Below are 144179 nucleotides of genomic sequence, written 5' to 3' on the forward strand. Positions count from 1 at the left end.
TGACCCTCAACTGGCACAGGGCAAGTTTTCAACATGTTTGTTTCGCTCCCTTTGCTCCCTTAACCTCTGACAGCCATCATGCCTGCCTAAGGCCAAAGACCAAGCTGATCTACATGTTCACGTTAAAGGCCTTTCTCTTGCCAATCACTCTATGCACTGTTAGGGATACAGAGGTGAGTGAAGCAAGCAGTACAGGACGCCTACTCAGGAGTTTCCCTGTAGCTGGGGACGCAGCTGCACTGCAGGTTTGTGAGGAGTGCCGAATGGTGACACTGGTGGAAGGTGGAGGGGTGACTCAGCTGCAGGGAGACTGGGGGTGGGGGGCGGGTCCATGGAGAGAGCGCGTTTTGAGCCAGGGAGGGGTGCGAGAAAGGGCAAACTAGACAGCTGTTCAGTCACTCAGTCATGTCCAAATCTATGTGACCCAAGGACTTAGCCTGCCAGGCTCCTCTGTCCATGGGATTCTCCAGGTCAGAATACTGGAGTGGGAATTGTCATTCCCTTCTCCAGGGGATCTTCCTGACCCATGGATCGAACCTGGGTCTTCTGCATTGGCAGGTAGATTCCTTGCCACTGAGCCATAGGGAAGCCCAAAATAAAGACCACCACACATACTAGGGCCAGAGTCACAAAAGACCCAGAGCTTCCAGGATATGGTGAGAGTCTGGGGTACACATGGCACAGGGGGCCTGGGGAGGAGGTGGGGCTGTGGGCAAGGACTGAGCAGGGCTCTGGGGCCTGGACAGTCCCCAGGGCCAGAGCCCGGGCAACTAAGGAGAGTAGAGGGTGGAGTGGTTTGGAAGAGGTTCCCTCAGGCAGTCAGTTCAGATGCTGCAGTGTAGGGATAGACGTTTGCAGGGGAACTCTGGTCTGCAGGGCTGGATGCACAGGGCATTCTGTGAGCCAGTGGAACAAGACGAACCACAAAGGAAGAGTTAGACCTCATCACCTAGATTCCGTCTCATTCCCACCACAACCGTTCCACCCCTAGAGGCTTTGCCTGGTGATTCTGGACGATTTCAGGACAAGAGGTTGAGAATGTTCCATGATAGTAATAGTGGCCCCGTATCAGGTATTAGCCACCCCACCCCAACTCTGAAGGGCACTGGCGGGACTTCAGAGGATGCTCAAGTTGAACCTGCTGGTGACAGACGTGGATTCCCTGGCTGAGACCTAGCCAAGCTGAGGCATCTTCCATGCTTGGCCGATTCCTCTCTTGTGAGGAGGCAGGGACATGAGCCTCCTGAGCCTTCTCCTGAGTGTTTGTAGTTTGTTCACTATGGGCTTCAGCCAGATGACGCGTAGTCAGGAACATGCTTGGGTCATGGTGCGACTATGCTCAGGCTGACTTAGAGACCCACGGAGGTGGTGCGCCCAGGTGTGTGTTACTGTTACCTGTGGACAGGTGGGGCTTTCCAGACCACGGCAGGTGATGTGGACTGTGGTCCAACCAGTGGGATTCCGGTCCCCCCCACCCCCAGCCATTTCCCCTGGACAAGTTACAACCGTGCGAATGAGTCAAAGCATCTGCTTTTCTCTCCTGAACAGATGCTATCCTGGTTTGTCCTTTCCCTGGACTGGAGTCAGGACACCTGGGTCTCATCTGTGTTCTGTGGTGAATTCACCCAATGAGTATGCGCCAGGCATTTAACTCTGTAAGTGTACATAAAATAGTGTAAATGAAGTAAAATAGTAAAATTGTGTAGCTGCTATGGAAAACAGCTCGATAGTTCCTCTGAAAGTTAGACATAGAATGACCATATGACCCGGCAATTCTATTCCTAGGTAGATGCCCCAAGTAATTGAAAACAAGGACCTAGACAGGTATATACTGGAGAAGGAAATGGCAACCCACTCCAGTATTCTTGCCTAAGAATCCTGTGGACAGCGGAGCCTGGTGGGCTGTTGTCCATAGGGTCGCATAGAGAGTCCGACATGACTGAAGCGACTTAGCATGCATGCATGCATTGGAGAAGGAAATGGCAACCCACTCCAGTGTTCTTGCCTGGAGAAGCTCAGGGACAGAGGAGCCTGGTGGGCTGCCGTCTATGGGGTCGCACAGAGTCGGACATGACTGAAGCGACTTAGCAGCAGCAGCAGCAGACAGGTACATATACACACAGATTTGTAGCAGCACTATTTACAGTAGCTAAATGGCGGAAGGTAGCCACATGTCCATCCGTGGATAAACAAATCATTGTATACACATACAAGAGTATATCATAAAAGAGAATATCATCCCGCCATAAAAAGGAATGAAGTACTGATGCGTGCCACAATGTGGATGAACTTCCAAGGCATGATGCTAAATGTGTGTGACTTCATTTATATGAAACCTCCAAGTTTATTTACTCTTATTATTTATAAGTAAATAATAATATTTATTTATTACTTGTAAATAAATAGAGACAGAACAGAGATTGGTGGTTGCCAAGGGCTGGGGAAGGGGGGGCAGGGGAGACATTGCTTAATAGGTATAGGGTTTTACTCTGGAACGATGGAAATGTTTTGGAACTAGAAAGAGGTGGTGTTGCACAACACTGTGGAGGTTCTAACTACCTCTGCATTGCTCCCTTTAAAACAGTTAATTTTCTGTTACGTGAATTTCACCTGAACAAATTATTAAAAAAAAAAAAAAAACAACCAGGCAACAAGGTGCATATGGCCCATGGACAATAATATGCCAATTCCTGTTACAAGAGAGAGAAGAGGATGGTTCAATGAGAGAGTTTTTATTGTCAAGCATGTTTGTTGTTATAATTATTTATCCTATCAAGGAACAGAAATAAAGCCATTTTCCAGGTGTACTATTTTCAGGGCTAAGAATATTGAATGCAAAGAGGTCTCCAGGTGGGTTTTGGACAAGTTTCAGACAAGTTAAATCCAGTGACTCTTTGGGTAAAGACCACATTCATGTGGAAGGGCTTTTACTATTTTTAGAACCTATTGGCCATCTCCCTTCCCATTCTGGAGAACTAAAATAAATGTTTGGGGCTTTTTGTCAACTTCCTGTTTCTAAGGAAGAAGAACCTAGAAAAGTCTCATGTAAAATATGCCAGATGCTTTTGGAACTTCAAAGAATTCCCAAGAAACAAGGGAGTTTGTTCATTGTAAAAGAATCTGAAAGAAGACACTAGATAATTTTATTTAATAAATACACAAGATGACCCTTTCTCAAAGATAATTTAAGGGACTTAATCCATTTGGGGTTCAGTGACCCCTAAGCCATGTCTAATTCAAGCACAAAAACAAGCTGAGAAGTCCATGGAAAGATGAGAAATTCTCACGTGAAACTGGACAGCTTGGCCTGATAGGGCTCCCTCCTGTTTGAATTCACTTGAACAGCTAGGAAACATACAAAGAAGCCTTTTTTTCCAAAAGAGAAGAAGGTGGAAAAGAAATGATGTCTGTGATTTGACTTGTGAGTGCCAGGCCAGCTTTCCCACGTGATGGAGGTAGCAGAGGGCCAATTCACAGAGCACAAGCCCCTTAGGTGGCTGGTCACAGAACAGCCACGCTTCAGGTTACAACAGGATCTAGGCAGGCTTTTAAAGTCACCAACAAGCAGGGCTGTCTGATATTGGAATGGCTTGTTCCTGAATGAGGACCGTCTTTCATGGCATCCTGCTTCCTAACTCAGATGCCTAGAGTTATGGGCTTTCCCCCACTTTCCCCTTGCAGAAACATCAAACAGACCTCATTTACTTTTTAGTGTGAATGAATTTAAGGCAATGGGCATTTGTCCTTAACCAAATTTCACTGTGAAACGACAAGTGCTATTTCCTGAGTTTTGGTTGTAGGGAGTGGATTGAAATAGGTATGTCTGGACACAAGCTTCCTTGGGGACCCTGGACATTCACTGTATAGGGGCTCCCAGCTCTGCCCAAGACTAAGGCTGACACAGGAAGGATCAACAAGGGCTCTGGGACTGTGGATGAGGAATCCTTGAAGTGAAGGGCAGACACCAGAACACTTACGGACATTTCTTGATCCTAGAAGATTCATTTGGCTCCAGATTTATTTAACTTTACGTGGAAAAGCTGTTCACAGCCAGCTAGGAGGAGGTTATTTGTGATTCTTTTCTTTTTCCTTTGTGCTTTGCTGGGTTTTCTGCAATGAGCAGTATAACTTTGTTTGTATGTATGTGTTAGTTGCTCAGTTGTGTCTAACTCTTTGTGACCCCATGGACTGTAGCCTGCCAGGCTCTTCTGTCCATGGGATTCTCCAGGCAAGAATACTAGAGTGAGTTGCCCTTTCCTTCTCCAGGGGAGCTTCCGGACCCAGGGATTGAACCTGGGTCTCCTGTGTTGCAGGCAGAGTCTTTACCATCTGAGCCACCAGGGAAGCCTATCCAAGCTATCAGGAAAGCAAACTTTAGCAATCAAAAAAAAAACAAAAAACAAAAAACTAAAAAATGTAAAATTAAAAACCATTTTCTTCCTATAAATTATTTTCATTGGTCTGCAGACTTTCATTCAGTTTGTCATTGCCATCCTTCTGAAACTACTTCTTAAAATAATTGCAATAGGGACATCCCACGAATTGTTCTGGCTGTAGCTTTTGCTCAGATTGATCGATGTTTTCTGTCTACACGGCCATGGAGATTTGGAAGGATTAGATGTTCCGATCACACTGGGGCGCGGACAGATCACCACGCTTGGCTTGATTGAAAGAGACAGTTGGAATGGTTGTTGGAAGGATTCTGCCCCTGTGTGTGCAGGCACAGTCTTACAAATAGATGGCCTTTTGTACACCTCCCCACATCCTTAAGCTGAAAACCCACAAACACCAGGCTCATTGTTTACAATCTTATCTGATTGAGGATAAAGGAGAGGGTTGAGTGAATGAGGACACCAGGATACTGTATCATCATGAATTTCAAGAAGATATGGATTAGAAGGGAAAAGAGCCTTTAGGAAATATATATGTTAAATATGTATAAATGAACTATAATAAATATAGATACATTTAACAGTTTAAAAATACATCCATGTCGATGCAATGGGGTCTCCATTAATCCATGCCTAAGAATATATTTGGAGATGGTTGCATTGTCCTTCAAATCATTAGTATGTACTGTTGATGAGTTTTATCTTCAGTCTCCATATGTTATGCTTTCATTGCTATAAGCATAGACCTCTTAGACCAGTATCGATGTCTGGTAGAAAGAAGGAATACTTTAATGTCAAAGAAAGTTGTTGGGCCTCACTTTACTGTTGAGAGCTACAATAAAGTGTCTAATTACCAAGCCAGACTCACTTCACCAGCCACTTTCATCTTAGTGCAGTAACAGCACACCAGCCCCTCCTGTGCCTGCTGGTTTAGATTATGTGAGGGCAGCGGACGGGTGAGCCACATGCCACAGGCCATCAGCTCAGGACTCATCAGCTCAGTCTGCAATGAGGCTGAAAGCTGTATCATGTCAGAATGACTGTAATTCTCTTTTGGAGATTTACATTTTGTAGTAGGAGTATAGTATGGGGGGTGGGGTGGGGAATGGGGGTTTCTCTTCTTTCCTGGGAAGTTAGGATCCTTGCCAATGCATTCCCCACCCCACGTTTGAGACCTGTCGACTGTATCTAGTGGAAGGCATCTTTGTTTCTATTTATGAAAGGCAAGCTTGAAAGTAAAACTTTTGATTGAAACAGTTTGAGTTTCTGCAGGGCCTGGCCCTTTGAACTCCACCTATCACTTCTCTCCTGCAGTTTGGGTTTTGTGTATTTGGAGCCTCGCATCTTGCAAGGAAAGCACGACTTTGATTAGTTCCCTGGGTCAACCAAGGGCTGGAACAGATGATCTCTTTGGTAATCAAGAAATTTTAGAGAGAGTCCAGCCATCTGTTTCAGCCTGGCACCCTCAGGGTGACTGTATGTTGGCAGAGTCACCACGTTTCCCACTCTTAGCTTTGCAAGTTCAGTTGCTCAGCATCATCAGATCCCTAAGGGCAAATCAGGCTTTGGGAGACCGATCCCACTAATCAAACTCACAGAAGGTTGATGGATAAACCTACCTCATCATGTGCTTGTGAGGATTAAATGAGAATGTGGGTATAAAACTCACTTATCTCTGACCTGACACATACAGTAAGTGAAAGAAAGTGTTAGTTGCTCAGGTGTGTTCGACTCTTTGCGACTCCATGGCCTGTATTCTGCCAGGTTCCTCTGTCTATGGGATTTCCCAGGCAAAAATCTGTAGTGGGTTGCCATTCCCTCTCCAGGGGGTCTTCCTGACCCAGGGATCGAACATGGGTCTCTCGCATAACAGGTGGATTCTTTACTGTCTGAGCCACCAGGGAAGCCCAGCACATATGGTAAGTGTCCTATAAACATTGACTTTCCTTTTATCCTGTGATCTGTCAAATAGTATCTACAGCACAGGATAGACACTGATGGGCCAGTGGTTACCTTTGGCTTGCTTTCCCAGTTCTAGAATTCATACATAGCCCCATCCTTCAAATGAGCAGTCAGTCATGATGTGATAAAATAGGTCATTTTAAAAAAGTTCCAGGGAATTCCCTGGTGGTCTAGTGGCTAAGACTGAGTTCTGAATCCAGATGGCCCAAGTTTGATCTTTTGATCTCTGGTCAGGATACTAGATCCCACATGCCCCAACAAAGATCAAAGTTCCCTGTGCCACAGCTAAGACCAGGTACGTAAATAAATGCATCAATACAAAAAAGAAAAAGAAAAAAGTTACAGTCCTCAGGAGGCATGGGCATCCAACCTCTAGAGACACTTCAGTCCACCAGCAGTCATGGAGAGTGGTTCTGGGGGAGGCTCTCTGCGGGTGCTGTGGTTAAAAGATAAAATACCTCTTGTCTTTAAGGAAATTAGCATTGAATAAGGGTAACATTGGTCTGTATAGAGCTCTAGTTTTGACAAGCAACAACAACCACACAAAACTAAGGATTAGAATCAACACATCATCTAAAGAAAAATAGGATCTAATTGAAAAACTGGGCCAAGGGTATAAACCAGTAATTCACAGAATAATAAAAATGATCAAGATTTATATACACTGGTGCTCAGCCTCACTTTAACGGAGGAAATTCAAATTCATTGAGTATACTCATGCTCAGCTGGAGGGAATGTGGGTGTGAGTACAGCCACTTAAGAAGTCACTCTGAAATTGAACAGCAATAAATGATATTTAGTCTTTAAAAAAGAGATCACTTTGTATAACCCACTACCCTGAAGTTCTACTATTAATCGCTACCCCAGGGAGAAACTTTAACCATGTGCTGAAGGAAGCAAGTACAAGTACTTTCTTCACTGCAGTGTTATTTATAACAGTAGAAAAATTCAAAACAACAAGAAATAGTCATAAAAACACACCGCTTTTATAGAAGACCGTGCTGCTACATTCTAAAATGAGGTACACCTAATTGTACTGACATAGAAAGTCATCTAAGCTACATTGTTCAATGAAACAATGGATGGGTCACTTCTGTTAACACACACACACACACACACACACACACACAGAGATATCTTTCCTAGGGGCGACTCCTTAAAAAGAAGCCTGGAGGCGTATACATTATATTGGTAACAGTGACTGTACGTAGAGAGGGGACTAGAATAGGAGGCACTGGAAAGGGGAAACAATAAAAAAGAAAAAACCCAAACAAAACCCATTGATTTGCAAATCACTCTTGTTACTGTCACTTACTCCTTTGTTGTTGTTTAGTCACTAAATCCTGTCCCACTCTTTGTGACGATCCCGTGGACAGTGGCCCTCCAGGCTCCTCTGTCCTTAGGATTCTCCAGGCAAGAGTACTGGAGTGGGTTACTATTTCCTTCTCCAGGGGATCTTCCCAACCCAGGGAAGGAATACGAGTCTCCTGTTTTGGCCGGTGGATTCTTTACCACCACTGTTGAAGCCCCACTTACTCCTTATGTTGACCTCATAGTGTAAGCGTCATTTCCACTTACCTATGGGGGAACCACAGCTAAGAAAGGCCAAGCAAACTTTTGAGAAGTCACACACCTAGTAGACAGAGACGCCCCTGGGCTTGCTCCCATGCTTTCCCCAGGTTCCAGAAGGAATTGGCAGTTAGGCTAATTGGAACCTGATGTCTTTGTCACTTCTCGCTTTTAATTATTTCTCACTGTTTAAAGTCAAAGGCACTTCGAGGTACCCCAGACAGCCCTCTGTGTGTCAGAGTGAGAGGGGCAGGAAAGAAGACAGTTTGCAAGTGATCAGAAGATAGTCCTGATATTTAAGATTCTCTTACTTTTCATTTTCCAGGTGGGGTTTTAGATTCTCATACTTTTCATTCTCCAGATGGGGTCTTAGACATCTCAGGGCCAGGTGTCAAAGGACCAGAGTATCCACAGCCCGACTCTCTCACCGCTGGTGTCTCCTACCAGGCTGGAAGCTGGAGGTGGGGTATGGAACTTGACCCTCCAGTCTCAAGAGGAACAGGAAAGAGGGAAGGCACTGGGAACAAAAACTGAGCTTTGACTTGATGGCGGCAGCTCAGCTCCCGTTCCTGCAGTGGCCATGGGCCCTGGGGGTGGGGGGAGGTTAGGGAGGGCCCCTCGGTGACCTGCGCCTCGCCTTCTTCATGAACTCCAGTCTAGTCTTATGACAGCTGCAAATCAGGTTAGGCATACAGTTGTACCTAGCAAGTGCCTGTGCTGAAACCATTAATTTGTTAAATGTGAACAAAATATATCACATTTTTGGTAACTCTTAGCACATAGCAATTTTCTTCTTTCCCTCTACTTCCCCTCCCTTCTTCTGTATCCATTCTCTCTCTTTTCTCCCTCACCCTCTCCCTCCATCTTTCCCTCCTTCATTCATGGAGGATTCCTAGTACCTGGCCTCTCCTTTAATTTCATCCCAAGTTTGCTAGAGATTTGTTAGTGTGGCCTCTATTGGCAGTGTAGTTGCTATTTTAAATCCTAAAAAAAAGTTGTAAGTGGATAATGTTTTGAGATAGTAATTTGGTTTTTTTAGTATTTATTTATTTATTTGGCTGCACCAGATCTTAGCTGTGGCATGCAAACCCTTAGTTGCAGCACGTGGGATCTTGTTCCCTGACCAGGGATGGAACCCAGGCTGGATAAAGGATGAACCCTCTTCATTGGGAGTGCAGAGTCTTAGCCATAGGACCATCAGGGAAGTCCCAAGGTCTGTTTTTCTCCTTGTTTTCTTGTACCCACTGACCTTCTCTTACCACTGGGGACATGGAGTAGGAGTTTAAATGTAGTATCAGGAGAGAGCTGACAGACAAAGTCTTAGCTCTGAATTCTAAAATAGATGCACTGCAAGGACAGAAGTCTTGAAAGCAAAGGCTTCTGTTGTCAAGAGCTGGATTTTTAAGACAGAGAAGGATTTTAAATTCTGGAAGTTCGGCTTTGACCATCAATAACCAGTGGCCTCAACATTCAGGGGTGTGCCTGCACCTGTTCCTGAGAGCTGACTGTACACCTCTCTTCTCAACTTCATGTCCAGGAGCTTGAAATCAGCTGTGGCAGAAGTGTCTTTAGCACAGAAGTTGGCAAATACCACAAACCTGCACATTTTTTTTTTTTTTTCCCCTGGAGGGTCTATCGTCGAGGTTTTTGAAGGAGGGGAAGTAGGAAAAGAAAGCGTGGATGAACTTCTGGGTAGACTTTTCCTGGGCTGAATCCAGGGGAGGGGGTGGGCTGCAGAAAAATGTTCAGACAGGCCTGGAGCTAGGAAGCCGAGGTATTGCATCTCTCTTTCCATCTGCAACTCTGCGAGAAGGTGGCAGCTATGCAGAGTGCTTGTGTGAAAAGTGACAGCAGGGCAGGTCCGACAGCAGTGGGAGAGCTGGGTGAGCTGGTCTCCCTGCGCCTCATCCCCCAAGCTTCACTCGAGTCCGCTGTGGCCGAGCAGTTCACAGAGACTTCTGTTTGGATGCCAGGATGGGGCGAGATCAGCTCAGAGACGTGGAGGGCATGGCCAGTGGGGTCAAGGACCTTCCCTCAGGCTCACTAACTTTTTCCTCTGGTTCTTTCTGTGCTATCTTCTCACAATAATGAAACCTCATTTAAAGGGCAGCCGTCCCTGGGATCCTCCTGGAGGAAGGCATGGCAACCCTCTCCAGTGTTCTTGCCTGGAGAATCCCATGGACAGAGGAGCCTGGCAGGCTACCGCCTATGGGGTTAAAAAGAGTTGGACACAACTTAAGCAACTTAGCATGCACGCACACGCACAACTCAATACATTATATTTAAAACACATAATACTAAAAACTCATCATGTTCTAATAATTTTAGCATATTTACTGTCTATACATCTATCACTGTATGTCTATTGTGTGAACATTCTATGCAGTGGTTGTCACTGCATGAAAGTGAAGTGAAAGTGTTAGTCACTCAGTCATGTTGGACTCTGTGACCCCTCCGTGACTCTGCCTTCAAGTGACTTCACATTGGTAGATTGAAATCTGCCACAGTGGAAGTATTCACACTATGCCAATCAGCAAAGGCTATACATTGAGGCTTAAAAATACTGTTTTATTGATTGCCTAGATGCAGTAGTATGGTGGAGACAATAATAATATAGATTCAGCTTAAAAACATGTTGTGCGTGTGGCCGTTACATTCTGAATAACACAAAAAAATTGAGGAAATATTTTTCCAGTACTCAAAAACCTTCATCTGATTCATCCAAAAAATTGCTTACATCATGACATCATTTCACTTGTGTCTTATTAAAATACATGAAATATCAGTCAACATTTTCGACAGAACTGTACTTGTTTATCGATTGTCACCATTGTTGGCTGCAGACCCAGGAGTTCTGCAAGTCAGTGAAATTCCATGAAAATCAATTGCTACGTGGAACTTAGAATGTTGTATGTTTTATTGTTAGTAGCAGTAATAAATTGGTTGACTCCTTATCCTTTACATCAGTAAAATTTATACTAAACTTGTGTACCAATATTTGCACGCGAGTATTTTTTGTTCGTGTTGGAGAGCCCATTGTTAAACATTTACCAGCGCGTCACTGGGTAATTAAGTCACTAGTCATTGCTTCACTTAGCAACCATGACACCCAGAAGCCTTCCTTTAGAAAAGGACCTGGAGGCAGTGAAAAGCTTAAATATATTTAACGTCCTTTTTAAAAAATCATGGCCAAAGATACATAACATAAAATTTAACATTTTAACCATGTTTTTCTTTTTCTTTTAAATGAAGAAAGTCTATTTTCTTTCTTAAAAAATATCTGTTTATTTATTTGGCTAGTTGCAGCATGTGGAGATCTTTACTTGTGGCATGAAAACTCTTGGTCGTGGCATGTAGGATCTAGTTCCCTGACCAGGGATCAGACCCTGTCCCCTGCATTGGGAGCACGGAGTCTTAGCCAGTGGACCATCAGAGAAATCCCCATTTTTTTCTTTTTCTCTGATATATTTATCTTATGGGAATTGGTATGTGTAGGTATCTATAATGAGGAATACTATTATTTCTTATTTTCATTTTTTAAGTTAAATAACAAAGTTTCTAAAGTTGGATTTTTCTTTTTAATTGAAGTATAATTGACATACAATGATATGTTAGTTTCAGGTGTACAACAATTCAACATTTGTATACATTGCAGAATGTTCACAGTAAGTCCAATTACCATCTGTCATCAGACAAAGTTATAATTTTTTTTTTCTTGTGGTGAGAAAAATTACAAGAAAAAAAGACTTTCTTTAAGATTTACTTTCTTAGCAACTTTCAGATTTGCACAACAATATTATTGACAGTGATTCCCATGCTATGCATTACATCCCTTTGACTTATTTATTATATAATGGAAGTCTGTATCTCTTGACCCCCTTGATCCGTTTTGCCTGACCCCAACCCGCTTTTCCCTCTGACAACCACCAGTCTGTTCTCTGTATCTATGATTTTGTTTTGCTTTTTCATTTGTTTTGTTTATTAGATTCCACATGTAAGTGAAATCACATGGTATTTGTTTTTGACATTTCACTTAGCATATCCCTATTAAGGTCCACCATTCTGACTGTTTTAAGTGTGTAGTTCAGTGGCATTAAGTACATTCACATTATTATTGCGCAACCATCACTATCATCTTCAGACCATTTCATCATGCCAAAATGAAACTCTCTACTCATTAAACAACTGCATATTCTCCACTTTCCCAGCTCCTGATAATGCCTAGTCTACTTTTTGTTTCTGCAAATTTAATTACTCTCAGTACCTTACATAAGTGGAATCATACAATATTTGTTCTTTTTGTATCTGGCTTATTTCATTTAGCATGATGTCTTCAAGATTCACCCACGTTATAACATATACCAGAATTCCTTTCTTTTATATGATTGAATAATATTCTATGGTATGTATGCACTGCATTCTAAAAATTGAAGTACAGTTGATTTATAGATCCCTAGGTTGGGAAGATCCACTGGAGGAGGGCATGGCAACCCACTCCAGTATTCTTGCTTGGAGAATCCCAAGGACAGAGGACCCTGGTGGGATGCAGTCTATAGGGTTGCAAAGGGCCAGACATGACTGAAGCAACTTAGCATAGCTGATTTACAATATTGTGTTCAGGTGTACAGCAAGGTGATTCAGTTATATATTTACATTTTTCAGATTATTTTCCATTATAGATTTTTAAAAGATATTGAATATAATTACCCATGCTATACAGTAAATCCTTATTGCTTATATATTTTATGTATGGTAGTTGTCCTTTGCCTTTAGCTAAAGGCAAAGGAGAAAAGGAAAGATATCCCATTTGAATGCAGAGTTCCAAAGAATAGCAAAGAGAGATAATAAAAAAGCCTTCCTCAGTGATCAGCACAAATAGAGGAAAACAATAGAATGGGAAAGACTAGATATCTCTTCAGGAAAATTAGAGATAACAAGGGAACATTTCATGCAAAGATGGGCTTGATAAAGGACAGAAATGGTATGGACCCAACAGAAGCAGAGATATTAAGAAAAGGTGGCAAGAATACATAGAAGAACTGTACAAAAAAGATCTTCAGGACCCAGATAACCACGATGGTGTAATCAGTGGACTAGAGCCAGACATCCTGGAATGTGAAGTCAAGTGGGTCTTAGGAAGCATCACTATGAGCAAAGCTAGTGGAGGTGATGGAATTCCAGTTGAGTTATTTCAAATCCTGAAAGATGACGCTGTGAAAGTGCTGCACTCAATATGTCAGCAAATTTGAAAAACTCAGCAGTGGCCACAGGACTGGAAAAGGTCAGTTTTCATTCCAATCCCAAAGAAAGGCAATGCCAAAAATGCTCAAACTATTGCACAACTGCACTCATCTCACATGCTAGCAAAGTAATGCTCAAAATTCTCCAAGCCAGGCTTCAACAGTACGTGAACCATGAACTTCCAGATGGATTTAAAAAAGGCAGAGGAACTAGAGATCAAATTGCCAATATCCATTGGATCATCAAAAAAGCAAGAGAGTTTCAGAAAAACATCTATTTCTGCTTTATTGACTAAGCCAAAGCCTTTGACTATGTAGATCATAGCAAACTGTGGAAAATTCTTCTAGAGATGGGAATACCAGACCATGTGCCTCCTGAGAAATCTGTATGCAGGTTAAGAGGCAACAGTTAGAACTGGACATGGAACAACAGACTGGTTCCAAATAGGGAAAGGAGTATGTCAAGGCTATATATTGTCACCTTGGTTATCTAACTTCTATGCAGAGTACATCATGGGAAATGCTGGACTGGAAGAAGCACAAGCTGGAATTAAGATTGCTGGGAGAAATATCAATAATCTCAGATACTCAGATGACACCACACTTATGGCAGAAAGTGAAGAACTAAAGAACCTCTTGATGAAAGTGAAAGAGGAGAGTGAAAAAGTTGGCGTAAAACTCAACATTCAGAAAACTAAGATCATGGCATCTGGTCCCATCACTTCATGGCAAATAGATGGGGAAATAATGGAAACAGTGAGAGACTTTATTTTCTTAGGCTCCCAAATCACTGCAGATGGTGACTACAGCCATGAAATTAAAAGATGCTTGCTCCTTAGAAGAAGAGCTATGACCAACCTAGACAGCATATTAAAAAGCAGAGACATTACTTTGCTAACAAAGGTCCATCTAGTCAAAGCTATGGTTTTTCCAGTAGTCATGTATGGATGTGAGAGTTGGACTATAAAGAAAGCTGAGCACCAAAGAATTGATGCTTTTGAACTGTGGTGTTGGAGAAGACTCTTAAGAGTCCCTTGGACTGCAAGGAGATCCAACCAGTCCATCCTAAAGGAAATCAATCCTGAATATTCATTGGAAGGATTGATGCTGAAGCTGAAACTCCAATGCTTTGTCCACCTGATGCAAAGAACTGACTCATTGGAAAAGACCCTGATGCTGGGAAAGATTGAAGGCGGGAGGAGAAGGGGATGACAGAGGATGAGATGGTTGGATGGTGTCACTGACTCAATGGACATGAGTTTGAGCAAGCTCCAGGAGTTGGTGATGGACAGGAAAGCCTGGTGTGCTGCAGTCCATAGAGTCGCAAAGAGTTGGACACTACTGAGTAACTGAACTGAACTGAACTGATAGTAGTTGTATGTTAATTCCACACTCCCTATTTCACCTGCCCACCCCACTTTCCACTTTCCTTTCTTTTTTCCCCTTGGTTGTGCCGTGTGGCATGCAGGATCTTAGTCCTTTGATCAGGGATTGAACCTGTGACCCCTTCAGTAGAAGCACAGAGTCTTAACTACTGGACCACCGGGAAAGTCCCAAAGTTATTATTTTTATCAATCAAACCTGGAGGTGCTGGCAGTTGAACCCAGGCCCTCTGGGTGCTAACCATGCTCTCTACCACTGAGTTACACCCTCTCCCTCCTCCACATTCCCCTTTGGTAACCATAAATTTGTGACTATTTCTGTTTTGAATATAGATTCATTTGTATTATTTTTAAATTCCACAGGTAAGTGATGTCATATAATATTTGTCTTTCTCTAACTTACTTCACTTAAGTATAATATTCTCTAGGTCCTTCCATGTTGCTGCAAATGATAATAGTTCATTCTTTTCATGGCTGAGTAATATTCCATTTTCTATCTATACCACATCTTCAGTCTTCTGTTGAAGGGCACTGTTTGCATGTCTTGGCTATTATAAATAGTGCTGCTATGAACACTGGGGTGTATGTATCTTTTCAAATTAGAGTTTCATCTTTTCTGGATATATACCCAGGAAAAGGATTGCTGGATCTTGATTTTTAAGGGAATTCCACACTATTCTCTGGGCTTCCCAGGTGGCGATAGTGGTAATGAACCCACTTGCCAATGCAGGAGACATAAGAGATGCAGGTTCGATCCCTGTGTTGCAAAGATCTCCTGGAGGAGGGCACGGCAACCCATTCCAGTATTCTTGCTTGGCGAATCTCATGGACAGAGGAGCTTGGTGAGGTACAGTAGGGTTGCATGGATTCGGACACAGCTGAAGTGACTTAGCATGCATGCACGCACACATACTGTTCTGCATGGTGGCTGCACCAATTCACATTCCCACTGACAGTTATACCACAGATTTTGTTTATCCATTCATTCATTTAGGGACAGTTGGGTTGTTTCCACCTTTTGGCTGCTGTGAATATGCTGCTATAAACGTGAGTGTACAAGTGACTGCTCTTCCCTTCCTTTTTATGAATGCCTTTAATTCTGGAGGCCCTGGAGGGCAGAGGAGAGCTGGATGGGTCAGAATGAGGCCCCAGGACCCATTTTATCTCTGTTCTCCCTATATTCTTGCTGGCTGTTTCTGCTCCCCCTTCTCCAATGAGAGGCTGTGTGCTTTGGGAACAGCACCCAGAGAGGCCAAAAGCCTGGCCACTGGTGTGTGACACCACCTCATGCCTTTGCTGATGGCTGGGTTAAGTTCACTAGCCCCACAGTGTGAATCACCATGGCCCCCACCACAGCCACCCTGAAACTGCTGGCAGAAACCACGGAAGAGTGGAGGGGTGGTGAACAAAGTGTCTTTGTTATTATGATAGGCAAATGGCCTCAAGGGTTGAGGGTTAAAAGTCACTCAGTCATGTCTGACTCTGCAACCCCATGGACTATATACTTCATGGAATTCTCTAGGCCAGAATACTGGAGTGAGTAGCCTATCCCTTCTCCAAGGGCTCTTCCTGACCTAGGAATCAAACCGGGGTCTCCTGCATTGCAGGCAGATTCTTTATCAACTGAGCCACCAGGGAAGCCCCAAGGGATGAGAAGAGCAGCCAAGGGCTTGGCCCCTCTTTAGGGTCAGGAAATGCCAGTGACACTGAACGACCAGTGCAATGTGGATCTAAATAAACTTTTTTTTTTTTTTAATGCTGGAAATGACCCATCCTGATTCATGCTTGGTTGTTGAACGTGCCATCAGCCTTTTCCCAGATGGAACAAATTATTTGCTATTAGAAATTCTTTTAAAAATAGCACAACCAATCAGGGTGTTTCCCTGTCCGCATATCTCCTAAGAGGAACTGAAAAGAGAGTGCAAATGGGAAAAGTTTTGTCCTCTTTTTTTCTGAAGGAGAAAGCAGACATCTTCAGTTCCTCTGAGCAAGTGGTAGAATCGTGTTCAGCAGGACAAGGTCAGCGTGACGAATCTTTTTATGTGACATCAAAGGATGGACGGACAGTGGAATCAAAGCTTGCAATGAAGGGCACTTCCAGATACATTTTTAAGGTCTTTTGTCAGGCTTAGAAAAGCTTTCTATGTTGTGGAGTGCTGGCTGGTGCTGATATGTTAAGAGCCTTGATAAGGTAGGTAGTGGCAGAGAACTGAAGGATTGGGATTGCTGACTAAGGTCGGATAATACACACCAGTCACCTTCCTCCTCGCCGACTGCTCTCCAATTCCTAGCCTCCAAACCCTGAGTTTACAGGCATCTGCCGTCCATTCCTTAACTCTTGTCCACACCCCCTGGCCATGTGACTCTGGAAACTGAGTCTGTTCTGGGCCCAGTTTCTACAGAGTGAGCTAGTGATCACCCAGGAGGAACCTGCTCAGCTGTGTCCAGGTGATCCTCAAGCCCACTGCTGTGGAACAGACTGGGCAGGTGCTCTGGGTGGAAACAAGCCACTTCAGTCTCTGTCTTCACCTGGGCTTGGCACCCTTTTGCTCAGAGAAATGGGTATAAATCAGCAGAGTCGTGGGAAGGGTGTGTGTGTATGTGTGAATCTCTATCTCTAGAAGGTGGGAAAACCTAAGCATCTAAGGCGTCGACATGCTTTATTGTTTTCTGATCCTGTCTTACAAACTGGTACTAGGACTTTGCGGATGGTCCAGTGGTAAAGAATCTGCCTGCCACTACAGGGGACACGGGTCCAATCCCTGTTCTGGGAAGACCCCACATGCCACAGAGCAACTAAGCCCCTGCGCCGCAGCCATGGAGCCCAAGTCCTGGACCCCGGGGATGCAACTGCTGAGCCCGTGAACCTAGAGCTCACGCTCTACAGCAAGAGAAGCCACTGCGAGGGGAAGCCCGGGGACCACAACCAGAGAAAGCCCTTGTGCGGCTATACAGCACAGCCGAAAACGAAAGATTAAAAAAAAACCCTAGTACTTACCAAGCGGGCATAAACAACCCTCAGCACCACCTCTGAAACTGCTCTAGGGTAAAGCTAACTTCCAGTTAAATGAATTTTACAAGATGGACTTCCTGTTGAGAAAAGTAAGCAAATTTCCACTTCAATAAAAATCATTTTCAACAGTTAAAAAAAAAAAGTCCAATCGGAAAATGGGCAAAAGCTGTTCTGAATACAGATGATATACAGATGGCAAATAAGCACATGAAAAGATGTTCAGCATCATTAGCCTTCAAGGAAATGCAAATTAAAACCACAATGAGCTATCACTATATATCCGCTGGAGTGCCTGAAATAGTGACAACAATTTGGTGTTTGGTGTTGTTGACAAGGATGAAGAGAAGTTGATCACTCATACATTGCTGATGAGAATGTAAAAGCTACAACCATTCTGGAAAACAGCTTGGCAGTTTCTTACAAAACAAATCATGCTATTATCATACGATCCAGTAATGACACTCTTGGGCATTTTCCCAGAGAAATGAAAGTTTGTGTTCACACAAAAATCAGTGCGTGAATGTTCATGGCAGATTTATTTGTAATAGCCCCTAAGTGGAAACAGCCCAGATGTCCTTCAACAGGATAAACAAACTGCGGTACATCCACACTGGGGAACAGCAGTCAGCAATAAGAAGGAATGAAGTACTGATGCGTGCAACAATTTAGATGAATTATGCTGAGTGAAAAAAGCCAATCCCAAAGTGTCAAATGCTATATATTCCACTTTACGTAACATCTTTGAAATGAGAGAAGCTTAGAAATGGAAAACAGTTGTCAGATGACTGTGGTGGATACCTGAACACATGATAAAACTGTAGAACTAAATACACACACACACACACGTACACACACACAGGTGTACAGATGAAACTGGGGAGATCTGACTAAGATGGGAGACTAGTATTGAAGGCAGTATCCTGGCTGTGATACTGGGCTATAGTTTTGCAAGATGGTAGCATCATGGGATCCTGAGTTAAGTGTTCATGAGATCTCTGTGTATTCTTTCTCACAACTGCCTGTGAAGCCACACTTACATCATTACAATTTTCACTAAAAGAGCATAAATCTTAAGTGTGACAGTTGGGCTTGCAATTAAGTTGTACAAGTGCTTTACGTCAGGACAACCATCCCTATACAGAATATTACAAAGATGATAAAATTTAATACAATTAATATAGATATTTTACTGCTTCAGTAAGGACTCTTTAAAAAATTAATTTGTTGTTTGTTTATTGCTGGCTGTGCTGGGTCTAGCTGCGTGCAGTCTGTCTGTAGCTGTGACAAGCAGGGCCTGCTCTCTCGCGGTGGTGTGAGGGCTTCTCACTTCAGTGGCTTCTCTTGGTGTGGAGCATGCGCTCTAGGAATGCGGGCTCAAGAGTTGCCGCTCTCGGGCCGGATTCCACTCCACTGCATTTTCTGGGTAACTCCCTGATCTCACTGCTCCACAGAGTACACCGGACCTCGATTTCTTCTCTTCAGCTGTCACTGTCCAGAAAACCCTGCCCCAAGACACTTTTCTCCTTTTTCAATGTGGCAGCTAGTTACCTGAGAAATGAATTGATGTCCAGGTGAGAATGACCAGTAGAGTGTTCAGTGTGGGAGGCAGGCATGCTCACATCTGAACAGGAGCCTCTTGGAGTTCTGTAGGAAATCAACCAAAAAGAAATAATTCTGTGACGAGGAGCAGTTTACTAGGATCACAGGCATATGGGGGTGATTCTGGAGCCCTGAAGTGACATCAAGGGTCTGACAGCTGAGAGCAAGTCAGAGGAATTGACTGATTAAATGATTGGAGGAGGAAGAAAAAAATCCACGTAGCAGTGGGTTATCTCCTTGTGACGAAAGGCCATAGGTTTTTATTTCAGCCGCTAATGAATGAAAAACATGCAGTATTTACATGGTCAAAGGACGCATGGATCCACGATGTGCGTCTTCACTTACAGTGCTGATTTCCCAGGTGATCGTATTTCTAACATTTCCACACTGTTTTCCCTTGAAGGTGTTTCTTTTTTTTGCTAGTTGCTCACTTGTGTTCAACTCTTTGCAACTCCGTGGGTTGTAGCCCACCGAGGCACCTCTGTCCATGGGATTCTGCAGGCAAGAATACTGGTGTGGGTGGCCATTCCCTTCTCCAGAGGATCTTCCCAACCTGGGGATCAAACCCACGTCTCCTGCATTGCAGGTGGATTCTTTACCATCTGAGCCACCAGGGAAGCCCTTGGAGGTGTTTGGACGTTACTTACGTAGGTCATGTTTTAGTATTTGGGGGGGAAGTCTCCTTGACATGCCTCCCACTATAGTTTTCCTGATAAAAAGGTTTTTGCCTGTTTTCTATGTTGAAAGAGGGGGCAAGGGTTGTGCCAGGGAGCATCTGGATAATTCAGCAGCTGTGTCAGGTTAACCTGGCTACCCGTGTCCCCCACCTTACTTTCCTGGGCACCCCAGCAGACACTTTGTACCTGAAATGCACACCCATGAGCTGAGTTATCAGCCTCCTGAGTGCTGCTTCTGCAGATAGGCCACCTGGCTTCTCTTTCAAGCCCTGAATTATAAAACAAGGTTGTACATGTTTTGGAAAATCCCTTTGTGTATTTCTTCTAAAAGTGCTACTTTGGTCTTTTTCATCTGGGCCTGGGAAGACATTTCCACTTTTGCCTTTGGTCTCTGCTGACTTTAATATGAGCTAATGAGTAATGGTCAATTCATATCTGTGGAATAAGGTTTATAGAACGAAATTAATTTTTCAAAAATGTCAGCATTTGAAATGACTCTATGGCTTAGAAGTGACATGTGCTCTGTATCCATCCTCCAGAGTTTGAGCATTTAGGAAGTGGGGAGGGCCCAGTGGCTTAGAGAGTACTGGGGTCACAGAGTCTCCTTTGTGCAATTTTCCTTAGAGATTGCAGCGTAAGCACCCATATGTGGCCTATGGGCTGCGACTTCCTTGGTCTCTCCTACCTGGTAATTCTCTTTTCCTTGGAGCCCCCACCACTGCCTGAAATACCCCTCCTGTTCTCCTGCCTCCATGAACCTTCCCCTGCATGACCCCTCTCTCCCACCTTGCTCCCCTGGTTCTCTGTAAATCCTGTGTGTGTGTGTGTGTGTGTGCATGCGTGTGTGTGTGTGTGTGTGCGCACACATGCTCACTCGCTGAGTTGTGTCCACTCTTTGTGACCCCATGAACTATAGCCGGCCAGGCTCCTCTGTTCATGGGATTTTTCCAGGCAGGAACACTGGAGTGGGTTGCCATGCCTTTCTCTAGGGAATCTTCCCAACCCAGGGATTGAACCCTCGTCGCCTGCATCTCTCGCCTTGGTAGGCAGGTTTTTTACCACTAGCGCCACCTGGGAAGCCCCCTCTAAATTCTACCTAGTTGTTAAGGCTCAGCTCAAATTCTGACTTCTCCAAGAGGCCTTCTGATTCATCACCACCACCTGTGCAATACTGACAAGAATGATAACAGCTCTCAGTATTTAAAGAGTTACTAATGTACCAGGCCCTGTAGTAAGTTCCAGTAGCATCTTATTCAATTCCTGCAATAACCTTGTACCTTGAAGGTGCAGAAAACTTGGAGAATTTGCATGCACTGGTTATGTCATACTCTAAGTGACAGAGCTGTTAACTCCTGCCCTGGTTTGTCTGGCTCTGAAGGCCATTCTTTTAACGCCTCTTCAGTCTGCCCTCCTGAAAAGTGTCAATCGTTTTACTGTGAGAAGCTGATGAAGCTAGGTGGGACTGCCAAGGTCATATTGTCCACTCTTCTCATTTTACAGTTTTTCTGGTTCTCAGTCTTGCTCATCATTTATTCATTCAACAAACATATTGAATCCTCCCACATTTAAGGCACTGTGTTGAACCCTGAGTGTCTTTCCTGCTGCACACTCTCTGGGGGCTCCTTTTGTAAGCTTAATGAAGCCACACCCAAAGCTACCTTAGAACGGGGATTGAGTGAAGCCCCCGCCTCCTCTGAGTGTGGCTCTGTGCAGAAGTGTCATGCACCACTGATGCCCCAATGTGGAACCCTGGTCATCAGCCTGTCTCACACTCAGCAGCTACATTGGAGCCAAAAACTCTGGAGTGACCCCTAACTCCAGATAAGGGAGCCTGGCGTGTGGCAGTCTTTGGGACTGCATAGAGTTGGACATGGCTTAGCGACTAAACAACAACTAACTCTTCATTTACCTTCAGTTCAGTTCAGTCGCTCAGTCGTGTCTGACTCTTTGCAACCCCATGAACCGCAGCTCGCCACCTTTTGAAATCATTCAGGGCTTCCCTGGTAGCTTAGTTGGTAAAGAATCCACCTGCAATACAGGAGATCTGGGTTTTTTCCCTGGGTCAGGAAGACCCCTGGAGAAGGAGATTGGAACCCACTCCAGTACCCTTGCCTGGGATATCCCATGGACTTAGGAGCCTGGCGGGCTACAGTCCATGGGGTCTCTAAGAGCCAGATGTGATTTAGTGACTAAACCACCAGTAAATCCTACTGATGCTCAGCCTTCAAATAACCAACTCTTAAACCACCATCTTGTTCAGGATAGCTGCAGTAATCTGTGACTCTCTGCTCCCACTGTTCCCCACTGCCCCGTTATCTCAGCCCTTTCTCATATCAGCTTGAATAATCCTTTAAAATAGGCCAGGTCAAATGACATCCTCTTTCCTTATGATTCCATTTATCACTTAGACTAAAACCAAGCCCTTTCTGGGCACAAGGCACCACATCATCTTGTCCTTGCCTTTCTTTCTGACCACATCTCCCCCCAGATTCCCTGGTTTGCTCTGCTCCAGGTAAGAGCTGAACACGCCAACAACATGCCCCTACCGCCTGGGCTTCGTGTCGCTATTCTGTTTGAGATCTTCTCCCGGAGATTCCCGCGTTCACCTCTCTTCTTTCTGATCTTCTCAGCAAGGCCTTCCCTCGCAGCCCCTGTTCCTATGTCATAGCCCACCAGGCTTTCCAACTAAGAGTATGGTAATTAGTTAATCTGGTAAGTTAGATAATGTTTCAACTAAGAGCCATGGGAAGTCTTGAACTTTGTTGTTCTCTTTAGCATCTTGTGGCTCAGTGGTCAAGAAGCCGCCTGCCTGTGGAGGAGCCACAGGTTTGATCCCTGGATCAGGAAGATCCCTCAGAGAAGGAAATGGTGACTTGCTCCAGTATTCTTGCTTGGGAAGTCCCATGGACAGAAGAGCCTGGTGGGCTATAGTCCATGGGGTCACAAAGAGCTGGATACGACTTTGCAATTAAAACAACCATAACCACAAATTAGCATCAAAGATAGTCTGTTGAAAACTTAAAAAAATTTTTTTTCTTATTGTGATACATAAAAGCTACCATTTTAGCCATTATCTTAAGATTTTTAGCGCAGCTTTTAGCCTCCTTCTAGTGTAACTTCAACATGTGACTGACACCTTGAGGGGAAAGCTGAAGGAGGCTCCTCGGTCTCCAGTTCTGTCACTGCAGCCTTGGGAGACCCCCGGTGGTCCTGTTGGGCTCTCCCCTCTTCATGGAAGAGACCCTCTGGTCGGCGAGGTCTGGAGGCCTCAGCCTCCTCCCCAGGGAAACACAGATAGCAGAATGCAGCTCCCCTGTTGGCATCTCATCTCTCTAAAACCTTAGTATCTTCAGCCATTGTCTCTTCAGCTGCTCTAGGGCACTTAGAGATGGTATTTTTTTCCAATCTGTCCCACTTGGAAACCTGAATTCCCTTCTCTCATTTAAATGTAGAGGATTTCCCTAGCTTGTCTTTGTCTCTTTTTCCAAGATTTATTGACTGAGGTTTGTTAAACCATTGCCTGGATTACTGGAAACCCCTTTCACCCTTGAGTCCACTTTTTTCCTTTCAGCTATCTTACTGAAGTAGATCGTATTGTCTGTATGGTCAGGCCACTCAAGATGGCTGTTGTCTTGTTCTTTGTATGGACTAGCATCCTGCTCACATGAATGGGATTGCCCTCTGCCCAGGCTAGTGATCATTCTGGTCTTTAGGCCAGAACAACTCCACCTGCTAGTTTTTGAAAGGGAAATATCTACCCTTGTGATGGTAGTTAACCTGAGGGGCTGGGAGAGACCTGCCCTGGTAGTTTGCCCTGGTAACTGACGAGCCAATCTGAGGTCAATTCCCCCTATAAATAAATGGTAGCCTCCTCCCCCAGGTGGCAAAGGTTGCTACCATGGCCCGCCTGCCCAGAGAGGGTGGAGAGTCACTCCAGGACCCTTTGTTTTGGACGTGTAAGATCCCCCTGTCTGATAAGTCATTGTCTCTGGGCTTTTTCTCTAGCTTCAAGTCTGGGCAACCATAAGGCTTTCAGACCTTTGGGGTGCAGCCCAACAATTGGTGAGCAAATGGGATGCTGAGGAAACTTGTGTAAGCCCTGAGATGGTGGGAAATAAGGATGGGGAATGGAACATTGCTGGGAAATCCTGAGGTGGCTGTCTACTAGCATGTGGGGCCCTGTGGCAGCTGACCACCATGGGAGATGATGGAAAAGAAAGCTCTTCCATTATACTGATGATATCCTGTTAACCTCAGAGTCTCTTTGAAGTTTAAAAGTAGCAGCTCCATGGCTTGTGGCTCATCTGACTGCAGGGGGATGGCTGGCGAATACAGACCAAATGCAAGGATCTGGACTGTCTATCAAATAATTGGGTGTTCCTTGGTCAGGTGAGACAAGCATACTCTGTCAGACCCACCAGTCCTAAACAATTAGACACTGGCTTTAGGGATATTAACCCAGGGCCAGGCTTGTGGGTGTGGCCAGAAGGGTCTGGTGGGGGCCTGAGGCAATGGCAAAACAATGAATGCGCACTCTCGGGCTTCTGGTCCCACCTGTGAAATGGGGCAGAGCAGCAAGAGTGCGATGGGACAATGGCCATGTGTTGCCTACAGTGTGTCACAACAGGTGAAAGATGTTACAAAAGGCCTGCTTGAGCTGTTGAGCAACACAAAAACCCACCATGTGGGGTCTAGAACAGCTGTGCACGACATATGGGACCCCCCTCCACCCACCACCACCACTACGGACATAGACAGGGACCAAGGAGCCCACTTTACCGACCATGAAGTTCAGGAATAGGCTGATATTATCCCCCTGCTTCTAGGCAGTGGATGGGCTGCTTACTGAGTACTTACTGATGAGACAGAAGCCCGGCTCTCAACATGAGACGTGTCCCAGCAGCAAGAGTCCAGGAGCAACAGCCTCCACTGCGTTAACCCAGAAGCAACCTGTCAACACAAGCCGAGATCACCCGTTGACTGCTGAAGGACTGTTGCCAGCTGTTGGTCAGGACCAATATCTTACCCTTGTCCTCGCCGTAGGCCTACCCGCCAGGGGAACATGTTATAAAGTGGCCTTGGGATTGGCAGGTAAGTCCCAGTGCTTTGTGTTTGTTGCCCCATAGGAAGAGGATTAGAAAGGGACTTACAGGTTTCACCTGTCTTCTCCTCGGCCCCACGTAAGACTGCTAAAATAACCTAGGTCCACTTTGGGAGAAAGGCGCCACTGTACAATATTAACCTGTGGCTGGTTGTTATACCACCTCTCTAGCCTTCGGACTAAGGGTGGATGAACTGTGAGGACTAAGGGCAGCGATCAATGCAAAGAAATAGAGGAAAACAATAGAATGGGAAAGACTAGAGAGCTCTTCAAGAAAATTAGAGATACCAAGGGAACACTTCATGCAAAGGTGGGCTCAATAAAGGACAGAAATGGTAGGGACCTAACAGAAGCAGAAGATATTAAGAAGAGGTGGCAAGAATACACAGAAGAACTCTACAAAAAGATCTTCATGACCCAGATAATCACGATGGTGTGATCACTCACTTAGAGCCAGACATCCTGGTATGTGAAGTCAAGTGGGCCTTAGAAAGCATCACTACGAACAAAGCTAGTGGAGGTGATGGAATTCCAGTTGAGCTATTTCAAATCCTGAAAGATGATGCTGTGAAAGTGCTGCACTCAATATGCCAGCAAATTTGGAAAACTCAGCCATGGCCATAGGACAGGAAAAGATCAGTTTTCATTCCAATCCCAAAGAAAGGCAATGCCAAAGAATGCTCAAACTACCTCATGATTGCACTCATCTCACACGCTAGTAAAGTAATGCTCAAAATTCTCCAAGCCAGGCTTCAGCAATATGTGAACCATGAACTTCCAGATGTTCAAGCTGATTTTAGAAAAGGCAGAGGAACCAGAGATCAAATTGCCAACATCTGCTGGATCATGGAAAAAGCATGAGAGTTCCAGAAAAACATCTATTTCTGCTTTATTGACTATGCCAAAGCCTTTGACTGTGTGGATCACAATAAACTGTGGAAAATTCTGAAAGAGATGGGAATACCAGACCACCTCACCTGCATCTTAAGAAACCTGTATGCAGTTCAGGAAGCAACAGTTAGAACTGGACATGGAACAACAGACTGGTTCCAAATAGGAAAATGAGTATGTCAAGGCTGTATATTGTCACCCTGCTTATTTAACTTATATGCAGAGTACATCATGAGAAACACTGGGCTGGAGGAAGCACAAGCTGGAATCAAGATTGCCGGGAGAAATATCAATAACATCAGATATGCAGATGACACCACCCTTATGGCAGAAAGTGAAGAAGAACTAAAGAGGCTCTTGATGAAAGTGAAGGAGGAGAGTGAAAAAGTTGGCTTAAAGCTCAACATTCAGAAAACAAAGATCATCGCATCTGGTCCCATCACTTCATGGCAAATAGATGGGAAAACAGTGAAAACAGTAGCTGACTTCATTTTTTTGGGCTCCAAAATCACTGCAGACGGTGATTGCAGCCATGAAATTAAAAGACGCTTACTCCTTAGAAGGAAAGTTATGACCAACCTAGACAGCATATTAAAAAGCAGAGACATTACTTTGTCCACAAAAGTCTGTTTAGTCAAGGCTATGTCTGACTTTTTGTGACCCCGTGGACTGCAGCACGCCAGTCTTCCCTGTCCTTCACCATCTCCTGGAGCTTGCGCAAACTCATGTCCATCGAGTTGGTGATGCCATCCACCCATCTCATCCTCTGTCGTCCCCTTCTCCTGCCTTCAATCTTTCCCAGCATCAGGGTCTTTTCTAGAGTCAGTTCTGTGCATCAGGTGGCCAAAGTATTAGAGCTTGTTTCAGTCCTTCCACCCGGACCCCAAACAGTAGCAGTAATGCGCGTGATCACTCCTTGTCCCTCACCAAACTCAGCTCATGTATACGGCTGCCCGATGACTGTATCTAAATGAACACATTACTACCCAACTCAATCTTTTTGTCAAAGAATGCTTGAAAGCTCAGCATGTTGCTATTTAGTTTTTGCTGTTGTCTTAAGCAGTATTTCTTAGATTTGACTCATAATAATCTGAGAATTTAAAAAAATGCTCAAGCTACACCTGAATCAAAATTCTCACAAGACGAGCCCAAGAATCTCTATTAAGTATCTGGGTGACTTTCATAATTAGGTACCTGTGGTTATTATACTAGCAGCATTAGTATCATCCAGGAACAGTATGAAAATGTAAATTTGGGGCACCTTCTCACTTTGGGGTTGAGAAATCTGATTTAATAAGTCTTCCATATGATTCTGATGTACACTAAAGTTCAAATACAGTGTAACTAGGCTGCAACAGTGACTTAGGGTAGTGGTTCTCAGATGTGGCTGCACACTAGAATCACCTAAGAAGGTTTAAAAAAAAACCCAGAAAACTCATGCCTAGACCATACCCCAGATACTCTGATTTAATTGAATTGGGGCACAAGGAGCATTTGACTAGGATATCATGGATGCTGAGGCTGATGTAACCAGCCGTCCATAATTCATCTCAGAATTTTGTGTTTATCTAACCTCAGGGATTGGGGCTTTCCAGATGGCTCAGTGGTAAGGAATCTGCCTGTCAATGCAAGGAGATGCAAGAGACGCAGGTTCGATCCCGGGGTTGGGAAGATTCCCTGGAGTAGGAAGTGGCAACCACTCTAGTATTCTTGCCTGGAGAATCCCATGGACAGAAGAGCCTGGCGGGCTACAGTCCATCGGGTTGTAAACAGTCAGACATGACGGAGTGTGCGCATGCGTGCGCACACAAACACTGATTGGATTTATAAGAGGACAGATTTGAATGCTTAACATAAATATGTGCATTTAAAATACTGATTACTGATATTCTATGTAAACTGATTTAATTTGAATAATGGGATCTGCTATTAACAGTTTGAAAACCACAGGACTATGGACTCAAGTCCAAACTCTATATATAAGACTTGCCTTTAAAACATGTTTATTGCCTGTCTCATGAATAATGCCACATGGCCCTCATCTCAAGCTCTAATTTATCTGTGGGCAGTATGCTTCAAGGTGAAAGAGCACCAGACCGAGGCCCCAGACTAGTCTTGTTCCAGGCTGTTAGGACCTTGCAAGTCCCTCTTTGGGCTTTTCTTTCCTCATTACAAAGTGAGGGGCCAGAACCAAATTATGTCCAGAGCTCCTTAGTATTTTAGCATTTCCACATTTGGGTTCATTTCCCAACTTAGATTGTGTTGTCTCTTCTTCTCGAGGTTAACTCATCCGAAGGCATGGTTCAAGTTCTAATTATCCTTAATATTTCTTTGGCACTCAGTCCAAGCTTCTTTGACCTCTTGGGCATCTTTGTATGTTGATGTTTGGTCTTCTACAGGATAATAAATGAGGTCACGTATCTCTTGTATATAAATGCGCAGTGTGTAAGTTCAGTTCAGTTCAGTCGCGTCCGACTCTTTGTGACCCCATGGACTGCAGCACGCTAGGCCTCCCTGTCCATCACCAACTCCCAGAGTTTACTCAAACTCATGTTCCTTGAGTTGGTGATACCATCCAACCATCTCATCCTCTGACGTCCCTTTCTCCTGCCTTCAATCTTTCCAAGCATCAGGGTCTTTTCCAGTGTCAGTTCTTCGCATCAGGTGGCCAAAGTATTGGAGTTTCAGCTTCAGCATCAGTCCTTCCAATGAATATTCAGGACTGATTTCCTTTAGGATGGACTGGTTGGATCTTCTGGCAATCCAAGTGACTCTCAAGAGTCTTTTCCAACACCATAGTTCAAAAGCATCAATTCTCCAGAGCTCAGCTTGCTTTATAGTCCAACTCTCACATCCATACATGACTACTGGCAAAAACAAAGCTTTGACTAAATGGACCTTTGTTGGTAAAGTAACGTCTCTGCTTTTTAATACATTGTCTAGGTTGGTTATAGCTTTTCTTCCAAGGAGCAAGCATCTTTTAATTTCATGGCTGCAGTCACCATCTGCAGTGATTTTGGAGCCCCCCAAAATAAAGTCTTTCACTGTTTCCACTATTTTCCCATCTATTTGCCATGAAGTGAGGGGACCAGATGCCATGATCTTAGTAAGTACATGTTTGTTATTTTTTTGTCAGGACCATGAATTATTTGCCTGTCATTGGTTTAATCAACAGCAACTATGCTGAAAGCTTTTTGCTAAGTGAGCTCGCATTACTGTACCAAAGGTTTCTAATTTATATATCCTATTTAGCCTATAAATTTTCTTCTATGAGCGTTCAGCCCGTAGGTCCCATTATTTTCCAAAAATAGCTCTCTTGTGGCCTCTGCTGGTTTGACAGCAGACAAGTTCTTCACTAATTCCGTAAGTGCACAGTAAAGAATCCAAGTGCAAGGACACTTCAGTTTTCTAAGGAACCATTCTAACAACATCAACTCAGCAGAGAAAGATTTTGAGATGTTTTAAACTGCTAGGGTTGCTGAGAATACACACCTGAATGGTAAAACTTGAGTTAAATGCCTATTCTGAAGTGGCATTTTTCAGAATTAAACTCATGCTTGTTAGGGTGTCAGGAGTAACTGATTCTCAGGTGTGTTCTTTAAAACTTGCTCCATTGGAAAAAAAAATTGTCAAGATTTGCCTGATTCTAATACTTGTATGTCGGAGAAGGCGATGGCACCCCACTCCAGTACTCTTGCCTGGAAAATCCCGTGGACGGAGGAGCCCAGTAGGCTGCAGTCCATGGGGTCGCTCAGAGTCGGACAGGACTGAGCTACTTCACTTTCACTTTTCACCTTCATGCACTGGAAAAGGAAATGGCAACCCACTCCAGTATTCTTGCCTGGAGAATCCCAGGGACAGGGGAGCCTGGTGGGCTGCCGCCTATGGGGTCGCACAGAGTGACACGACTGAAGCGACTTAGCAGCAGTAGCAGTAGCAATACTTGTATGTATTATACCTGGTAAAGATAAAAGTGCTTTGATGAATGCTTAAGAAACGTGTTGTTCAGTCATTAAACTGTGTCTCTTTGCAAACCCATGAACTGCCAGGCTCCTCTGTCCTCCACCATCTCCCAGAGTTTGCTCAAATTCATGTCCACTGAGTCGGTGATGCTATATAAACCTACCAGTGTTATATAATAGCTTTTTGCAACACTATTTCTTTTTGGCAATTACATTATGAATTAAAGATGACCTAGGGGAAAATCTTTGCAGTCCTTCAGAGTTGTTTTAGAGGGCCTAAGAATGTTCTCCGATTTTTTAAATACATAAGCTAGATGCAATTTAAATTGAGTTACGAATATGTTAAGCCTAATAGCTGCCTTTCCAGTTGGATTTGGGGAAATTTTTCAGTACATGAAAGGTGTTAGGAATATTCTTCTGCTTCACTTGTTCTTTTCTCTAGGTAGCATGTTATTATCTTCTGTATGTATCTGGGTACCATGATTAACTCATTTAGACTGCTACCTCTGACAACCTTAGGTTTCAGATGGTTTAATCAGAATGCCTGTCAAAGGCAGGAAAGGTGTTAATCTAATTTTAAGTGCCAACGGAGGTTTTGCATGTTTTCAAAGGTTTAAATCACAGGTCTTCAACTTTGAAAAGCTCACTGGGCAACTTGAAACTATGTAACTACATACAGTGATTGATACATGTCTGTACGAAAATACTGTTTAACATCTATGATGCTTTACAAATGAAGACAGTCTTTTCATACATATTAAATACCAAACTGCACTTCTCCATTTAAATGTATGTGACAAGTGTTTTTAAAAAGTGTCTGTTACTTCATTTAAAGGTAGAGCTGATCAACAGTGGAAAGAGACCTCAGCTTTCCCAATCTCACAGGGTAACTGAGGAGAAACGAAAATTGCTGCTTAAGGGGTTGGAATGCTATCAAGCCACTATCAGGCAGACAATCTCCTATTGTCTCTGCTTATGTTACCTTTTAAAAAACCAAATCACTAGACGCATACAGCTGTAACTGCTCATCCTGTGGTGCCCTGTTCCCACTCGGGTGTTTCTGACTCCCGCCTGTCAGAAGCGCTAAACAAGCTGATTCTTCCATCAGGCAACCCTGAGCTTGAATTTCACCTGTTATTAGAGGTAGCCGAGTTACTGGAAAGGGCCTTCTGGAAAACTTTTTAAAGAGGGACAAAAACAAATGATGTGTGCTTTTTTTCTTTTCTCTTGTACCTGCCTAGAACATGGACATGATGCTAGAGGTGGCATAACTAATAAAAGGATGAAGGCCACATATAAAGTATGAAAGAGCAGAAAGCCAGAAGAAACCTGGGTCCACCACGAGGGCACAGACCAGCTTTGGACCACTGATCTCCACACTTTTCAACATGAGAAAAAAAAAAACTAGTCATTTGTTATTTAATCTGATTTGGGGGTTGATTTTTTTTTTTTACAGCTTAGTATTGATTCATAAATTCACAAGATTATTTGAAGATTAAAAGAAAAAAACTATGTGAAGAGTACAGCACCGTTCCTGGCATATAGTAGGTGACCAGTGAGTGGCTATTATTGGGAGAGATTAGTTCACTGCCAGCAGAGAACAAAAATCAAACACAGGATAAACAATCTGGGAAGGGAAGGGAAGAGAAGTGCTGAATAGAAGCTATGATAGAGCTGTTTATAAAAAGAACTAAGATCACATTCAGAGCCAAACAATGTACAAAGAGGGTCTAGCATATAAGTAGATACTATATATCAGTGATTTCTAACCCTGTGAAAACATAAAACTGATGTCATTTAATTTACATGAAAACCCTGATCAATGAGGAAGATGAGGCTGGAGTATTATGATCAGAGGATGTTAATCTATAATACATGGCAAAGGAAAGAAAGTTACCTGTGGTCACTCTGAAAGGACTTCACTACAGAACAGTGTGTGCATGCATGCTAAATGTCTTTAGTTGTGTCTGACTCTTTGCAACCCTATAGACTGCAGCCCACCAGGCTCTTCTGTCCATGGGGTTCTCCAGGCAAGAGTACTGGAGTGAGTTGCCATTTCCTTCTCCAACAGAACAGTACTTCAAGTTGAAAAGTTAAAGGAATATTAAAATTTAGCATTTTAAAAAAGACTTGAAAGTTGGGGATTAAAATGATCTACATAGGAGAATAAAAATCTGTAATGTTAACATGAAGTCACTGCTGAATGTGAACAGCAAGGGAAGATGGAGTAAAAAGAAGAGAGGAAACAAATCAGACTACAACAAATGTATTTTCAAAATTGTAATTACATATTACCAAATAAAGTAATGAACAACTCTTAATTTAGAGTGCAAAATAAAAGCCCCTTGTTATTTTCAAGGTGCAAAAGCAAGAAAATACAACATAAACTTATCCACATTTTTAAATAGTTGTCTGTGTGATGAGTAAATGCCATTTAAAAACACTTTCAATAGAAAAATGATTTATAAACCAGTTTACAGGAGATCAAAAAAAAAATCAATGTTTAACACCAACTTTAACTATAAATAACTAAAAAGAAAATTGTCCTCTCTTCTGTTTTTGCTTCAACATTTATGTCTTCTGCTCTTTGCCTTTTGGAGAAAACATTGCATTGTAAGGCTGCCGTCTTTTTGGACGAGGACAAGGATCAAGGTCTTCTTTAATGTAACCTTAAAAATAAATCACAAATTTAGACTATATTTGCAACATACATATTTTAGCATATATCCAGTCAACATCTGTCTCATGTCATGCCTTTTAAGTTCACATGATTTTTCTATTAGCCGCTTGTGATGATGAATGACTTAGCATCAGCTTTCTCATTTGTACTAAAAATAACAGCAGACATTTATCAAGTGTGCTGTATACAACATTGTCTGGGATAACTCATAGTCCTCTGCAGTAGCTTCCACTACGCGTATTTCACAGCTGAGCTTATGGAGACCCAGGGAAGTCCGATAACTCGCTCAAGTTCCTAGAGCTGGGAAGCAAGTGAGTGGGGACTCTGCCAACATCTGACTCCAGAACTGGGGCTGTTTGGCACTTTCCTATTCTACCTCCCATTGGGTGCAAATGGGGACAAGTGTTAAATATTAGGATAAATTTAGGTGCTTTTCAAGAAGACTTTTTTCCAGTAGCTATTAGATGCGATGACATGGTCCCTATACTCTTCAGACTATTTGATTCTCCTAAGGGTGTCTCCTCCATGATGTAGTTTTCAGGGAGGACTGTGTCTGCCATACCCTGATAGGTTCTCAAACACAGGCTCTATCCAGACTAATTCTATCTGATGAGCAAGCAGAGACATCACGTCGAAGAGGACCTGCTAAAAGGGAAAGTGCAAGTATGGTAACAGCTGTAATAGACTTTGCATCTTTTGGAAAAGCTTCTTACGGCTAAGAAACCTGGAGCTTTAAAGCTGCATATGTTCTTCGATTCTATTAAATGTAAGTGCTGTATTTGAAGGAGTGAGTTGCATGTTAACAGTTTCCCAAACAAAAGTCTTTTTTACTCAAATATGGCTTATAAATAACTAGCATTCTTGATAAGTGAAGTTTTAACATCCAAATTCACAGCAGCCTCTTAAAAAAAAAAAGATGCTTTTCAACAATGTAACTTTGGCAACTTTTGTAAAGTTACTTTATTAAAAGTCATTTCGATGACTAGACAGAAGAGAAATTACTTTCTTAAATTTGAATGATTAAAAAAAGCAGGGTAACACATACACAGTTCATTAACATGCTTGTAAACAATGATTCCAATGAAGTTATTTGAAGAGTTAAACGTAAGCCTTTTATCTTTAGGAAACTGTATTTGTGCCACAAAACTGGCTCTCAACTTATAGCAGAAGGTAGAGAACCATGAAGAAAAAGTTTAATGTTTAGACTTGGGTATATATATTATACACAGTATTTTTTTTTAAAGTTCCAAAATGTCATAAGCTATACTCTCACCTCTTTCCATACAAGTCTGAGTAGAAGGAAAACCAACTTCCCAGAAATTCTCTGGTGTGTTGGGTGGAATGTAGCGAAATCGGTGTCTTGAGCAGGAAGCCAACTTCTTTTCTCTTTCTTCTGCTGGAAAATCTGCATAATACTGGTAATAAAACTGGTTAGGTTTTCCACTGAGGAATAATAAATGGAGTGTTATGCTTACTGATTAAAAACCAGAAGCTAAAAAAACTACTAAAGTATTCAGCATGCTAAGGAAAATGAATTCCTATGGATAATATTAGTAAGTTATACCACTTACCAGTAAATTACTACCTATAAATTACTGATAATAATTAGTGGTCTGTGAAATGTTTGCTCCACAAAGAAGAGGGCTTGTATCACAGTGTAAGGCAACATACTGTATCCTTCATCAATAGTATTATAACTAAAAAAAAAAAGCCAGCTGAACTTTACAGTCAGTGTGCTCAGTGGTATAGCTACATACAAACTATTACATACATACAAACTATTAATTTTTCTCAGACCAGTAACAAAAAAGCCAAGGCCTGTGCTCTGAACAGCACATTTCTCAACTGTTATTTGGATATAGCGTATGTTTTGAAGTGATTTTCCTTTCACTATTTTTTAAAATAAAAGTTAAGCTTTGAAGGTTGTAGGCTTCATGACTTTGCTCTTTTAAACTACATCTATCAATTAGGATCAAAGGCATATTATTTTTTGCAACTGTGACCAAAAAGAACCTAAACTTCGTGCAAAGAAAGATAAAACTTCTATGTGAAAACTATACAGGTCTTCAAGCTCTAGATCCAAAGAACACAAAGCAGTGGTGTAAAGTTTGATAAAACACAGATGACTGGATCACACAATCCAGCTAATTCTGTTTTACACTTGAGGAACTGAAAATCCAAGTGATATTTTATCAAAGATATCACCTATTGCAAGTGGCAGACTAGGATCAGAATTTTTTTTTAAGTGAGGGTTTTTAACATATTTCTCTTTCACACAGACAAAACAACAGTAGGCGAGGGTGGCTGTAACACAGCGAGCAGGTGGGAGAGCGCCAGAAGATGAAGTCAGAGAGGACATGGGGTGTGAGCTTGTTGTCCTTGATAAGGGCTTTGATTTCATTTCTTAGAGGAGACGACATTTAAGGATTCTGGGCAGAAGACTGACATGATTTAACTTTTATTCTAAGAAGATCATTTGGAAGAAGAGACCATTTATTGCTGTGTTGAACAGACAATCAATAGGATTTGCTGATAGATCCATTACTGAGATATGACAGATGAAAGAAGATACCTAAAAGATCTCTGGTTTAAACAACTAGGAGAATGGACATATAGAAGGCTCAGAGGTAAGGTCTGAGAACTGGAGGTAGAAAGTGTATGCTCGCTTTACGATGTGAAATTTGAGGTGACTATTACACAGCCACATGTGTATTGCATGTTCACTGAATATTTCACATGGAATATGAAATAGGAAATATTTCAGAACTGTAAGCAGACAGACAGTATTTAGATACATGTGGCTGGCACTTTGACTCCTGGTCATGAAGGAATAACAGGGAACAGATTTACCCTCTATATTAAAAAACTAAAAAAAAAAAGAATAAAACACATGAAACAATGTTTTCAGACACTGGATAACAGCACACAAAAAAAATGATTTCTGAGAAGGAAAGTAAGAGTTTCCAGTGAAAGAATCTTTTCTAATTGGTAATTTTAGTTCTAGTTATAAAAACTGGAGGTTCAGTTAGTATAGATCACATTCCTTAGTAAGAAATCATGATATATTCAATTTGTATTATGAAAACTCATGATACGATACATTTGTTTGTTATCTCTAAACTGCTTTCCAAATTAGTGATCTCAATTTACACTCTCACTTGAGTTTATGAGAGCATTTGCCTCACCAAATGCTTACCTGCACTGTAACCTATTCACACATAACTTTAATGTGCTTGTGTGTATGTGTGTGTGTGTGTGTGCACGCAGACAAAGTCACTTCAGTCACGTGCGACTCTGTGTGACCCTACGGACTGCAGCCCACCAGGCTCCTCTGTGCATGAGATTTTCTAGCTATAGTTTTTAAAAATAAAATTTAAGGGGGAAATAAATACTTTGCTGGAAACAAGTATCCAACAGCTAAAGGACAGCAAGGGAAGAAACAAAAAGAAGAAACAAAAACTGCAAGTTTCAGAAAAACACAGAACCTGCCTAGGACTCTTCAGTAACAGGACAATTAGTACAATCTACTTCAAGATACACATCTAGTCCAAGACACCCAAAGTAAACAAGGGAAATGCAGGTGGGTTCTAAGGATGGAGTGGAATCTGTTCATTGTATTTTTAGAAAGGAAAATGTTTAGGGAAGAAAAAAAAGAGCTTATGGTTGTACTGGTTATTTAGAAAAACAATTATGAGTATACCTCATTTCCTGAGAGTGCTGGTGTTTAAGTAAAAAATATTACAGCAAAGTTTCTGACTAAAATATCGAAAATTTCCCCAATAGTATATGTATTAAAGTCTCCACTATAATATAACATGAGGGGAAAAAATTAAAAGAAATACAAATAAGTAGAGAAAAAACAAACAGCGTAAATGTCTTAAGCTGGAAGTAAGAAGGCCCCTCATTCGCTTACAGAGACTCTAAGAGAAATGGAGGCTTTTCTCTCCATTTCTCTCAGGTCCCAGCCAGTCTGTATACTCTATGTACTTACTCCGTTATTCTTGGCTCAAGCTTGTTTCTAGATACAAATATGGTTTATATCTATGATTTTAAAATCATGCACATGAAGTCATAACTTCAAAGAAACCCCATATGACAGAGTTTACATTTGTACTTACAATTTCACACTCCTTACATGTGTGTCCAAGCAATTTTCTTCTCTCTTCTTTTTTCCGAACCACCTCAATATGAGGAAAATTTTGTAATTCAGTCTCTCTGGGGAAAAAATAAATTTATCTGTTACTATAGAGACCTTTGGCTTACATTTTAAATTAGCAAACGTGAGCATCCAAAGGAAAAATAATCCCCATTCATTCATTTTATTTGAAATGCTTCCTCAGTATGTGAGAGACAAAAGCATTTCTTCATTCTCTCTTCACTAAAATATTAAGTGCCTACTACATATCAGGTATTTTTACAGATACTTTTTTCTAACTGAAAAAGATAACTATTACTTCCTATTTTTGCCTCTGGCTGGCTGAAATTAGTTATTAGGTTGTGTGGTAAAATATAAAACAACCTAATTAAAAAGGAATGCTGTATTATTAAACTCGGTAACTGGTATTCAGTAACATAACTGAGAGAGACCACTGCCTCTGGTAACTCAGTTTCTAGTACTATGAAACCAGGTATCAGGGCTAACCTGCTTCTCCCCAAAGAACAGATTCATTTGTCTGCATGTAATTTGCTATTTTCTCTAACACTTTCTTTTGTTGCTTCTGTCCACCTTAAATTCTTCAAAACGTTAGGCACAACTATCATTTGTGCTTGGGTGGCTCAGATGGTAAAATCTGCCTGCAGTGCAGGGGACCTGGGTTTGATCCCTGGGTCTGAAAGATGCCCCAGAGAAGGGAATGGCTACCCACTCCAGTATTATTGCCATGGAAAATTCCATGGACAGAGGAGCCTGGTGGGCTACAGTCCATGGAGTTGCAAAGAGTTGGACTGAGTGACTAACACTTTCACTTTAAATGGATCAGATCCTACCGTGAACCACTGGAAACCTAGGAAGGGTCAAAGCTACTGAGGTATTATGGATTAATGGGTATGTGGTACTTTGGTCAGAAAAAGCAATCAGGAATCTTTATTAATATACTTGTATCCTGCTTTAAGAAGCCCAATATAGAAAACTCCAAACTTATAAGTAAGCGAAGACTTATGTAACATCATAATTTGTTTATAATAGAAATAACCCCAGTGAATTTAATCAGTCTGAGTCAAAAAAACAGATATTTTAAAATGACTTGTGGGTATCACATCTACTCTTTTAAGGTATTTTGATAGTTGGCAGTGCTGTTCTTCAAAGGAAAGCTTTAAGTGCTCTATTTCAAAACGTGTAAGATTCTAGGTCCTTACTGTGCTTAAATCCAACAACTCTCAATTATGGATCAACAGTGAACTTAAAAAGGAAGACTGAGAAAGAAGTGATAAAACAATATTGCTACAACTATATTTTCTTTCAAAAAGTTTATGGACTCTTAAGTTTATACAGAATTTAGTCATGTCCTTTGCTCAGAATCTCATCTGTTTCTGTTTAAATTTTTTTTAAGATTTAAAAATTCTCCTAAAATAACTCTGAAGCACAAACCTAAGGTCTGCCACCCAGTTAGTGAGTGAAAGTCACTTAGTCGTGTCCGACTCTTTGCGACCCCATGGACTATACAGTCCATGGAATTCTCCAGGCCAGAATTCTGGAGTGGGTAGACATTCCCTTCTCCAGGGGATCTTCCCAACCAGGAATCGAACCCAGGAATCGTTTCCCACATTGCAGGAGGATTCTTTACTAGCTGAGTCACCACCAGGGAAGCCCAAGTTACAGTATTCAACAAATTCCTGAAGTTCAAATAAAGTTCACAATAAAACAGGGTAAGAATAAAGTATGTTATAATAGAGCAGAAAAAATAACTGTCACCACCATTCAAAAAAGAATATGATGGTAAAAAAAGACTTCCTTATTTTAAAAATTTGTCATTTTTTATACCCGAGTTCCATTTTTGTTATGGTCGGAAGGTAAATAATATGCATTCTATTTTAACCAAAGTAGCAATTTTCACAGTTCAGAGATGTTCTGACAAAGATAGTTCTGTTGTACTTCCAATCATATTGCTGGTATTAACCAAGGCCAACATACCTTTCATCACCTTTAAAATATGGCTCCACAAATGCTTTCTGTTTGACTTTATCTTGTTTATCACCAGGAGCTGTAAACAAAACAAGCATACCACAAACTTAATGTAGAACTTACTGAAAAGTAATTTGGTTTTTTTGGGGGGGGTGGGAAGACATATGCCAAAACATCTGTTTTTATTGGATTTCAGACTCTAGGCCCTAGGCAATTAGTTTAAATTCTCTGTAATGAATTCTTTCCTTTCTTTTTCATCTGCCTAATAAGGAGAGTGCTGATTATCTCACCTCAGAATTACTGAAGGGATGAAAATCATAACCATAAAAGTATTTTAGACTTTAAAAGAATTACTCAGATGCCTATTATCATTTGGCTCCAAATGACAATAACAAGATAGGTTTTAATCTGTACACTTATTAGTACTGTTGATTTTTATAATGTGACTTTAAGGTAGTTGATAAATAGGAAATAAAATGATTTTAAAATTTTATTAGAAAACTGGTGACAGAATAAGAATGAAAGCCCAGGGACCTGAATTTCAAGTTGTCTAGACTCAAATAGCTAATTGCTATCATCTGTTTAAATTATGAAAATTTACTGAGCATTGTGCCAATGTAGAACAGGGAGGCCAGGTCTGCCGTCCTCATGGAATTTACACTGCATGAGGGAAACAGGTGGCAGGAATACACAGAAGAACTGCACAGAAAAGATCTTCACGACCAAGATAATCACGACGGTGTGATCACTCACCTAGAGCCAGACATCCTGGAATGTGAAGTCAAGTGGGCCTTAGAAAGCATCACTACGAACAAAGCTAGTGGAGGTGATGGAATTCCAGGTGAGCTATTTCAAATCCTGAAAGATGATGCTGTGAAAGTGCTGCACTCAATATGCCAGCAAATTTGGAAAACTCAGCAGTGGCCACAGGACTGGAAAAGGTCAGTTTTCATTCCAATCCCAAAGAAAGGCAATGCCAAAGAATGCTTAAACTACCACACAATTGCACTCATCTCACACACTAGCAAAGTAATGCTCAAAATTCTCCAAGCCAGGCTTCAGCAATACGTGAACCGTGAACTTCCAGATGTTCAAGCTGGTTTTAGAAAAGGCAGAGGAACCAGAGATCAAATTGCCAACATCCGCTGGATCATGGAAAAAGCATGAGAGTTCCAGAAAAACATCTATTTCTGCTTTATTGACTATGCCAAAGCCTTGGACTGTGTGGATCACAATAAACTGTGGAAAATTCTGAAAGAGATGGGAATCCCAGACCACCTGATCTGCCTCTTGAGAAATTTGTATGCAGGTCAGGAAGCAACAGTTAGAACTGGACAGGGAACAACAGACTGGTTCCAAATAGGAAAAGGAGTACGTCAAGGCTGTATATTGTCACCCTCCTTATTTAACTTATATGCAGAGTACATCATGAGAAACACTGGGCTGGAAGAAGCACAAGCTGGAATCAAGATTGCCAGGAGAAATATCAATAACCTCAGATATGGAGGTGACACCACCCTTATGGCAGAAAGTGAAGAGAAACTAAAAAAAAGCCTCTTGATGAAAGTGAAAGTGGAGAGTGAAAAAGTTGGCCTAAAGCTCAACATTCAGAAAACGAAGATCATGGCATCTGGTCCCATCACTTCATGGGAAATAGATGGGGAAACAGTGGAAACAGTGTCAAACTTTCTTTTTTTGGACTCCAAAATCACTGCAGATGGTGACTGCAGCCATGAAATTAAAAGACGCTTACTCCTTAGAAGAAAAGTTATGACCAACCTAGATAGCATATTGAAAAGCAGAGACATTACTTTGCCAACAAAGGTTCGTCTAGTCAAGGCTATGGTTTTTCCTGTGGTCATGTATGGATGTGAGAGTTGGACTGTGAAGAAAGCTGAGCGCTGAAGAATTGATGCTTTTGAACTGTGGTGTTGGAGAAGACTCTTGAGAGTCCCTTGGACTGCAAGGAGATCCAACCAGGCCATTTTGAAGGAGATCAGCCCTGGGATTTCTTTGGAAGGAATGATGCTAAAGCTGAAACTCCAGTACTTTGGCCACCTCACGCAAAGAGTTGACTCATTGGAAAAGACTCTGATGCTGGGAGGGATTGGGGGCAGGAGGAGAAGGGGACAACAGAGGATGAGATGGCTGGATGGCATCACTGACTCGATGGACTGAGTCTGAGTGAACTCCAGGAGTTGGTGATGGACAGGGAGGCCTGGCATGCTGCGATTCATGGGGTCGCAAAGAGTCAGATACGACTGAGCGACTGAACTGAACTGAGGGAAACAAACATTAAGCAAGCAGACAGCTAAGCCTACCTGAATATCTCAGGTAATAACTGATGATTAAAGAGAAGTCAGTCATGACAAGAATACGAATGGTGAATGTTCTACGTAAAGGTCCTCAATGGCAAAAAGTTTGGTATATTATATGATGTAAAAGGAGGACAGTGTGATTAATCTGCCAAAAAAGGGAACTGTTGGGAAAGACGGGGGCAGGGTTAGATGTTGGGTGGGCAGGTACCAGACTATGATGGGCCTTGGGAGCCAAAAGAAGGAGTTTGAATTTTAAGTGCACTGGGAAACCACTGAAGACTTTAAAACCATCTACTTTACTGAGGCATAATTTACATATACTTATTTTAAGTGCACTGAGATGAATTTTGACTAGTGTATATTCCAGTGTAACTGCTACCCAAATCAAGATAGTGAACATGTCCACGCAAGTTTCCTATTCTGTTGTCTCTCATGCACAAGAACATTCTCTTCTGTCTCTTCCCTCCCCTACAGTCACTCATTTAATTTCTATCACTGTAGCTTAGTTATGTCTGTTTTAGAACTTCATATCAACGAGATGATATACCATATATTCTTCTCCATCTTTTGCATTTGTCTAGCCCAACAAATTTTGGAGACTAATCCACATTGCTGAGTCTAGTAGTTTTTGTTGTGAAGTAGTATGAACATGTTTTCATTTTTTGTGGGTATATACTGAGCAGTGGAATTGCTAGGTCACAACACAGGTATATGCTTAACTTCACAAAAAACTGACTGACCTCAATAAAGCTGTTTAAAAAGCCCCCTGCTGAACTGGTTTCCAAAGTATAACCAATTTTCTACTCCATCAGCAATGCGAGAGTTCCAGCTGCTCTTCACCCTTGCTAGAGACACATGTTATCCAACCACTTCTGTGGATGTGAAGTATTGTCACCATCCCTGATGTTCAAGAGTGTTCACCAGCTTTTCATGTGCTTACTGGCCATTCAAGTATCTTCTTTTCATTGAAGCATAACCCTCTGAACTATTTTTGGTAACTCTTCTATTAATCTGAAATTATCTTTAAAAAAAACTGAAAAAAGATTTATTCAATAAACATTGTTTTAATTGTTAAGATACCTCATTAGGCCTCTGTTAATAAGATTGACAACTTACTTTACTAAATTCAGTGTAATGGGAAAAAAACACAATTTGAAAGAAAACTGCCTTACTGTTTGGTTTTTTTGTAGTAGTTGTCAATTCCTTCTCTTCATCTGCTACCTGGGGGAAGCTCTCCGCCAAACAGGACTCATATTCTTCATGTGTCGTCCGATCAAACATATCTTCCAAGCTATCATTCATCTTTCTTTCTCCATCTGTGCAAAAGAGCATTGGCTTAGGCCACAAGTAAGCGTTTTGCTTTCTAGGTAGACTAATACACAGAAACTTGTAAGAACTGCCGCAAAATAATTTAGATGTGTATTAGGCAAGAATAAACCCCAAGTCTGGGTAATTACTGTACATTTCCAAAGGTTTTTAATGTTATGCCTTCAACTGTCCTTTATTTATGTGACGAGAATGCTGGTTTTTTTGTTACTGTCATTATAAATGTTAAAACATATTTTTCTATCAGCTCATGTATAATTCATAGTAAACCAAAAGGAACTACCAAAGGAATTGTGAGGAAGAGAAAATACAGCATAATAAACGGTGATAAATATGAAGTTTAAATAAACTGTGTATAAATAACTGACATAAAAACCTCTATAAAGTTTTGTTTAGTTCTTTATTTTTCTAATGTATCAGAAAAGTATCTTCTTGCATTATTATGAACACTTGGTAGTTCAGTGTTATAGAAATAATGAATTCAATTCCATATTTGATATGCAAATGCTAATTTCATCTTCAGAGTACTAACTGTTAGGTGGGCCAAAAAATTTGTTTGGGTTTTTCTGTAAGATGGTATGGAAAAACCCGAATGAACTTTTGGGCCAACCTAATACATTTCCACTGTATAATCACATTTTTTAAAACACCAGTTTACCAAAAATAGAGAAATTCAGTTGGCTAACAAATGTGACAAAACTGGAACCTGCCAAGATCACTCTATATAATCACTACCAGCCACCTCCCCCAGTGCAGACGCTCTAGCACCTCACCCTGTTTTATCTTTCTCCAGCACGTACCATCATCTAGCACACAATACTTGTTTCTCCCCTATTACAATGTAAATTCCATAAGAGGCAGGTACTTCTGTTTACTATTTGCTCCAGTTCCTGATATAGAATTGTGTCTCCATAATTACTGAATGATGAAACATTTGTTCATTTTTCATTCTGAGGATCAAATTTAGTAAAAATAATTCCTGTGCACTAGGCATTCCCAAAGCATTCTGTATATGCTGTCAATAAATCATAGTACGTTAATGATTTATTGATTTCTTTTTGTTGCTGACTTCTGACTGTAAAATGCTTGAGGACGGACTACATTCTTTTTTGATATATAAGGATATATATCTATCATAGTATCTAATAAGTTGAACACAGATATAAAAATTTTTTTTTGAATTGAATATTAGCAGTATCATTTAATGGTATGTTTCATCTTTAAGTTTATATTTCATCAATTCTAAGTATGAAAAAAATCTACCTTATGGGTAAAATGTGCAGACTGTTTTTTCCTAAGTACAGGCTCAACAATATCTCCTATCCCACCTTGCTGTTCTTATAAATGTGACAGTGGCACTCCTACTGAGCAACTACTGAGTCCAGATCATCAAAATGCTGTGCACTTCTACACTGCTCTTTGGGGATGCTTACTCTGGGAACCTAGTCTCTGTGCGGTAAGGAAGCTCAAACTAGCCCACATGTAAAGACTATATGGCGAAACCCTGAGACTGAATGCTGAGAGAGCAGCCAAGAGTCTCCCATCTGTCTAGTTCTCTGCTGTTCCAGCTCCAGCCACCATCTGTATGAGACCCTGAGATAGAACCACCCAGCCCAGCCCTTCCTGAATTCCTCAGGCACAGAAACTATGAAAGATAAAAAAAAAATTGTTATTGTTCTAATCCTCTGATTTACTGGAGTGACCTACTGTGCAGCAACAGTATTCATTATGCCTTATTTAGCCAAAATTATCTCCATTCATTAGTTTAAGTTCTAATTTCACCTTCATAAGTTACTTGTTTCAAATATATTTGGGAAGCTATCATCTTCTTAGATTAGCTAGATAAATTAGAAGCCAAAGCTGCCATACTTTAGTTTTGCCCTTTTCTACAAAATAGGAAAACATCAGGAACTGGTACCAGGAACAAAATAATCTTAAAAGCAAAGTCATCTTCTTAAGAAAAAAGTTATGTGTCATTCACTATAAAAGGACTAAATCACTGTTAAGGTTCTCCTTTTAATAACTATTGTCCTTTTCACTGTAGGCAGCCAGCTATTTGATTGTATAGATAATTATTCGTTACTAAAGAACAAAGAATTAAGGAAAAGGCTGTTAAAATTTTCTCTCGTTTACTGCATTTACTGCAGTGAGAAATAAGGCATTTTATAAGAAGCAAGAACAAGACCTGGGACCCCGAGCAGGCAGACTGGAGAATTCGCAGCAGAATACAGGAAATGCACACACAGTCTGAGTGTCCTCAGTTTCTAACAGAGGACCATTGGGAAATGCCTCTGCTTTTAGCCTCGCATCCCGATGTGGCAGGTCCTAACTGTTCATCACGTGAGGGCGATGAGTGACAACTATTCAGTCTAGTTGTCTCGTGTCACATGCCTCTGTAGTCAGAAACATTGCTAAGGTGGTGCCAACCCAATCCTTCCACGCTCCCACCGCTTTCAGAAAATCAAGGCTTTACATAAAGAATTATCAGTTTCTTACTACAAAGGGCTGTAGACCCCTAGTTTAGCCAAATCTTTTCTACAGAAAAAGAAAATGGCAGAATCACTCATCATATACACTATTAGTCTGAGTTTACTGCTTATTTGCAAATCTGTACTAATACTTTTCAAAAGAGTTGGACAAAACTTAGCAACTGAACAACTAATACTTCTCAGCAGAATCCCCCCTTTTTCTCCTTATCAAATTGCTTTGGAAAATAATATTTCTAAAACAGGACTCTCAAGATTCCCTTTACAACTTTTATGAAAAAATTATCTTAACGAGGGATCAGGAAACTTTTTCTTAAAGGGTCAGACAGTAAATATTTTAGGCCTGTGGGGCCATAAGGTCTCTGCAGAAACTACTCAATTCTGCTGCCTTGTCACACAAGCAGCCGTAGGCAATAAATTAAACAAGTGAGTGAGGCTGGGTTCCAGCAAAAGTTTACTGACAAAACTGGCAGCTGGTTGAAGTTTGCTGACCCCTGGACACAACTTGAATTCTTTTGAAAATAAAAATTATTTTTACTAAAGTTTTTTTTTTTGCTGAAATATGGAAACTAAGCTTTACTAAAGAGAAGTCTACTATTAGTAGAACAGGGGAAAAACTGGTTTATGGTGAAAAGGTCATTTTGCATGGTATGACTATAAACTTCCTTCCACTTTGTATTAAAATTAAAAAACAAAAACAAAAACAAACACAAATCTTACTTGGACTCTCTTCTCCCTTCTGCTCTTGCTTCTTCAGTTTTAAGAGCATGGTTTCACTAACCAACGTACAGTCCATGTCCACTGTCTCTCCTGCTAATCTTGACTGACTGCCATCCTGAATAAATGTTTAAAAATTCAAAATTTTTATGACCTTATAGTTATTTTGGGGGGGGGATGGTAAAAATATACGTAACATAAATGTTACCATTTTAACCATTTTTTAAGTGTCACACTTACACTTTAGTAGCATTAAGTAATATTTACTTTTACTCAAAGGAATATAGATATATTACATTTTACAGGCATTTAAACCTAATGTATTATCTTTGATATACAAGCATCATCTCTCAAGTCCAGGAAAAGGACTGCTGCCAAGGAAGAGAGAACTGTATATTACCAAAATCCCTGAAGCTTCCTTTCTTCCCTAATCTGCTTCCCAGAAATGAACGTCAATGTTCACTGAAAAGTTCGTAAGTCAAATTTGACTTCTTGATGGCTATGGATTAGTCTCAGTTCAGTTCAGTCGCTCAGTCGTGTCCAACTCTTTGCGACCCCATGAATCGCAGCACACCAGGCCTCCCTGTCCATCACCAAGTCCCGGAGTTCACTCAGACTCACGTCCATCGAGTCAGTGATGCCATCCAGCCATCTCATCCTCTGTTGTCCCCTTCTCCTCTTGCCCTCAATCCCTCCCAGCATCAGAGTCTTTTCCAATGAGTCAACTCTTCGCATGAGGTGGCCAAAGTACTGGAGTTTCAGCTTTAGCATCATTACTTCCAAAGAAATCCCAGGGCTAATCTCCTTCAGAATGGACTAGTTGGATCTCCTTGCAGTCCAAGGGACTCTCAAGAGTCTTCTCCAACACCACAGTTCAAAAGCATCAATTCTTCAGCACTCAGCTTTCTTCACAGTCCAACTCTCACATCCATACATGACCACAGAAAAAACCATAGCCTTGACTAGACGGACCTTTGTTGGCAAAGTAATTCTGCTTTTCAATATGCTATCTAGGTTGGTCATAACTTTCCTTCCAAGGAGTAAGCGTCTTTTAATTTCATGGCTACAGTCACCATCTGCAGTGATTTTGGAGCCACAAAAAATAAAGTCTGACACTGTTTCCACAAGAGGCAGATCAGGTGGTCTGGTATTCCCATCTCTTTCAGAATTTTCCAGTTTATTGTGATCCACACAGTCAAAGGCTTTGGCATAGTCAATAAAGCAGAAATAGATGTTTTTCTAGAACTCTCTTGCTTTTTCCAGGATCCAGCGGACGTTGGCAATTTGATCTCTGGTTCCTCTGCCTTTTCCAGTTTCCCCATCTATTTCCCATGAAGTGATGGGACCGGATGCCATGATCTTCGTTTTCTGAATGTTGAGCTTTAAGCCAACTTTTTCACTCTCCACTTTCACTTTCATCAAGAGGCTTTTGAGTTCCTCTTCACTTTCTGCCATAAGGGTGGTATCATCTGCATATCTGAGGTTATTGATATTTCTCTCGGCAATCTTGATTCCAGCTTGTGCTTCTTCCAGCCCAGTGTTTCTCATGATGTACTCTGCATATAAGTTAAATAAGGAGGGTGACAATATACAGCCTTGACACACTCATTTTCCTATTTGGAACCAGTCTGTTGTTCCCTGTCCAGTTCTAACTGTTGCTTCTTGACCTGGATACAGATTTCTCAAGAGGAAGATCAGGTGGTCTGGTATTCCCATCTCTTTCAGAATTTTCCAGTTTATTGTGATCCACACAGTCAAAGGCTTTGGCATAGTCAATAAACCAGAAATAGATGTTTTTCTGGAACTCTCTTGCTTTTTCCAGGATCCAGCGGATGTTGGCAATTTGATCTCTGGTTCCTCTGCCTTTTCTAAAACCAGCTTGAACATCAGGAAGTTCACGGTTCACATATTGCTGAAGCCTGGCTTGGAGAATTTTGAGCATTACTTTACTAGCGTGTGAGATGAGTGCAATTGTGCTATAGTTTGAGCATTCTTTGGCATTGCCTTTCTTTGGGATTGGAATGAACACTGACCTTTTCCAGTCCTGTGGCCACTGCTGAGTTTTCCAAATTTGCTGGCATATTGAGTGCAGCACTTTCACAGCATCATCTTTCAGGATTTGGAATAGCTCACCTGCAATTCCATCACCTCCACTAGCTTTGTTCATAGTGATGCTTTCTAAGGCCCACTTGACTTCACATTCCAGGATGTCTGGCTCTAGGTCAGTGATCACACCATCGTGATTATCTGGGTCGTAAAGATCTTTTTTGTACAGTTCTTCTGTATATTCTTGCCATCTCTTCTTAATATCTTCTGCTTCTGTTAGGTCCCTACCATTTCTGTCCTTTATCGAGCCCATCTTTGCATGAAATGTTCCCTTGGTATCTCTAATTTTCTTGAAGAGATCTCTAGTCTTTCCCATTCTGTTGTTTTCCTCTATTTCTTTGCATTGATCACTGAAGAAGGCTTTCTTATCTCTTCTTGCTACTCTTTGGAACTCTGCATTCAGATGCTTATATCTTTCCTTTTCTCTTACTCTAGCAACTGTTAAATATTTTATTAATATGCTACCATGTGCAAGAGAACTTCTCAAACTATGTAGAACCTAAATACAAGCCAAAAAATAATTTCTGCTATGAATTTTAACTCAAAAGAAAATACACAGCATTTAAAGAAACAGCCAACTAGGAAAAATGAAATTTACTTCTTGAAGGTATGTTAAGTTAATCAATGCATACAATAGATTACTTTGATAAAAAATAAAGTTATTTAATATGTAATTAGCATTTGACATTATTTTAAAACTATATTTTTCAGCAAACGTCTCTAAAAAGTCAGAAAGTATTATTACCCATTCAAAAATACCATAAAATTGGAAAATAAATGTTATTATTTTGTACGTTTCTGAATAAATATATGAAGGTTATAGGAGGTGTGTGACTGTCTCAAGGTCACAGAATGAATCGGGGGGCAGGGTGACTAACAACACACGGGAATAACCACACGGGCTCTGGTTCTACTTTCTAACTCACCTTTGTATCATCTACAGTGACATCCATTTTATACTGAGAAAGGTCTGCTCCTGGATCTATACTCCACTGGATATTTTCAAAGGATACATCTTAGATAAGGAGAAAAAAACACACAATTAAAAACAGATTTTTAAAATTCCCATCACTTTAAAACATTATAGGACTCACAGAATGAGAAAAATATTTCCAAATCATGTGTCTAATAAAGGACTTGCACTGAGGATACATAAAGAACTCTCACAACTCAATAATAAGACAATTACTCTGACTGAGAATAAGCAAAGGATCTGAATAGACAATCCTTTAAAGAAAATGAAAATGGCCAGTAAGCACATGAAAAGAAGCTCAACATCGTTAGCCATCAAAGAAAAGGCAAACCAAAAGCACAGTTGAGACATATTAATAACTTCACACCCATAGGATGGCAAGAATCAAAAAGACGGACAATGAAAACAAGTGTTGGTGAGAGTATGGAGAAACGGGAACTCTCACATGCTGCTGGTAGGAATACAAACTGATGTAGCTCCTTTGGAAAAAGAAATTAGCATGCATGTGCTGTGCTTAGTCGCTCAGTCCTGTCTGACTCTTTGCAACCCCGTGAACTGTAGTCCACCAGGCTCCTCTGTCCATGGGGATTCTCCAGGCAAAAATACTGGAGTGGGTTGCCATGCCCTCCTCCAGGGGATCTTCCTAACTCAGGTCTCCCGCATTGTAGGCAGATTCTTTACCGTCTAAGCCACCAGGGAAGCCCCAGAGTTAGCATGTGGCCCACCAATTCTACTTCTGGCTATAACTCAAGAAAAATGAAACTTGCATCCACACAAAATTATATATCAATGTTCAAACCAGCATTACTTGTAACAGTGAAAAAACTGAAATAGTGAAAGAAGTCATGAAATATCATATATTGTACAATTCCATTTATATGAATACTTCAGAATATGCAAATCTATAGTGACAGAAAGTAGATTAAGTGGCTGCTTAGGACTGAGGAAGACAAGAGAGAAATGGAGGGTGACTGCTAGCAAGCAGGTACTGTTCTTTGTATGGTGATGAAAATGTTCTAAACCTAAGAGTACAGTGATGGTGACACAATTGTGACTACATAAAACCACCGAATTGTACACTTTAATGACTGATTTTTATTTCAATAAAAAAAAATTTAAGTTAAAACTAACACTGGAGGAGGTTTCAATGTACATTAATATACATGACAACTACATAAGGTACAGTTATAGAGCATAAAGTGGTACAGTATAAACTCAAAAGTAGATTGTGAAAGGTTAAGTAAGTATACCATAATCCCTAGAGCAATCACGGAAAAAATAAAAATAAAAACAAAAAGATTAAAAAAAATTCAGGGATAAATGTTTCATATAGAGACTGAAACCCTCACTGTAAGAATTACTAAAGAATGAACTTCAGGACAAAAGGAAAATAAACACAGATGAAGGAATGTTTCCAATATGGAATAAATACTGCATATGAAGTACAGAAATATTTGGGAGCTAAAAAAACCAAAAAGACTTCAAAACACAGCAAAATTATGAAAGGGCAAACAATGTTTTCAAACAACAAGTTTAAAAACCCGTATAAATTTGTATATACAACTAGTTAAGAGATATATATATGTAAATACAAAAAAAGGACTGGCTATCTATACGGTGAGGAACAAGGTTTGGATGATAAATTTCTACTTTTTATATTTTAAAAATCTGTATAGTTTAAATTTTTAAAGCTTTCTTTTTGTAAAGAAAACAAGAAACAACTACATAAAAGAATTAAATCTATAAAATCACCTATAAAAGTAGGTTATTAAAGATTTAATCAATTTATTTAATCAATTTATTAAAATCAATTTATTTTTTCAAAAAGTAGAAGAACAGGAAAATTTTAAGGTGAAACCAGTAAGAACTGTGCTATAAACACAGAAACACACAGAGATAAACTATTTTTTCCAGAAACAATGAAATCTATCCAAAGAATGTAAATAATAAATTACAATACTCAATATAAATTCATTAAAAAGAGAGTAGAAATGCTATTTATAGTTTACATACCTTGGTTGTTTTGTAGAGATTTTGTTTTAGCAATTCTACATGGATTTAACTGAAGAACTGATGCAACTTCACATGCTCCACGGACTGATCTGGTTTTTATCTTTATAGGCTCATGAGAACCAGCACCCTAAAACAGAAAAAATTATTAGCATCTAGGAAAAATCACAAACTACCATTTTAATCAAAATCTTTGAATATTGAACACATACCTTTGTGTCATCAAAAAGATTCTCTGTCTCCAAACTTTCACGTGGACGAAGAGGGATTTTAAATACTGGATTTTCTTCCTTTATTTGTAACAGTGTTTTATTATCTGGAGATTTACTCAAGGACTGGAAAAGGGACTCCTGTAAACAGGGCTCTTCTGGGGAGTCTTTGGTTAGCCCACAGCTCCCGCTCAAGGCCTTGCGGCTTGAGGAAGGGTCCCTTGGAATGGGCTTCAGAGCCTCATAGAGAGTCACTTGCCTAAACCTGATTTTAGAGTTCTCACTTCCTTGGCTTTTCTCTTGACGTTGGATAGCTGAAAAGCGATCAGACAGATCCAGAGGTTTATCCATCACATAGTCTCCATTCATGGAAGAATGACTATCCAGTGGAAAAGGAAAAGCATTTTCTTTATCAAAGGAGGCTTGGGGACAGATTACTTCATCTTCACTTTCTTCCTCAATTTTCTTCCTTTTGGTTCTGCCTCCCAATGACTTCAGGGGTACCACATGTTTATCTCTATCAGTATCTTTACTGTGACCAATATTACCCTGCTCACTTATGGGTTCACTTGTATTTTTATTTATAAGCATCTGCTTATTAGAAGATGACTGACTAGGGATCTTGTTCACTTCAGTCCCAAGATGATGATGTGTGATGAGGGTTCCATCTTCAGATTTTGATCTAGGTTTCTCTGGTCCAGGAGCAGAAGTATTGCTGAGGGGCACTGTTTTCAGATGGGTTTTTTTCCCAGTCTCTAAAAGAGAAGGGGACAAACTTGTATTCAAACCTAAACTACTTTTCACGTTAGAGGGAGCTCCAAATACAGGAGATGATACCCGAGTAGTCAATTCTTCTTGAAAAGGAGTCTTTGAATCTGAAAACCTAAAAAAATAAAGAGTGGTAAAACTTTTTTCCTATTAAAGAAACAGGGTAAAAATTAAAAGATAAGCATAATGAGAAAACTTTTGCTAATACAGAATTATTAACAGTAAGGTTTTATCCACATATTAGAAGCAGATCATTGACCAAAATTTAAGATACAATACAGTTGCTGGCTTCTCTTTATTTGGCTGACAGAAAGCAGAGGGAAATGATACAGCAAACCTATCTCAGTAACCATGATATTCCTATCCATAAATATTTTTCCTAAGTAACTTAAATAAAGTCACTATATAAGAAAATATTTGAATAAATCTCAAATTCTTTTGTTGTTATGAAATCTTATCAAGAGTTAACTCCAAGAAACAAAATTCTTATACTACAGAACATAACTCATGACCCAGCCTGCCTGTAGCAGAGGAGACATCTGGGGTAGTAGAAAGATCATTAGGGTTAAGTCTGAAGAAGTGGAATGGCTAAGAGCCCCAACTTTCTTACTTAATAGTTGTGCGTGCAGGCTAAGTCGCTTCAGTCATGTTTGGCTCTTTGTGACCCTACGGACTGTAGCCCACCAGGTTCCTCTGTCCATGGGATTCGCCAGACAAGAATACTGAATACTGGAGTGGGTTGCCATGCCCTTCTCCAGGGAAAATCTTCCCAACCTAGGGATTGAACCCGCATCTCTTACATCTCCTGCAATAGCAGGCAGGTTCTTTACCACTAGCACCACCTGGGAAGCCCACTTAATAGTTGTGTGGCCTTAAAGACATTTAACTTCTGTGCGGCTGCATTTATGTTGACTGTAAAATATGGGGGTAATAAAACCTACTTTAATGACTTAGTATAATGACAATTAAATGTGATGTATGTATTTAAAAAAGAAGCAAAATGCTACATAAATATAGTATTGTTAGTTAATGGATGTTCTAAAATCAGTAAAAGCAACAGCGTATCCCAATCTTGAATGCTCATCAGAGCTAATGATGGATTTCATACAACATTCAGTTTTAGAAAATACAAATCCAGGAGGGATGACTGGATCCTCAAAAGAGATGAGGCTGGGACCTCTGAAGCACTGCTTGACAGAAGTACAGAAAGAACCTAATAGTAACATCCCGATCTCTATAGTAACGCAAAAAGCCCTCAACAGGTCATAAACTGGAGGAAATATTTTTTTTAAATAAAAATACAACCAGAATAACAAGCTGAGGGAGAGAAATAGTTTAAATCTGTGGAACTCGCTGCAATGGAATTTCATTAACAGTTTATAAGTTTTTACCAAAGTGCCCCAAATTACCTTAAATTATCTTCACTATTTCTTCTACATTCCTCAAAAGCTTGTTTTTTGTGATCTCCTTCCAGACAATGGTAGAGCTCATCACCAAGAGGGCTCTGAGGGCCTCGAGATTCCTTCAGTAATAAAATATAAAGTACATAAATACAATGGACGATTATTCTTAAAAAGGAATGAAATACTGATACATATTGTGATGCAGATGAACTGGAAAATTGGCTAAGTGAAAGACGCCAGACCCAAAAGACACATATAATTCCGTTTAAGTAAGTTATCCAGAATATGTAAATTCTTAAGGACAGAAAGCAGACTGATAATTGCTAATTCTAAAAAACCAGATTAGTTAGATGAAAGGAAGGGAACAGAGATGATTATTTATACTTATAGGAGACAAATTTAAAAGGATATTTAAAGAGCAGTGCTTCCCAAACTTTTGCATACACACAGATCAACTGAGGGTCCTATGAAAACATAAGTTCTCTTTCAGTAGGTCTGTGCTGGGTTTAAGATTTTCTCTCTCTCACAAATTTCCAGGGATGAAGATGCTGTTGGCCTGTGGATCACACTGAGCAGCAAATCTTTAGAGATCAGTTCCCTCAATAGATTTGGTATCTAAACTACTGACATGCCAAGTTTACTGGTAGGAGGGGATTTTAAAAAGTTAAAACATGTTTAGAGTTCAAAAGGTAAAAACTAACCACCATCACTTGAAGTCAATTTTAAAACTAGAAAGAACCCCATCCCACCCCGCCCCCACAAAAAAAAATTCAAATGTAGTCAAAAGTCAATTCAATTTTGGAAATTCAACAGCAAGAAAACTTTATTAAGAGCCTATATACATTTACTGACTAAAGCAAAGGGATAGGTTTCAAAGCTGTATCAAAATGAAGCTTCCTTAAGATTGATGAATTCAAGGCTTCCATTTTTTAGAGATTGGTTAAGAAAAATAGTGAATGTATCTGATATAAGGAAGCACTAAATAATGAAAAGAAAATCATGGGGTTAATTTCTGACTCAATCCCTAAGGATGTGGTCTAACTGGACTGGCATTTGTAAGGACAAAGATGAATTAAAACATTTGTAGTAGACCTAAGAATTTAGTCTGTTTTCCAAATCAAAGCCCAGTTTAAAGGATGTCAAAAAGACCCAATAAATTCTGAACTCAATCTAAAGGTTTAAATCTTCTCTTTAAGTTGGAACAGGGTAGGGAGGACAGAGGACAGGGAAGAGGTTTAGCTAAATCCTCTAAGCTAAGTTTTTTTTCATTATTTAACTTTTTATTGGAGTATAGACAATTAACAATGTTATGATAGTTTCAGGTGGACAGCAAAGGGACTTAGCCATATATATACACATGTATCCATTCTCCCCCAAACTCCCCTCCCATCCAGGTTGCCATATAACACTGAGCAGAGTTCCCTATAAATTCTGACTCAACCCATAACCTATATCCCAAGAATTCTAAAGACTTGTAGAGTTTTCTGCAACTGCCTGGATTGAATAATATAAATGGGCCTTTTCTAGTGACATCAATTTTGTTCTATTTATCTAATAATCTTTGGATAAAAAATTTTTTCTCTTGCTTAATTCTCTAAAAACTGACTTCAAAGGACATTAATTCATATGTATTACCAAACTAAACAATTACTTACAGATTCTTCTTGAACACAAAGTCCAAGTGTTTCAGCAACTACTGTAGCTAAATTATCAGGGGTATAACTGCTTTTTCCATGTGGTTCTAAGTTTAAGGAAAAAAACACAATTATACAATTGTAGAAACTAGCCATATGAAAACGTACAAAAAAGCAAATAAAAAGCTCAAAGGACCACTTTACAAAATGGCATTGAACAATTTTAAAAATTTTGTTTTATAAAGCCAGAAATACTATAAATTGCAGTATGTTGCAGGCTTATTGCCACTGAAAAAATTATCATTAAAAATATATAATTAAATGGATTTCTTGTGCTATATTAAAATTCCATGGAGGAAGTAATTGGAGGGGGAAAAAAAGTCTAAAACAGCTTTTAGACTGGGAGTGACAATACAATACAGTTGAGAACCACTCCTTTCCATGATGGAGAGCCTTGTGTCTAAGTATTGGAACTACTTCTCCCATCATCATTCACTTGCTTGGCAATCTCACCCAGTCTCATGGCTTCAGATCTCCCCTACATGCTAACAACCTCTATCCTAGACTCATCTATATTCACATTCACCTACCCATCAAAATATTTACCTGAATGTCTACTCAGTATCTGAAACAATATATTTTCAAAAACAAACTCCTGATTTCTAACCAACCCTCAGCTCCATCCTGCAACCCTCAGCTCCATCCTGCAAACCTCCAGCTACCAGTCTCTTTCCTCTTGAGTTGCCCAAAACAATCTCCCGTTCACTCACTCTGCTCTGCCCACAAAGAGCTCCTTAATGTTCTTCAAACAAACCAAAGAGCACCCTCACATCAAGGCCTCTGTGCTCACTGATGTCTCTACCTGGGATGCCCTTGGCCCTGAAATCCACATGACTCACCTTCTTCCCTCAGTCTCTGCTCAAATGTTACTTTTTTTAAGGTGAAACTTTCTAAAATCTCTTCTTACCCTGATTTATTTTTCTTTAGAGTCCTGTTTCCTCTAACATATATTTACTTTCATTCTCCCCCAATGAGATTGTAAGCTCTATGAGGTTAAACATTTTGTTTAGTGCCCGGTATACAGGAGGCACTCAAATACTTGTTGAATGAATGAGTAAACCATAGTAAAGCCTTATTTACTTAAAATTACTAACAATTTGTATTAAAATGGATAAGGCTTCTCAGTCCATCGAATTTTCCAGGCAAGAATACTGGAGTGGGTAGCCATTCCCTTCTCCAGGAGATCTTCCTGACCCAGGGATCGAATCTGGGTCTCCTGCACTGCCAGCAGATTCTTTACCATCTAAGCCACCAGGGAAGCCCACGGATATTAATATGAACTAATAACAGGATACATTACTTTCCAATGTGAAAAAGACTACTAAACAAGTAATACAAACAAAATTATATGGAAAATATTTTAAAATATTGTCTAAATTTACATGGTTGGCCACTCTTGCCCACCAATTTATAATCTTAGTATCTTGCTTACTAGCCACTGGAGCTTGACTCTGATCACAAGTGTCAGCCACTAGAATTTCACTTTCCTTAGGTTTATGTTGTGGATGAGCTGAAGACTTTGGTACTGTTCTCAATTCTAAGGGAAAAAAACAGGAGAGATTATAAATAAACAAACAATCATGATAAAATTAACATGCCAATACAAATCTATCTTTAAATGCACTGGAAGTTTATTTTATTGACATAACTTTAACAGTCTAATAAAGAGGTTATTCCTTTAGTTTCACTAAGAAAAAAAGTTGGAAGTTAAGACAGTGGGGGAGAAGAGGACTGGAACAGATAAACTTCTTCTGACCTAAGCCTTCTAGTGTTGTAATATTTTAAGGTGACCTTTCCTTGTGGAAATCAGTGGGTTCATTTGCAATGAATACTGCATCATATCGCTTTTCGTCTTTATTTCAGAGTTTTCATTTTCTGGAAGGAAATCTTTTTTTTTTTTCTTTAATAGAAAATTATTTAATTAGTATACATGTGTTCCCCATCCTGAACCCTCCTCCCTCCTCCCTCCCCACACCATCCCTCTGGGTCGTCCCAGTGCACCAGCCCCAAGCATCCAGCATAGTGCATTGAACCTGGACTGGCATCTCGTTTCATACATGACGTTTCACATGTTTCAATGTCATTCTCCCAAATCTTCCCACCCTCTCCCCTCCCACAGAGTCCATAAGACTGTTCTATACATCTGGAAGGAAATCTGAAACATGCTTTATCAGAAATCATTCCACTATTTAAGGATTTAATTCAAAGAAAACCAAAAGAAGGACAAAGTAAAAGGGAATAGATTTTTACTAATTATAACTAGAACTTATCCTTAAAAAGCACTAAATGGCAACCTACTCCAATATTCTTGCCCAGAGAATTCCATGGCCAGAGGAGCCTGGTGGGCTATAGTCCATGGAGCCATAAAGAGTCGGACATGACTGAGTGGTTAACACACAAACACACATTTTAAAATAAACAAGCATGGGTATTAGACAAAGAAAAGGAGTAACTAGTCATTAAATTAGTTTTAAAATAATTTGCATGGCTCAAAAGTGATATTTTAAAACCAAAATTTCATAGTCCAAGTAAAAATGATCAGAACAAGATTAAAACTGACATGGTTTTAAACAGTTACAAGTTATTCTCATATAACAAAGAGAGAAACCAAGAGCATTTGTACAAGATGACTTTCCTGAAAAAGAAAATTGCTGTGATTTGTTTTTCTGGATATTCTTTCAGATAGATTTAAACATGATCTAAACTATGCTGATGCTTATCTGTGGTTATTCATGTCCTATATGATACCAGACTAAAAGGCCCACAAATGTTCATTCTAGATCCAAGATGTGACATTTTACTTTAGCTCCTAATTATGTGTAAGATTTTTAACAATGCTTTTGTTTTCCACTAGATGGTGATGCAAGCTCATATAAAATGGGGAAAAACTGTGTCAATTTTCCAATATCAAAAATTAAGACTACTATTTTCTTTTAAAGGCAGAGCTACTGTCAACAATTTATCTGCATTATAAAAATATCTCTAAGACTAGATATACTCCTTCTCCTCAAATGCTTTCCTTGTTACAAAGAGTTTAGGTTAAAGATGGAAGTTCTAATTACTGATTTACTTAAATATTAAATAAATATTAAATTAGAATAAATATTAGAAATAATTAGAAATAATATTAGAATAAATATTAAAAGGAATGAGCACTGTGACACACCACAGGATAAATTTCAGGACTACATGAAAATGTAGTTTCAAAGCATTTACCAGAAATGGCGCCTAGAATTAAGAAATATGCCACTGATAAGCCACAAACTAGAAACATTATAAAACCATTTCCTGATTTACCACCAAGTACTACACATTAGAAAAATTAAAAATAGGTAGTTAAAGCTTTGATGGGAGTAGCTATGGATAATACTTCCAAAGTACAAAAATTTAGAGGCAGGAAGATCTATATTTGAATTTTGACGCATCCACTTGACAGTCTATTTAAGTCCTTTTAGGAACAAATCTTTCCTCATCTATAAAACGAAGATGCTAGAAGCTACCCCACAATCCTGCTGTGAGAGTTACAATACAGTAATAATGTATTCAAATCACTCAGCATAGTAACCACCATACAGGAGGTGGAACTCAATGTTAGCCTACCTTCCTCTTTCATTGTATCCCACTCAGATATACACATAGGGATATTTTTTAAACAAAAAGGAAAAAACTATTCCCTACATTTGTAAAATGCTGAGTGTTTATATATTCAGATGAGCAAATCATGTCTATACATAACACAGGCAGAAGATACCTCCCCAGTCACTTCACTGACGGAAGTTAAGGTTATGGTTGTAATGTACGTTACCCTGAACAGTGACTATCTTCCTAACAATAGATGAAAACTTTTTTTTTTTTTTTTTTAAACAGAACTGGGTAACTAAGCTACAACTCTAATCCTCACCATGTGCGCAGCCAGAGTGCTCCAGTTTAGCATGCGTTTGCTCTATATATCGGACGCGGAGGTTCTCCTTTCTTCGTAGCCGATTAGTGCCAGAAAATGAAAAGGTTGTTATTGGTGAATCTGGAATAACATCTTCCTCAGATTCAAGATCAGTTGCTTTATGTGGTTGATCATTCCTAGTGGAAAATAAGGATAATTAAAAGAAAATCAGTTCAATAAATATTTATTAAAACATCTACCACATAGTATGAGCTATAGCAGAACACTCTCAGGAAGATCCTCTGAAGGAGGAAATGGCACCCCACTCCAGTATCCTTGCCTGGAAACTCCCACAGACAGAGGAGCCTGGTGGGCTGCAGTCCATGGGACTGCAAAAGAGTAGGACATGAAGACTGAGTGAATAAACAACAGCAGCCAAACACAGGTATGAAGTTGGAAGAGAAATAATTCCTTGCATCTAACATTCCTAAATACAAGGATCAGAGATATACTCAAATGACTAGAATACCAGGTGGAAAATATTATTGTGAGAGGTGAAGTAGAAAGTGTAGTTGGTGGTACTTCAGGCGAAAATTAAAAGAATTTTAAACGGCAGAGAAAATCCATAGAGGATCCTGCAAGTTTGAGAAAGGCAGGCAGTAGTACCGTGTACTTGTGTTAGAGAGGGACATGCTGGAACTACATGAAGGAGAGCCTCGAGTTAAGTATGCACATCATTTAGAAAGCAAGAGGAAAGGAATTAAGGTTTTAGAGATGGCAGTAATGTGACAGTCTAGCAGCAGGACTGTGCAAGATTGGCTGGGACAGAAAGAAAGGGGGCAGTGGCTGTAATAGTCTAGGCAGGAGCATCTGCAGGTTTGAGCTGGAATTCTGAAGATAGGTATGGAAAGGAAGGGACCAGTGTTAAACACTGACAAGAGAATCAGTAAGTTTTCATTTCAGTTCAGTTTAGTCGCTCAGTCATCTCCGACTCTTTGCGACCCCATGGACTGCAGCACACCAGGCCTCCCTGTCCATCACTAACTCCCGGAGTCTACCCTAACTCACATCCATTGAGTCGGTGATGCCACCCAATCATCTCATCCTCTGTCCTCCCCTTCTCTGCCTGTTCTCAATCTTTCCCAGCATCAGGGTCTTTTCAAATGAGTCAGCTCTTCACATCAGGTGGCCAAAGTATTGGACTTTCAGCTTCAACATCAGTCCTTCCAATGAACACCTAGGACTGATCTCCTTTAGGATGGACTGGTTGGATCTCCTTGCAGTCCAAGGCACTCTCAAGAGTCTTCTCCAACACCACAGTTCAAAAGCATTAATTCTTCGGCACTCAGCTTTCTTTATAGTCCAACTCTCACATCCGTACATGACTACTAGAAAAACCATAGCTTTGACTAGATGGACCTTTGTTGGCAAAGTAATGTCTCTGCTTTTTAATATGCTGTCTAGGTTGTCTAGGTCATTAACTTTCTTTCTAAGGAGTAAACGCTTTTTAATTTCATAGCTGCAGTCACCATCTGCAGTGATTTTGGAGCTCAAAAAAATAAAGTCAGCCACTGTTTCCCAATCTACTTCTCATGAAGTGATAGGACCAGATGCCATAATCTTAGTTTTCTGAATGTTGAACTTTAAGCCAACTTTTTCATTCTCTTCTTTCACTTTCATCAAGAGGCTCTTTAGGTCTTCTTCACTTTCTGCCATAAGGGTGGTGTCATCTGCATACCTGAGGTTATTGATTTTTCTCCTGGCAATCTTGATTCTAGCTTGTGCTTCTTCCAGCCCAGTGTTTCTCATGATGTACTCTGCATATAAGTTAAATAAGCAGGGTGACAACATACAGCCTTGACGTACTCCTTTTCCTATTTGGAACCAGTTGTTGTTCCATGTCCAGTTCTAACTGTTGCTTCCTGACCTGCATACATCAATAAGATTGGCAAATGACAGATTAAGCGTCTTAAATAATACAAGGCTGTATACTGTCACTCTGCTTATTTAATGAATATGCAGAGTACATCATGAGAAATGCTGGGCTGGATGAAGCACAAGCTGGAATCATGATTGCCAGGAGAAATATCAATAACCTCAGATACGCAGATGACACCACACTATGGCAGAAAGCAAAGGAGAACTAAAGAGCCTCTTGACGAAAGTGAAAGAGGAGAGTGAAAAAGTTGGCAACTCAACATTCAAAAAACTAAGATCATGGCATCCGGTCCCATCACTTCATGGGAAATAGATGGGGAAACAATGGAAATAGTGACAGACTTTATTTTTTTTGGACTCCAAAATCACTGCAGATGATGACTGCAGCCATGAAATTAAAAGACATTTGCTCCTTGGAAGAAAAGTTATGACCAACCTAGACAGCATATTAAACAGCAGAGACATTACTTTGCCAACAAAGGTCCATCTAGTTAAAGCTGTGATTTTTCCAGTCATGTATGGATGTGAGAATTGGACTACAAAACAAGCTGAGCACCAAAGAACTGATGCTTTTGAACTGTGGTGTTGGAGAAGACTCTTCAGAGTCCCTTGGACTGAAAGGAGATCCAACCAGTCCATCCTAAAGGGAAACAGTACTGAATATTCACTGAAAGCTCCAACTCCAATATTTTGGCCATCTGATGAGAAGAAGTGACTCATTTGAAAAGACTCTGATGCCTGGAAAGATTGAAGGGGGGAGAACAGGATGACAGAGGATGAGATGGTGGGATGGCATCACCGACTCAATGGACGTAAGTTTGAATAAGCTCCGGGATTTGATGATGGACAGGGAGGCCTGGCGTGCTGCAGTCCATGGGGTCGCAAAGAGCCGGACACGACTGAGTGACTGAACTGAACTGAAGTAATACCAACACTGATAGCACCGATGTTAGTTGCAGGCTTGCAATGGCAGGTACTCTTCAAAGTGCTACATGTATCAGTTTAAGCATAAGGTATTACTCTCACTTTACAAAAGGAAAAATGAAGATATAGAGATTAAGTGACTTACTAAAATAAAAGTAAGTAACATAAACAAGATCTAAACCCTGGCAGCCAGACTCCCAAAGACAATACTGTTATCCTTGGTATAGACCATGGGACTAATGACTGACTACAAGTAGGACTCAAACAGTTCCATTAAAACAAGTCATACTATGTCACTCTTCTGATTAAAACCTGCCATGTCTTCCCACTTAACTGAAAACACAAGCCAAAGTCTTTACAATGATTGATTTATCTCCCTCCCCTTATTACCTATCTGATCCCTTTCAAATTATATTCTACTCCAGCCACCCTCGCTTCCCCAAGGCTCCACACCAGGCACATTCCTACTTTATGTTCTTTGCTCCAGCTGTCCCATCTGCTTGGAATGCTCACACCCAGATATCACAAGGCTAATTATCTCATCTTTTCCAAGTGTTTGCTGGAGTTTTACCTTCTCATCATTGCCTGCCTTAAACATGCTATTTAAAACTGCAAGCCCCTTCCCACACCCTAGTACTCCCATTCCTTATTATTATTCCACTGTTACTTTAACCATAGCACTTACTGCTTTCTAACTTAGTACGTAATTGATTTGTCTACTGCTCATTGGCCAGAATTGTGAGCTCCAAAAGGCTAAGGCTCTTTTTGGCTCACTGATACATCACGAGTATGTGCAACAGTGGGTACCTGGTACATGCTCAATAAGTATTTGTTGAATGAATGAATATGGAAGATTCCTGATTCCACTAGAAAAATAAATTCATGCTGATCCAGGCATATGTTCTTGCCCAATTCAATTCAAGACTGAAGGTACACAAAGATTGGGTTATGACTGAATTGTGGGTATTGAGTAAAATAAATTCATTTTAACTCAACTGACTTTCCCATGTCAAACCATTTTGACCTTATTTGCCAATAATTTTTATCAGTCTTTCAGACATTTAAGTTTTACATGACAAAACCAGTCTTTTCTAATATAGTCCTATCAATTTGTATGACTATGTATTTCCAAAGAATGAGATTTTTATAAACTATGACCAAGTCTTTTTAATTGAGATTAATTTTTCCTAACAGATTTATATCTTAATTTTCTAGATAATATCAGTATTATTGTGGTCTATAATCCTATGCTCCATTCCAAGGAAAATCTTTATAGCTAATATCTACCTACAATTACCATTTTATTCTGGAAAAAACAAAGCAAGCTAAAGTCATATGAGAAAGTCTTACAAATTAATGGAGTGTGAAATCTATCTGACCTTGCTTTAACTAATCACGTCACAGGCTACCTGTCTATTAGTCATAAAAATTCAACCTGAAACATGAATGAGTCACGAGAAGAAACTGATTTCCTGGCAGTCAATCTAGAAGTAGCTGGGATCACAAAAGGGAACCCCCCCCCCAAAAAAAACCAGCTCTAACTAGAGGTGTCTAAACTAAGTAAACAAGTGCTGGTTTTGTCCTCCTTTGTCCTTTGTCATAAAAGAAAAAGGGAAAATACAGCTTTCCGTATCGTCATTAAATTTCTTCTTTAAAGCATTTCGTCTCATTCTGATTTTCTGAGAAAAGTTAAAAGTTTATGCCACACCTTTTGGTTAATTAGGGATTGAACACAGGTCTCCTGCACTGTAGGAGAATTCTTTACCATCTGAGCCACACTTACTAGTCATGTTGGGTAAGTTAGTTAACCTTTCTGAGTCTCAGTTACCTCATCTATTAAAGCAGATACAGTACTGTACTTTCCTACTTCATTTTTCTGGAAAAGTTGAAAGAAATGATATATGTAAAAACGTAATGCAATGCCCAGAAAATAGTATTTAATCAATACTGCACTTATTTTACAATGAAGACTCCTTTGATGTAAGGTTTTCACAAACAACTACTACAAAGTCATGACTCTAAAGTCCTGTACTTTTATACCACCACAAAAAGTCTACAAGTAGAGGATAGGGGAAGACTTTGACTTGAAGGTTCTAGTTAGCAGTAAACCCAGTAAGGTCAAAATATACCTATCTTGACCACATTAATATTAGGGCTTCCCAGGTGGGTCAGTGGTGAAGCATCTGCCTTTCAATGCAGGAAATGTAGGAGATGTGTGTTTGAGCTCCACATCAGGGAGATCCCCTGGAGGAGGAAATAGCAACCCACTCCAGTATTCTTGCCTGGAGAATCCCATGGGCAGAGGAGCCTGGTAGGCTACAGTCCATGGGATTGCAAAGAGTTGGACATGACTGAACAACTGAGCATGCAGCACACGCAATGTAAGTAAAAAGATACAGAAAAATGGAGTGGGCAGTACTACTCTACTGGTCAGACTATACCTAGAGGATTGACTTAATTAAAATATTGACAAACTGAAACATTAAAAGAGAAATAATTTGAAGAGTCTTCAAGTAATGTCTCATGAGGAATAGTTAATGAACAGAAAATATTTACTCTGCATATTTACCTACTTATGATGAAGACTCAGGAAGGCCCCATACCTATCTTTAAAGCACACAAAGGGCCATCAAGTAGAAGGAGGGGTAAACTTGTTCCAGATGGTCCCAGAAGTTAAAATCAGAATCAGCAAGTATCACTCCGTAAAGTGATCTCTACCCAGACTTAGAACTTACTAACAGTATCATCTCACTAAAATTAAATACACTTGGGAGACAGCGAACCTATATAAAAGGTATTTAAATAATGGCGCTTTAAGTTATACAAGGGATTCAGTTTAAAAGAGAACACTGAGGGAATTTCCCTGGCCCAGTGATCAGGACTCTGCACTTTCAATGCCAAGGGTGAGGGTTTAAAAAAAAAAAAAGACTCCTTTGACTTTCACTCACCCAGGACATTCATTTCCCAAAACAAAGTGAGTCATGTCCTCAAAACTTAATTATTTTCTTTCTGTGACTGGTACAGTTGAATATATATTTTAAATTTCCTAACAGCAAACCTCTTTCTGAATAATTCACTATACTGTCACTGAACAACTGTCCTACCTTAAAAGGTATCTGTAACATCTAACCCAGATTAGGTGAATCAGAATTACCGCATTTAGCAAGAAAAAACATAAATAAAATAATACTTTTTTTAAAGTTCAGAGAAACTTCAGACAAGATAATACTTGCTTTTTTTCCAATTGAAAGCAAAAGAGAGTATGTTTGAGGAGAATAAGCTGGCTTATGTGAATAACTGTCTTAAATTTCAGGAGAGAACTGAAAGACACAACAGATTATCCCCTATACGGTCCTGAGGGAGGCATGTACTAAATAAAAGATACATGCCCTAAACTCATTGATATGATTGGGGTAACCTTTACATCTCAGAACATAAATTAATGTAGGTCAACCACCACTCATCTGAAATCTTTGAACCAGATGCAATTCAGAACTCAAGTTTTTTTTTTAAATGAAGGGTAATACAGAGAATATATAGTTTGTTACAAAACACTTTCAGTGGAGCCTGAGGTATCACCCTGCAGTCAAGCACACTGATACAATCACAGTAAAGCACAGGAATGCTCACAGGAAGTGGGACAAACAAGGAAGACTGTAATAAAAACTGGGCTTTCCCTGGTGGCTCAGTGGTAAAGAATCTGCCTGCCAATGCAGGAGATGTGGGTTTGATCCCTGGGTCAGGAAGATCCCCTGGAGAAGGAAATGGCAACCCACTCCAGTATTCTTCCCTGCTAAATCCCAAGGATAGAGAAGCCTGGTGGGCTACATTTCATGGGTCACAAGGAGTCAGATGTGTCTTAGCAACTGAACAACAATAATAAAAAGTATCTTGTCAGTTGAGGTGAGGGTATGTTGTAACATTTCAAAAAAACCATTTGAGGCTTTGGAATCATATAGAAATGATTGTGAATTTGTGTTCTAGCCTCATTTCAATATTCAGCACAAGTAAAATCAGTAAGTGCTGATCTTCATACACACTTGTTTAATAACCTCAGTCTGGCCCCAAATCCTTCTTTCCTTATTTGTTATCCCCCCTCAAAATTCTCCTTGGCTACCAACATTCAGTGGACTGCTAACATGGCAAAAATATCAAAATCTTTTTGGACACCAACCACTTAAAAAAAGCACTGATATGATTAAAGATGCTAATTCCACTTGTGAGATGTGTTTATACGTAAGACAATAACTAAGGCAAAATCATGTTATGTCTACATAGTTTAGCAAAGTTTTTGCAGATGTCCACTTAAATTCAACAGTCTTTAAAAACCTTGGAAACCATTAAGACTATCCTGAATTGTAACTCTTAAAAAGATATTACATAAACTTGACATAAATGGGAACTAAGAACTGGCCATATCTCTTGCTCTGTATCAGACTAGACCCAGAAAAACAGATTCTTTTTTTGAGACACTGTCAAATAATGGAGAGAACAGAGTCTTCTAAGTCAGAAGATGGGGTTCTGAGTGATGTCTCGTTATCTACTAGTTGTGAGGCCATGGCAAGTTATTTGACTTCTGTAAGATGTGGATTCCTTGTCCATAAAGTAGAGACAATAAAACTACCTTGAAGAATCACAGTGAGGATTAGAAATAATAAACACAGAATACAAAGAAGAGTAACTGGTATACAGGATAAAAGTTATTATTTTTATTAACAAAAACTGGGGGAGAGGGGGAGAGGGAAAGGAGGAAGTTCTCCAGGCCTGAGAAACATGTAAGAGGAAATAATCATTCATATTACTTTTACTAAGTTTCTAGGACAGAGCTGGAAAGGTGGTAACAAAACTCAAGTATTTATTTAAAATAGAAGTATTTCAAATAATTTATTTGAATAATTTATTTATAATAGTTATAAAAATGAAAATGCTTTAAATTAAAATGTTTTGATAATTTATACATTCACATGTATACTCTTGTGAGTATACTCATACTTTATACTCTTTATAGTATATACTCTTTAAAGTATATACTTTATACTCTTCTAAGAGTATAAGATAAGAGATACATACAAAGTCTTCATATATACTTCTGAAACAAAAATACAGTGATTTTCCTTGTATTTTCAACTGCAGAATACTTTATAATTTTTAAAAAAGAAATCTTTGATTCTTACTATACCTTTACAGTTTGCATAGCTAAGTAAAATGAAGAAAGAGAAGGTAGGGGAAAATACTCAATTTTCTGCCACAGTTAAGAAAAAATACTTACTCAATTTTCTGCTGCAGCTGTTCAGAAAGCTTTTTATTTTCTTCCTGTAGAGTGTTCTTTTCATTCACTTAAATATAATGTGAAAAGAAAGCATAAATTATAGCTATATTAGGATGCATGTCAGGCTCTTTCAATAATTTCAACAGTCATGGAGAAATTAGGATTTCAAATTCTATGTCGTATGTTAGGGTTAATGCTACTATTCAAAACTAATTTGTTACTAGGTAGTGATTACTACACCTCACACTGTGCCAGTTGCACATAAATGATTAACTGATAATTTTATGTAATGCTTGTGGGCAAAAAAGAAAGAGGACCTCATGTCCTGGGCAGTAGAGTTTAATTATTCATACTGAGGACAAGAAAGCATTCCACCCGGTTACTCAGTCCTACTAATTTAAAATACCATTTTAGTGAGTCATTTATCTCAAAATAAATCTAATCATAAAATATAACAGTGAATATCAGTATAATTTTTTATAACAGAAGCACACTTAAGTAGATTTTCTTCCTTAGTCATACTGTATGTTGCATGAATAATTATGGTATCAATAACTTAATATACCACTGAAGTAGCATCTCCTTGTTTGACTCTACCTTGACTAAATTTTCCTATCCATCCTTATTTATAAAGCAAAAACTCAGTTTGGAGCTATAATTTCTATGGCTGCCAGAACAAAATTTTTATTAATCCTTGATATTATGTCACTGGTTAAGCATGTGTTTTACTTGGAGGAATATATCAAAGAGATCAAGTCAGAATAAGTACAATTAACCTCTAATAAAGAAAGTTAATCACACTCCAAAAATCTGTTAATAATTTAGTGGTTTAAAAATCTCAACATATTTTCTTACATTGAGTAAATAAAAATTTGTTGACTACATACAATATGTGAGGGCTACTAAACTGCCTCCTTTGGAGGATTGGGGAAAAAACTCTACAAAAACCTTAAGCTATGACGGTGACCTAAAGGAAAGTATAGTCTAATAAGACACAAGATATTATATAAACTTTTTTTTTAAACTGCTGAAAGTAACAAAGGTGTTAAGAGAAGCACAGATAAAATACTAAATGAAATTCCAAGGAAAAAAAGGTTTACTTTGGCCTGTTAAGAAAATCAGGAAAGGATCCGAGAGGACACCTGAGCCAGACACAGAAAGAGACATCCAAGAGACTCCCACAGCACTGCCACAATCAACAACAAAAACAAACTGTGAGTGAAATCCAAGCAGAGTCAGCAAGCAGTTGTTGGTATCAGCATTGATGGAGGAACTGAACTTGAAATTTCCAGTTCAAGCCTGAACTTCTGGAATGGAGCCAGAGTGATCCTAATTCAATGACCACTAGAGTCAGTAGAAAATGACTCATATATAGATTCCCAAGTATTTCAGATAACAGCATTACTTTACATAATAATAAAATGTTTAAAGATTTAAAAGACGGAGGGCCTCGAACTAACATGATAGAAGCGATTACCAAAAGAGAGCAGGCAGACAAGACTGAGGTAATCAGTATCGATATAATAATTAACATAACTGACACACTAAATACATAAAATTCCAAGTGTCTATTATGCTCAAAACAGAGAAAGCCCCACTCACCTCCAAAGCAAAACAAAACATAACATATGCAACACACAACACCTCATTTGTCACCATTGTAGGTAACTAATATATAAGATCGAATTCTGAAAACTGGAAATTAAAGGGAAAATATTAAGATGTATTATACCTTTCTAGTAGGAACTACATCCTACGGTAACCAGTAGCCCTAACTGATGAGGGAGAATTCTTGTTTACAGAAAAATGTCAGCTGATGAATGTAAGAAGAATAACAGAAATGGAAAATTATCATTTTGTAATCTGTAATTAAATAATTGATTCAGGCCAGAATCACCAATGGATACTAAAATTATTAAAGATTGAGGGAGAACTGTATTTTTGCAAGATTTCAAAATATCACACATCCATCCTTTCAACTCAGACTACTTGGTACCAGGGGAAGATTCAACTGTATAATGGAGAAATCTAACAATCAACCCCCAAAGAGTGGAAGAACCTGACAATACCTATATCCTGATAGGATGCAATATAAAGTAGACAATTTTACCCATGAAGTACGGTTGTCAAAAAGGTTTAATCTGGACCTATCAAACTTTCAGATCCAATTTCTATTTTATAGGAAATAAACAAGGTAAAGAAAATGATGAGGATTATTCAGAGGGTGGCATAATTTTAGAAAACAGTCCTACTTCTTCAAGAATTCAATGTCATAAATGAAAATGTAATACTTTTCTACTCACTGATAACCTTATATTCCTAAATAAATGCATGCATACAAGTATTCATACACACCACAAAATCTATGGGTCTAAACCTGGCTCTTGAGAAACCTGTATACAGGTCAGGAAGCAACAGTTCGAACTGGACATGGAACAACAGACTGGTTCCAAATAGGAAAAGGAGTACATCAAGGCTGTATATTGTCACCCTGCTTATTTAACTTATATGCAGAGTACATCATGAGAAACGCTGAGCTGGAGGAAGCACAAGCTGGAATCAAGATTGCCGGGAGAAATATCAATAATCTCAGATGTGCAGATGACACCACCCTTATGGCAGAAAGTGAAGAAGAACTAAAGAGCCTCTTGATGAAAGTGAAAGAGTAGAGTGAAAAAGTTGGCTTAAAGTTCAACATTCAGAAAACTAAGATCATGGCATATGGTCCCATCACTTTATGGGAAATAGATGGGGAAACAGTGGCTGACTTTATTTTTTTGAGCTCCAAAATCACTGCAGATGGTGATTGCAGCCATGAAATTAAAAGATGCTTACTCCTTGGAAAGACAGTTATGACCAACCTAGATAGCATATTAAAAAGCAGAGACATTACTTTGCTAACAAAGGTCCGTCTAGTCAAGGCTATGGTTTTTCCAGTAGTCATGTATGGATGGGAGAGTTGGACTATAAAGAAAGCTGAGTGCCGAAGAATTGACGCTTTTGAACTGTGGTGCTGGAGAAGACTCTTGAGAGTGCCTTGGACTGCAAGGAGATCCAACCAGTCCATCCTAAAGGAGATCAGTCCTGGGTGTTCATTGGAAGGAATGATGTTGAAGCTGAAACTCCAATAGTTTGGCTACCTGATGTGAAGAGCTGACTCATTTGAAAAGACCCTGATGCTGGGAAAGACTGAGGGCAGGAGGAGAAGGGGATGACAGAGGATGAAATGGTTGGATGGCATCACTGACTCAATGGACATGTTTAGGTAAACTCCGGGAGCTGGTGATGGACAGGGAAGCCTGGCATGCTGCAGTTCATGGGGTTGCAAAGAGTTGGACACGACTGAGTGACTGAACTGAACTGTATAAAGATTTCTTACAGTCCAAAACAACATATGTCAGAACAAGAAGAATATTTTGGAGATGATCCTATTAAAATTTAAAAAAGAAGAGAGAGGAGGGGATAAAGTGAGGGACAGAGGTAAACAAAAGATAGATAAACTTGGACCTGGAAAGATATTTATTATGTTCTTAATAGTAGTTATTTCTGGGAGCAAAACAAAACTGTGTTTTTTCTATCTCATTTTATAATAATGAGCATATATTCATATATTCTGCTTGAGTAACCAGAGGACAGCACTATAATTAATAGAAAAAAAATAAAGTCAATATATGGAATTAATTTGGAAAGGAAGATAAATGTAAGGAAATCCTACATGAAATGGGTAAGTAGACTAATACGTAAATGATATACTTATAACAGTGTAACAGTGTGTAAAAAATAGTGAAAATCAGGAAAGTATACATCTTTGTAGAATTCTACATTGTCTGCTTTGTGTCTATACTTACTAAATATAAATAATCAAATTACATGAAATAAAACCAAAGAAGCAAATATGGATATATACAAAGAAAATGTGCTTCTTGTCTTACAGCTGGTAAGACTTAAGGCCAACATGGACAGTATTTGTACAACCTTTCTACACCCTCAAAAATTCCATGGACAGAGGAGTCTGTCCAGTGGAGCTACAGCCCATGGGATCACAAAACAACAAACAATCTATACCCTATTTCTTACTAAAATAAGCATGAGATTAAATCTACAAAAAGGGAAAAAAATGACATCTGACCTTGTGTCTAAATGAAGAAAACATGTAAACAACCCATCCGGTTGTAACCAATTTAATAATAGGTGTTTAACAGTAGCATACTATGTTTTAAATACTTAGCAAGTGAAGAAAGGAAACTCACTAAGCTCTGTGATAAGTTTAAGATTCTGCTGCCGAATATTTTCAAACTCTTGTTGCTTCTTCCGCATATGTTCTTCAGTTACTGCACAGCGATCACATAATCCTGCTCTTAATCTATGAAACAAAAACAAAGTATTTTTACAATAGAACTAAAATGTTCTTATCAAAAAATAAACATAAAAAATATGTGAGGTGATGGATGTATTAATTTACCAAAGGCAATGGCACCCTACTCCAGTACTCTTGCCTGGAAAATCCCATGGACGGAGGAGCCTGGTAGGCTGCGGTCCATGGGGTCGCTGGGAGTCAGACACAACTGAGCGACTTCACTTTCACGCATTGGAGAAGGAAATGGCAACCCACTCCAGTGTTCTTGCCTGGAGAATCCCAGGGATGGCGGAGCCTGGTGGGCTGCCGTCTATGGGGTCGCACAGAGTCGGACATGACTGAAGCGACTTAGCAGCAGCAGCAGCAGGGATCCTTTCACAATGTATACATTTATCAAATCACCATGATAAACATTTAAAAACAATTTATTTATCAATTATGCCTCAATTAAACTGAAATAAAAAACATTTTTCAACTACTAAAAGATACTGTTCCATATATTAATTTCAGGATTTTTATACTTTAGGAATAATTAAAGAATTGACTTGGAAAATACAGAGAAAATTAATTAGTTATAATGCCTTTCACATATTCCCATATAGGCTGAAATCATGCTATATCATTTTCTACAGGCTGCAATTCTGAGTGCAATTCTATAAAAATCTGCTAATTTTAAACTCTATTCGAGGGGAACTTATTTATTCCTTGTTTTTTAATTTATTAGACCCAAAAATTGCACCCAGTCCAGTACCAATGGACTGGATGCAAACTTGCATCTGCTTTGCCTAGCACAGCATATCACACATAATGAGTGTTCAACAACTTTTTTAGTTGAATGAATACTAAAGGTCAAAGAATACAAAGTTTAAAAAAAAGTTATGTTCTTTCAGTTTTAAAAAGATTTCAGGAAGCAACCTAGATTTCCATTAGCAGACGAATGGATAAGAAACCTGTGGTACATATACACAATGGAGTATTACTCAGCCATTAAAAAGAATACATCTGAATAAGTTCTAATGAGGTGGATGAAACTGGAGCCTATTATACAGAGTGAAGTAAGCCAGAAAGAAAAACACCAATACACTATACTAACGCATATATATGGAATTTAGAAAGATAGTAACGATAACCCTGTATGCGAGACAGCAGAAGAGACACAGATGTATAGAACAGTCTTTTGGACTCTGTGGAGAGGACGAGGGTGGGATGATTTGGGAGAATGGCATTGAAACATGTATATTATCATATGTGAAGCAAATCACCAGTCCAGGTTCGATGCATGATACAGGGGATGCTCGGGGCTGGTGCACTTGGATGACCCAGAGGGATGCGGTGGTGAGGGAGGTGGGAGGGGGATTCAGGATAGGGAACACATGTACCCCGGGGCGGATTCATGTCAATGTATGGCAAAACCAATACAATATTGTAAAGTAATTAGCCTCCAATTAAATAAATAATAAAAGACTCCAATGTTAGATTACGAAATAGATTTTAGTAATTATTTTGAGGGCTGAAGGGAAGAGGGAATACATACATGAAAGGGGTGGGTGATGAAAAGAAAGGTGTTTTCCAAAATGTTACTAATAGTTATCTTGTAAGTACCAAAAATATAGAAGATTTTCTTCTTAGTATTTTGCTTATTTTTCAAAATTTCTCTAATTTTATTATTTATATAACCAGGAAAAAATACGGTTAAAAAAAAGACACACATTCCACTTTAGGAATTTAGCAAATATAAATTCTACGTAATTTTTTTTTCTTTTTTTTTTCTACATAATAATTTTAACTCAATAACTTAATAAGATACTAAATATACATAAATGTCTGTGGAAGTAATAGCATTGTAGGACATGCCATGAATTTTAAAACAAGGAGATAAAAACATGAAAACTAGACAACTGAAACAAAAAGAACCTAGAGATTTTTATGTAAAAGTAAAACTCATATCAACAAGTATTGATATGGATATAAAAAATAAAGATTAGAGATCATAGGTTGCATTAATAGGACTAAAATGTCTAGAACAAAGGATAAAGAACTGAGCGTCAAAACCAGAAGGGAAAGAGACACGTGTACCCTAATGTTCATCACAGCACTGTTTATAATAGCCAGGACATGGAAGCAACCTAGATGCCCATCAGCAGATGAATGGATAAGAAACCTGTGGTACATATACACAATGGAGTATTACTCAGCCATTAAAAAGAATACATTTGAATCAGTTCTAATGAGATGGATGAAACTGGAACCTATTATACAGAGTGAAGTAAGCCAGAAAGAAAAACACCAATACAGTATACTAATGCATATATATGGAATTTAGAAAGATGCTAACAATAACCCTGTGTACGAGACAGCAAAAGAGACACTGATGTATAGATCAGTCTTATGGACTCTGTGGGAGAGGGAGAGGGTGGGGAGATTTGGGAGAATGGCAATGAAACATGTATAATATCATGTATGAAACGAGTCACCAGTCCAGGTTTGATGCATGATACTGGATGCTTGGGGCTGGTGCACTGGGACGACCCAGAGGGAGGCTATGGGGAGGGAGGAGGGAGGAGGGTTCAGGATGGGGAACACAGGTATACCTGTGGTGGATTCATTTCGATATTTGGCAAATCTAATACAATATTGTAAAGTTTAAAAATAAAATAAAATTTAAAAAAAAAAAAAGAAGGGAAACTTAAAAAAAAAAAAAAAGAACTGAGCGTCATAGTTTAATTGGAGTAGATTCTAGAAACAGGAATTAGGACAATTAAGGTCTACGAAAAGATGACAAAGTGAACATCTGCATCTATTATGGCTCTTTCCCCAAATCCCACTACACACACAGACACACACACACACAAACATATATATTTTTTTAAAGACACAAGACAATGAAGACGGAAAATGGGAAAGAAAGCAAACAAACAAATTGAAAGCAATGAGCTGGTAGACAAAAAGAAACTAAAAAAAATACTTCACATTTCATATTTCTCTTTCAACATCTATTCAAATTAATAGCTTGGACTTCATGCAATAACATTCAAATAGTTCTGATTACAGGTAAATAATTTATTCACTCTAAACTATTAAACTCTAGAACTATTAAATCTAGAGGCCAAAAAGAGCACTGGCATTGAAAGGTCACTGAAAAACACTGAACGAGCTAAGTGGCATTAATCAATTCTAACAAAGTATTTTTTAAACATTACCCTACCATTTTCCTTATTATTTCCAAGAATTCAACTCTGATATATCATGGAACACAACCTCTTGAAACCCTTAGTTTCCAAGCTTAAAAATGTCACTGGTAAAGGCAGTTATAAAATGAAGCAATATTCCCCAGCTTGTTTATTACTTCTAGTTTTCTCCAGTGTACTGCCACTTTTAATATTAAAGTATCTGTAAAGAGTCAACTCCTGATCGTTCACTGATCCTAGCTTAAATTTAAATGGATGTGAGAAAATAGGATAGTTCCTATTTCCATCAGTAGGATTCCACTTCTTTCCTCTTGCCTACCTTTTACTGCTGCTTCAGAGAAAGAAAAAACAGCCTCAATTTCACAGGAGAATGCAATTTCAGTAGCTATAAGCAGGTGAAAAGGGAAAGAAGAGTAATTCCTACTTTTAACGGCCGAAAAGCATTAGGCATTCTGAGTTATATTCCAGCTTGTTCATAGAGATGAAGAAATAAAAGCGTTCACTTTGCAGTAAAACTTACCATATAAACAAGTATGTTCAATTGTTTGCTATACCCTAAAAAGACTTCCTCAGATTTATTCATTTCATTCAAAAGGGTTTCACTAAACACCTATAATGAGTACTGTCCGTGCTAAAATACAACAGTGACCAAGATAGTGTCACTTCTTTTAAAGAAGGGCTTACAGTCCACTAGAAACAGACAGACAATAATAAGTATTTAAAATAAAGCATGACTAGGTGGCACAGAGGTAAAGAATCCACCTGTCAATGCAAGAGATGCAAGAGATGTGGGTTCGATTCCTAGGTCAGGATGACCCCCTGGCGCAGGAAATGGCCACATACTCCAGTATTCTTGCCTAGAAAACCACAGGAGCCTGGTGGGCTACAGCTCATGGTGTCACACTGAATTGGACACGACTGAGCACACACACGCATACATAGGATTCACATTAAAGTGGAAATACAGGATACTATGAAAGCACTGCTACTGCTACTGCTGCTAAGTCGCTTCAGTCGTGTCCAGCTCTGTGCGACCCCACGTACTGCAGCCTACCAGGCTCCTCTGTCCATGGGATTTTCCAGGCAAGAGTCCTGGAGTGGGCTGCCGTGAAAGCACATAGCAGAACTAAACCTAGTCTAGGAAGTCAGGGAAGGTCTCCTGAGGAATACATTTAAATTCAATTCTATGAGTAAGAAGACTTAGCAAGACAAAAGAAGACATTTGGTTCAGTATTTGAAAACTAGAGAACCACAAATCCTCTGATTATGAGTACCGATTTTCCCTTTTAACAACAGTTGAAACATGCGTTTCCTATGACTGCCAAAAGAGCTTTTAAAGATATTAAAATCTATCAGACAACCATGGTTTAACTGCTTAGTTCAGATTTTTAAAAAAATATCTTCTATCTACTTCTTTAGCACAGTGACTGTTCCTTAGATTAAGGGAAATACTTTGCTTCCTTGAAGGAAAGTCTATAAATGTAATATAATAACAGTAGTAGTAAAACACAAACAAGCAAGCCACATTAAATTAGAACATTTTATTATCTAATTTATCTTTATTGTATTAATTCCTTTCATCTAAACATCTCTTGCTGTTTTCACAATATTAGGCTAAAAAGAATCACTTCATCTTGTGAAGAGTAAACAGCAAGTTGCAGAATTACCATTAAGAAATTTTAATGAAATACATGTTATTTTTTAAAGGTCTCAGAAAAACTTGCTCTAGACTATCATTCATTCTTACATATGACATAAAATTAAAGTAAAATTTTAAGTAAGTAGAACTTTACTAAATGGTACCTACTTTGACATTTAAAAGTAGCATTTAGTTAGTAGCAATTTAAAAGGAAAATAACCAATAACAAACCAACCTTCCAATAAAACAAGACTATGATAACAGGCAATGTTGAAGACTTAATATTTCAGAGTACTTGTTTTAGTAACTTGATATCAAACATAAATACTCTGAGATAATCAGTTAAGTTGTAATTTATTTATACAACATTGATAAAATTAAGACAACACATATCAAACAGTAGAAATCGGGAAGTTTGGGGAACAAATTTAACCTAATTATTCATTAGCTACGTGATCTTGGGAAAGTTTAACTCTTCTTCAGTATTGTTTCCTCATTTGTAAAACTGATTTATCATCTACCTCACAGGGTGAAGGTGAAGATCAAGTGCTGGATACCTGGGTATAACGTGAGCCCTCAAACCTATCAGATCCTACATTAAAAAAATAATGGTCAGATCTACATCATTCTCAGTTTCATTAAATGAAGCTTCATAAAATGAGGGACAAACCTTAAAATAATCCCAGAAGGAAATTTTAGAGTTGAAGAAAGAAGAGAAAAAGCATGTGAATAAAGGCATGAGCTACCCTCCTTGTCCCACCCCCAAATTAACACCATGTAGTGAACTATAGGTTCATCTGCCTAAAAATGTAATGGTGATCAGAATGAAAGGCAACAAGAACATTTAGGAATAAGAAACACTGGAGAAGTGTAACACCCACATGAAATCAGTAACCATAGCCCATAAACAGAAAAGAATCATTTTTAAAAACTGCAGAATAAAAATGGTAATTTTAACAATTAAATGTATTCAACAAATAAAGGAGAATAATGTAGAAAATACTTCTCTGGGAAAGGGGCACTCATCCACTGTCATTTCTTCTCAGAATGAGCCCAGAGAAGAACAACTCACTTAAGAAAAGAAGCACAAGATGCAAAGAATAACAGAGAAGCGAAAACTTTAAACCACAAAGTGAAGAAATGTTCTGAATATGTTACAAAGGAATATCTTCAAAACCTAAAATGAAAGACGACTATAGCTTGGGGATGAAATGGAGAGCCAACTGTATTAAGCCAATTCATGCAAAACATAATGAAAACTTTGTCTTGTGGTTTTTTCTTCAGTGTATTAATCTTGAGTCCTAAGCAATTTGTGAATGATCAACTAAACAGAAAGAGTGCTGGAAATAAATACAATCAGTCTTTGAGTGTGGCAACCACGAAAACATATCTCCTATTATAGGAAGTAAAATCACTGGCTCCAACTGTTGTGCTCTGAAATCCTTCACCTGTTCAGACAGGTGAGCACACCAAGCATCTCAGTCAGAAGCCAGCCAATGAATGAGCAGAGCAGAACCACCCACTGGCCTTGTCAAACCTTTCCTAAAATACAATGCAGCCTAAGACCTTCCTTTTTCCCTTTTTTTCAAAAGGGTTAGATATATGGATATTTGACAGGTCCAATATGCTACTGGAGATCAGTGGAGAAAAACTCCAGAAAGAACGAAGGCATGGAGCCAAAGCAAAAACAATACCCAGCTGTGGATATGACTGGTGATAGAAGCAAGGTCTGATGCTGTAAAGAGCAATATTGCATAGGAACCTGGAATGTCATGTTCATGAATCAAGGCAAATTGGAAGTGGTCAAACAAGAGATGGCAAGAGTGAATGTCGACATTCTAGGAATCAGCGAACTGAAATGGACTGGAATGGGTGAATTTAACTCAGATGACCATTATATCTACTACTGCGGGCAGGAATCCCTCAGAAGAAATGGACTGGCCATCATGGTCAACAAAAGAGTCTGAATTGCAGTACTTGGATGCAATCTCAAAAACGACAGAATGATCTCTGTTCGTTTCCAAGGCAAACCATTCAATATCACAGTAATCCAAGTCTATGCCCCAACCAGTAACGCTGAAAAGCTGAAGTTGAACAGGTCTATGAAGACCTACAAGACCTTTTAGAACTAACACCCAAAAAGATTTCCTTTTCATTATAGGGGACTGGAATGCAAAAGTAGGAAGTCAAGAAACACCTGGAACAGGCAAATTTGGCCTTGGAATACGGAATGAAGCAGGGCAAAGACTAATAGAGTTTTGCCAAGAAAATGCATTGGTCATAACAAACATCCTCTTCCAACAACACAACAGAAGACTCTATACATGGACATCACCAGATGGTCAACACCGAAATCAGATTGATTATATTCTTTGCAGCCAAAGATGGAGAAGTTCTATACAGTCAGCAAAAACAAGACCAGGAGCTGACTGTGGCTCAGACCATGAACTCCTTATTGCCAAATTCAGATTTAAATTGAAGAAAGTAGGGAAAACCGCTAGACCATTCAGATATGACCTAAATCAAATCCCTTATGATTATACAGTGGAAGTGAGAAATAGATTTAAGGGCCTAGATCTGATAGATAGAGTGCCTGATGAACTATGGAATGAGGTTTGTGACACTGTACAGGAGACAGGGATTAAGACCATTCCTATAGAAAAGAAATGCAAAAAAGCAAAATGGCTGTCTGGAGAGGCCTTACAAATAGCTGTGAAAAGAAGAAAAGTGAAAACCAAAGGAGAAAAGGAAAGATACAAACATCTGAATTCAGAGTTCCAAAGAATAGCAAGAAGAGATGAGAAAGCCTTCTTCAGTGATCAATGCAAAGAAATAGAGGAAAACAACAGAATGGGAAAGACTAGGGATCTCTTCAAGAAAATCAGAGATACCAAAGGAATATTTCATGCAAAGATGAGCTCGATAAAGGACAGAAATGGTATGGACCTAACAGAAGCAGAAGACATTAAGAAGAGATGGCAAGAATACACAGAAGAACTGTACAAAAAAGATCTTCACGACCCAGATAATCACAATGGTGTGATCACTGACCTAGAGCCAGACATCCTGGAATGTGAAGTCAAGTGGGCCTTAGAAAGCATCACTACGAACAAAGCTAGTGGAGGTGATGGAATTCCAGTTGAGCTATTTCAAATCCTGAAAGATGATGCTGTGAAAGTGCTGCACTCAATATGCCAGCAAATTTGGAAAACTCAGCAGTGGCCACAAGACTGGAAGAGATCAGTTTTCATTCCAATCCCAAAGAAAGGCAATGCCAAAGAGTGCTCAAACTACTGCACAATTGCACTCATCTCACACGCTAGTGAAGTAATGCTCAAAATTCTCCAAGCCAGGCTTCAGCAATACGTGAACCATGAACTTCCAGATGTTCAAGCTGGTTTTAAAAAAGGCAGAGGAACCAGAGATCAAATTGCCAACATCCGCTGGATCCTGGAAAAAGCATGAGAGTTCCAGAAAAACATCTATTTCTGCTTTACTGACTATGCCAAAGCCTTTGACTGTGTGGATCACAACAAACTGTGGAAAATTCTGAAAGAGATGGGAATCCCAGACCACCTGATCTGCCTCTTGAGAAATTTGTATGCAGGTCAGGAAGCAACAGTTAGAACTGGACAGGGAATAACAGACTGGTTCCAAATAGGAAAAGGAGTTCGTCAAGGCTGTATGTTGTCACTGCTTATTTAACTTATATGCAGAGTACATCATGAGAAACGCTGGACTGGAAGAAACACAAGCTGGACTCAAGATTGCTGGGAGAAATATCAGTAACCTCAGGTATGCAGATGACACCACCCTTGTGGCAGAAAGTGAAGAGGAATTAAAATGCCTCTTGATAAAGGTGAAAGTGGAGAGTGAAAAAGTTGGCTTAAAGCTCAACATTCAGAAAACGAAGATCATGGCATCCAGTCCCACCACTTCATGGGAAATAGATGGGGAAACAGTGGAAACAGTGTCAGACTTTATTTTTCTGGGCTCCAAAATCACTACAGATGGTGACTGCAGCCATGAAATTAAAAGACGCTTACTCCTTGGAAGGAAAGTTATGACCAATCTAGATAGCATATTGAAAAGCAGAGACATTACTTTGCCAACAAAAGTTCGTCTAGTCAAGGCTATGGTTTTTCCTGTGGTCATGTATGGATGTGAGAGTTGGACTGTGAAGAAGGCTGAGCGCGGAAGAATTGATGCTTTTGAACTGTGGTGTTGGAGAAGACTCTTGAGAGTCCCTTGGACTGCAAGGAGATCCAACCAGTCCATCCTGAAGGAGATCAGCCCTGGGATTTCTTTGGAAGGAATGATACTAAAGCTGAAACTCCAGTACTTTGGCCACCTCATGCGAAGAGTTGACTCACTGGAAAAGACTCTGATGCTGGGCGGGACTGGGGTGAGGAGGAGAAGGGGACAGAGGATGAGATGGTTGGATGGCATCACTGACTTGATGGACGTGAGTCTGAGTGAACTCTGGGAGTTGGTGATGGACAGGGAGGCCTGGCGTGCTGCGATTCATGGAGTCGCAAAGAGTCAGACACGACTGAGCGACTGATCTGATCTGATCTGGTATACCTAGAGGGATGGTAGTATTCCAAGTCCCTAGAGCAACACCCAGAATGTGGTACAGGGCTCAACTATTTATTGTTAAATTTAATTAAGGCTACAGTGTGAAATTAGAATTCAAATTCATATCTCTGATTCTAAAGCATATGGAGTTTTATATATTCCAGAACAGGCTGCTTATTCCAGTAAGTGTACATCCACAGAAATAGTAGTCGTGGATGACAGAGTACTCAACTTCAGTTTGCATGCATACAAAATATTAGATTATTCCTCCAGTAAAGGCACAGCAGAAAAATCAAACCACCAGCCCTCTTGTAACATACACAGAAATGATAATAAAGGAAAAACATTAACTATAAATAAAGCAAGAAGAGACATGGTTTTTTGTACATAGTTCAAGGTCCTAAATAGCACTTACAGTTCAGACAAGGGAAAACAGCAAAATCTCAAAGTCTTTTCTAATGTAGTGTTAACTTCATAGAAGTGGGAAAAAAGAAAGTTGATAGGTGGAGGTGAATAGCATTATCTTGGGAATTCTCAGTAAAAAGAATCCCTAGAATGCCTGAAAGTGGAGAAATATGCAAGGAAGAAAAGCGAATGGCAGGACAGGAGTTACATAGGAATGGAACTGTGAAGCAGTTGCCACTTATTCAGAAGTAAAAATGGAATTAAAGCATCAAATGCATTAGAACACTGCTACCCTTGAGCTTGTCCTACATCAAACACCAGATAAAGAAACATCATTTAAAGGATAAACAGATGTGGTTGCTGTAATTAATGAAAAAACAAACCTGTAAGAGAATATCCTTAATTTCATAAGCTATTTATCCAAAGTTGACCTAAAGTTGGAAAAAAGATCACTTTAATTAAGCCTCAGAACTGATTACAAATGAACACCAATGTATATTCTCTATTAAGAGGGAAATCACCTCTTACTCAAGAGGACCCAAAGAACCAGACTCACCGATCTTCTAACACTTTAATGGTTTCATGAAGGACTTTCTGTTGCTCTCTCAGCTGTTGATTTTTGGTGAAGAATTCTTCTAGTCTTTGTGCATCTCTGAAAGTCAAGCAGTAAGTTGTTTTTTTCCTTTTTAAGGGAAAAACACTCTTAACAAGACTATTCTGTCATTAAGAACTCCAAAGCATGATCTCACCACTTACATATTATGAATCTGTTGTATCAAAACACAAAAGGTGAGATTTGAATATTTTGTTAATCAGAGATCAAATTATACTAGACTTTGCTCTGCAGTATTTTTATTCTATAGAAGTATCTTTTTTGTTCTTATTTTGTTCTATAGAAGTATCTTCCTAAGCACCAGATATTCATTACACAATGCTAGAACACAGAGTGAATTCTGATGCCACCACTGACTCAACATAGTCAAAATTGCTATTAAACTGTACACTTACTGGTTATTTTTATTATTTCATATACATTTATCAATATAAATAGCAGCTAACTCTACTCACATTGCTTCTATTCCAACTATGAGGGATCGATACTTTGTGTTTTTACAAAGTTTTGTGTTGCTTAAACTTTTACCTGGTATCACTTTTAAGCCAGGGTCTACTGTGAAGTAGATGCAAACCAATCCTATTCTGATGCCTCCTAGGTTTGAATCTCAGCTGCTAAGTACCAACTGTGTGACCTGGTGCAAGTAACCTAAACTCTCTGTACCCCAAAAAATGTGGATACATTAGTATCTACCTCATAAGGCATTTGCAAGGACGAAGTAAGTACTAATGAATATAAAGCATGCAGAACAGTGCTGGCAAATAGTAAACTCTATTTAAGTATTTACTATTTTGATTATGGTCAAGAAAAAACAAAGACATCTAAAATTTTCTTCTAGTAGACTATCTAGTTATTTCCCAAGGCGGTGCCATATTTTACCCCTCTGTCATTACATTTCAGAAAATAAAAAACCACATATATAAAATATGCATTTATTTTATGAAAACCCATTAGAAACTGAATTGGGATTCTCTGTGTGATGTGGAAGCTGAAAATACAAGATAATGGAGTGGTTCAAACACCTTCCCCAAGATCTCTCAAGGGTCAAAAATATCAAATCAAATAAAGGTGACGAAAAAGGAGATGTCCATATGATGGTATCAAAATTGCTAATGAATGTAGTATGAGCAAAAAACAGATGAGCTAAACAACTAAGTCAAAATGTCAGATACCAATGAGGGTATGTCTTAAATATTGGTTGAACATTTGATATTGAATGACAAACCAATACATCTGAGAGTGGTTTCCTGCTATACAACAAATATTGTTCTGATAGCATATGTATAGATACTAAATTTTGGAAGTAACAGATAGCTGAAACTAGTAATGAAAAAACTTCCAATACTTCTTGAAAATATATTTAATTCAGAAGCAGCACTAGGTTTTCACTGATCCTATTTTGGAAGCCTTCAACAAAAATTCAACAGTCAACATTTCTACATGTTATCATTTTGTAAATGAATTTGTGTAAAAGAGAAGCATTAGCTATGTACAGAGACAACATCAGAACACAGGCCTAAAGCAATTACATGATAGATAAATATACTATAGTTATTGATTTCTTTTCTAACTGCTTCTTCTAGGTGGGAATTTCTACGGACTAAGATATTTTACAAATAAAGCTGTTCTAACAATATGGAGACCAGAGATCTTGTTACTGTACCATGGAGGTCTACTGTAAAATATACTTAGAAAGGGGGGTTATGGTAACATAGGCAAATCCAAGTTCCTGGTCCCACAAAGAAATGACCTAGCCTTCTGAAAAATGAAGCATCCTTTTACTTCTCTGATAACTCAGAGGGATTTACTTACTTATCCATGCTTCCAAAACGTGTAACCCCAAGTTACCTAAGGTAGGCAAGGCACAGAGTAATCACAATATATATTAAAAGGCTGCTAAGAAGATCAAATGACTGAACCATATAGTGAAGTAAAGCATAGATTTAGAAATGTTATAGGTGACTTTTAAGAAAGTAATATTCAACAGTCATTTACAAATTTAAGGTTTCTTATGTGGTTGTTTGGTTAGACATGTAGAGAAATACCTCTTGTATAAAAAATATATCCTAACTAATAAGATACACATCCTGAAATTTAAATGTTTAAAATGACATCTTTAAGGCAGGAACATGTTGACTTTCAACATGCAAAGTATTTAAAAGTGCCATTAATCAAGAAGAATCATAAAATTATTCTAAAAAAAACTTTTAAAAATTTATGATTTCATATTTCTGTATCTAAGTCATCTTCCAAACATCACTTTCTAGTTGTAATGGAAAACTTCACAATTTCCAATTTCAGATTATAATAGAAAAAATAGTGAGGCATGTTTTGATGAGCAGTTGGTAACTCCAGCTTCTGGTTAAGGCCTTGGAAGATTCAGGAATATGAAAGAAATGAGACCTACTGGTATATATATTATAAAGCAAGTACAATATTATTAGTCACAATGATGTTAAATTTTGTCATGAATAATAATATTCCACTACGCCATCTGTTTCAGATTTCTGAATGTAGACGTTCTAAAAAACCAGGAGTAAAATCTGCTCCTGACTTAGAAAATCAGATCTGATTCTGGGGTTAATAATCAAAACAATTCAGGGGAACTGCTGGGAATTTCAAACTAGTTAAAAGGGGTCTCAGAATATCCATTTAGTTTCCATTTCTTATGAGTTAGAAATCCCACAATTATTCTGCTCCCCATCTTGTAGTATCTTAAATTCCAGGTATTAATCATAGGTGAGAAAAAAAATGCCATTAACAGATCAAAATGATATATAGATCAGTTTCCATCTCAATAAGTATAAGGAAAAAGATATATTAAAATTATATTAAAATATAAATATATTAAAATAATACCTAAGGCTATACTCTTATTACTTATAATTATTGATAAATTATTATTACTTTTCCTTTAGAATTTTGGGAGAAGGCAGTGGCAACCCACTCCAGTACTCTTGCCTGGAAAATCCCATGGACGGAGGAGCCTGGTAGGCTGCAATCCATGGGGTCGCGAAGAGTCGGACACGACTGAGCGACTTCACTTTCACTTTTCACTTTCATGCATTGGAGAAGGAAATGGCAACCCACTCCAGTGTTCTTGCCTGGAGAATCCCAGGGACGGGGGAGCCTGGTGGGCTGCCCTCTATGGGGTCGCACAGAGTCGGACACAACTGAAGCGACTTAGCAGCAGCAGCAGCAGCAGCATACAAGGTTCACACTAAGTAGGTCAAATAGGACATCAATATCAGTTACCTTATAAATAAGACACCAGTATTATATATACTGATACTTACAAAATTCGTTCCTTTTTCAGTTTGGTTACTTTCACTTGTAAACCTGAAAAAGAAAAAAAAACCCACAGTATTTTATTTATACATTTTATCATTTCTAAAGCAGTTAATCTAAGTTTCTTTATGACTCTAATAACAACACTATTAAATCACTTGAGTCTGGCCTCTGAACAATGAGCCAAGTCCCATTAGTTTGAAGAATATACTTCCCTTATTCGCACCCTGAAGTCACAAAATATCTGCAACATTGTTGCTCCGAGTCTATTGTATGACAGCCAAATAGAATGAAATTTTCTCCACCTAAAGTTACTTCCTAATAGCATGAGCAAGCATATAATTAGATGTTCATTATGAATGAAGGTTTATGTTCTGGCATAGCCTATGTATTTTGCTAACAGCAATACTGCTTATATAGACTCAAATCTTCTGGGATTAAAACAGATTGGGTCAGGAAGTCCTGGACTAGGAACACAACTGCTGACAAGGTACTTAACAAAAGGCACTACTGTATCTAGTTCAAGATATGTATTACACGTGTTATATGTATTTTTAATTTTGAGTCAGATAACAAAATATAAAACTACTCCCTATGCTACTGTGCTGTGCTCAGTCGTGTCTGACTCTTTGCCATCTCATGGACTGTAGCCTGCCAGGCTCCTCTGTCCATGGGACTTTTCAGGCAAGAGACTGGAGCGGGTTGCCATTTCCTACTCCAGGGGATCTTCCTGACCCAGGGATGGAACCACGTCTCTTGCGTCTCCTGCACTGCAGGTGGATTCTTTACCACTGAGCCACACAGGAAGCCATACAAGATGTTATTACCACTGGGGTAAACTGGGTAAAGGGGATACATACAGTGTGAGTCTACAATAAGTTCAAAATAAAGAAAATTTACGGAAAAGTATTGAGAGGGTTGGAACACTGTGAAAATGTAAAGCATTATAATAAAAGGAAAAAATTTTTAATGTTAAAAATAAAAACTGGTATGATCTTTTGATTTTCAAAAAGTCTTTTCCATCTGTCAAGTTAGTTCCCTAGCTGGGGAAGATTTCTTCTTTTTCAGGTGATGATGACTACTCAGAAGACCTTTAAAGTACTTAGTAAAGCATTAACTCATTTTTGAAGAATTAAGAAAAGAACTTGTGACCCCACTAGGCCAAAGACTAGAGTCAGCAGTTTTCTACTTTCTTCTACCCTCCCCAAAGTGTGTGAAAATTTAATTTTGGCTGACTTCTAAAACTCAGGTCTGCCTTTAAAAGTGAAAAGTAGCACCCAAGATGAAATGGATTATTGCTATGAACCATTTTATGAAAAGGAACAATGAGATAGAAAATCCTTAAAAACTTCAAAAGAAAATTCTTGGGAAACATGGAAAGACTACTCTTTTATCTTATAAGCGTTCAACACCTGCGAGGCATTTGTTCTGTCATGCAGACCAGCCCTGAAGCAGGTTTATGTTTGTATGTGTATGTATGTGTGTTTAAATTTTAGCATTTGCTATTCATCAAGTCAATTAGGCATCCACAATTAGAACCCCTATAAAGTGTGCTTTAATCCTGCTCCACACCCATCGGAAGGAATGAGGCTATACGACAAGGCAGCTCCTGTATGAACAGGCAGTCTGTTCAAAAAAGTATTTGGGATTGTTAACACTGGAAACTTGAGACACCTAATGAGAAAACAGCGCTCAAAAGACCAAAAGCACTGTACACCCAACACCCACGCATATATGAATTTTGGACAAAATGAAACAATTAAGGGCCCACATGTGTACTCACATACCAGAAGAAACAAATTTAAGAATTCGGAAATAAGGCAAGAATTCAACTTGTCATAAACAAAATCATTGCTATGTTTATACTAATTTTCGTTTGCTGAGAAAAAACCATTTATGTATATACTGTCACTGTAAAAAAAATTATTTACGGTTTTGAATGATAAATTGTAAGTCTAATAATATTTTTCTTGACAAATAGTGGCTTTACATATGGCTTAAATAATTAAACTTCTACCAAAAACATTACTATTTCGGTAACTGCCTAATCAATTTCAACTCCAAAGTAAAGACATTGTCTTTATAAAATGCAGCTACTTTTAGTGTGTGTTTAGTTTACTTTTAAGATTTAATTATATCAAAATGGGTAAATTAATTTTTTGCAGATTTTATTGAATTTATGTTAATACAAATGGAAAATAATACATGTGACAGTTAATGACAGTATTCTTTTTTAAACTGAATTATAGTTGATGTACAATATTATGTTCTTTGTTGTTGTTACAGGTGTATAATTAGTGATTCCCAATTTTTAAAGATTATACTCCATTTATAGTTACTATAAAATATTGGCTGTATTTCATGTGTTGTACAATACATACTTGTAGCTTATTTTACACCTAATAGTTTATACCTCTTAATCCCTTATCTTATATTGACCCCCACTTACCTCTCCCCACTGGTAACCACTGATTTGTTCTTTTTATCTGTGGGTCTGCATCTTCTTTTTGTCATATTCACTCATTTGTTTAATTTTTTAGATTCCACATAGAAGTGATACCATATAGTATTTGCCTTCCTCTGACTTCTCTCACTTGGCATAATACCCTCTAAGCACATCCATGTTACTGCAAATGGCAACGTTTCATTCTTTTCATGGCTGAGCAATATTTCAGTGTGTGTGTGTGTGTGTGTATTTACACACATCTTTATCCATTCATCTGCTGATGGATACTTACATTGTTTCCGTATCTTGGCGATGGTAAATAACACTGCTATGAACACTGGTGTGCATTTACCATTTCAAATTAGTGTTTTTATTTTCAAATATATACCCAGGAGTGAAATGGCTGGGTCATAGGGTAGTTCTACTTTCAGATTTTTGAGACACCTTCATACTGTTTTCCACAGTAGCTGCACTGATTTATATTCCCACTATGACAGCTCCCTTTTCTCTACGTCCTCACCAACATTTGTTATTTGTGTTCTTTATAAGTCATTCTGACATGTATGTGGTGATGTCTCATTGCCCTTTTGATTTGTACTTTTCTGATGACTAGCTTGTCATAATAATGAACAGGACACTGATGTTATGGACCAAAATCACTTGTCATTCCTTTCATTGCTAATTTGTATAGTCTTAACATGAATTTTATCTTTTTGGAATTTTTGATGAAACATGGGAAAATAAATGGAGCAATCCAAAAGTGAATCAAGACATATTTATCCTGTCATATTAGAGCCTCCGCACTTTCCGTTTCTTCAAAGGGGTCCAATTCTGTCCTCACAAATCTGCCTCACTTTCTATGAAACTGATTACCATATTTACCAGATACAGAAAATATTATGAGATGTTGATGACAGAATGTAGCATGGACAAAAAACTATTTATTAAAATGGTAGCACTCTGAAAAATATTCTAAATTTCATCTTATAACTTGTGCTTTTAAAATAATAAACCAGATACTGACAGGGATTTTAAAACATGAAAAAAACCCCCAAAACCCCTGCATTCAAATGAATTCAAATGTATTTAAGTTTGTATGCATATCTAAGAAAAATTATGTAACTCAAGTATTACATTAATAACTTTTCCATTTTTTTTAACCTGGACATGAAGTTTTAGAAGTAATGAGTCAATTTTGATTCCTGTATATACTTTAAAACCTGCGAAGTCTGGACAAGTCCCTGTTTGATGTCTTTCAAGTGGCCTCTTACACTGGGTTTCTCCAAATGGATCCTCTACTTTCAAACAAAAAAATAAAGTATCCTTCAGGCATGTCTTTGATCTTATAGTAAGAGTCACAGGAACTGATTTTACACAGAATGATGTGGAACACATTGACAAGGGACTGTCAAGAGTCTTCCCTTCAGCAAATTTGCCAGGCCCCACCAAAATATTTTTAAATAACATATGTGTGCTTAGTCACTCAGTCATGTCTGACTCTTTGTGACCCCATGGACAGCAGCCTGCCAGGGTCCTCTGTCCATGGGATTCTCCAGACAAGAATACTGGAATGGGTTGCCATGCCCTTTTCCAGAGGATCTTCCCAACCCAGGGATCGAACCCAGGTCTCCCACATTGCAGGTGTATTCTTTGCCATCTGAGCCACCAGGGAAGCCCAAATACTAATTTTTTAAAAATAGTGCTCGATCATTTAAAATCTTTAAGAATCCGTAAGTAATCTCGAAATTGGTAAAAGTTGCCTAATCAATATATTAAAATATGCCAGAATTTATCTTCTCTCAACTCAAACATATATCCAGTGTTAGATATGTTTGATATATCATGTATATCAAATTCATAAAGCACAGATATTAATAGAGTTTCCTGAAGAATCTGAAACACCAAGAAACATGAAGAAATCTAACAAATATTTTATCCCTGTTATGAGCCTAAAAAATAAAACTGTCCCAGTTTTAAATGGGTATGCATAAAAATTCTAAAATGATGATGATTATGTGCCACATGAAAAACAAGCAGTTTGGTTAATAATAACAACAAAAATAAGTCACACATAAAACAGTATGTACATGGATCACAACAATACAATAAGCTACATGCATTTCTCTTAAAACTAGAAAAGAATAGACAACTGTCATTCTTATAAAATGATGCTTTTACAGTATCACCGAAAAATAAAAAATTTAAAGTAAATGAGTAGTATTTAGGGTTTCAGAGACAAAAAATTTTGATATTTTCATATCTTATGGAAATTTTTTTTGGCCATGCCACAGGCTTGTGGAATCTTAGTTCCCTGACCAGGGACTAAACCCAGGCCACGGCAGTGAAAGCTCTGAGTCCCAACCACTGGACTGCCAAGGAATTCTCTTATGGGATTTTGAAAACTTATGTTCAAGAAAATGCTCCACTGATGCAGATATAAACTATGCAACTCATTCAGATACCAGTTACTAATTTCTTACCACGTGCCAAGCACTTTTACCTATGGAAATGCAAGTATAAAGATGAGTAAGATCTGGACTCTGTACAATAAAATTTTAATGATCTTAAAAAGCAGTTATACAACAGAAAGTAATTATTTGAAGGATAAAGAATTTAGCCTTATGCTTGAAGATGGCATAATGCTAATTCTCTATCAAATGTTTAATAAAAACTCAAGTACGTCTGGTCCTATTTAAATCATTTGGAGATACTATGTTTGTTTTACCTCCAGGTCACAAAGAATAAGCTTTTATATAGTGTATTGCTCCCATAATAGCTTAAACTTCAAGTTGTTCCTACAGGTAAACTTGCATGGTGGGGTCACAGTATAATAAACCAAGAGGAAGATAAGGCTGGTCTTCAACAGAAGTTGGGAGATGTTATTATTCCTTTGTAGATTTAAAAGCTCATGCAGCTGATTATATTGTTATTATCTGTAACCAAGACAGACTATCTTATATTTGGCTTATTTTTGTTATCACTTTGTTATATAATTATACTGTATTAGTATTTTCCTAAGGAGAGATGAATACAATGCTCCCCAAACCCACTGTATCTTCTTCATGGCTATATTGTCAGCAACTGCTATGATTCCCAGTATATAATTCAGTAACTACTCACTGAATGAACAGCAAGTCAGTACTAAAATTCAGAATCCTTCCTCAATGTTTCACACTATATTTTCTGGGGGGAAATAGTGTAGTCAAGTGAAGAGTAGAATTAATGTAAAATACTCATATTTGTCCCTGGACATATGACCATAAGCATAATCACTTTAAAATCATATCTTTATCATTAACTACAAATTTGAATTTCTAAATTTTTAAATATTTGAAGTCAATACCATGCCTCAGATATAAACAGCTCCTATCAATTGATAGGCAAGAGGCCAACAAGCCAATAATCAGGTATATAAACAGTTCTTAAAAAGAAATGCAAACCACCCTCAAACATAAGCAAAGATGCTTAATTTCACTCATAAGGGAAATATAAATTAAAACTATACTTTTCAGTAGATATGTTAATAAAATACAACATGGAGACATGTTTTAGATACAGATTAGAACAAACTAACTATAAACAGACATTTTAGGTACCTGAGTAAAGTTGAACATGACCACCTAATAGGTATGAGATGACATTAAAGAATTTATTTAATGTGATAGTGGCATTTTCTGGTTAAAAAAGACTCCTGGAATATACTAAAATGTTTATATATGAAATTATGTCAGAAACTTCAAAATAATTGAGTGGAAGAGGGATAAAGATGCAAATGGAATATGGGTAAAGACTGGCCATGTTGGCTGAAGCTGAGTGATGGGTAAGTAGGAGTTCTTTATACAATTTTCTTTACTTCTGTAAGTGGGTAATATTTCCTAAAATTAGTCTTAAAATTCAAATTAAAAAAAAAAGAAAACAACACAAAAGGTAATAAAAAGTGGTTACCTTTAGTGTGTGGGGAGGAGAGGGATAAATTTTTACTGTTTATTTTGTGCTTTGACAATTTTAGAAAAAAAGTTTAATAATAATTAAAAAACACAGTAAAACAAGAATAACTCCACTGATACCCGGATTTCTAAATGAACACTAATGTACCTAGACTACATCGGTAATCCTAATATGCTGAAAGAGAGCTTTAAAGGAAACAGATCAGAATAATTTATCAAAGAATGAGCATAACAGAGCAGTAAAGTATGCAAGTGAACTGGGAGATGTATTGAAACTCCAACCTTTCATAATAAAATTAAAGAGTTTTTAATGTTTATCTCAGCCACGAATTTAAAAACTACAATTAAGAAATAGTTTCAGTAAAGTTGTATGATACAAAGTCAACACACAAAAATCAGTGGTGTTTCTTTATATTAACAATGAGCAATCTGAAAAGGGAATCAAGAAAATTCCATTTATGGTAGCATCCAAAAGCATCCAATACAAAATTAAGGAATAGGCTTAACTAAGGAGATGAGACTTGTATGATGAAAACTACAAAACATTGCTGGAAGAAATTTTTAAAAGTTAAGACATCTTATGTTCATGGAAGAGAAGACAACACTGTTCAGATGTCAACACTACTCAATGTGATCTATAGATACAATGTAATCTGTATTGAAATCCCAATGATATTTTTTGCAGAACTAGAAAAATCTGTCCTAAAATTCGTATGAAATCTCAAGGGACTCCAAATAACCACAACAATCTTGAAAAAGAACAACATTGGACACCACATATTTCTTGACTTCAAAACAAAATAAAAAGCTACAATAATCAGAACAATGTGGTACTGGCATAAGGACAGACATATAGACCAATTAGAATAGAGCCCAGAAATAAACTCTTGCAGATATGATGAAATGGTTTTTGAGAAGGGTTCCAAGACCATTCAAAGAGGAAAGGACAGTCTTTTCAACACATGGTGCTGGGCAAGTGAAATATTCACAAGCAAAAGAAGGAAGTTAGACTCTTACATTACACTAAATACAAACTTTAACTCAAATGGATCACGGACCTAGACATAAAAGCTAAAACTGTAAAACTCTTAAAAGAAAACACAAGGGAAAAGCTTAATGGCAATGAATTTGGCAATGATTTCTTGGAACAAAAGAGAAGTATAGGCAACAAATGAAAAAAGTAGATAATTTAGACTCTACCAAAATTTAAAACTTCTATGCATCAAAGGACACAATTGACAGAGTGAAGAAGCAACTCACAGAATGGCAGGAAATACTTGCAAGCATGTATCAGATAAGAGATTAATATCCAAAATATACAAAGAACTTCTACAACTCAACTGCCACAAAAACCAATCTGATTAAAAATAGGCAAAGAATTTGAGCAGACATTTCTTCAAATGTACACAAATAGCCAATAAACAGGAAAAGATAATATAGCCAATAAGCATGAAAAAACAACATTACTAATCATTAGGGAAATAAAAAGAATATGGAGTTTTCTTAAAAAGCTAAAAAAAGAGTTACCATATGATCCTGCAATCCAACTCCTGGGCACACATCAGGAGAAAACTAATTTGAAAAGATACATACATCCCAATGTTCACAGCAGCACTATTTACAATACTCAAGATATGGAAGCATCTAGTGTTCACTGACAGATGAATGGTTAAAGAAGATGTGGTACAGATATACAATGGAATATTACTCAGTAATAAAAAAGGAATGAAACAGTGCCATGCAGCAACGTGGATGGACCTAGAGAGTACCATATTAAGTGAAATAAGTCAGAGAAAGACAAATATATCACTTATACGTGGAATCTAAAAAAAAATGATACAAATACAAAACAGAAATAGAGTCAAAGACACAAATACCAACCTTATGGTTACCAAAGGGGATGGATGGGGTGAGATAAATTAACAGTTCGGGATTAACATATACACATTATATACTATAAACAGGTAAACAACAAGGACCTACTGTGTAGCACAGGTGACTAACATTTTATAATAAACTATAAACCTAGAATACATATTTACGTATAACTGAATCACTATGCTGTACACTTAAAACCAACACAATTGTAAATTAAATATACTTCAATTAAAAAAAGAAAAAGCTATGTGACTTACAAAGCACTGTATTAGCAAACCTATGGTGGCAACACATAATCAAGAAATACATGTAAAACAAAGCATTTCCACACATGGGACAAATGTATTACATTAAAGTCACAGAATTAGATAGGTATACTAAGGTTTAATATCCAACTTGAGATCAGCTTTCATAGTACATTTTCACAATCACATGTAATATTTATATACTTATCCAACCACAACAGCTCAATCATCTGTATGCTCACTACATTTCATATAAATATTTTAGTTCTTATTACACTGTAATTATCTGTTAACATGACTTTATCTCTACCAAAATGCAGACTCTCTGAAGGCAAACTGCTATTTATTTTTGGATCACAGGGCTTGGTGGCAAACCCAAGCACTGAGAAACAAATTCTCAAGGTTTGTTGAACTTAAGAAGTGTATAAAAAAATCCTGTAAATAAATTCACAGAAGAAAATTAACTGTAGCGGTTATATAACTTGGCTGAGATCACAGAGCATGTAGATAAATGAAATCAGAATTTAAATCCAGATCTTCAATCAACCATTTCTATGCCCCTTCCACCACACCATACACATTAACACAAGTAACTACAAGTTGCGCAAGAGCTACATCCTATGGTAGTTGTCTGTAGTCAAAAAGCAACAACTCAACCATAAATATGAATCCCCCAAAATTAGAACAGTAAAGGTCCCTTAAGAAGGAGATCTTTGAACTGTCGCACAGACTAGTTATTACTACTATGTCTCAGCAGAATAATGCTATAGGTATTTAAGAAAAAAATTACCTTGTACTTCCTTATCATGATACTCCTTCAATTTTGTCCAAAGATCCTTGAAATCATTAGATACATCTGCAGAACTAGGGCTTCCACAACTGCTTCCTGAGAGGTTCATCTTGCTTAATACGCTCCACGCTTCTATTGGTTAATGTTTCCTGAACTTTTCTGTTACATTATATACGTCTGAAGTTGCCTTTGGCCAGTTGAAATACCTGAAACAACAGATTACAAGGTAAATGAATTCTACATTTATCTTTATGTAATTTGAAACCAGGATGACTTCAAGCCCAGCCAGCTATACTCAAGTTTTCCTTCTTAACCTATGATCAATCACTTTAGAATTTGAGGTGCAGAAGTTAGGAAAAAAAGATGATTATGGAAAGAAAAGTCCCAATTTCAGTTATCTGGCCTTAAATCACGCAAATTTTTTTCAGGTGAATTTTTTCTTATTCTGTCAAAAAGGAAGTGATTACCTACATTGTGTTATATTGAAAGGACTCTTACATAGAGAGGTTTATAATCATTCATGGTCAGAACCAATTCACCATTCTTAAAGAATTTATTGCTTTTTAAACTTCTGAGCTGATATGGAATACAACATTTTGAACCAAAAACTGGAAAGCATTCTGAAGTATTCTTGACTTAGGCATTCACATCTAGACATACACGCACACTGTAAAAGAGCAAGAAAGATGATTGACATAACACAAGTATCTGAACAGCTTTTTCATAAGAGAAATCCGTGAGCAAGAAACACAGCAAAGATCTATGGAGACAGAAACAATAATAAAGCAACTAGGGAAAAGTTATTTCGTGCCTCTCAGAGTAAAGGTGAATGATCATTACTTGTGTAACCCCTGAAGGAAGCAAAAGGCTATTATTAGGAAGTTCAAGTGAATTAATAAATATTTTAATATGTGTTCTTAAACTGAAACCATTAACTAGTTACTACTAAAAAAAAATTAAATGATTAACAAGTCTACTAAACCTCACATCTCGCTCCTTAGCCAATGCCTTACCATTGCTAACAAGTGCCCAAATAGATTTAAGTGTCTCTTGCTATTTCTTGAGGTCTCTGATGAAGAGGCTAAGATAAGCAATGGCCATTTCCAAAGGGAGCAATATATGTGCAGAGTCACTTGGTAAACTATAAAGCACTAAAGAAATAAAAATACATTAAGGCTTTCCAAAATCGTGACTACACTTTTTAAAAATAGTGAAAACTGAACAAGTACTAGATTTTAGATAATGTTAAGAATTTTTTAATTTTCTTGTATGATAAAAAGAAAGCCCTTTCTTTATCTATTAAAGTGATAAATAATGTAGTCTCTATAGGTAAACTGAAGATTCACTGGGACTTGCATTAAAATACTCCAGCGAAAACAAGTAAATGTTGGGTGGACAGATAAATCAAGAAGGGTTGAACTATCACAATTATTGAAGCTGGGCAACCAGATAGGTATATGAAGGTTTCATAATTCTAGTGTTTTTCTAGTCTAGTTTTCTAATAATAAGTGTAAATTATTATTTACATAATATACATCATATTAAGTATATGATAATAATATGTATATTTACATAATATACATCATATTAAGTATATAATATAGTAATGCATTACTATATTATTTATACAATAAAGTTTTTAAAAGTGGGTCCATTGAATTAATATAGCTTTATCTTCAAAGAGGCCTGTTCTAAAAGATAAAGCAATGGGTCTCTTCTATCATCAATATAAGCCACCATTTATTAAGTGTTCACTATATACCATTGGAGAAGGAAATGGCAACCCACTCCAGTGTTCTTGCCTGGAGAATCCCAGGGACGGGGGAGCCTGGTGGGCTGCCGTCTATGGGGTCGCACAGAGTCGGACACGACTGAAGCGACTTAGCAGCAGCAGCAGCAGCAGCAGCAGCATATACCATGGAGTGTGCCATTTTCTATTCTCTTTTAATTTAATCGTCAGAGCAACTGCATGAAACAGCCACTATTACTAATTTCATTTTAGAGCTGAAGAAAACAGGCTTAAGAGATTAAATGACTTGCCCAAGGTCACACTACGAGGCTACATCAAGGCTGGAACTCAACTTGTGATGTCAGTGAACTCCAAAATACTTTTAAGAAGCCAAAAAAAAAAAAGTAAGTTAATTACCTATATTAATCAAAAAGTTCAAATCAATATTTGTTACTTTAATGAACAGTTTAAAATTGTATATTTTAGTATTAAATGGTTTAAAGCCAATAGTGTAAAATAAAACCTCCTTTAATAAATATATCTATCTTCAGAGATAGTAAAAAGGTTGGTTTTTTTTTTTTTTTGCCCCGCACATAACAATGTATCAATACTAAACTTGCAAAGTCTGGATCACAAAACCCTCTCCACTCTAGTTTGCAAGCTTAGCACTTATTGCTGGCATCTCTTTTGATACTGAACCGTTATTTATTGGCACGACGTTGCCCTTCAATTTCTCAGAAATGTGCATCTTTCCTCTCAAGTTGCATTCTGGGCTGAATGGTCGGCAATCATTTAACACATTTCTATGCATCCTGCTGCAGTGTAAATCATAAATCACAACACTGAACGTGCTCAAGAGATTTCTTTCCTGTCACACCACGCATATGCTTACACAGGTGAGCTAAGAGAGGCACCTCGGGTCACACAAGGGTTCTGAACACATTGAACAGGGACTGTGAGTCGTCCTCTCGCGGGCAGAGCAGAGATCCAGAGTCTCCCATGCCAGCACCCTTTGCCATCAGCCGCTTCTCCCGCGGCTCGAAGGGCTGGTGGGCCGCCCTCACTTAAGCGATCCACAGGACTGGCGCCGAGACCGCGCGAGGCCACCCCGGGCGCAGGTCCACGCATGCGCGGGCGGGCTCGGCGCCGGCAGCCAAGCTCTCAGCTGGTGAGGAGACCCAGAACTGCACCGAGCGGTATCCCGTCAGCGCTCAGGTCCACCTCCCCTGAGTTTAGGCCTGCCCCAGCCCGCTCCTCGACTCAGACCGATGACCAAACAACCATCCTCACCCCGGGGCCAAACGCCTTCGGTCAGACCGCAACTGCGGACCGGAAGTAGTCGCTAGGACCCAGTACTCTGGGTCGGGGGAAAGGGATTCCTTCTACTCACAGCTTACAAGACGGTCTCGAGATTCTCCGAAGCCCCCAGCTGGGAAGCAGACACGCTCTGAGACTGGAAAGTCTGAGACGGCCGTTTGCTTTTCTCCTCGCTCCCTGACTAACCTACCAAACTGGCGGCGGCCAAGCCGCCCCCTCGGGGCAGCCCGCGCTTTCCCGGGCTGGGGGAGGGCCCGAGGACTGCCAACCCCGCTCGCCCCGCCCGGGCCTCGCGTGACGTCACGCAACGTCGCGTGGGAGTTCCCGCGACGTCACGCCCCTTCCTCCTCCTCTCTTGGCGGTGTGAGGCGTAGCTCCCAGGTTGGGAGCGGGTCAGCGAGCAGTTCCACCACGGTGGGCGGTGACTGGCGAGGTGGGGCGCCGCCTCCGAGCGGTCGGAAGGGGCTCCGAGAGCTGGCGGCCGCCACAGCGGTTTTGAGATTCCCCGGAGAAAGCTCACGCTGTTCTGACTGCGGAGCTTCGAGTTCTCCTGAGGCAGATTCAGATATGTCGGAATTAAGTCCGTTTCTGGGAAAGCATGTTTGAGTGGTCTGTACCAAATGGAAAGTTAAAGATAATTGCGTTAAGGGACACGTATCAGTCTAACGTCGCTCTCCGCCACGTAGCTCTTACCTACAGTCTAGTGATGCGACGTGACAGGACTGGGTGGCGAGGCCGTGTAGCAAAATAAACGCTGTGTATATTATGCTCAGGTTCAAAACGGTTTCTGACGAACCTGGAATGAGACGGAATCAGAAGTTCCTCATTGTTTATTGGAACAACATGAACATGCTGTTAGATAATCTTTTTAAGTCGACGTTTTCTGTCGGTGCTTGTTTGTAAACATTGAAATTGTTAGTATGTTTTCCTATTTATTTTGGTTTCCAAAAGAAGCGTTTTTTAGTATCAGAAATTCTAAAAATAAAGATGAAGAAAATAAGAATAGACAAGAATCACAATATCTTTTAAACTAGTTAAATACTTTAATACTTAAAAGACCTGGGAGGAACACAGAGGATAACATAATAAACTTTAAAAAGTTAAGTTGTTAAAAAAAAAAAAGTTGTATTTAGGAAATCATAGGTATAAAATGTAAAGGTAATTTTCCCATTCTTTCCCAGTCATAAGGGATGAATATCGCAGTTTACTCCTTGCAAGTGAGCATAACAGGACGTTTCTGTACCATGCTAGCAAATGCTGTTGGGGCTGCTGAACATTCATTACCCTGTTAAAGCAATTCTCATTCATTTCCAAATTTTATCTTGTTTTAATCTTTTTGATTAGATCCTCTTACAGCACCCTGTACTACTGACACTTATTACAGTTTTCATTATTTAATTCTGTCTCTCCACCAGACTCTTAAGCTTCCTAAGATCAAAACCACATCCTGTTCACTTTTTTTTTAATCACCAGAAACTAACTCAGTACCTGCCAGAGAGGCAACCTCCGTGTAAATATGGATGAATTGGGCATCCGTTGAGGGATTCCTCTTTTTATTTAAGCAGAGAGTATCTTTGAATCCATTCAAAATCCTTAGATTCTCATTATGGAATTTTAGGATAATCACTTTACCGGTGGAAACAGTGGGCATACTCTAGATCTTTGCCTCCAATAAGGAGCTTTAAGACCCGCATGGTGGAATAAATTACGAAATCCTGAAGATCTCTGAGAAAACTTCTTTAACAGGGAAGCACATACTTGAACTCTTTGTAGTATTTGCGTTTCACTAATTTTATGGCTTAGAACAATGTTTTCCAAGCTTATTGGGTACCTGGGAAATGAACACTTGTATTACCTGTTGTAAAACCGATCAGACTGCTTCTACCCAGAGCAACAGAAATTAGGATTCTAGCGACCTCACGCCCAGCACTGCCCTCTTGAGGTCTGGGAGTTTAACGTCCTACTCTTGCCTGCAAAATCCCATGGATGGAGGACCCTAGTGGGCTGCAGTCCATGGGTCGCTAAGAGTCGGATACGACTGAGCGACTTCACTTTCACTTTTCACTTTCATGCATTGGAGAAGGAAATGGCAACCCACTCCAGTGTTCTTGCCTGGAGAATTCCAGGGACAGGGGAACCTGGTGGGCTGCCGTCTATGGGGTCACACAGAGTCGGACACGACTGAAGTGACTTAGCATATGTATAATCTATTAGAGGCCCTTAGGATGCTTGATTTTTAAAGTGTGTAAAGGGGTCGAAAAGAGTCGGACACGACTGAGTGACTGAACTGAACTGAACGTGGTTAAATCATATATGTACATTTAATCGAAATAAGAAAAATCATGCACTAAAAACTCTAGGATTCTTAGACGTGTACACTTTTGAAACTGTAGATTTTGAAGTCATCTGCATGCATGCTCAGTTGCTAAGTCATGTCTGACTCTGCAACCCGAAGGACTGTAGCCTGCCAGGCTCCTCTGTCCATGGGATTTCTCAGGCAAGAATACTGGAGCAGGTTGCCATTTCCTCCTCCAGGGGATCTTCCAGGGATGCAACCTGTATTTCCTGCATTACAGGTGGATTCTTTACCACTGAGCCATCAGGGAAGCCCTGGAGTCATCTAACTCAAGCCGTTTTACAACTGAAACTCTTTGTTGATTCATTCTACAATCTGCTTAACTCCTATAGCTGGGTGGTTGAGGGTTGTGAAGGAAAAATCACATAACAGATTAGACTGACATCACTAAAATTACATGGTTTCAGACCTCATATAGGGCACCAGTTAATCTCTCAGGTAGCCTTTATTCAGTTCCTTCTGTTTCCTTTGCCATCTTCCAAACCTTCACTGTTTTCCTCAAGCCTCTACAGAGTACTCATTCTCAGCTAACACCTTCACCTCCTGGTTAAACAAGACAGTTAGTCTCTATAAGTGTGATCTTCCTGAACTTTCTTTTTCCTTTCTCAACTCTGAATTAGGCAATACCATTTTGCAGTGAAATTGCAACCCTAATCCAATTGCTTCTCATCACCTTGTCTGTATCCAATCTGGGCCTCTCCACCATCATCTCAAGCATTTTCTGAAGCAGTACATACTCAGTTGCTAACTCATGTCTGACTCTGCAACCCCAAGGACTATAACCTGCCAGGTACCTCTGTCCATGGGATATCTCAGGCAAGAATACTGGAGTGGGTTGCCATGCCCTTCTCCAGGGGATCTTCCTGACCCAGGGATTGAACCTACCTGTATTGCAAGTGGATTCTTAACGACTGAGCCATTTGTGCAGCAATAGCCTTCCTTTAAAAAAAACAACTATCTTTCTACTTACACTGTTTTCCCTTTACAGTGTATTCAGCAATAGCAGTCAGAATGATTCTTTAAAACCTAAGTCAGAACTGACACTCCCCTGCTTAAGACATTCCAAGGTCTTTCCATCACTTTAGAATAATAGCAACTCCCTTTCTATGGAATCAGGACAGGTCGATTACTGTATTCTACTGATGTTATCTTCTAAATAGAGTCCTGAACTAGTGCTTTCCTTTCCTCCTCACTCTTATAGCCCTAGCTTGGGCTCTGATATTTCTTACCTAGACCATGCTTCCAGTCTTGCTCCTAAATGTAGTTTCCACACAGCTGCCAGAGAACCCAACTATTGTTTCTAATCTTGGCACTCCCTTGCTTAAAACCCTTCAGAAACTCCCTATTACCTAAAGATTAAAATTCAATCCCAGGGACTTCCCTGGTGGTCCAGTGGCTAAGACTCCATGCTTGTAGTGCAGGGGGCCTGGGTTCAAACCCTGGTCAGGGAAATAGATCCCACATGCTTCAACAAGAATTGAAGATCTTAAGTGCCACAACTAAGACCCAACATAACCAAATAAATAAATAATAAATATATTAAAAAATTGACAATTTAAAAAAATGTCAAAGAAGTCCCTCTTAACCTTGCGCCTCTAACCACCACATCATCCTTTCCCTCTAAAACAGGTTGTTGTTGTTGTTGTTCAGTGGCTAAGTTGTGTCTGACTTTGTATGACCCCATGGACTGCAGCTCGCCAGGCTTCCTTGTCCTTCACTATCTCCCGGTGTTTGCTCAAATTCACGTCCATTGAGTCGGTGATGCCTTCCAACTAGGGAGACTGCTTATATTCCTCCTTCCAGCTCCTTGCTATTTCTTTGTCTTGGCTCATATAACCCTCTTCTCTTGAAATGACTTCCACCCAGATACTTTATATCTCTACGTAGCCTTTAAGACTTAGCTCAGGCAGTGCAGCTCCAGGAGACCACCTTAAGGTCTCTCATCACTGCTCCTTCCTACCCTCTTCCTTTAATAGCCCTCCTCATTCTCCCATACTCCTCTTTGTATGTATTTTATCACTGCATTTAATGCCGTTATATTGTAATTATTTTTACAGCTTTTACCCAACTAGACTGCAAGGGGTTCTTTGATAGCAGAGACTGTGCTTTCTTTATTCTTCTCAGTATTCCTAGTTCTTACCAGAAAGTCTTGTGTGTGTGTGTGTGTGTGTGTGTGTGTGTGTGCTTAGTTGCTCAGTTGTGTCCGACTCTTTGTGACTCTTTATATAGCCCGCCAGGCTCCTCTGTCCACGGGGATTCTCCAGGCAAGAATACAGGAGTTGGTTGCCATGACCTCTTCCAGGGAGACTTCCTAACCCAAGGATCAAATCCATGTCTTCCACATTGCAGTTGGATTCTTTACACAGTGAGCAGTTGGATTTGCAGTTGGATTCTTTACACAGTGAGCCACCAGAGAAGCCCATGAATACTGGAGTGGGTAGCCTATCCCTTCTCCAGTCTTAGCACAGTACTATCTAATAAAGCCACATATATGATTTAAAATTTTCTAGTAGCCACATTTAAAAAGGTAAAATACAGCAGGTGAGATTAACTTAATATATTTTGTTTAACCTAGTTTGTCTAAAATATTATTTCAGCATGTAATCCATGTACAAATTATGAATGAGACCTTTTACATTAATTTTCTTCATTAATTTGAGTCTTCAAAACCTGATGTGTCTTTTACTGTTATAGGACATTTAATTTGGGTTAGCCACATTCCAAGTGCTCAAAGCCACATGTGGCTAGTGGCTACCATATTGGATAGCCCAAGACTATCATATATAATGAATAAATGAGGTCCTATGGTTTACCTGATGAATCAGGATGGAGCTGATTCACAGTCTATTTCTGCTATTTGTGCTGGCCATTTCCCATCTCTTCTCCCTCTCTATACTTCATCTTCTCCTCCCCTCCCAGCACTGAGGCCTGTATCCCCAGGCAAAAAATTTAGTGATTAAACTCATTATGATTGTTTAAAATAAAGTCCAGCACTTCTAACATGAACACACAATACTAGGGGTGAGCTGTATCCCTAGAGTCAGAACTATTTTAAGAGCAAAACAAAGGAGATAATAAGACAGAGATAAAAATAATGAGGTTAAGTATAATAAGAGAGATAAGAGGGGAGAGAAGTATTAACATAATAGAAAATTATGTTAACTGTCAAAATTTATGTCAACCTAAATGAACACTTGATTTAATTTTTAAAAAGTTGTTTACAGTAATTATTAACTGTTGTTTGGGGGTAGGGGTATACATCAATTAGTGATCTTGCCCCAAGTTCCAAAATGTTTAATGATTTGAGTGGATGGTGCCAAGATTCCAGTTAGGTTGAACAGTTTTGTAATTGTTTTAAAGATATATTTAACATTCATGGAGGATGTCAGTATCATAGTTTTTATTTTGATAGTCTTAGGTGGTCATTAAAGTGCTTATAACAGACATTAAAGATTATACATTGCTTTCTAATTAGAAAAATTAGCTTCATTCGTCTAGCCAACTTCCAACTTTATTTTGGTAAAGAAGCTTTATTTATTTTGATTATCACTATGGCTACATAGAGCATCTTCATTTCCCATGATAAGCTATTAAAGTTGTTTGTGTTTTTAAGTACTTAGCTACTTCATTTCACATCAGCAATGGGCAAAGTTTTATTAGATACATAATTTTCCCAATTTCAGAACTATCTCTTTATACTTGATAGTCTTATACAGTATACCATGTGCTTGCCTATTGGCATAGGTTTAAATGATGGTGGGCTGATCAAGAATGTTTATGATCTGGTACTGCAGAGTGATTTATTGTCAAAGGAAAGGGGCGTCTTTTTCTTCCAGATCATCTGTTTCTATATAGTGGCTGCTTGGGCAATATTTTATATCTCTGCATATGGATTTATAAAGCCCAGAAATTTTGTTGGATAGGCCTTAGACCCTTTTTTTAACACTGACATTTGTAAGAACCTCAGAGCTCAACTGCTACAGAGATGATAAAAGAATTTGAGTGATCACTAAGACTGTAGGGTGATCTACAGAGATCAAAATACAAATGAATTGTATTTTCGGAATCTTGAAAAACTAATATTTTAATTCAGCAGATGTCGTTCTATACAACATTGTCCTGTGTATGGATATATATATACACACACATATTTATGTATAATTTATACACATATATATATACCTATATTTATGAAAAGTTTATGATGATAAAAATACAAATATATATATATGTATATAATGTGTATATATATGTGTGTGTGTGTGTGTAATGCTACCATGATGGCAGCTGTGGGAACAATATTTATTTACAGTAATGTAAGTAGAAAATAATATGAACTGTAGGAACAAATCACTGACACTTGGAGTCTATTAATTAAAGCATTCCTTGATAGGTTCACAAGAGCAAGCACATTTAATAGTCATTGCTTTGTCCACTAAAAATACAATGATTCACATCTTAAATAATGGTTTTTCCATCAGTAAACTGGTGAATTTATTCACTGATGGCAAATAGTTGTGACCTTTAATGTGTTCGTGCCTCACAAATTACAGATATGTCTTCAAACACACTGGCTGACTCCCCCCCACATATTTTCCCTATTCTAACTATGTTTGAGAAAAATAGACTTTTAAAAAAATAATGTCTTTTTCCTTTTCCTAATCCATGTGTTAGTCATAGGTTAAGGAAGCTTTGATTGTTACCATTCCAAAAATGTTTTATGTTCAAAATTCAGCTCTTAGAGACCTTCAGTTTTAGCCAATACTTTTAAATTTTATAAGTTATAATCTGAACTATTATAAATGAAAAGTGAAATTAAATTATGTTTTAATTCACTTCTCACCCTTTAGGACAATTTGTTTTTGCAGGCTATTTAGAATAGATAGAATTCCTCTTCCCAAATCTAGTACACTTCTTATATACAATGCTCGTATGCCTGGCTTACCATCAACAGTTCTGGTTAATGTCTATTCTTCTGGCTTAGCTATTAACAGGGCTCCCATTTACTATAAAAAATATCCTGGTTTGAGTGATAAGTCAAATGATCAGAAGGTTTAGGGAATTTGAAATATAGCATAATAAAAAAGGGAAGATTCAAATGACCCTTTGTTGGCAGGAATATTTCCTTCTCAACTATATACAGATCTATCTAAACTTGTTTTAAAGAATATTGTGATATAGATAATATAAGCCATAAAAGAATTACACTTTTTGATTTATTGATAGTACTTTGAAATTCCCATTAGTTGAGAAGTGGTTTATTTAATTCTGTTAGAAAATGGATTTAAGAAAAGTTTATGATGATAAAAATACAAAGTACTGTTCCTACTTATCTTCTCTTTTGAACCTAAAAATAATTATGTCATAAAGGTAGAACAGGTGCAGTTTTCATCTTTTCAGAGAAGTTGATAAATTAGGTGGCGTGACTAGTACTATATGTACAAACTGGTAGATAAGTTTACCCAAGATTCCAAACCAAGTTTTCTGGACATGAGTCCTGTATCTATGATCTTTTCAGTACACTCTGCTATTTTTGAATAATAGACTCTATATGAAACTTACTCTGTGCTTTTCTGTTTTTAATTTAGAAAATAGTTTTGAGAAAATAACCAAATAAAGTTTCTGAAAAATTATTCAGAAATTATTATTACCTAAATGCTAATTTACAGTTCCAGTGCATTTTTCTATTTACTTCAGAAAGATTTACATTATATGAGTTTACTAAAAGGACTTTTAAATTTGATAGCAATTTAAGTCTCATTGAGAAAAAGGAAAATAAATAGGGTTCTCTTGGTCAGGGTAGGAGTGAAGCACTTTTATCTCAGTTTTTAAAGACTGTTTTGCAAAAACAATTTTATTTCTTGGCACATGTGTTCTTTCACTTGGCTTACAGTAGACATGGACATTTGAAAGAGGAATATAAATTGATTTCTAATGGAATTAGTGAAAGTGTTTATTCTAGCTTTCCTAGCTAGATTTTTCATGTAGTAAGATTTTTCAATCTATTTGAAAACTAAATAGATTGAAGGGCCTTGAATTATGTTGTAACCTCAGAAGGGACCAGAGTAGGAAGTGCTCCAAAAAGCTGTAGCCTTGTTCTACAGTCATTGATAGCATATGGCCATATTCCCAGCCTGTGTTACTGTGTGAGTCCTGAGCTGAGAGGTGACCAGGATTTATGCTCTGGCCCTGCCTCAGGTTATTTGTATAATTCCTAGTCAAGTCTTACTTCCTCAACTGGAAAATGAGAATACTCATTCTTACTGTGTCCAAAAGGGTTGTTGTAAAAATGAGACATTATTTGTGAAACGTCTTAGAGAACACATCACAGAAGTTTGAAGCAGCTTGCCTATCAGGAACAGAGTGGTAGAAGGCTTTCTAGGCAGAAGGCATGTGCAAATGTTCTGCTATGGAAAATCGCTGAGTTGTGGAAACTGTAAGTGTACCATAATGTATTAATGTGGGCTTCCCAGGTGACGCAAGTGGTAAAGAATTTGCCTGCCAATGCCAGATATATGATGGACACAGGTTGGGAAGATACTCTGGAGGAAGGCATGGCAACCCATTCCAGTATTCTTGCCTGGAGAATCCCCGTGACAGAGGAGCCTGGTGGGCTAAGTCCACAGGGTCACAAAGAGTCAGACACAACTGAAGCAACTTAGCATGCACACGTGCAATGTATTTGTATAGGTTGATAGTGGGAAATCAGCAGCAGCTCCACCTAGTTTTTTGAATGAATTATAATTTTTAACTATAATCCTCTTTAAAGCAAGTAATTTAACCTATCTGTGCCTCAGTTGTTTATCAGTGATATGACGATCATAATATATACCTTGGATATTTCACAGGATTGTTAAGGACTGAATGGTTATACGTGTTGTGCTGTGCTTCAGTCTTGTCCAGCTCTTGAAGACCCCATGGACTATAGCCTGCCAGGCTCCTCTGTCCGTGGGGATTCTCCAGGCAAGAATACTGGAGTGGGTTGCCATGCCCTTCTCCAAGGGATTTTCCCAATCCAGGGATCAAACCCAGGTCTGCCACATTGCAGGAAGACTCTTTACTGACTGAGCCATCAGGGAAGCCTGACTGGTTATATGTATGTATTTAGATACTAGAAGAAACTGTTAATAATAGATAAATTTAAGAGCTGTAGCTAATCAAAAAGATGTTTCCAATTGCTAATGTTATGTAATTGTAGTGAAATTGTTGAATTGGTATGCAAATTGTGAGAGATTTATAACTATAGAAGGGATTAAATAATAATTTATTAAGTGGTATTACATATCTTACTTGATTCAAATGATTAAGTTTAAATAAGTCAGGTAGTTAAATAGTCAGGTAGTTATTATATTATTATTTCTGTTATATTCTAAGTGTTAAAGTGTTAGTCACTCGATCATGACCGACTCTTTGAGACCACATGGACTGTAGCCCACCAGACTCCTCTGTCCATGAAATCCTCCAGGCAAGAATACTGAAGTGAATAGCCATTCTCTTCTCTAGGGGGTTTTTAACAACTGCCCAACTGCAGAATTGTAAGGAAAGGGGAAACTAATTTATTCATTTATTTCAGAAATTGATTGTTGTAAGGAATCATTTATTTAACAGAGATTTATGATCTATTCAGCTTCTTGGGAAAGGGAACATTGGGATCAAGTTGATTGTGATCTGAGCTAATTCAGTGAAGATCTGAGTACGTTTGATAACTCCTTTTGAAAATAGTATCTGCTATTATTGGACTTTGTTCAGCAGTTTATGTTCCCACTTTTTCTTGTTTCAATGCCTTCTTCAGTCTAGTTTCCCTTTTTCAGTTCACTAGCTAATTTAACCACTTTCTAAGAAAGAGTTGTTTTTAAAAAATTCAGATAATTATTCTATTCTGACATAGTTCAAATTAAATGAAAAGAGGATATGATTTTAATCAGATTTCTTTTTCAATTGTACCTATTTCTTCCTCATTTTCTCTAAGCTAAGTTTCTATCATTATGCAGACAAATATGGTATTTACTCAATTAGAGCATATAACTAGCTATTCAGTTTTCTATTTTTAATGAACTTGATTAGAGCCTTCATCTAACATATTTTTCAGAGCCATGCTCCAGGATCACATTAAATGTTATAATGAATTAGTTCTTGTAACCAGACCCTATTGAAAATAGTCCAAGACAAACTTGTAGTATTCAAAATTCTGTGTTTTACTATAGTAGTAAGTGTTATTTGAGGATGCAAGGTTTACAGTTTTACCAATGTAGACTTAAACAACAGTCTTCAGATCAATGCTGGACATAAAAGTATTTATAGAGTACATACTAATTGTTCATTCTGTGACTGTTTGGCTCTTTAAAAACTGGCAGCCAAATTCAGGAAATGAAATGTAGTTTATTAGAAAATACCTTTCTCACAGAAGATCAGGTTTCCATGCAGCTCAGGTTTTGTGGGAATGGATCAAATACATCAGACAAAAATAGGCTAAAGTTCCTCACTTTCCATTTGAAATTGCTATACTCATTTCTCAAACAATCCATTTTAGTTGTACAGTGTATTAGTTAAACATATATTGTTAAACTAACGAAAAAATAGTTTTACCGTATTTATTCTGTAATGGATCTGGACTGCTCTTGGGCCCAGGTCGCTCCAGTCATGGCAGTGCCAGCAGTTTCCTGTCAGGTCAAACCTGACAGCCCTCATCTGACTTCTGGTTTTAACATTTAGTATTAACATGTGGTTTGTTGTGGTACCAAAGGAACTGCTGAGAATTTAATTTACACTAATGTGTTTAATTTACACCTACTGGTGGAACTAGAATGACATGTCATTCATCTTAACAAGTAAAACTGTGGGAAAAGAGGTTGGTATTGTTGTGCTGAAATGGACTGAACAGCTTTTCATGCTGAATGGCCTATTGCCAGTTTCCAGGTCCAGGGTTCAGGTTCCTGGCCAATAGTCAGTTCCAGTGGTTGGTTCTATATTATAGTTAAAAGACATACTTGTTCCTGAGCAACATTTATCTCTTTTAACTTTCGTCAAATGAGTTCTTGGACAGTGACTAGAGCAGAAGATAAGGGCTCACTGAACTTCTATGTAGATGTGTATTTACCATTCAGTACTTATTTGGGGGGCTTCCCAGTGGTGCAGTGGTAAGGAATCCACCGGCCATTGCAGGAGATATAAGAGATGGAAGTTCGATCCTTAGGTGGGGAAGATCCTCTGAAGAAAGAAATGGGAACCCACTCGGTTACTCTTGCCTGGGAAATCCCATGAACAGAGGAGCCTGATGGGCTACAGTCCGTGGGGTCTCAAAGAGTTGGACACAGTTGAGGACTGAGCACACGTGCATACTTATTATAATATATGATTGAAAATTGATCATAATATTAATATTTTCAAAAATGCAAATAATCCTTTTATCTCAGAGTGCATTTCAGCTACTTTCAGTTAGAAGACCTCCAAATGTAGACCTGTATGGATGGTCCTTGACTTAAGATGATTTGACCTTAATGATTTTTTGACTTTACAATGTTGTGAAAACCATATGCATTCCGTATAAGCCATAATTTTAATTCTGAATTTTGATCTTTTCCCGAGTTAGCAATATGCAGCATGATGTTGTCTTTATGATGCTGGGCAGCTGCCTTGAGCTGCAGCTCCTATTCAACCATGTAATCATGAGGGTAAACAGTTGGTGGACTTAAACCATTCCATACCCAGACCAACATTCTGTTTTTCTCTTTCAGTACAGTATTCAATAAATTATTTAAGATATTCAACACTATTATAAAATAGGCTTTGTGTTAGATGATTTTGCACACCTGTAGGCTATTTTAAGTATTTTGAGCATATTCAAGGTAGCCTAGGCTAAGCAATGATGTGTAGTAGGTTAGGTGTATTAAATGCATTAAAAAAAATTTTTTTTTTAAATTATTTTCTGGCCACACCACGTAGCATAAGGGATCTTTGTTCCCCAACCAGGAATTGAACTTGTGTAGTGGAAGCAGAGTCTCAACCACTGGACTACCAGGGAAGTCCCTAAACGCATTTTTGACTTGTGATATTTTCAGTTTACAGTGGATTCATGGAGACTTAAGTTGACGAATCATCATAAGTTGAGGAAAATCTATATATGTTAAATGTAAATTTTTTCCTCATCACAGAACTCTGTAATATTGCTCTATGTCCATGTATATTATACTGCAAGCTACAGAAAGTTATCAATCATTATTTCTTAACGTTATTAAAGTTATCAAAACCTTATTTCTTAATGTTTCAAGATTCATTTATTCATTTCAAGAAATTCATTCAGTTTAAACTATTTTCACATTGGAAGTGTTTCTCATTCCTAATTTAAATCATTGTAGAGACAGATGCAGAACCTTCAAGGGAATAGACTTAGGAGACAGAACTTTGAAAAAAAATTTTCCATGTGAGTTGTATTTCCACTTTGTCAATAATACATAATTTCTAAGTTAATAGTTTTCTGATTATTTTTAAAACCATATGTCTTTAACATAATGAGCTATACCATTCTCTAATTCCCAGTTAGTTTTTGATGCATAGCAAGTTTGGTTGTTAGTCCTGTATTATTCCAATTAACTATTTATAGAGAAACATTTAAAAATTACATGTGTGCTTTTCAATTGTTTAGAGTAATATCCACTTTGAATGTATGAAAACTAAATGGAAATTAAATGCTAATTTAATGAATAGTCATATAAGGTTAAATTGCTTATGGATGTAATAGTTTTAGTAAGAATGTATAGTTAGTGGGCTAAATTGGTGAAGCGGTTTTTTTGTTTTTAGGTATACACATGAGCTTTTCAGTTTAATGCATTTACCATGGATATAAATTTGAATTATATTGTTCCCATAAAGCTTATTTGTATAGCAGTTAAACGTCTTTCAGGAAGTTAAAGTTGATTGCAAAGGCCCAGTAAGATCAGTTTGTGTTATAAAGTGGATCTATTTGTTGATTTTAATATCAAGTCATAATCTCTTTCCTGTTCCTTCTTCACACATTGGAAGATGTGTCAGTTGACCCAACTTCCAGTAGATAAGCTTTTAAAATGTTTTATCATACTATTCTGAACTCCTTTCTGACTGATGAGATGAGATATCTCATTAGTGAACTTTGTTCATTGGCTCCATTTCCTAATCAGTTTATCAATCTGTGGCTAATTTAATATTATTTTTAGAACCTGTTGAATCCTATTGTATCTTACTTCTTACATCCAGTTTTGGACACACTCTTCCTATCATTATCTACTATCAAGGGAATGCAATATACATTACAGTAAATTAATTCATCAGAGAATCTTTTGGAGGAAAAAACATACTCTATAGCCCTGAAGAAATAATTCAATCAGTAATAGAAAGCACAATCCTTAGAACACATAGAAATCCTTGGCCAACTAATCTGATGTCGTGTTAAATGATATATATAAATAGATGTAAAATGCCTTTGAAGAACAGATACTAGGTACGAGTAAGGCATAATTTGCACTATCTTTGTCACATCCTTCCTTTGGTAGACGGAGAAGGCAATGGCAACCCACTCCAGTACTCTTGCCTGGCAAATCCCATGGACAGAGGAGCTTGGTAAGGATGACTGAATTTTTTAAAATTATCCAAGCCTTTAATCACATTGGTATATTGCTCTCAAAATACATTTAACAAAGGTGTCTTTGAAATGATTCTTTAATTGGGTTCAATTATATGGGTTTTTAATTTTTTAGATTTAACAAGATTAAAATATTAAATCTTAATATTTTCCAAGATTGCTGATTAAATTTTATCTCTGACAAAAATGTATATTCTAAGTTAAAGCTTTGACTTCTCTTATTTAAGCTATTTGTTGAAATTTATTATATATTCTATTAAAAAAGTGGGAAGAATATTGACTGCTATACCTACTATGTTCTAGAAACTCTCCTAGGTATTTACATACAATATCTCATTTGAGTCTTCCAACTACTCTTAGAGAATGATTTCCGTTTTCTTCATTTACAGATGGAGAAAAGAGAACTCAGCATTAAATAATTCCCAAGGGTAAACTAGTTTGTAGTAGAGTGAATATTCAAATCCATCTCAGTTTGGGCCAAAAACCCATATGTTTTTCAATATACTACCTTTTCTCTTGAGTATAAAGATAAGAAACAAATTTTTTTCCAGAGTCCACTTGGACTGAACTAAATTTACCAAATTTGGAAACATCCCCCTGGTAAGATTTTACCTGTGAAAAGATAAAGAGCTTAGAAGAATTAACTTTTAGCTTGAAGAATCAGAATTGATAAATTTCAGCCTTTTTTTCTCGAGCTTTCTGTGGTCCTATTACCTTGGAATTCCTCAAGTTAAAAACACTTAAAGCATTTTTGAGCGCTTGTGTACAAAGCGCTGTATTAAGATATCACCCTTTATATAACAGGTTCTATCATCTCTAAGATGGGTTTTGAGTCCTGTAATCCTGGGCTTCATCTACTTTTTGAAATGTTTTTGTCAGTTTTAACCATATTTTAGAAGTACAACCTTCTTAGGCAAATCCTAAACTGTATCCATGTAAGAGTGACTAAAACAATAAAAAAATACATATATACTTATACACATACTAAGAAAATAAACAGTTGAGACAGTATAAAGTAATAATAAGTTTAAAAATGACAGCAGTATCCACAAATAATCTGGATAAAGATGGAGTAATGTGAGATACTCATCAGTTTGATACAACATTTTGTGATGGCCTTTTGAGATTAGGGTTTGAAGAGGCAGTCATCTTCCTTACCAATGGCAATCCCATAAATTTGGCCACTATACCAAAAAAAGTTCAGGGGCAATAATTAAATAGATTAAAATACAAAAGCAAAGAGTTTCTTGGTTCAGCAGATACTCCTTAACATAACTTATACACTTTTACCTTTTTACGAATCTTTTAGAACACAGAGTAGATTTTATGTAGTATTCAGAAGAATCAATGTAGAGTGGTGAAAAAATATTAGTCTGAGCTGGTATCAGGAAGCTGGGATGGTCTAGTACCACCTCTACCCTTAGACTATGTTATTCAGCTACATTTTGGGGCTTTTCATTCAACTAAAAAGTGAATTCATCAGTCATTCTTAAAGAGTCCTTCTAGCTCAGAAATGTCATGATTCTAAGGGCTTTTGATAGGAAACCCATGAATACATTCAGGAAAGAAGGAGGTTATAGGTGTTAAGAAAGCTAGCATGGTTGACAACAAGAGCCATTGTGTGAAACTGTATGGCCAGCAATAAAGATAAAAGAATGCATCCCCAGCTAGACTTAGAGAGTAAAAAGGTTATTAAATGACGAGAACAGTTTTTGACCTAGGCCCTCAGATAATGTAGGGCTATATAAAATATATATGCATACACAGATTCCTAATTTGATTGATAAATCTGTATATTCTTAATTTTAATCAAAATATCACAATGTATCAATATTTTAAAGTAATCAATTTATGGAAAATATATAAAAGTCATATTTAATAGGAAATCATATATTTGAAACTAAAAATTCCATTAAGTGAAAACTGCAGATCCCTCTCCAACATGTAGCATTAGACTTGAAATTTTACCCACAAATTTTATATGAAATATATATCTACTTCCTAAATAGCTTTCCTCAAAACCATGAACATAAAAAATGCCTAGTAAATAAGCTGGAATCCCAAATTAAGTTTATCTTTAAAGAATAAGCTCTGTATTATAAATATAGTGAGATTTAAAAATTTTAAGTTACTAGGTATAATATATTTACCAGAAACAGTGTAAGTATACACTATTGACATATATCTATATTTAGCCTGAAAACTAATTTAAAAGAGAAAAATTCAATCAACTGAAATTTTTGATCCATAGTCTTCAAAAATTGTCATACTACAGTTTATGCTGAATAAAATTAATTTTTTGCTTTGCTGAATCAGCACATTCCTTTTGCAGATTCAACATTACATAGCTTTTTATAAATTCAGCTGAATATCAGAAGCTTTATGCAGAATTGCCTTGGAGTAGGCAAGCATCTAAAAGGTTTCCCTGCAAAAACTGAATCTCATCTGAACATTTAAACACTTAAAAAAAAAATTCTTTAGTATCATCCTGAAGAAACTCTTATAGCCTTTGAATTTGAAAATAATGACAAAGTGAAGACTCTAAAGGGACAATGAAAAGAATGCATCAGTCTTGCTCAGTTGAAGGTGAGTCATATGATGATCTGCAGATAGTCTTTGAGAGGAAAGTAGTATAAATCTATTTTTTAAAGTAATTTTTAATTCCACGATAAAGTTCATATATCAGCTGTTATATTAAATTGCCCAGAAGATGTGTGCATTCAGTTCAATCTAATACTAATAACTAAAGAGTAGGTTGGTATGCCAACATAAATCTAAAGGGATTGGTAACTTTCATTTTAAATGACACAAATTACTAAAATAAATTAATTGGATCAGTGAAAAAGAGAGGTAAAAGAATTATTTTAAAATATATACTAAAAGAAGATCCAAATATTCTTTAACCTAAAAAGGTTTTCAGACCTAATAGGCATGACAAAACCTGTCTTCATTCCTTTCTATTCAGCTCAGCAAGTGCTTTTGAGCTCCAATAGTTAATCAGTTACCAGATTCCACAATCTTTGTTTTTCGCACTCCTCACTTGCTGTGAATTGTTCTTTTAATGTGCTGAGGATCACCAAGAAGAATAGCACTGTTTTGTTTTTTTTTAATGCCTTAAAAAGGCAGTTATTATTTTATCCACAATTAGATTTGCCATATAAAATGTTACCATATAGCAACAGCCTGTAAAACATAATAGTATATTATCAAAGGAGTAGATGGCTTAAGATGAATCATTACATTAATAGGCAAAATATATTTAGCAAAATTATTCAACCGAGCTTTCTTAATGACCATAGCCATGCATGACTTACCAAAAAAGTATAGAAAAGTATATTATATGGCAAGTAATCTTTATTCAAACAAATCAATGAAAATATATGTATGCAAGTACTATAAAACAATATTTAAGCAAATTTATATAAAAGATACAATGCAGGTATTACCATGTTAAAAAGATATCATCTTAAACTTAATTTCTTAACCTTCTAAAAGTGCATAGAAAATTGAGAAAGATAAAAAAATATATTAACTTACCCTTCAAGTTATTTAGAAAGCTTCTGCTCTTGGTCAAAAGCAGAAGGTGTTTCACTGCGGACTTTCCCTGAAGCTATGAACTTCCACAGTAATCAGTGGGAGACACCTCTCTGGACCATGCTAGAGTTTGCTAGACACCACTGCTGTGTGGAAGAGTTCTGCCGCATCTAAGCTATATAAGGTGTGCAATGGATAACCTAATATGCCTTTCATTTAACTGGCTGGGCAGGTTTCTGCCGTCTGTGGAACATGGAATCAAACCAGAATATGTTGGCACAACAGGCCAGTCAGACCGGTTCTTCTGTAGATCCAGAACCCGTCCAACCAGTCTGCATCAAAGGCTAGCCCAACAAGCTGCAGCGGCTCAGCTCTGCTAAGCTCGTACAGGTGAGTTATCCCCACCTCCCGTCAACTCCCAACATACTGCTCAGAATGTTGTAGCCTGCAGCAAAATAATTCAGAGTTCCAGTGGGAGGGGAAGATCTGTGTCAGGTACAGCAACAGTCCATTGTTACAAACCTCTCATTGTAGATAACTTGAGTATATCTCATCCTCAGAGGTAGGTAATCCTTTTTAAAAATTCACTTCAAGGCTCTTCGGACTAAAGCCTCTAGAAAGAGATTACAATGAAGAAGAATCCATAATGCCTGACCTTTCCACCTAGTCCACTTGGTCTAGCTCAGCCTTGAGGGGGTGTTTATATTCCCCAGGAGGGCAGTGGCCCTGAGAGTTTGAAGGAAGCATTTCTAGAGGGAGGAAAACAAGATATGGGTGGACCAAACATTTGCTTGGGGTTTTATCTTCCTTGTACTCAAAGATCCTCATACCATTCCAGTCTAAAATTGGAAAAACTCCTATTCTACATACTAGGACAACTTAGAGAGGTTTTACTTTGGATAGTCAACAGTTGAATGCAAATTCTTGATAACTACTATGTGCCAGACTGTGCCAGGTACAGGGTTACAACGGCGAAAAAGGACAAATTTGGTAAGAGATGGGGAAAATGTCCAGGTTCCTAGTGAAGCTTGTCTGTTAGTCTTTTGGATGGAGGAAGTGAGCAACACTCACTTCCAAGATCACAAGATCACATGTTATTTTTAACTTTTCATGGGCTTCCCCAGTGGCTCAGTGGTAAATCTGCTTGCAGTGCAGGAGATGCGGGTTCAATCCCTGGGTCAGGAAGAGCCCCTAGAAAAGGAAATGGCAATCAACTCTAACATTCTTGCCAGGAAAATTTCACGGACAGAGGAGCCTGGTGGGCTACAGTCCATGGGGTCACAAAGAATCAGACACAACTTAGTGACTAAACAATAACAACATAACCAATAAACAATGTGATAGTTTCAGGTGGACAGAAGTGTGACTCAGCCATACATATACATGTATCCATTCTCCTCCAAACTCCCCTCCCATCCAAGCTGCCACAGAATGTTGAGCAGAATTCCCTGCGCTATACAGTAGGTCTTTGTTAGTTATCCATTTTAAACACAGCAGTGGGTACATGTCCATCCCAAACTCCCTAGCTATCCCATCCCTTCACTCTTCCACCCTAGTAACTCTAAGTTTGTTCTGAGTCTGTTTCTATTTTGTAATTAAGTTCATTTGTACACGAGATCACCTTTTGACAGAAATTGGTTTGTATTAAGGGAGATCATGTGAGATTTGTTCTTACTCTTTCATAATACTTGCACATTTAGAAATAGTTTTTCCTATCTACTGATGGAGTGATTCTACAACATTCCTGCTAAAGTATAATCTGAAGTTTATACTGGACCGTACCACCACTTACTTACTTACGTCTTCTCTGGTGGTGCAGACAGTAAAGAATCTGCTTGTGATGCAGGAGACCTGGGTTTGATTCCTAGGTTGGGAAGATCCCCTGGAGAAGGGAATGGCAACCTACTCTAGTATTCTTGCCTGGAGAATCCCATGGACAGAGGATCCTGGCAGGCTACAGCCCATGGGGCTGCAAAGAACAGGACACGACTGAGCAACTAACACTTACTTACACTTCCAGGGATTCTGATAAGTAGAGATTTACCAAAGTAGTTATAGTGATCCTGCTGCAGTTGTTGTAGGCACATAGGCTCAGCCTCCATTGCTCAGCTTCTTTATATTGTTGTACCTAATTAAATAGATTAGATATTAATAACAAGTTGCCATACTCATCTTTATATTTCTGGTGTCTAGCACAGATGCTTAGAAAGTGTTTAATAAATGCTTGTTCAGTAAATATGTACTCAGGGGCAACATTGCTAGATCCTAGGGGGAATCACAATTAGTGTTATGTGAATCAAACTGCATTAAGTAGAATAATTAGAATAATTAAGATAGGAACAAAGAAAAGGGAGCCAGTGTGACTGAGTATGGGAAAGACTTCACAAAGGAGATTGGTTTAGAGACTTTCCTTTTTAATCATGACCAAAGATTGCTATCTGCAGGATAACCAAAGGTTGAAGGAACAATAAAAAGAATGCCTTTGATATAGCAACAAAAGTTGTAGATACCTGAGTACACCATGACCTCAAAACTTAGTAATAAGGTTATTTTCTGTTGCAGGGGTCAGCAAATTTTTCCATAAAGGATTAGAGATGAGATATTTTGGGGTTTGTGGGACAGATTGTGTCTGTTTTAGCTATTCAAATCTAACATCATAGCTCAAAAGCAGATATAAAGGGTAGTCAATGAATGAGGATGGCTGTGTTCCAATAAAATTTTATAAACAAAGCAGGCTGGATCTGACCCCTGCTCTAGAGTGTAACTTGTGAAAATTAGCAAGATTGCATAATTGGTTAGGAAAATAGGCTTGTAAGTCAAAAAGACTTGGATTCCATCCCAATTCTTTTCCATATTAGCTTTGTCACCTAAACCGGGAAACCCTTTTATTTATAATATGTGAATGAAAGTGTCAGTAACTAGCCCTTAGGGTTACTGTTAAGTTCAAATAATATAATTCATGTGAGGCTTTATCCAAAAATTTAGTACACAGTGTGTGAGTGCACTTGTGCGTGCTCAGTCACATCTGACTCTTTGCTTAGTATACAGTGAGGGTCCAATAAAAGTCAGCTAAAAATAAGACCAGTTAAACATGGTAGTTGAACATGGATGTTTATTTCCATTATTTCATAAAATTTGATAAAACGATAGTAAAGAATCAAAACAGCATGAACTCAGACTTCCCTGGTGGTGCAGTGGATAAGTATCTTCCAGCCAATGCAGGGGATACAGGTTTGAGCCCTGGTCTGGGAAGATTCCACGTGCCACAGAGAAACTAAGCCTATGCACCGCAACTACTGAGCCCTCATACTGCAACTACTGAAACCCTCGCGCCTAGAACCTGTGCTCCACAAGAGAAGCCACCGCAACGAGAAGCCCGCACGCTGCAATGAAGAGTAGCCCCTGCTTGCCTCAACTAGAGAAAGCCTGTGCAAATATCCCAACAAAGACAGACCCAGTGCAGTAGAAAAAAAACACCACACATAGAAAAGCAGCATAAACTCTTAAGGCTCAAGAAGAATGAGAGAAGTAACAGGCAAGAAGTGTCCATAAATTTTGAAAGAAGGAATGAAGATGAGTGGTCATTGATATAACAGGATAGAGAAAGAGGAAGTCTACTTGCAGTAATAAAAGCAAGTCCATCTCCTCTGCAAAATCTTGGAAACCTTCAGGAATTGGAGGTACAGGTACTTCTAAACAGTTTGGGGTATAGGTGGGTGAGGGGGCACACTCAAAATGGAGGATTAGTTGAAAATATACTTAAAGAACAGTTTGCTCCCTAGATCCCTTCCCAGTCCAGAAGCCTGGAGACTGCCCCTCTTCAACCTTGATGAACAATAGGTGGCATTTGTTGAATCATGCTGGAAGAGATTGTCTCAGGTTGGTTTTGGACTTAAGAATAGCAGACAGAGCTGAGGGTGAATGGTAATGAAATTGTATCTGTTTCCTATGGCTGCTGTAACAAATTGCCAGAAATTTAGTGGTTTAAACGGACCCAAATTTATTATCTTACAATGCTGGGGGTTGGAAGTCCACAATGGGTCTCACTGGGTTGAAGTCAGCAGGGTTGACATTCTAAGGTATAGTGAGTCAGCGAGGTTGAGTTCTCTTCTGGAGGCTCCAGGGGAGAATCTGTTTTCTTGTCTTCTCCAACTTCTAAAGGCTGCCTGTGCTTTTGGTTCATGGCCTTTTTCTATCTTCAAAGTTAGCAATGGCCAGTCCAGTCTTTCTTACATTGCATCATTCTGACATTTGTTCTGCTGCCTTCCTCTTTCATATTTAAATCCAATCGTATATTCTGGTGTATTCTCCCCATTTTAAGGTAAACTGATTATCAATCTTAATTTCATCTGCAATCTTAATTCTCCTCTACTGTGTGATAGAACATATTCACAGGTTCCAGGATGAGGATGTGGACATCTTTGAGAGACCATTTTTCTGCCTCCTTTAGAGATTAGGTCAAAGTTTCTCTATTGAGTGGTGAGATGCCCAGATCCATTCCTCTGCTTGGCTTCTCAATGCTGATGACCAGGTTCATGTTCCTCACTCCGAAAGCAGAAAACAGGAGAATTTCCCTCCAAAAATCAAAACTCTCATTACCCTAGATCAGATCAGATCAGATCAGTCGCTCAGTCGTGTCCGACTCTTTGCGACCCCATGAATCGCAGCACGCCAGGCCTCCCTGTCCATCAACAACTCCCGAAGTTCACTCAGACTCACGTCCATCGAGTCAGTGATGCCATCCAGCCATCTCATCCTCTGTCGTCCCCTTCTCCTCTTGCCCCCAATCCCTCCCAGCATCAGAGTCTTTTCCAATGAGTCAACTCTTCACATGAGGTGGCCAAAGTACTGGAGTTTCAGCTTTAGCATCATTCCTTCCAAAGAAATCCCAGGGCTGATCTCCTTCAGAATGGACTGGTTGGATCTCCTTGCAGTCCCAGGGACTCTCAAGAGTCTTCTCCAACACCACAGTTCAAACGCATCAATTCTTCGGCCCTCAGCCTTCTTCACAGTCCAACTCTCACATCCATACATGACCACAGGAAAAACCATAGCTTTGACTAGACGAACCTTTGTTGGCAAAGTAATGTCTCTGCTTTTCAATATGCTATCTAGGTTGGTCATAACTTTCCTTCCAAGGAGTAAGCGTCTTTTAATTCATGGCTGCAGTCACCATCTGCAGTGATTTTGGAGTCCAGAAAAATAAAGTCTGACACTGTTTCCACTGTTTCCCCATCTATTTCCCATGAAGTGATGGGACCGGATGCCATGATCTTCGTTTTCTGAATGTTGAGCTTTAAGCCAACTTTTTCACTCTCCACTTTTACTTTCATCAAGAGGCTTTTGAGTTCCTCTTCACTTTCTGCCATAAGGGTGGTGTCATCTGCATATATGAGGTTACTGATATTTCTCCCGGCAATCTTGATTCCAGCTTGTGTTTCTTCCAGCCCAGCATTTCTCATGATGTACTCTACATAGAAGTTAAATAAACAGGGTGACAATATACAGCCTTGACGTACTCCTTTTCCTATTTGGAACCAGTCTGTTGTTCCCTGTCCAGTTCTAACTGTTGCTTCCTGACCTGGATACAGATTTCTCAAGAGGCAGATCAGGTGGTCTGGGATCCCATCTCTTTCAGAATTTTCCACAGTTTATTGTGATCCATACAGTCAAAGGCTTTGGCATAGTCAATAAAGCAGAAATAGATGTTTTTCTGGAACTCTCTTGCTTTTTCCGTGATCCAGCGGATGTTGGCAATTTGATCTCTGGTTCCTCTTCCTTTTCTAAAACCAGCTTGAACATCTGGAAGTTCCTGGTTCACATATTGCTGAAGCCTGGCTTGGAGAATTTTGAGCATTACTTTACTAGTGTGTGAGATGAGTGCAATTGTGCTGTAGTTTGAGCATTCTTTGGCATTGCCTTTCTTTGGGATTGGGATGAAAACTGACCTTTTCCAGTCCTGTGGCCACTGCTGAGTTTTCCAAATTTGCTGGCATATTGAGTGCAGCGCTTTCACAGCATCATCTTTCAGGATTTGGAGTAGCTGAACTGGAATTCTATCACTTCCACTAGCTTTGTTCGTAGTGATGCTTTCTAAGGCCCACTTGACTTCACATTCCAGGATGTCTGGCTCTAGGTCAGTGATCACACCATCGTGATTATCTGGGTCGTGAAGATCTTTTTTGTACAGTTCTTCTGTGTATTCTTGCCTAAGAATTCATCACCCTAAGGCAGGGGTTATTAACCCGGGATGATCTTGCCCCCAAGTGCCATTTGGCAATATCTGGAGAAATTTGTTATTGTCAACAACAGGGGAAGTAGGGGAGGTGTATGGTACTGGCATCTATCAGATGGGGGTCAGGGATGCTACTAAACATCTTACAGTGCACAGGACAGCATATCCTCCACCTCCCTCACTACCTCCTCATGTGATTATCTGATCCAAAATGTCAGTGGTGCCAAAGGTGAGAAACTCTAATGTTAAGCCTACCAGTCAACACCACCCTAATATAAATAAGTCCCGCCTTGGCACACAAATTTGCAAATCAGCATTTTTGTGCCTCATTCTAAGATATAGAGAGTATCTAACAGGAAGGAGACAAAAAGAAACCTGTAGATAAAAAGAACTTACAGAAAATAGTCAATGTAGGGAATAGAATAGTAATAATTTTAAATATCTACTATATTAATTTCTTCAAGGAAATAAGAGGAGATATTGATTACATGAAATAAGAAGAGAATCTTATCTAAAAGTAGAACTTCTGGAGGATAAAAAAGAGATATTGGATGACCTAGAGGAGTCAGTTGATGGGGGTGGGAGAGAGGCTCACAAAGGAGGGGGTATGTAAACATACAGCTGGTTCACATTGTTGTACAACAGAAACTAACACAACATTGTAAAGCAATTATGATCAAATTAAAAAAAATAATAGACTGCTAAAAAAGAGATATTGGAAAGTAAAAATATGATGGCAGAAATTAAGTCCACACGAGTTGGAAGATACAGTTAAGGAAATCTACCAGAAAGTAAAATTAAGAAGGTACTGAAAGATGTGTCACAAAATAAGAATAAATTGGAAAAAGTGAAAATATGGAATCTGGAAGTAGCTCCATTTCTTCTCTTTGCTTAAAGTTCAACATGGCCAACTACCAGTTCTAAGACCACAGCACACTAGTAAGTTTGAAGTGTGAAGATTCCATGACTTTTACTTCAAATTCACATTGTCTATGATTGAGGGAAGAAAAGGGAAGGGGGCCAGAGGGAGAGAGACAGAGAGAGAGAGAGGGAGGGAGAAGAGGAGAGAAAGAGATCTGAGGATTAGTGTTCGGTTATAGATTTAAATGTAAAAGGTTTCTTTAAATGCAAGTAGTCACTTTACATTTTACGAAGGGTTAATATTCACAGATCGTAAAATGAGGAAAGCAGACCAACTGGTACAAGTACAAACCTGCACCTGCAGAAAAAGTTTGCACAAACATTCATATCTGCCAATGTTCATAAGTAAAGGTTTGCAACATACTATCCAACAGCTAGTAAAACCTGATCACAGTGAAATTAAGAGCATGTTTTACTTGTATAAGGCCAAATCAGGAAACCCGATTTTGAAACTTGCCTCAGTTGTCCTTAGAGTATGGAAACATGGGTTAGTTATTTATTTCACATCCTGAGCCTCAGTTGCTTTGTTTATTAAAAAAGCGAGTTCGATTGGATATATTCTAGGTATCTATTCAACTCAACACTTTTATTCTAAAGTTCTTTGGGGCAAGTGAACAATCCAAAAAGTGTGAGAGCAAAAGCAAGATAGACCGATCAAGGAGACATTTTACAGAAGAGCAATTTAAAAATGCAATTTAATTTTAGGATGTTTTCTCCAAACTTTGACACTTAAGTATGTACTCAAGTACAAGTGATTTATTAGAAATGTGCTCTGATATGAAGCTAGTTAGGGAGACAGGAAGGCAGGACCAGAAAGGAGAATAAGAAAAGCAAGCGTATGATTTCAGCATCAGCCTGGGCCCAGGGAATTCTGTAGCATAAATTGTAAAGAAAGAGTTTATCCTATCTAGAGGCAAAGGAACAGGTTTTCATACCCCTGAACCAGTCACTGGGTCCTGGGTGCTCCAGAAATTTGTAGACTTCCAGGCACTTTCATTTCTCCACTAGAAGTGGTTCTAGTAACCTGAGAATATGCCTTTGAAGAAGGTTGGAGGTGCTATAACATTAAAAGTGAAGGATTAAGATTTCTCCTTCCAACCAAGATGGAGTTATAGGAATCAGATTTACCCTTACCATCTAAAAAAAAAAAAGAAGTAAAATGTATAAAACAATGGTTTTCAAGACATTGTACATCAGTCAACAGAGAACAGCTATCTCTAGAGAGTAAACAAATGAGTCCCACAATCACTCCAGCTCAAAGAATAACTCAAAAGGGAACTTATAAAATCATAAAGCAAATGAAAATGGAAACACAGAACACCAAAATTTACAGGACGTGGCAAAAGGAGTTCTACGGGGGAAGTTTATAGGGACAAACACTTATATTAAGGAAAAAGAAAAAGCTCAAATAAAACAACCTAACTTTACATATTAAGGAACTATAAAAAGCCCAAAGTTAACAAAAGGAAAAAAATAATAAATATCAAAGCAGGAATAAAGCAAATAGAAACTAAAAGGGCAATATAAAAGATCAATGAAACTAAGAGCTATTTTTTCTTAAGATTAAAAAAAAATTGACTGACCCTTAGCTAGACTAAGAAAAGAAGAGACCACTCAAAATCAGAAGTGAAAAAGGAAACATTAACAAATCCTAAGAATCATTAAGAAACTACAATGGGACTTCCCTGATGGTCCAGTGGTTAAGAATCCACCTTGCAATTCAGGGTACACAGGTTTGATCCCTGGTCCGGGAAGATCCCACATTCCCTGGAGAAGGAAATGGCAACCCACCCCAGTATTGTTGCCTTTAGAATCCCATGGACAGAGGAGCGTGGCCTGCTGCGATCCACTGGGTCGCAGAGAGTCAACCACAACTTAGCAACTGGGCAACAACGACAACAGTGTCAGTCTTCCAACTCCCTCGATGTTGTATTGGGACGATAAATTTTTCCTAATCACAACTAATATTTTAGCATGTTTGCCATTTCTAAGCAATTTTTATATAGTAACTCAGTAATTAACGTAAAACATTTTAAATTAGTCATTATTTGGAGTGCCTCACTGGTGGCTCAGATCGTAAAGAATCTGCCTGCAATGCAGGAGACCCGGGTTTGATCCCTGGATTGGGAAGATCCCCAGGAGAAGGGAATGGCAACCAACTCCAGTATTCTTCCCCGGGAAATCCCATGGACAGAGGAACCTGGCAGGCTACAGTCCACAGGGTCACAAAGAGTCGGACACAACTGAACCGACTTAGCACGAAAGCATGTTACTTAGAGTGAGGAAATAGAGAAATTTGGCAGCTTATCGCCAGAACGCATGTGTTTAATCATTACACTTTACTGCCTTAGAGGTGAACTAGATTTTGGTCCTCAAATTGATTTTTCTATTATTTAGCTACTTTTATTTATATTTGTTATTTTTAAGGAGATAATTACTTTTAAAGTTCCTTTCAATAACATACCTTCTTTTTTTCTGCCACTCAATTAGTAGGAAAGAAAGGTTTTATATTCACCCCCTTCAAAAAAAAAAGTCTCTTCTACTGCTTACATGCTATTTATTCTGTGTTAGTATTTCCCAAACATATTTGACCTCAGAATACTTTTTTTTATAGCATACTGTCATACTTGTTAACCTCCTACCCACCACTGTGTGAAGTAGTCTGTGGGACACTAGTTTGGAAAAATTAGACAGCACCATTACTCATTGTATTGCTGTAATATCAAATATTCTCCCTGGAATAGCAGCAGGCATGATTTAAATCTCCCATGATTACCTACCTGGTTTTGCTGTTTATTTTTCATGGCCCTAAGATTTTACAGATCTTAGTTAAAATTCTTTTGTTATAAGTGAAACTAACTAGAGATACTTTAAGCCAAAAAAAAAAAAAAAGAAAAGCAGAGATTTATTTTGAGGTTATAAAGGTATCCTAAGAAGAATAAAGAAACGTAGGTATTTCAAAAGCAGGGAGTCAGTCTGGTCAAATGAGGAATTTGAACCAGGAAATAGAAAGCCTCATGACTCTCATTTTCTCCCTTTTTGGAGCACATGATCTTTCATTTCTTCACTTATCTGCTTCATTTTTCTTTCTTCGCAGATCCAAATGTCAGCTAGAGTATCCCAGGATCTGAGATTTAGATACTGTTGGCATGAACCACATTCCGCACCAGTGGAGACTCTGGAGGCCTCCATGTGACTTCTACCGATTTCTGAGTGAGGGGCAGTGAGATAAGGGGCTGGGGAATGTCAGACTGATGCTCTCCTGGTCACCCCTGGCTCTCAGCCCCTGTTTCCACATGTCATAGACTCTGTTGAAGACTGGGGGGCGGTTTACATCACAGCAATATCATCAGTACTGTTTGCTCAGAATACCTACCTTGAACCACTCCTGCAGAAATTTCCTTTGGCCCTTCACTCACCATAGTCCTTCCACTTCAAACTTCCCCTGCTGAATTCTTTCTCCGTCTCTTTTCAGGAGGGAGTAATTTTTTCTTATGTCAGGCCTAGTAGCTTTACTATTTCCTTTGTTTCTGTCTCTTCTGATTCTTACTCCCTCAGGGTTCTTAAAAAACACTTATTTGTTTGGCTGTGTCGGGTCCCAGTTGCAGCCGACACATTCCATCTTGCAGGATCTTTGGTTGTGGACTGTCTAGTTGTGGCGTGTGGGTTCAGTAGTTGTGGTGTGTGGGCTTAGTTGCTCTGGGGGCACATAGCATCTTAGTGCCCCAACTGGGGATCCCCTACACTGCAAGGTGGATTCTTACCCAATGGACCACCAGGGAAGTTCCGGGCTTTTATGCTCTGTCCTAAGCAACTCAAACAAAGACACATTCCTTTATGGTTTTATTAGTTTGCTAGGATGAGATGGTGAGAGAGCATCACCGACTCAACAGGCATGAATCTGAGCAAGCTCCAGGAGACAGTGAAGGACAGGGGAGCCTGGTGGGCTACAGTCCATGGGGTCACAAAGAGTTGGATACAGCTTAGCGACTGAACAACAAGGGCTGCCGTAATAGATAGTACAGACTAGGTGAGTTAAAAAACAGACATTTCTATTCTCAGTCTGTAGGCAGGCTTGGTTTCTTCTGAGGGCCATGAGGGAAGAATCTGTTCCAGGACTCTCTCCTTTGCTAGTAGATGGATATCTTCTCCCCACACCTTCCTTTTGTACGTATCTCTTTCCATATTTCGTGGTTTTATGAGGACACCCATCATATTGGATTAGGGCCCACCCTAATGACTTCATTTTAACTTAACTGCTTTTTTAAAGATCTGTCTCCAAATACAGTTACATTCTGAGGTACAGAGAATTATGATTTCAACACACGAGTTTGAGCTCGTGGGGTAGGGGACTCAAATCAGCTCATAGCACTGGTATTTGTCTCTAAAATAGTATAATTTCTACCTTTGTTACTTTTGCTTCTTAGTGTTTATTGGGGGGGAAAAGTCCTGCCTATAGGAAGTCAGTTTAAGCAACAGCTTTATCTGATTGGAATTGGGTTCCAATTCTAAATCCTTAGGATCAGATTGACAGAATTGAGATTATGAACATATCCATCCATGATCAGTCAGCATTGACCAGCATGAGATTATTTAGTACAAATCAGGCTGATGGGGCCCATTGTGGTTGACCAGAGACCAATGAGACCAGCAAAGTGAGAATAGTTAGGAGCCAGAGGAGCCTGGTAGGCTTCAGTCCATGGAGTCGCTAAGAGTCGGACACAACTGAGCGACTTCACTTTCACTTTTCACTTTCATGCGTTGGAGAAGGAAATGGCAACCCACTCCAGTGTTCTTGCCTGGAGAATCCCAGGGACAGGGAAGCCTGGTGGGCTGCTGTCTATGGGGTCGCACAGAGTCGGACATGACTGAAGCGACTTAGCAGCAGCAGCAGCAGCAGACAGTCTCCTTAAACATTATCTACCATTAAACAAGTCAATCCTAAAAGAAATCAACCCTGGATATTCATTGGAAGGACTGACACTGAAGCTGAAGCTCCAATACTTTAGCCACCTGATGTGAAGAGCTGACTCATTGGAAAAGACTATGATGCTGGGGAAGATTGAAGGCAAGGGGGACTTCCCTGGTGGTCCAAAATCTGCCTTCCAATGCAGGGGGTGTGGGTTCTATCTCTGGTTGGGAAGCTAAGATTTCACATGCCTTGCAGCCAAAAAACCAAAACACAGAACAGAAGCAATATTGTAACACATTCAATAAAGTCTTAAAAATTTAAAAAACACAAGATATAAGAGATGTGAAAACCTTGCCTACCTGAATGACTGTGGTTTGTGGCAAAGACTGAAGGCAAAAGGAGAAGGAGGTGGCAGAGGATAAAGTGGTTAGATAGCATCATGGACTTAATGGACGTGAATTTGAGCAAATTCCAGGAGACAGTGGAGGAGAGAGGAACCTGGTGTGCTTCTGTCCACAGGGTTGCAAAGAGTCAGACATGATTTAGAGACTGAACAACAACAAAACCATTAAAAACCAGCATAAATAGTGTAAATTAAAATGTACTTAGAATTGAAAAGGGCAATGTTGTATATGTTCCAATTTTTATGACTAAAACTAACTTAAATAATAGAACAAACCCTTGAGAATTTATTAGTGAGAACATTTTATGATTGATCAAGACTTAAAAGAGAAAGAATGTGAACTGGGTATTTTATATCTGTATTTAATGTTGATGTAATTGGTGTACTTAAACTTCTAATGTGAAGTCATGAAACTACAAAGCAAAATGAACTTATGGCTAAATATTGCAACTTGGTTTGTACAAAATTACCTAAGTACTACATAGGTGCTAATGAATTCTCCAACTTGAGGAGACATGCAAGGAAAATTGCATCACTGTGGTTCTAAATGCTGCTGTAAGCAGTGATTTTTTTTTTTCCACCCATAGTTTTTTCCTTTAAATTGCTACCTTGTGCCAAATTAAGAGATATGAATTTGCAAATAGCTTCACTTTACGTGCCAGCAGTAATTACTAGACTCACCAAGGAAAGGTAACCTCAGCCACCTTTATAAAAGTTCATATATCATATATATTTTTTTACTTTATGCCTGTGTATTTTTTGCTGTGACACATATTAGAAAGAGATTTCCAACGTCTGAGAGTGTATTGACCAAGTGTCTTTACTGCCAGAGAAGTTATAATTAGTTTGGAAACATGGCTGGAGGTAACATTTTCTAAGCAGCACCATGCTTTTATTTCTGGCTTAGAAGGCAGTGGCAAACTTCTCTCTTCCTACCACTTCAGGTCCTTCCTCCTTGGCCTTGTGCAGTTGTTAGGAATCTGGGCTTCAAAATGAGAAAGGCTTGGGTTCAAATCCCTGTTGAACCCTGTGTTAGTTGTTGAATTCTTAGGTAAATTATTGGGCTTCTGAGATTAGTTACATCACCCATGAAGAGGGATAATAAGATTATTAAAAGGCTTAAATGGGATATTTGCAATGTGTTTAGCAAGAGTCTGGCATGAGGTCAATGTTTTAAAAGTAGTAGCAAGAGTTACAAATAATACTAATTATTATTTTCAATGCTAGGCCTGGGGAAACAAAGATGCATGAAGCACAGTCCCCATCTTGAAGGAACACAGACCAACAGAGTTGGAGACTCTGAAAGTATCAGTGTAAATGTATCTTTATATAGGAAGGCGTTTGGTACTTAACAGTTGGTTCTTAGTTTTCCCATTAAGGCTACATGATTATTTTTAAAAGCACCTGTAAATAAAGTTTATTCTTATCTTTAGATTTTAAGAACTTTATCCCAAGAGCAAATTATTGTAAATGACTCATTAGAACTATAGGTGTTGTCCTTCTTTGCCCTGTTCTGAGATCTGTCCCAGCTGCACAGGCTGCCAGGCTCTTTCCTAGGTACCAGGGAGAAGATGGCCAGGTGGGTATCAAAATAATGAACCATATAAACTTAAAAGATTGGCTCTGGTCCTAGCTTTGGAAGTTGAGCTAGAATGTGAGAAGGAAACTCAGGCAACCTATCTAGAATTGAGGCAAAGACAAACAGGTGTCAGACTGTTCAGTTGGTACCCAACACCAGACTTCCTCCAGGCACCTTGTGGGAAGAGGGAATAGAGAAACTTAGGAAATCAATGGATCTTTCTGAGACTGAAGCTCCAATACTTCTGCCACCTGAGGTGAAGAGCTGACTCATTGGAGAGGACCCTGATTCTGGGAAAGACTGAAGGCAGGGGGACGACAAAGGATGAGATGGTTGGATGGCATCACCGACTCAATGGACATGAGTTTGAGCAAGCTCTGGGAGGTGGTGAAGCACAGGGTGTGCTGCAGTCACAAAGAGTCGGACGTGACTGAGCAACTGAACAACAACAAAGGATCTTTGAAGGCTTCTAATGAATCGAATGTGGGAGTAGGGTAGGGTAAGAGAGCTGGAGAGAATGGTGCTAGCACAGTGGTCTCTAAACCTTTCTGATTGTTGATCTTTGTTGTTGCTGTTCAGCCACTGAGTTGTGCCTGACTCTTTGTGACTGCATGGATTGCAGCATGCCAGACTTCCCTGTCCTTTACCATCTCCCAGAGTCTGCTCAAGTTCATGGCCATCGAGTCGGTGATGCCATCCAACCATCTCATCCTCTGTTGCCCCCTTCTCCTCTTGCCTTCAATTTTTTCCACCATCAGAGTCTTTATTTATTCATAAACTATATACATGTAGCTGTATTACTAGTAAAATCTCAGTGCATAATAAAATTCAGTGTTAATGATAATTGGAATTATTTAAATAATTGAAGAAGTAATTTAAAAATTATTTTGGCTGGCTTCTTGCCAGATTTGATTATATTGTTTCTGTTTTTAAATGAAGGTAGGACTGGAAAAGGTCAGTTTTCATTCCAATCCCAAAGAAAGGCAATGCCAAAGAATGCTCAAACTACAGCACAATTGCACTCATCTCACACACTAGTAAAGTAATGCTCAAAATTCTCCAAGCCAAGCTTCAGCAATATGTGAACTGTGAACTTCCTGATGTTCAAGCTGGTTTTAGAAAAGGCAGAGGAACCAGAGATCAAATTGCCAACATCCGCTGGATCATGGAAAAAGCAAGAGAGTTCCAGAAAAACATCTATTTCTGCTTTATTGACTATGCCAAAGCCTTTGACTATGTGGATCACAATAAACTGTGGAAAATTCTGAAAGAGTTGGGAATCCCAACCACCTGATCTGCCTCTTGAGAAATTTGTATGCAGGTCAGGAAGCAACAGTTAGAACTGGACAGGGAACAACAGACTGGTTCCAAATAGGAAAAGGAGTTCGTCAAGGCTGTATATTGTCACCCTGTTTATTTAACTTCTATGCAGAGTACATCATGAGAAGCGCTGGACTGGAAGAAGCACAAGCTGGAATCAAGATTGCTGGGAGAAATATCAATAACCTCAGATATACAGATGACACCACCCTTATGGCAGAAAGTGAAGAGGAACTCAAAAGCCTCTTGATGAAAGTGAAAGAGGAGAGTGAAAAAGTTGGCTTAAAGCTCAACATTCAGAAAACGAAGATCATGGCATCTGGTCCCATCACTTCATGGGAAATAGATGGGGAAACAGTGGAAACAGTGTCAGACTTTATTTTTCTGGGCTCCAAAACCACTGCAGATGGTGACTGCAGCCATGAAATTAAAATACGCTTACTCCTTGGAAGGAAAGTTATGACCAACCTAGATAGCATATTCAAAAGCAGAGACATTACTTTGCCAACAAAGGTTCGTCTAGTCAAGGCTATGGTTTTTCCAGTGGTCATGTATGGATGTGAGAGTTGGACTGTGAAGAAGGCTGAGCGCTGAAGAATTGATGCTTTTGAACTGTGGTGTTGGAGAAGACTCTTGAGAGTCCCTTGGACTGCAAGGAAATCCAACCAGTCCATTCTGAAGGAGATCAGCCCTGGGATTTCTTTGGAAGGAATGATGCTAAAGCTGAAACTCCAGTACTTTGGCCACCTCGTGCGAAGAGTTGACTCATTGGAAAAGACTCTGATGCTGGGAGGGATTGGGGGCGGGAGGAGAAGGGGACAACAGAGGATGAGATAGCTGGATGGCATCACTGACTCGATGGACATGAGTCTGGGTGAACTCCGGGAGTTGGTGATGGACAGGGAGGCCTGGTGTGCTGCGATTCATGGCGTCACAGAGAGTCGGACACGACTGAGCGACTGAACTGAACTGAACTGAGGCTGATGAAGAAGAGACTTATCTGCTTCCTTGTTTGGTTTTATGTTTGCTTTGTTAGTGTTACTTCATTTTGCCTTTCCTTTGCCTTTAAAAGCCATCATTTGAGGGTTATATTTAGTAATCCATAAATGCACTCAATTAGGCATGTATAGACGGAAATATGAAGGCAATGGCAACCCACTCCAGTACTCTTGCCTGGAACATCCCATGGATGGAGGAGCCTGGTAGGCTACAGTCCATGGGGTCTCAAAGAGTCAGACACAAGTGAGCGACTTCACTTTCACTTTTCACTTTCATGCTTTGGAGAAGGCAATGGCAACCCACACTCCAGTACTCTTGCCTGGAGAATCCCAGGGACAGAGGAGCCTGGTGGGCTGCTGTCTATGGCGACTGAAGTGACTTAGCAGCAGCAGCAGCAGCATACTGAAATCTAGTAAAAAAAAAAAAAAAAAATCTGTTTCTGTCTGTAAAACTTCTGCTCCTCCCTCAGGTTACCTTGCATATCATACAGAACTTGTTTCCTCTCCTAACATTCAAGGGTGAAAGTTATGATATAATCCTTTTGCTTTTTGTGAACTGATGTTAGAAGAGTTTGGGAGGAGTTAGGGAAGTAACACTCTCCTTTTTATAAAGGAGAAGAGAGACAGATTGATGTGTAAGGGCTGTAGAGAAGAAGAGAAGGAGTAGAGCTTGAAAAGATATGGCAATTATTAGAGGGAGTGAGTTTTGGGAGAAATAGATTAATAAAGGACCTTTTCAGGAGGTTTTCTATGTGAAATTTGTGTGGCCTGTCCTTCATATCTCCTTATCTTTTATTTTGGTTATACATTTTTGACTAAGTAAGAAGCTGCGTTCCTTAAAATTTCTTTTTTTTCCTTTTTCTCCTTAAAGTTTGTTAATAATAGAGTACATAGAACACTATATGCTCAAAATGCTTTTCCTTGCTACTTGCCTATCCAAATCCTGCCCGGCTCAATATCCACCTTGTGTTTACCCAGCTAAACATATATTTAACATGTAACCCAGCAGTCACACTCCTGGCATTTATCCCAGAGAAATGAAAACTTATCTTCACACAAAAAACTTTACATAAATGTTCACAGTGCTCTCTATTTGTAAGAGCTCCAAACAATCAAAATGTCCTACAATAGGTGATGAGTTAAGCGAATGGTGGTGTATCCATACCAGGGAATACTAGCTAGCAATAAAAAAGAATGAGTTATTGACACATACAATAGCTTGGATGGATTTCAAGTGCATTATGCTGAGTGAAAAAGCATCAGTCTTAAAAGGCCACATACTATAGAATTTCAGCTATATAAAATTCTGGAAATGACAAAATTGTGAGATAGAGATAACAAATTAGTGATTGCCAGGGTTCAGGGAGGGGAAGACAATGGCATCCCACTCCAGTACTCTTGCCTGGAAAATCTCATGGACGGAGGAGCCTGGTAGGCTGCAGTCCATGGGATTGAGCATCTTCACTTTTCACTTTCAAGCATTGGAAAAGGAAATGGCAACCCACTCCAGTGTTCTTGCCTGGAGAATCCCAGGGATGGGGGAGCCTGGTGGGCTGCCATCTATGGGGTCGCACAGAGTTGGACACGACTGAAGTGACTTAGCAGCAGCAGCAGCAGTACTACCTTTGCAACTTTTTTGTGAATCTGTGATTATTTAAAAAGAAAGGGTAAAAGAATGCAGAAGATAATTTAGATTAGACCCTCATCAGCCTGTCTCCACTGTTTCCTTGCCCCTGGAAAAGGCAGCAGAAGGGTGTCAGAGCACACCAAAAATGTTTTAAATTTACCCTGTGAGTTTTTTCTTTGACTTTAGTATTACATAAAATTGTGTTATTTAATTTAAAAATGTTTGTGGGTCTCCTAGATATCTTATTATAGTTAATTTCTAATTTAATTGTGTAAGATTTTAAACTTTTGGAAAATGTTGAGGATTTATTTATAGCCTACTACATATCTTACCTTAGTGTACTTTCCATGTACACTTGAGTAAAATATGCATTCTGTAGTTATTGACTAGAGTGTTTTATCAACATTGATTAGGTTAATATGATTTACCAGTTACTTCCTTTTGAGTTTTTTGTTTACTTGGCTAATCAGTTACTGAGAGACTGTTATTAAAAATGTCTAATACTGTTTGTGGATTTGTCTATTTCTTTAACAGATTTTTTTTTAATTTCTGTTAATTTTTGTTTAATGAATTTTGAAGCTCTCAGTAGGTATGTACTTTTTTAGATTGATAGGTCTTCCTAATGAACTGTCCTTTTATTTTGGCTGCACCGCATGACTTGTGAGATCTTAGTTCCTTGACCCGTGGTTGAACCTGGGCCCTTAGCAGTGAGAGCAGAGTCCTAACCACTGGACAGCCAGGGAAGTCCCCCTGAACTGTCCTTTTATCATCAGGAAATTTCCCACTTTATCCCTTGTAATATTCTTTGAATCCTAATTTGTCTAACATTAATATAGCCATACCAGCTTTCTTACATTTCCTATTTGCATAACATATATTTTCTCTTCTTTCACTTTCAACCACTTTGTGTATTCACATCATTTTTATATTTGTCCTTCTCGGTGTATAATTGCTGCTGATTTGTCTTTATGTTCACTGACTCTTTCAGTTGTCCTATCCAGTGTGCTGTTATGCTCATTTTGTGAACTTTTTATTTAATCCATTAAAAACCAATAGCTTTATTGAGAAATAATTCAAAAAATGCAACTCACTCATTTAAAGTGTACAATTCAGTGGATTTTAATTTTTTTATTTATTTATATTTGACTGCGCTGGGCCTTTGCTGCTTTGCACAGGCTTTTCCTAGTTGCAGCTAGAGTGGGCTACTCTTCAAAGTGGTGCACAGGCTTCTCACTGGGACGGCTTCTCCGGTCACAGAAAATAGGCTCTAGGTGCATGGGCTTCAGTAGTTGCGGCCCCGGGCTTAGTTGCTCTGAGGCATGTGGAATCTTCCAGGACCAGGAATCAAACCTGTGTCCCCGACATTGCCAGGCAGATTCTTATCCATTGTGCACCAGGGAAGTCTCTCAATGGATTTTAGATATGACACCAAAACTATGTGCATTAATCACCACAATCATTTTTGAAACCTCAAAAAGAAGTCCTGTATCCTTTAACTATCACCCCCAGCACCCCACCCCCCTAAAGCCTAGACCATTAAGTTACTTTCTGTCTCTATGGATTTGCCTATTCTGGACATTTCACAAATTGAAACACAAAAAGGTTTTTTGTTTCTTTTTTTAAGGTCCTACCATGGTGCAGTGTTTATCAGAACTTCATTCCTCTATATTGCCAAATAATATTCCAGTATATAAATATACCCCATTTTGTGTTCTCATTTGTTTGCTGATGGACATTTGAATTGTTTCTACCTTTTGGCTGTTAAGAATATATTGCTAAAACATTTGTGGACAAGTTTTTGGGTGAATGTATATTTTCATTTCTATTGGGTAGAAACCTAGGAGTGGAATTACTAGGTCATATGCTAACTCTATGTTTACCCTTTTGAGGAAGTATGTTTTCCAAGGCAGGTACATTATTTCATATTCCCACTAGTAGCACAGGAGGGTTCAGATTTCTCCACATTCGCACCAACACTTGTAGTAATTATTTGACTTTTCAAGTCATGCTAGTGGATGTGGAGTGATATCTCATTGTGGTTTTGATTTCCATTTGCCTGATGGCTAACGCTGTTGAGCATCTTTTCAAATGCTTGTTGGTTTTTCGTTTATCTTCTGTTCTGATCCTTGCCCATTTTTTACTTGGGATATTTGTCATTACTATTGAGTTGTAAGATATTTATATATTCTAGATATAAATCCTTTATCAGATACATGATTTGTACAGGTAACTATACTCAATATTCTGTACTTATACAGGAAAAGAGTAGATGGGTGTATATGAATAACTGAATCACTTTGCTGTAGACCTGAAACTAATGCAGAGCTGTAAATCAACCATATTCCAATATAAAATAAAAAACTTTAAAAGTGATATGTGATTCATAAATCCTATACCTTGCTGTTCTGCAGATGATCTTTTTATTTTCTTAATAGGGTCCTTTGAAGCACAAACATTTTTTATTTTTGATTATTCCTAGTTTGTCTAATTTTCTTTTGTTGCTCATCATTTTGGTGCCATGTCTAAGAATCCACTGCCTAATCTAAGGATAGATTTTATTTTTTTTATAGCTTATGTTTTCTTCTAAGATTTATTATCTAGTCACATATTAAGTCCATATTCCCTTTGAATATATTTTCCTCTACATCACTGAATATGTTTACAATAGCTTCTGAAAATCTTCATTAAATCCAACGTCTGGACCAAGTCAAAATTGACTTATATTTAAAAAATTGATTTATATTGACTGTTTAGTTTTGTTCTTGTCTATAGGCCCCATTCTCTTGCTTGTTCTTTTACTCAAGGCCTTACAAGTTTAAAGATCCAGGTGTTGGCTGGACTATCTGCTCATCCAGAGCTGAGATCCTTTTTCAAGCTCATATGGCTGTGGCAGAATTCAGTTTCTTGTGGTTGTATGACTGAAATCCCCATTTCCTAGCTTGCTGTCCAAGTTTCTCATAGAAGTGAAATCATAGAGCATTTGTCCTTTTGTGACTGGCTTGTTTCACTTGGTGTAATGCCTCCAAAGTTCATCCATGTTGTAGCATATTGCAGAATTTCCTTCCTCTTTTAGGTTGAATAACATTCCATTGTACACTTATCCACTTTTGCTTATCTCTTCGTCTGTCAATGGACATTTGGATTGCTTCTGAGTCTCAGCATGAATAATACTGCTATAAACTTGTTCACAGTACTGTCTTATAATCTTTTTTGTTTCTGTGGAATTGGTAATAATATCCTCATTTTCATTTCTCATTTTATTAATTGAATTTTAGTCTATCTAGCTAAAAGATTGTCAGTCATGTTGATTGTTCTGAAGAACCAACTTCAGGTTTCATTGATTTTCTGTATTGTGCTTCTAGTCTCTATTTTATTTATATTTGCTCTAATCTTTATTATTTTGTTCATTCTTCTAGCTTTGGATTTAGTTTGTTCTTTTCTAGTTCAGTAAGTTGTAAACAGGTTGTTGATTAGAGATCTCTCTCGTTTTTATTAAAAAATTTTTTGACATCAAGTTGAAACTTAGACATCCATCACATTTCTTTGTAGACAGTCCTCTGCAAGTATTATTCAGTGAGTGAGGTTAACTCTGCAAGTTAGTCTTGTATGTTCTTTTTCTCATAGTATTAGCAATTCTATACTTGATGAGAACTTGGCAGAGGTTTGTTGATTAGATTTAAGTTTTTTCATTCAGCAGATATTTTATTGAGCATCTTTTGTGAACCATGTACTGCTTTTTTTTTTCCAGTTGGAGTATAATTGAGATATAACATTATATGACCTTCAGGTATACAATATAGTGATTTGATATTTATATATATCGCAAAATGATTGCCATATGTCTGGTTAACATCCATCATCATATATAGTTACAGATCATTTTTGAAAGTGTTATCAACTGTCTCAGACCAGGTGGACCCCAACTGGTCCTTCTCTTGCCTGGTGCCAGTTGAGCCAATTGAACAAGACCAGGTTTGGCAAAGCAGAGCAGAAGCTTTATTCATTGATCAAGGAATGGAGAAGGGAGAGCTAATGCTCTAAAGACCCTTTCTCCCAGAAGGGAGAAAAGTGGGGAATTTTATGGGGTAAAAGGCAGATGTGTCATAAGAAATTGAGGGAGAGAGTAGAGATTTCCAGAAATAGCTGGGCCACGTGCAGTCCCTCAGGCTCCCTTGCATATGGCACTAATGTGCAAGGAAGATATCATGCCTATCAAGATACAAGGCCTTGGGCAGAGATCTTAGCAGGGTAGTGAAGCAAAGGCAACTCTTGGACATTTTTAGGATTCCTTTGCACTGGGGCTGCTCTTGCAAGTTAGGCTAGAACTGGTTCACGGCAGTTAACTGTGTTTCCTTTAGAGTTGTAATTGAAACACTTTGACAAATATCAGGTGGTTTGTAACAAGAATAGGACTAGGTTAAAGCAGAGATCTTTGACAAATATCAGGTGGTTTGGAACAAGAATAAGACTAGGTTAAAGCAGAGATCTTTCAGTCCCATGGGATATGCATCGGTGACAGAACACTGAGCGATGTACTTCAGTCAGAAGACAACTGAATGCAGAAGAAAAGAGTGAAATGTATTGGCAAATTTTTATAAGTGCTAACTGTAAAAATATAATACTAAGAATACTCCTGTATGATAGTTGGCCCTCCATTTTTACAGCTGGAGAAAGGAGGGGAGGAGAGGTGAAGTATCACACTTGCATGAAGTCTCACAGCTGCAGAAGACTAGAGCCAGAAGAGCACTCCCTTGTTCAGAAATAGAGTGAGATCTAAAAAGCAGTGCTAGCAGTCTGTGTTCAGTCTTTGAGTTAAGTTGTGACTCAGAGGGTTCTTGTGTCTATGAGCTCTAGAATGTATAAGAAAAATTCACTCAGGTATTATCCTTTGAATTAAGGAGAACATGGAGCAAGAAGACCCACTAGGACTTCCCCGGTCACCCAGTGGTTAAGAATCTGCCTGCCATTGTAGGGGACGCAGGTTCGATCCCTGGTCTGGGAAGATTCCATATGCTTTGGGGCAATTAAACTCTGTGCACTACAACTACTGAGCTGTGTGCCACAGCTACTGAGGCCCACATGCCCTGTAGCCTGTGCTTTGCAACAAGGAAAGCCACCACAATGAGAAGCTGCCACTCACCGCAATGAAAGTCTACAAGCAGCAACGAAGACCCAGCGCAGCCAGGAAAAAATAATAATAAATTTAAAAAAGACCCACTCAAGATACATTGTGAAAGCTTATCTTACTTGAAATCACAATCATGCAGAATGATTTTTTTAGTAATTGGAGAAGGAAATGGTAACCCACTCCAGTGTTCTTGCCTGGAGAATCCCAGGGACAGGGGAGCCTGGTGGGCTGCCGTCTATGGGGTCGCACAGAGTCGGACACAACTGAAGTGACTTAGCAGCAGCAACAGCAGCATGATTAATAAACTTGGAGAAATATGGAATAACTGATGGCAATATGACCATATTAAGAAACCAAAGGCAGAGAGAGAAACCAGATTGAATCAACAAAATTACTGTATTAATAAAATTAGTAATGGCAAAACATAAGAGTTCCTCTGTATTTGGGGATAAATTCTAGACAATAAACACATATGAAGTATTTTTAAGAAAACATCACCTGATTTGTTCTTTAACCAGGCTTACAAGCTGCAATGTAATCTTTGAAAATTATAGGTAATTACAAGAAGGCACATTAAACCTCAGTTAATCACCGTTGTTTCAAAAATATGTCCCTTCTCTTAACAAAGCAGTAACCCAGCCAAAGCTTGGATAAACTGGCATTTCCCTAGATCACATGTTTCATTCCTAAACACAATGCTCCTTGTGTTCCTTTCAGGTGTCCACACTTTCTCTGAAGAATGGATCTCCCCTTCGAAAGCTTGAGCATTATCTGCTCTTTGTTTGAAAATAAACGCATTGTTCATGTGTGGACTAGTAGCGCAGGTGTTTTACGGCTCTTTTTCCAGTCAGGCTGATTCTTAAGCCTCTCGTGAAATCAGTGAAGTTAAGTCTCTGACATCCACTTCTCACTGCCATTTCTCGTTATGGCCGTAAGATAAGCCCCACATACAACCAGGTTGTCTTTCTTTCCATTATGTTTACATTTTTTATTATCTCTGAAATTGCCGACGCTCCGCGTCTTTCTCAGTTCTTGAAGGCTAATTCCAGGACAAGGCCAAAGTTCTCATCAAGCATTAGCAGTCTGGGTTGCTTTCGCTTTTTTCTAAACTTCCAACTGCTGCCTAATAATACTGTGTTTGCTCCTATCACTGGAAAGCACTATCTGAAAGCTTTGCATGAAATTAAACTCCCTGAGGTGTAACCAAACTGAATGAAACCACAGAAGCGTGTACTGAAACAACTCTTTTTCCTGAGCAGGGCATGTGAAACACTGACATTCTTAACACAGTGAGGACTGGGATTAAATGTCAGGTAACTGATTCTGTCTTCTGAAGTATAAGGTTTCAAACCCTCATTTTATTTTCAAACAATCACTTTCATGTTATTCCTTGGAGAATGAGGACGGGATGCATATCAGATCACTGAGCAAGCTATAGCTGAGAAGGCAAAAAGGAGGACGGGACTACTTAAAGACTTCATCTCTTCAATGCAAAAGACAGCAATTGATATTACGAATCAAAGTTTCTATTTTCTAGCTGTGTAATTTGAAGTTTCAAGCCGTTTCTTACTGTCATTCATATCTCTAGATTTTTGTTTTTTTGCATAATCCCCCTTTTCTGTCATTTACCAAGGTGTACTTCAGTAAATACAGGGCATATTTTATGATTTCATTATTCCTATTCCTTTCATGTCTAAAGGTATAAAAATTTCATCTTCCATTGTAAATGTTAGAAACTCTATATAAAAATAGTGAATAATCAGCTAGCCTCTTTACTCGAATTCCAGTGTTTTGCTTAATACAAAGTGCTCAATTCTTTGTTGGTTAAAAAGAGGACTGTAACACACTGGGGGATGTGTGTTATTGCCTCTTTGTTCAATTTACCAAATGTAACTGATCTGAGCTTAATTGTGAAGCACATTATTCTGTTGTGTCTGTAGACTTGCTCTATAATGTTGCAACTTCATTTTAAAAAATAAGTGCACATATCTTCAGTTGTGTGAAAAAGCTGTTTTTGGAGGAATTAACAATTTCAAAATCACTTTTACTTGGTATTTTAGGATTGATAATCCTGTAGCTTTTAGACCAGAGTTTGGTATTCATGTTACTACTAGCAGTCCTCTAACATGGTGGCCACAGTGCTGACATGGACTATAGAATGGAACCTACACGCAAGACAGTTTCTCTTTTTATAGTTGTGCTTGAGCAAAGTTCCTGATTTCTGCTTGAGCCGGCTGATTTCAAAACTCCTATTTAATGTCCGCTAAGTAAAGGTCCACACACTAGATATGTGGAGAATAGCACTCTGAACTCCTTGAGACAGAAAAAGGTAAAAACTCTATTTTTCCAATACCCTGGGGTTAATATTTGAATACATAATTTATACAAACTGTCTAAAGAGTTTTACTTAAGCTGTAAACACTACTGGTAAATTGACTTAGCAATTACGTTTTCCTTTTCAACTTCATTGAGGAAAAATTTATGCACAATAAGTACAATTTGTCTTGTGTCTCCATTCACTGTTTATTTAACCATTTATGTATGTTAGTAGTGACTGATGTATATTTATTTTATAGTTTGGGATTACAATCCAACACTGGGTTATTTATTTTGGTGCTCAAATAGTTCCAGCTTTGGCCAATGGGACCTCTTTCAGGTTGGCTCCTGTGTTGCTTTGACATGCCCCAGTCTTGTTTTTTGTCAGCTTCCTTACTTTCTGTTATTACAAGGTACTCCAGATTTCTCTTTTATTTTCTTTTCCTGCCCCCACTCTAGAATTAACCATTTCCCCAAGGATCCCTAGTTCCTTTTATTGGAAAATGGTATTTGGAAACCAAGAAGTGGGTTCTGCATTTGCTCTTTGCTGCGGAGGTGTGATTGTTTCCCGGACCTCTTAGTAGACTGAGCTGGGTAATATATTAATACGTATGCATACTAACCCATGTATGCACATACACTTATAATTGGTCTGTATCTATCTCTCTGTACATAAATTAATTGAAACATGAGTTCCTACTGATGTCTCAGACTCTGATCCAGCACCACAGGGTTCATTCCATCCTTCCCTTCTTGTTTATCTGCCTCTTTCATCTCTGACAGTGAGAAACCTGGCTCATCCAAATTCTGTTGGCTTAATTGTTCAACTTCAGTATACATGTAAAGAGGTTACTATCAGCATCTTAAATGCGGTTCTGTGCCTAAGAATTTATCCTGCCATATATTCACACTGGTATGCAAAGATATATAGACAAAAACTCTTCATTGGAGCATTTAATTCTCCCTTTTTCTGTCTATTCCTTTTCTTTTAGACTGCATTAAATTATCTTTGATTAAAAGAAAAACCTTTTAAATTGTGGACATTTTCAAATATATACAATAGTAGAGAGAAAAATATTCTGAATCCTATGTCATTAAAGTTCAACTCTAACAATTTTTTGCATTTTGCTGTTTTCATTTATTTCTTATTCTTTTAGAATGCATTTTATTGCAAATATCAGATATCATGTTATCTCATTTATAAATAATTCAGTAAGCATCTCCAACAGATTGCTTACACTAAAAACATAACCAAAATGCCATGATCATACCTAAAAATTAACAGTTCCTATATATGGTATTCAACCTATGGTCATATTTTCCAATTCTGTGAAAAGTGCCTTTTTAAACAGTTTCTTTGTTTGAATCAGAATCTGTGGTAGACAGAATAGTGCCCTTTTATCACCCACCCCCCCGCCCACCCCATCAAATGTCCACATCCTAAACCCCGGAGCCTGTGTTACATGGCACTAGGGGCTTTGCAGATATGATTAACTTAAGGATCTTGAGATGAGAACATTATCCTGGATTATCTGGGTGCTCAGTGTAATCACAGGGTCCTTATTGAGAGAGGTAAGAGGTCAGAGTCACGGAAGGAGATGATGGCAGAAGTAAATGTTGGGGTGATGTCATTGCTGGAAGGGTACCAGTGGGCAGAGAATGTAGACAGCCCTCAGAAGCTAGAAAAGGCAAGGGACTGGTTCTCCACTAAAGTCTCCAGAAGGAACACAGTCCCAACACTTTGATTTTTTACCATGAGAGGCCCATGTTTGGCCTTCTGACCTTCAGAAGATAATAAATTTATAAGATAATTGGTTGTTGTTATTGTTCAGTCGCTAAGTCAGGTCCAACTCTTTTGTGACACTATGGACTGTAGCCTGCTAGACTCCTCTGTCCATGGGATTTCCCAAGCAAGAATACTTGAGTGAGTTGCCATTTCCTTCTCCAGGGGATCTTCCTGACCCAGGGATTGAAACTGCATCTCCTGCATTGGCAGGCAGATTCTTTACCACTGAGTCACCTGGGAAGCCCAATCTAATCAGTTTGTGTTGTTTTAAAACCACTAAATTTCAGTTAATTTGTTACAGCAGCAATAGGAAAACAGGATCCAAAGTCTATGTATTGTGTCAGGTGGTTATATTTCCCAAGTTTCTTTTAATCTGTAATCGTCCTACTTCTTTGTCTTTTCTGATTAGTTGGACAAACCGGTTCATTCCTCCATGGAATCTTCTGCATTCAGCACATTTTTACCTCCTGGTGTCATTTAACTTGTTCTTCTATATCCTGCACTTCCTGAACACTGGTATTAAGTTATAGAGACTTGTTTACAATCAGGTTTGATTGCCAACATCCACTGGATCATCAAAAAAGCAAGAGAGTTCCAGAAAAACATCTATTTCTGCTTTATTGACTATGCCAAAGCCTTTGACTGTGTGGATCACAATAAACTGTGGAAAATTCTGAAAGAGATGGGAATACCAGACCACCTGACCTGCCTTCTGAGAAATCTATATGCAGGTCAGGAAGTAACAGTTAGAACTGGACATGGAACAACAGACTGGTTCCAAATAGGAAAAGGAGTATGTCAAGGCTGTATATTGTCACCCTGCTTATTTAATTTCTATGCAGAGTACATCATGACAAACGCTGGGCTGGAAGAAGCACAAACTGGAATTAAGATTGCCGGGAGAAATATCAATAACCTCAGATATGCAGATGACACCACCCTTATGGCAGAAAGTGAAGAGGAACTCAAAAGCCTTTGATGAAGGTGAAAGAAGAGACTGAAAAAGTTGGCTTAAAGCTCAACATTCAGAAAACGAAGATCATGGCATCAGGTCCCATCACTTCGCGGGAAATAGATGGGGAAACAGTGGAAACAGTGTCAGACTTTATTTTTTTGGGCTCCAAAATCACTGCAGATGGTGATTGCAGCCATGAAATTAAAAGACGCTTACTCCTTGGAAGGAAAGTTATGACCAACCTAGATAGCATATTGGAAAGCAGAGACATTACTTTGCCAACAAAGGTCCATCTAGTCAAGGCTATGGTTTTTCCAGTGGTCATGTATGGATGTGAGAGTTGGACTGTGAAGAAAGCTGAGTGCCGAAGAATTGATGGTTTTGAACTGTGGCGTTGGAGAAGACTCTTGAGAGTTCCTTGGACTGCAAGGAGATCCAACCAGTCCATCCTAAAGGAGATCAGTCCTGGGTGTTCATTGGAAGGACTGATGCTGAGGCTGAAACTCCAGTACTTTGGCCACCTCATGCGAAGAGTTGACTCATTGGAAAAGACCCTGATGCTGGGAGGGACTGAGGGCAGGAGGAGAAGGGGACGACAGAGGATGAAATGGCTGAATGGCATCACCGACTCAGTGGACATGAGTTTGTGTAAACTCTGGGAGATGGTGGTGGACAGGGAGGCCTGGCATGCTGCGATTCATGGGGTCACAAAGAGTTGGACACGACTGAGCAACTGAACTGAACTGAACTGAGGATGTTTCTTGGATGGTGTCTTTAGCTTCCTATTAAGTCACATCAGGAGATGACTAACAATAGTCCTATTGTTAGTGCTGCTTGCCTGATCCACCCACTAGAAAACTTCTATTAGCTTTTAACCTAGGGTTTAGGTTAGCACCCATTGTTGGTTGTTGCTTACATCCATTATTTCACTAGGGTTCCAAAATGGTGATGGATTAGCTGGAATTCTATAAAGAAAAGCTTTCCCTTATCAATTTTTTGGTTCTCTAAAATAGAATTTATGTATGGAAGCAGGGTAAGTGCTTGGTTCTTTCCTTTTATTCATGATTTTTTTTTTCAAATAATAAGTTTGTGTGCCTTAGCAAACCTCTAATGGTAACAAATTTTGTTTTTAAAATTAGTTTAATTATGAAATGATGGATTTATATATATTTGTTGGACTTTAACTGGTTGGAGACAATATTATTTTTTCATGCTCAAAATGTCCTTTGTCCAGTGAAAACTCTTCAGAGTGACTCCTTTTCCTTTTGATGCTGTGAAATAAAGTACAGAGAAATTCTGTTCCCACGCCTTTTCATTAGAAAAGAATGGACATGTATCCTGAGCCAATTTCAATATGCACAAATTCATGCTATTTTAATTTTTTGTGCAATCTGAGGAGTGGATGAGCTCAGATTTAAGAAATTTTAAAGTATGTTTATTATAATAGGAATTTGTTTTAATACTGC

At 38.7% G+C, this 144179-nt stretch overlaps 1 protein-coding gene across 2 annotated transcripts; it reads right to left on the reverse strand.

Moving 5' to 3' along the window:
- Positions 1 to 32054: 32054 nt before the first annotated feature.
- Positions 32055 to 114717, reverse strand: RBBP8 (RB binding protein 8, endonuclease). Of its 2 annotated transcripts, XM_061399765.1 has the most exons (20): positions 114537 to 114717; positions 97723 to 97825; positions 93984 to 94189; positions 84686 to 84728; positions 81333 to 81428; positions 70860 to 70972; positions 66610 to 66676; positions 58500 to 58675; positions 56031 to 56135; positions 54560 to 54645; positions 52911 to 53023; positions 50737 to 51616; positions 50528 to 50654; positions 48468 to 48556; positions 45439 to 45553; positions 42079 to 42222; positions 38598 to 38667; positions 36586 to 36682; positions 33741 to 33882; positions 32055 to 32456 (listed from the first exon to the last, which is right to left on the reverse strand). In XM_061399765.1, exons 3-20 carry the CDS (start codon positions 94090 to 94092, stop codon positions 32359 to 32361), a joined length of 2670 nt encoding a protein of 889 aa, XP_061255749.1. In that variant the 5' UTR covers positions 94093 to 94189; positions 97723 to 97825; positions 114537 to 114717; the 3' UTR covers positions 32055 to 32358. The 2 variants fall into 2 exon arrangements, with proteins under 2 accessions (XP_061255749.1, XP_061255748.1); XM_061399764.1 differs by lacking the exons at positions 97723 to 97825; positions 114537 to 114717 and adding an exon at positions 97103 to 97190.
- Between the last annotated feature and the right edge of the window lie 29462 nt (positions 114718 to 144179).

This window comes from Bos javanicus, chromosome 24 (assembly GCF_032452875.1).
Source record: "Bos javanicus breed banteng chromosome 24, ARS-OSU_banteng_1.0, whole genome shotgun sequence".
In the NCBI taxonomy this organism is placed as follows: Eukaryota; Metazoa; Chordata; class Mammalia; order Artiodactyla; family Bovidae; genus Bos; species Bos javanicus.

Bases quoted from the DNA above. Each gene is read 5' to 3' on its own strand.
- RBBP8 (XM_061399765.1), bottom strand. From the start codon at position 94,092: ATGAACCTCTCAGGAAGCAGTTGTGGAAGCCCTAGTTCTGCAGATGTA. The intron at 84,729-93,983 runs GTAATTTTTTTC...TTTCTTTTTCAG, and splicing joins TCATGATAAGGAAGTACAAG to GTTTACAAGTGAAAGTAACC. The intron at 53,024-54,559 runs GTAAGTAATTGT...TTATTACTGAAG, and splicing joins TTTGTGTTCAAGAAGAATCT to GAATCTCGAGGCCCTCAGAG.